The following is a 144,179-nucleotide window of genomic DNA, read 5'->3' as shown; positions in this document are numbered from 1 at the left end:
CATCACTTAATTCCTTAGCTCGTTTACTTGACGAGGTGGGATGTGACAATATTGGACAAATTTATTGATATGGCATGAGAGTTTTGGACAAAATACCTTAATGATAAGAAACCCTTTTGTGATTTTTCAGTAAGTTCAACTAGTACTGAACCTATGAGCATATTTCCACTTAAGTTTCTGCAAAAATCATACAAGAAATGTGAATTAGTCCTTAGCTTTAATATCAAGAAACATGCAATTTCAGTTTAAATATCCCAAGATATCAACTTACAAGGTCTTCAAGAATGGCAGCTGAGACAAAAACTTGGGCACTAATCTGGTCAAACTATTGTTTGATAAGTCCCTAACATAAGAATATATAATTTTTTGGAGTGCATCAAATTTAACTTCATCTTTAAAAATATTGACAGGACCGAAGCATAATGAGACTGAGATTATGCTTACAGGTGTTGTATCATTGTAAGATTGGATATGTAAGGAGGGATCTCACCAGTCAGTCCATTTGAAGATAAATTCCTAAATTGATGTCCATTAATTTGATTAACAAAAGAGTTAAAAAATAAATAAATAAATAAAAAGTCACATAGAATATGTTCTTGAATACATGAACTTACAGAGAAATAATTCTTGGAGGATTACTACCATTGAAGCTGCAATCAAGGCCATCCCACAAGTATTCTTGAGGGGCACAGGGATCTCCTTGCCAATCTTTTATCTTATACAATGACTTGATATTCTTGATAGCATCAGCTGATGTTTCCATATGTAAGTATTCAAAAATGTTTATACAGACAGTGAAATGCATATATTTCTAATTCGGAAGAGCTTACCATCTACTTGGTCGGTTTCTGACTGTGCGAAATCTTTCACTAGATAAAATTCGACAGCGTTGAGAATTGGAGGGAGGGTTGAATCTTCAGTTTTAGTGATTAAAATATCACAGTGTCCTCCGATAAAGACTGAAGGAAAGTGAAAAGTGGTCGCGCACGTGTAACATGGAGAAATCGGTTCAGACGAGAAATTTCCATTCAAACCTCCATTCAAAGAAATATTGAATCTTCTTGACTGATTTTCTGAGAGATATTCAATTTCCGCAAAGTGCATGTACACATAAAGCTGGGAAGTCGAATCCGGGGTGCTTAAAGAGAATTGTAAGGGGTCACTTGCAATTTTTGGTGTACCAGCACTCTCTAACACAATTTGTGGAGGCTTATAATCAGTATTACTATCAACATCATAGATATAAACAACAGATAATTGTTTCCAGTCAGGATTGTTATATGCCATCCATACCCGATCGAAAACATCATCAGGATACCTGCAGGAATATTTTCTTTCTATTTAAGCATAGAGTGAATAGATCTCAAAATTGTTAACCAAAATATTGTGACGTAAATGGCTCATCACCTGATTGTTCGATTTGTAGTTGGTTGAACGTTCATCCTTTTATACAACATAAGCGATCCGGATTGAGTTACGTAAGTGGTACTTCTCAGGGGCCTGAATTCTAAAGATGAAATAAATGGTGTCCCGGAACCTGTATTTACCAGACAGACGTCAATATAATTCGATGGCGAAACATGTATGATCTCCTTAAATATGGAGGTAGAAACATCGCCAAGAACCACAGAATCCCACAGATTAACTCCCAGGTACAAATCAAATGACTTCGGTGGTGTAACTTTTTCATCATAATTTCCATAAAAGAAGTACGCTCTCATCAAATATCTACCGTGTTCCGTAACTTTTACATGGTAACAGTTTTTGGAACCTTCAGGAAAGCTTCTGAGAGTCCATAACGGTTTTTCAAGACTATCTGATTGATACGATAGTGCTACACTGCTGCTTATCCCAGTTTCTACGAAGCTTGCATCGGAAACGTAATAAAGGCCAGTTTGTGAATCAGTGTAGTTTGAGTTTGCTCCACAATCTATGCTGATGAATCCTGGAAAGAAGAGAAAAATTATTATCTAGTTCTCACTTACATTTTCTGAGACAATCAAATATTACAAAAGATTCGGAAATGCAATACCTGGTTCCTGAGCATGGACCTGCAGAAGTATAAGAGCAAAAGCAGCTAGAAATGCTCTAAATAGTAACATCTCCATTTCCAATTTCAGTTTCTTCTCCTGTGTCTCATACAGTTCAAAATGCTGTGAATACTATATTATAGGATGCTCAATTAATTTTTCTATTAAGTACTCAAAGCATGCTGTTAGTTTTATTAGTGGAATTTTCAGGAGGGGGCACTTGAGGAATTTTCAAATCCAACTGTACTCGTTAATTTGTAATTGAAATGGTTGGTGTGTTTAGTTTCTGGTAACTGCGCTAAGACAAGAACATCAACCAATACGAAGAGGAAGCAATTAATTAATCGCCTAACTCATCCCTGACCCTGAGAAAGTACTCTTGACTTGAGAAAGACTTTTATGGCTAGTGTTGATTCATTGACTTTCTCTTCTTTAACACCTCGATCCATTGCCAATTTGTTTTCATCCTGTGTATTGTGCAATTTATAACACTATGGAACAGACGATATTGATGAATAATATAATATAGGAATATTAGTCAGTTTCGTGTAAGCATATTGCTATACAGGAAATAGTCACATATAGTATTATTCATCGTAACTAAATTTTAGTACCATCTGAAATTAATTTTCATGGGGCATTTGCAGAATATATAAATTCAATTGTATTATCTTGTGATATAAAAATTAAAAATGTGAAAAGGTAGGAAACAACAGACAAGGACATTAGCCTATCTATGAGAGAAGGAAAATTAATGGCCAACCGGCCTGGTCCCTGGGCATTAAGTATCTAGGGAAAGACTTTATGGTAAGGGTTGATTCATTGACTTTGGCTATGACATTAAATATATCGGGAAAGGACTTCTATCGTAAGAGTGATTTACCTTTGACTTGCTCATCCTTTATCAAGATTTTCCAAATATGACCAATTCTCTGATGTTTAAAGGAGGTGATGTAGACAATATACAAATATTTATATCAAGATGGAGTTCCAACTGGGTCATACTAACAGTGAAAGGGACGGCACTGATGGAAATAAATAATTCTTTATTTTAATTAGTTTAATTAAATTCTTGTTGATTTTAATATGAAGACTTATCCATTTACAGGTTTACGTGTCTTTAGGTACAAGTCAAAATAATCTCAAGAATGAAGTAAATAAGAATTCTTTATTTCCTTGATGATTTTTTTTTTTTTTTCGGATTAAAGTGTTATTTAATCAACATAGAGTACTTTATCAAGAATAATATAACACTTAAAAAAGAGGAAATATTAGTCGGAATTTGAGAATTTCTTTGATCTAAAAATTACTATCACGTTAATAAATTTTATTGGTGAATAATTGAAATATAATTTTGAAATTGTCTCAGTACGTACTATCAATTCGTTATATATATCAAGCCATTTTATTCGTAATATATATCAAGCCATTTTATTCGTAATATATATCAAGCCATTTTATTCATAACCAAGGTCAAAGAAACGACACTGGCCTAGTGATGTGAATCACAAACAAAATATGTAAGCTTAAATTGGACCTGCATATTTGTGTAAAACATATATTTATCATCTGCCTAGTATTCTATTTTCGGATTTTAGTAGATATTTGAAGTCGTCCAATTTTGACATGGTTGATTATTTAAGCTCCCAAAACCAAAGGTTATAACAAATTCCGACTGATTCCATCGGTGATCAACTGAGAGCTTCTAATTTCCAACACTATACCCTCCAATTAATCTAAAATTGATGATGAAATAATGATTTCTTGACATACATATATATGATTCAAGAGTATATTCGCTGTTATCAGACAATTAACTGCAATAGAAGCATAGCTGCTTTCCATTTTAGTTACCAATTGAACTACAAAATACAAAACAATTGATACCATGTGAAATAATTTAATATATAATATTTATTCATTCCAACTAAATTTTAGTACCATTTGGAATTTTCATGGGGCATTTGCATAATATATAAATTTAATTGTATTATCTTGTGATACATAAAAGTGAGCAGGTTGGGGACAACAGACAAAGACATTAGCCTATGTATGAGAAGAAAATTCAATCGCCAACCTGATCCTTGGGCATTAAGTGTCTAGAGAAAGACTTCTATCTTAAGGGTTGATTCATTGACTTTGGCTATGACATTAAGTATATCTTGAAAAAGACTTCTATCATATGGGTGACTGATTCAATGATTTACCTTTGACCTATTCTTCCTTTGCCAGGATTTACAAAATACAAATATTTATATCAAGATGGAGTTCGAACTAGATTAAACTAACAGTGAAAGGGACAACTATGATGAAGTTATGAAAAGAGTAATCACACAACATGATGAATCTGAATTTGAAAAGTGAAAAATAAGTATCAAATTTGAAATTGGCAAAAAATGGGTATAAACAAAAAAAAAAAAAAAAATTATCAAATTTGAAATTGGGGGAAAGTGGTTTAATTAAAAACCCTAGTATTCAATTTTCAGATTTCAGCAGAATATTTAAAGTTGTCTAACTCTGACATGATTGATTATTTAGTCTCCCAAAAGGTTATAACTAATTCTGACTAGTTTCCAATAATTATCAGCTTAGAGTTTCTAATTTCCAACACTACAGACTCCAATTAATCTTACATTAACGATGAAATGATGATTTCCTGACATACTTACATAGGATCCATAGTATATTTGCTGTTATAATACAATTAAGGATTTGTACATTAACTGCAATAGAAGCATAGTTGTTTTCTTCTCAAAGCAAGAAATATAAAACTGAAGTCAAAAGAAGGTCTAATCGGGCCACACTATACATAAATAGTACTAAAGCAAGACATATATTGAGAAAGCAGTGCTACCTTGTTATGAGATATGATTCAACATGGTGATCTGAATTGTTCAATTCAATAGAATCTTTTGATTCAATGTCATTGTCCACCTTTTTACGAGCTATCTCCATTGCCAAACACTCATTCAATTTGATCACTACTTTAGTCATGGTTGGCCTTTTGGTGGCAATTGGAGATATACAAGCCTTTGCTATTTCTATAGCTTTTCGGACAGAGTTAATGTTGAAGTCACCTTATAGTCTTGGATCTACTATGTTTTTAATATCTTCCTTTTTAAGCATGAAACTCACCCATTGACTGATGTGAGTTCTCTCTTGGGATCTCTTAATCACAAGTTTGCATGTCATTAACTCTAAGAGAACCACTCTAAAGCTATACACATCACTTTTTTCAATGAACCTGTCTGATATATAATGCCTGCAGAGCAAGCATACATGAATTCATTTTGTGCTAATTTCCAATAAATTAAGATTTAAGAAACAAAAATTTTTTTCATGCCAATTAACACTTATCCAATAACAATGTACTTACTCAAGGTCAAGGTAACTAGGGGTTCCAGTAACTGTGGTTGAGACATGAGTTCCACCTTCAATTGGAAATATTCTAGAAAGGCCAAAATCAGATAATTTGGTTTGGAAATTTTCATTCAACAAAATATTTGTGGATTTAACATCTCTATGGACTATGGGTGGCTTACAAGCACTATGCAAATACTCCAATCCTACATTTTGAGTTCGGTGCATATTAGTTTATTTAGTTACAAACTTAATTATTGAATTAATTGAGGACGACCACAATTATTCTATTACTTAACTGAGCTCAACATTTATTCTGAAAAACCTTTAGGTTTATTGTTAGTGCAATTAGACCTAGAAGTTTAAACAAGTAATATTACAAACCCAAATGTTATAATATCGTGTTATGCCTAAAAGATTAAGGCTAATGTAAGCCTACATCAGCTAGCTCCAATCAGAGTTCAGGAAAGTTTTGCATCGTCCAGGAGCTGCCATGTCACCCCAAGACAGAGAGAATACGGCTATCACCAACTTGGCAGATTCGAGTTTTGTCTATGAGTGAATGGGAGCTGCATACTTGTCCAAGCCCTAGGCAACTTGAGGATATATCATAAGTTATCAGCCAATGGGAGGCAAGGAATGACTTGCACGACACCTACCCACTTACAGATTTGCAATCATTACCTTGATTTCCTCTATTATAAATAGAGGACTTCGCCCTCTCATTTTTGGGATTCTGATATGCAAAAAACCCTCATTCTGATTGTAATCTATATTCTCAAAGCAAAGATAACCTATGAGAAAGAGATTGACTTGATATTATGTCTGAATAATCAATCATTATACCTCTACTCATTGTTTGTTATACGCGACCTCTTGTAATTTCTCATATATAAGATAACAATGGATGTAGAATTCACTTTAAGCATCCGAATCACTTTAAAAATCGTCTTTCATTTATTATTCAGTCTTTGCATTTGATTATCTACAATCATTCACATGTAACTTCTAAGAGCAACTTAGCATTTTGCAAGTGCGAGTTGTTGGTGTCAAAATCAAGCATCAACAGTTTAGCACTAGAAGGAGGGCCTTGATTTAGCATCCGCTCTTCATCAGGAATCTCTGATCAACTAGTTCTATTCGCAAACAAATGGCTTGTGGTCTTGAAGCCAAGCGAGCTAGCACTAGCAACAAGGAGATCCCCCAAGCGCAAGATGATGCTTCTCTTGAAGTACCTCCAATTCCGCAGAGTACCGTGGTAGATATTCCCTCTAGCTCATAGCTCGACCCAAATGTGAGGAATTATATAGAGAGGTTCAACAATACTCTCTAAACGGTCAGCTGAAGGCTAAATCGTTTGGATCAGGTCATACCGCTCAATTCTAATAAAGCAGTGTTGTCGCCAAAGACACCTGTAGGTTGCGCTAAAGAGTGAAAGCCGGCGTAAGCCCATGCTGCACGCATTACATCGCATAAAGATAAGGGGAAGCAGACAACCGATAATGGGCCAAAGGGCTCTAAAGGACTAGTGAATACCGGTCATGAAGCAAGTAGAATACTTATGGCTTTGCGACTTGGCGATATGTCCCATCATGAGCCATCCCATGCCACATCGCATGGGCACCCCCATAAGAGTGCAAGGCAGGGAGATTCCTATTATCGCCAGTGTGATGGTTCCGACCATCACTGCGAGGGAAATGCCCACTATCTGTGGATCAGTTATAACCACCATGGAGGTCGAGGTAGCTCCCCTAGCCATTCCATGCCTTCACATGGCTCTGACCAGCATGTGTCAAGGTATGCCAGAGGATCTAGCCAAGGTGAGGAAGAGTCCGACCTATAGTCTTTCCTCAACCATAATCGTGAGGGTCGAACCCACATTGCGGAAAGTGATCCCTAGATAGCTCCGCTTCCTCAGATTGAGGAGTTACAGCAAGCTTTGGATCAAATTAGAGCTCAACAGAATAAGCGAGGGTAGGTTATTGAGGCACCTCCCTTTTCTCCAACAGTATTGACTGCTCCTCTCCCGTCAAGATTCAGAATGCTCAATATGCAAGCATTTAATGGGAATTTTGATCTGCATGATCATCTCTATGAGTTTAACGACCTCATAGAGCTTCACCAAGTTTCAACTTGACTAAATGCCGCTGCTTAGCAGTGACTCTGACTACCCACGCCAAGTGCTAGTTTAAATTGCTTCCACCAAGATTTATTAATTCGTGGCAATAGATGAGTTTGTTATTTTTGAGATACTTCCAGGCTAACAAGAAGTTCTCAATGCCGTTGAGCTATCTAAGCAACATACGATAGGAGAGGAATGAGTCCCTCCAATCTTATATCGATAGGTTTCACAGAGAGCTACATAAGGTGGCTAATACATTTGAAGAGTCAACTTAGACTTTTATTATTGCGAGAGTTCGCCAGCAAACTAACCTGTGGAAGAAGCTGTACTCTAGGGATGATATTTCCCTCACCCGTTTCTAATACCTTACTAATAAGTATCTCAAGATTGAAAATTCAGTGGCTACCTTGAATCGCCACGACCCCATTCCTTCGACTAGAGCTCCTAGTCGGAAGGAAGAAAACAGTTGGGAGTTAGTAGAAAGCCTTATCGCAAATGGGCTAATGACAATCAAGGAAAGAGAAAGAAGTAGCGGTTTGAGCCTAGAAGATCTTATGCCCAGGTTCCTTATCACGATCGTGACAAGAATCAGTATACTCCGTTGAATGCATCAATATCAGCTATTCTGGATAAATCAAAAGAAGCTAATTTGCTCGGAGAGCCGGTGCCCATGAATAATCCCCCTTAAGCAAGGAACAATAAGGAATATTGTTGTTATCATTGCGGTAATAGGCACCATACCAATGAATGCTAGGCTCTTAAGCTAGCAATTGAGGACCTCATTAAAAATGGGCACTTCAAAGTGTATGTTGATGGTCCAACTCCCACTCGGGAGAAGGATAAAGGGGACCAGGGGAAGAAGCGCCATGGTCGCAAGGGCCTCCATCTCATCGAAACAATATTTGGAGAGCCGCACCTTACAGGGAATTCTCGAAGTGCTTAAGAGAAGTACGTTCAAGAAGCTCATCATGACCCCGTGAGTGTGATAAGCATGACATCGCGACCTACAAAAGTGCATAGAGAGGAGGAGATTACCCTCTCAGAAAAAGACACGGTATGATTACATCATCCCCATGAGGATGCACTCATTATCGTGCCTAAAATAGGTCGGTGTGAAGTCCATAGAATGTTGGTGGATAATGGTAGTACTGTGAATATCCTATTTCAGCGAGCATTCTAGGAAATACAAGTGGACAAGGCAGATCTAAAGCCTGTCACTATCCTTTTCTATGGTTTTATAGGGGATCATTAGATTTTCAAGGGAACAATTGCACTTCCTGTCACTTTGGGTGAGACCCATGAAGTGACTAAGAAAACCAAGTTTTTGGTAGTAGATTATTAGTCCACTTTCAATGGTGTATTTGGACAAAATTTACTTCGAAACTTCAAAGCTGTCACCTCCATCTATCATCTAAAGATGAAATTTCTAACACCAACAGAATGTGGTGAAGTTAAGGGGGGTCTCAAAGTGAATCTCGCGACTACTATGTAAGAGCGGGGCAGATGACATGCAAAAGGAAAAGGAAGCCAATCGGCATTCCTTAGCAGGCTATGGCAATCAGCAAGATCAAACCACAATTAGGTCTAGTGGAAGATAGTTTAGATATTTGAGTTCAAGAGGAGTATTTCCATAGTGGGCTTGTTGAGACTCTATTTGAGGTATTGGTCGACCATAGTGAGTCGACCCGTGTATTGAGAATCGAAAGTAATCTCAACCCTCAGCTCGCTGCAAATCTGACGAGCTTCCTTATACAAAATATTGACGTTTTTGCATGGACTCATGCTAACATGGTTGGAATCAGCCCAAATATAATATGTCATGCACTCAACATCAACAGTAGGATTAGGCCAGTTCATCAAAAAAAGAGAACCTTATACATAGAGCGTTATGCTGCTCTTAAGGTTAAGGTGGATAAGCTTCTCTCAATCGGGTTCATTCGGGAGTCTCATTATCCAAGTTGGGTCAGCAATCTTGTTTTGGTGAAGAAACCCAATGGAAAATGACAAACTTGTGTACTATTATAAAGTCATGCCCTTTGGTCTGAAAAACACTAGGGTAACTTATCAGCGTTTGGTTAACTGTATGTTTTACGAGCAGATCAGGAAATCAATGGAAGTCTATGTCGATGACATGATGGTCAAGTTGCATATTGCTTCAGATCACATAACCAAATTCGTAGAGATGTTCGGCATACTCTAGAGATATAGAATGGAACTTAATCCTCTTAAGTGTTCATTCGGAGTATCCTTAGGGAAGTTCCTAGGGTATATGGTTAACCATCAAAGAATTGAAGTCAACCCCAAAAAGATCCAAGCTCTCTTGGATATAAAGAGTCCCACCAACCGAAAGCAGGTTCAGAGCTTAAATGAGAGGATAGCGGCTCTCAGTCGCTTCATATCAAGAGCGACAAATCGTTGTTTACCGTTCTTTAATATACTTAGGGTCATGAAGAGGTTTGAATGGACTTCAGAATGTGAGCAAGCCTTCCAGAGTATAAAAGAGCATCTCAAAAAGCCACCTCTTCTATCCAAGCCACTTCCTAAGGAAATTTTATTTCTCTACCTATCTGACTCGCAGAATGCAGTCAATGTAGCTCTCATCCAGGAAGAATGCAGAATTCAGTGGCTAATACATTATACGAGCAAACAACTACTGGATGCCGAGACACGGTATCCAAAGATGGAATGATTAGTTTTTGCCCTGCTGATCACTTCCAAGAAGCTACGACCTTATTTCCATGCTCACACCATCAATGTATTAACTAGCTACCTACTCAGACAAGTTCTTCAAAAGCCGAAGGCTTCGGGTAAGTTGTTAAACTAGGCTATGGAACTAAGTTAATTCGATCTACATTACAGACCAAAAACAACAATCAAAGGGCAAGCTGTTGCTAATTTTATTTTGGAGTTCTCGCATCAGCCAAATCGGGAATCCGAATAGCCAGCCAGCCAGCAAAGTTGTCCAGGAAACTGTTCGAAACTTGTCAATTTACAGTCTCTATGTTAATAGGTCTTCAAACAGAACAAGAGTCAGAGTTGGCCTTCTACTGATTAGTCCCAAAGGGACTCGCATTTATAGAGTCCTCAGGTTTGGGTTCAAAGCTATGAATAATGAAGCTGAGTATGATGCGGTATTTGCTAGTCTACGACTTGCAAGAGAAATGGGGTCAGATATGATCAATATTAATAGTGAATCCCAACTGGTTGTCAATCAAATTTTGGGAGAATATCAAGCCAAAGAGAAGAATATGATCAGTTATTTGAAGAAAGCTAAGATCATACTCAAGACCTTCAAATGTTATACGATCAAGCAAATCCTGAGATATAGTAACTCTATCGCAGATGCTTTGAAAAAGATAGCCTCATCGCTAGATTCTGATGCTCTAGACAGTATTCTAGTTTAATACATCGAGGTTCCCAGCATCAGCTCACCTGATCAGGTCGTAGCTACAACCAAATCTATTTCTTGGATGACACCGATTGTTCAATATCTCCAATATGGGATTTTTCCCAACAGCAAGACTGAGGCAAGACTCCTGCGAACTAAAGTTGTTCGTTACACACTTATCGAGGATCAGTTGTATAAGTGAGGTTTTAGAGCTCCACTCATCCGATGTGTAATCGACGATGAAGCAGACAATATCATGAGAGAGATACATGAAGGGATGTATGGTAATCACACTATCTTTCACCAATAAAATTATCCGTTAGGGATATTATTGGCCCTTGCTTCATGAAGATGCCTTCAACTTTGTGAAAAAGTGTAATAAGTGCCAAAGGTTTGCAAACATCCCATGATCTCCTTCCTACCAGCTAACGATAATGACTAGCCTTTGGCCATTCTCTATGTGGAAAATTGATCTCATCGGGCCCCTGCCAGTTGGTAAATAGGGTGTGAAGTATGCGGTGGTCGCAGTGGATTATTTCACTAAGTGGGTCAAAGTAGAGCCTTTGGCCATGATCACTACAAAGAAGCTCAAAGACTTCGTCTTCAAAAATATAATGTCTGCTATGGGATTCCTCATACACTCATCTTAGATAATGGGAAGCAATTCAACAATGAAGAATTCAAGCAGTTTTACGAAGAGCTAAGGATTCATAAGAAATTCGCCTCAGTGGCAAGACCACAAGCTAATGGTCAAGTTGAAGCTGTCAATAAGACTATTAAGCACACATTGAAAGCCAAGCTTGGCACAGCCAAGGGCAATTGGGTCGAAGATCTCCCAAAAGTTTTATGGGCATATACAACGACTCCGAGAGCCTCTACTTCAGAAACACCCTTCTCGCTAGCATATGGCTACAAAGCAATTGTTCTAGTGGAAGTAGGGACTGGTTCACTTCGGAGAGAGTTTTTTAGTGAAACAGACAATGAGACACTCTCAAGTGCAAGTCTGGACTTAGTTGAAGAATACTACGACAAGGCTCGGTTAAGGATAACTTTCTACCAACAGGGTAAAAAGATTCTTTGACTCTAAAGTCAAGAGAAGAGACTTCTAGGTTGGCAACCTGGTTTTGAAAAAAGTCCTTCTCGGTAAAAAAGTCCTTCCCCTCTTAGATAATAGGAAACAGTTCGACAATGAGGAATTCAAGCAATTTTACAAAGAGCTAGGGATTCATAAGAAATTCGCCTCGGTGGCAAGAACACAAGCCAATGGTCAAGTTGAAGTTGTCAATAAGACTATTAAGCACATATTGAAGGCCAAGCTTGGTGCAACCAAGGGCAATTGGGTCGAAGATCTCTCAAAAGTTCTATGGGTATATAGAACGACTCCGAGAATCTTTACTTTAGAAACACCCTTCTCGCTAGCATATGGCTGTGAGGCAATGGTTCTAGTGGAAGTAGGGGCTAGTTTACTTCGAAGAGAGTTTTTGGTGAAACAGACAATGAGACACTCTTACGTGTGAGTCTGGACTTAGTTAAAGAACACTACGACAAGGCTTGGTTAAGGATAGCTTCCTACCAATAGCAGGCAAAAAGATTCTTTGATTGTAAAGTCAGGAGAAGAGACTTTCAGGTTGGTGACCTGGTTTTGAAAAAAATCCTTCTCGGCACAAGAGAACCAAGTGTGGGGGTATTAGGGTCTAACTAGGAAGATCCATATCGCATCGCTAAGGTAATACGACTTGAAACGTATCCCCTCAAATAGTTTAATGGTTCTGAAGTGCTGCGAGCTTGGAATGCTGAGCATCATCGCCCTTATTATCAGTAATTCTGAACTTGCTTATAGCTTGATCATTTTTTACTTATAAAGTTTTATTGTTGTAAATATGTGAATAAGATTGTTCCAATTCTCCTCAAAAGAAATATATGTGTCGTAGTCTCAAGTTTTTAATAATCTTGTTCTTTATAACATTTTACAAGTTCAATGATCAGATATATTATATATGTCTTGTGAAGTGCTTGAGTTATAAAAGTGCTATCACAAATGATCAAAAATTATTTTTTGTATATTCAATAAATGTATACAAAAGCGACAAGGAGCTACATTGGCAAGAGATAAAAAGACTCCATTCCAGTAGAAAAGAGAGCAATCATTGGTCTTCGTTTCCGGGCCCTTTGGGTACGACCTCTTGGTCATTTGGTTGATCGACAACTTTCGAATTGATTGCATGATCTGTTTTTGGTTGATCATCCTCTCAGGGAGGTTCTTGTTCTTCTCGCTGTTCGGCCACTTCAGCCTTGAGCATAAAGACAAGAATCGCTTGGTAATCATCACGGAGGTTGGAGATATCCATTTCCAGATTTCTCTACCGCAAGCTATATATAGCTTGTATTGCCCAGTGAGCAGCCTTCCTCTCGAGCTCAAACTAGCTCGAGATTCATCTGCAACACTTTATTTTACTTTTCTCAGTCTTCCTGTAACTCAAATCGAGTATTTTCTGCTGCTTTTCATGCTCTACGCTCGCTTGTAGCTCATTTTCTCTCTGGATCAACTCCTTAGTGAGCCTTGCTATTGTTCATTGGAACTCTTTGTTTTCATCATTCTTCTTCTTGAGTTCAACCTTGTTGAAGTCTGATGCTCGCAAAGCAGAGTTCCTCTCAGTTATATATAGATTCGCCTAAACTTAGGCAGCTTTTGCCTCTATATCTAAAGCCGCGAGATCTTGCTTTAGTTTGGAATTTTCTTCCTTCAGCTTGGAAAGTTTGTCGGCAGAGTCCATATCCATCTTCTGTTGATTCATGTTTAAGGTGAGCAAAGACTGCATGAGAAATAAATGGGAAGTTAGTTGTTTTTTTTTTTTTTTTTTTTTTTTGTAAGTTCTTAAAAAACTAAAGCTACAACTGGTAGGGAAGAGTCACTTTACCTAACTTTGCATTTGGAGTGCAGTGGCCACTAGGTCGATGGGTCGAGAAGCCACGAACCCATCAGAGGCTGTGGCAAGTTGGCATTCTAGGAGGGTGTAAACCATCGGTTGTAAATGTTTCGATAGTTGCCTTAATTAATCCAGCACGGACGGGTCTCGCCTCGTGGAGGCAAGCGCTCCTTCGACCTGTTGCTCGCCTACTCCCCCTTGGGCAACTGTGGTCGCTCCATCTCCCCTTCTCAAGCTCTTGGGAGCAGCCAAAGTCCCAGGAGCCTCTCTTAAGGGCGCCCCCGTAGAAAAGATCTGATATGGTAGATGCCTACTTGGCAATACCTCGAAACCCTTTGATTCAAATTCAGTGTCTTCTTCAGCATGTAATTACTTTCTTTTCTTGGACTTCTAGCCCACAGTCTTCTTCTTCGAAGCTCGAGCAGCCACGGGCTAGGAAGCTTCTTCGCGTTGCTCCGTGGCCTTTCGACACCAATTTGTATCCCCCCTAGGGATACCATTGGAAGTTGTTGTAGCTAGTTTGGTCGAGTTAATCCTGGGGAATGTGAACCTCCCAGTTTTCTTCAATGTCTTTGGGAGCCTTGGTGGCATGGTCGTTGCATGGCTTGAAAATGAATCAGCAAGAAAAGTCTTCTCTTGTTAGTAAAAGACTTAAAAATTCTTTTATGAAAGAAGATACTTACGTGCTGGAGCTTCCAAAGATGCCTCGGGGCTGAAAAAATCATACTTTCGCAGATTGGCGGTAGTCACGATTAGTAGTCACGAGCAGCTTCACGTTACAACTCTATTCAAGCAAGTGACCAAATGCCTCAATGCGGCTAAAATCAGCTAGCACGGACAATCTGGTCGTTTTGTTTTCTGTAAGAAAGCAAAAAAAAAAAAAAAAAAATTAATTAGCCTTAATTATCAAAGGAGAGTTAAAGATAGAGGATGGGCAGTCTAAGAACTAAAAGGAAAACCTACTCGGTTCCCTAAATTTACAGACTCTGTTATACTCGAAGAAATACTTGGTTTCATAAGTCCCGACATTATTGGGGTAACCAAATATCCTTCCTTTGATCGTTGATCACTTAGAGAGGTAGTATGAATCTTTGTCTTTACTCCTCTACAGACAATAGGCACAATTGAGTTCCATTGCCGTCGGCATGCCTAGGTTGTTTTTGCCAAATTCAATATACATAGCGACTACTATCATATATGCATTGGGCGTCAATTAGAACAGTACGAACTGGAAGTGATCAAGAATCGACCTGACGTAGGGGTGGAAGGGTATCCTCACTCCACATTTAAAAATCGCTTCCAAGATTGTGGCCATTCCCTCGAGAGGGTCCTAAGCAGTGTGTGACCTGTGTTGGTAGACGTTTACATTGATCGCAAATTGGTTTGTCGCCTTTTGTATCTCCTCCTCTGTAACTATTGTTTGTACTGCTAACCTGGGACCTGTTGAGGTGCCCGGTGGCTGCGAGCTTCCCTCTCCTACTGTTCTTACCTCAGGAGTGTCTATTGCTCTTAAAGTTTGAAAATGTGCGACATGTAGAGGTGACTCAGTCTCCGTACACATTGCCTTGTACGACGACTTAAAAGAGTAAAAGAAACCCTTATTTCTCTTCCTTAAACCTTAAAAATTCTTAAGGATGGTTTTTTTTTAGGATCTGTGCCCTAAGTTTCCATCTTAAAGGTGTTTCTTTTCAAACACTACCCAGGAATATTAGTCTTCCAAACCCATCAGATGACTATGTCCACCATTACACTAAAAACTGAGTTTTTTAAATGAAAAAGAGAAAGAGAAGAAATTTTCTTTACCTCTAGATTGCCGAGAATGGACTTTTTATCATAACGATGAGTGCACATCAACCGAGAAGAGAATGAACTGATTTCTTGAGTGTAAAAATGTTGTTTTTCTCTCTCAAAGTGTAAGGTCAAAACTTGGAATGGGCTTAGGGTTTTATAGGGAAAAAGATGACGTTTGGTTTCTTTTATATGTGACAATTGGGCGAGATGCGTTTCTAGCCATTGATTGCGACTATGTGTTGTTAACCTTTGCGAAAAGTAAGTGTCACGCTTTGTGGAAATCAACCGGCGTTTCCCTTCATTGAAATTGCCAAGCGATGACATGATTATCTCCTCCACATTAAATGTGCCCTCATCCGTATTTAATGCTTTAAAAGAGAATGTCGTTTCATTATGGCTTGCATTTAATGCTCATGGCTGACACTTTTTGCACAGAGACACGTCTATCAGATAAAGCTTATTTTATACACTGAGACAGTTGTCAAACGCAATGGATAACATCTGAAGAGGTTGTTCGAATAAAACACTCTTCTTCATGTGTCAAGCTCGAAGAGAAGTGATTCTCAGTTTTCGATAGCAAAATATCCTAAGTGTTTTCATGTCGTGAATGACAGATAAAGTTCGAAACACATTGGTATAACACTGAGTAGGATCTGACATAGGTCATTAAACCTTTTTGGAACGATCACCTCAGGTCGCTTGTGTAACACTCGAAGATCCATGTGATAAGAGCTTGAAAGTATATATTTTGTTAGTGATTTAATTGGATTATTTATGGAAAAATGTGTTTAAATTGTGGAATTTGAATTAATTATTTCATAAATACCTTTTACGGGATCACGGCTGTATTTTGAGTATTTTCAGGTTCAAACCAATATTTGAAGGAGAAAGAATGATGTCGATGGAATTTATGACGTGTAGGAACAAGTGGTGCAAGAATCGGAGTTGAAACGAGAAAGTTGTGACGCATCGAAGATACAACGTACAATCTGGAAATTCTTCAAGATGAGCATGTTTCGCTGTTTTTATCATAACTTGAGCTGTAGAAATTGGAATTTGACAATTCTTGTGGCATTGGAAAGCTTATTCAGGAGCTACAAAGTTCGTGTTGATGACTTTTCCAAATTCTGAAGATCATGAACTCATTGGATAGAAAGAACGATCGCCACAGTGATAGGTCACGGGCCTGTTTAAGTTATTGCATTCTCCTAGTCCGAATCTGAATGGGTGAAGGCATTTAATTCTTTCCTAAGTAACCTCCAAACCCTAGTATCATAAATAAGGGTCTTTAAGTAGTTTTTAAGAGAGATTAGAGAAGGAGAAAGAATGGCTACTATTTTGGAGATCGGAATTCTTGCAGTTCTCGTTCGCCAATTAGAGAAGTTTTCTAGTTTTCTTTCTTGAACTCATGTTATTGAATAAAATAGTTGTTTTTATTACTGCAATTATGAACTAAATCTCTTTTCTAGGGCTAAAGATCTATTTGTTTTTTTTTTTCCTTTTTTCTTCTTTAAATATTGCAGTAGAAAATTATTTTCATATGATAACGAAACAGTTTTAATAATCACCATGAATTTGCCAAAATATAAAAAGATAGAGACTTTTTAACATCTCAGGTTTATAGCCTGTAAAAGCAGAGGTTTACATAGTTCTCAATAGATTATACACATTCTGATTACCCATTTTACAATTAAAGAGTAGAAAATTGTTAAACCAATTTTCTTTTTACTTCTATAGTGGTCTCAATAACCACTTAAACTAGTAGTATGTTTATCTAGCTTCCATTTCCGAGATTGTTACAGTATTTATGGAACAATCTTCTACCCTTTTTCCAGGATTTTATGACTCTTCATTTATATAAAACACTGGTTGTTTTGGAGCAGGTAGAAGAAATGTTTCATTTGTGAGCATGGAAAAAACTTCTAGTATTGCGGGTCTATCAATTGCCTAGTCTTGTACGCACAACAGGCCCACGTGAAGGCATCTCAGCACTTCATCAAGAGAGCAAGATTCATCCATTGTTGGATCCATCAGCTCCAAGCCTTTACCTTCATTCCACGGCTGCCATGCCTGAAACACAAGAGATATTCGAGGTTAGCTTTTATACCTTTATGAAAATTACACAATTTGATTAGAGAACTTTCATATCCTACAAGATTAAGTGGATGCTCCATGTCATCATTTCGATATTCTCTCAGTATTCCTATCAAACAGGGATGGGCGAGGGCCGGGGTGAGGTCGAGGACCCCTCTCTTCGGCCCTGGCCCATAGCCCGAATGGGAAATTCGGAGAATCCTTGAATTAGGCCCGATCCCCAAACGGGGAATTCGGCCGTTTGGGGTTTTGCATTATAATTTTTTAAACTTTTAATGATTAAAAAATTATAATTATGATAAATTATACATATATGTAAATATATTATATATTAATGGTATAATATTATGTATTATTGTATTAAGTAACAAGTATTAACATATAAATATATGATATTATGATTACAGATAATAATATATTATGTATAATGTATAATTTTTGTTTTATAGCATATTATATATAATGTATAATATATAATATATTATAATAAATTCTAAATAAATTATACCATATACATTACAATGTCTCATTAATATTCTAAATAATACATAATATTATACATCATGCATTACATATGATACATTATACATATATATTATGACAAATTCTAAATAAATAACTATCAGAATATAAAAAGGGCAATTATGTAATGGAATTGAAATGATGATTCAATGAGGGACAAAAAAAAAAAAAAAAAAAAATTATAATGATTTATTGATTTATTATAATCAATCAAAATATCAAATGATACATTATACATAAATAACATATGCATTATGTATGTCAGATGAATATACATATATAATATATTTATTATGTATTACAAATATTTATAATGATTTATTATATTTAATTTAGTTTTATTTATTACCTATTTGTATATGGTTTCATAAAATACTCACACAATTATAATTTGTTCTTATATAATTTATGGTTTTATTGATTGATTTTCAACCATTAAAATTAATATAGGATTAAATGGTTATATATATATATATATATATATAGAGAGAGAGAGAGAGAGAGAGGAGAGAGAGAGAGAGTACGTGGCGGGGCGGGGTGGGGCAAGATCAATCCCATCCTCGAATTTGGGGACCGATTTTCAGCCCGAGCCCGACCCAAATCCAAAATATTTTGGGGAAACTCCGGGATAGTATGAGACGGGTCCCTGCAGGGAAGCATATTATGCCCATCCCTACTATCAATATCTCTAAATAGATTAAGTTAATTAATTTTTCCACGAATTTGATGAATTTGTCTCAGCGAAAATACTTGCTGGCAAGGTGACCCGTGTTAACACAAAAAAGGAATTTGACTCTCAGGTCAATAACAAAAAGCTTAAAACTTTTCGATTTTCGAATAATTTTTCGATACACTAGACCTAAGTAATACCCTTAGCATATAACGCTTCTCATATGTGTCTCCATTTTCATTCAATTATCTCTTCTTCATACTTCACACTAAATACAATATTTGTCGCATGAAATGCATAGTCAAGGAATTTCACACTACGTGTGATGAAAGATTGATAAGAGAAAAATACCCATAAGAAAATACATTGATTGGTTGTATAATGATGTGGCATCTAGTGGTATTTTTGATAGAAAATTAGACCGGTGTCTTGTCTAACTATTATTTGGTAAGTCCATGAGATTGTGATGATGTTAAATCAAATTGCTTGTAAAATGAGTTCATCGATATAAACTTTTAGTAACTTGATAAGATAATTAGTGATTTGGATACTTCTAGATATTTGTGTAAATGTGAGACTGAACTGGCGCTTAGCCCAGTCACTCCACTTGAAGATAGGTTTCTGATTACATGCAAATAATACTATGAACGAATAGTTGAAATTATGTAAAATGAGATTAATTAGTGTCATGAAATATTATTAGTGAAGATAAGTTTCCATAGCTGTTTGGAGGTCTATTTTAAGTGGCAATAAACCTTAAGCCCAATACCCATAACATTATTCCAGACTGTCAACTTAGCTCAATTAGAAAATGCACTCATTGGCCCAGCGAAAAACTGGCCGAAAGTTTGTTCAGAGGCCCATAGATAGAGAACACTAATTGGAGATGGAAGAGAAAAGAGAAAGCAATTAATCCGATATATGCAGGAGATTATCCATTACACATTGACATGTTACTATTGGTGATAATTCATAGCTGCATTCCATTTTATTTCTCATATTAAAAGTAGCCAACATACATATATTATGAGTATACTACCTTCCTGTGGAAGAAAATCGATGACGATCTAAACTGATCATTTTAATAGACTTTTTTTATTCAATCTCATTACTTACTTTCTTACGAGCCATCTCAATTGCTAAACAGAGATGTGATACTGGCCAGAATTTTCTGACCACAATCTATGCTAATACTACTAAAGCTCGTTGGGAGATATAAGAATAAACAAAGAGAAAATCAGAGGCTCCGTTTGGTTCAAGTTTGGGAATACTACTTTTAGTATTTCCAATAAAGTTAAACAGTAAAATTACAAAAACTCACAATATTATTCAACTGTTTTTAAACCCCCTAAATTTGTTAATTTAATTAAATACCCCTAAATTTTTTTTTTTTAAAATTACAAAAACACTCCAGCAATCCACATTTACCAGATTCCGGCCACCACTGCCGGAAGATGGCCGGAATCTAGTAGGATGGCGCACTACCGGCTGGATCTGGTCGGTAGTGCCGTTGACGACTAGATCTTTGGCCGTAACTAGTCGGTAACAACGGCCAACAAACGGTCGTCGTTGACCATCAACGACGACCGTTTGTTGGCCGTTGTTGATGAGCAAATACGGCCAGATCTGGTCGTCAATGGCCAGATCTAACTATAGATCTAGCCTTTGCTGGCCAGATCCACCGTGGATCTGGCTGGAAAATGTCATATCGACGCACGACCGGCAAGATCCAGCTGGTCATGCGCCGATACGGCGACTCTGGCCACCCTCCGGCAATGGTGGCTGGCTGTCTGTATTTGAAGGTGGGTTGGGAGTAATGTTTTATTATAGGGGTGTTTTGTAAATAAACAAACATATGAGGTATTTTATTAATTTGTAAATCCTACATCGTAATACCTGTCCAATTCAACTTCTTTTTTAACTTTTTTCAAAAAACTTTTCCCAAAAATGTAAAAATGTGAACCAAACGGAGCCTGGGTAATAAGTGAATGACAATATAATTAAAATTGATTGATTCTAGGCGTGAACCAGGACTTTATAGCAGCTGTAAATATAAATGCAAAGCACAGATGATCGACTTCTTTAGCATCTCCATTGCCAAATCAGTCTCTTTCTGTGTATAATACAAATTATAAAGGTGAATAATATATTATAGGAATATTAGTTATTTTTTCCAGTTAGTAGTCTAAGAAAGTGGCTACTGGAAGTCATAATCATATTATTCCGCTTAATTAAATTTTAGTTCTATGTGGAATTTTCAGGAGGTACTTGCAGAATTTATAAAAGGATATTCAATAAAAAGGGAATGTAATTGCCAATTCTATGGTAAGGGTTGATTCATTGACTTCGGCTTTCAGCTGATCTTATTGTGTGAAATTTTTTATCCACAAAGAATACTATTCGTCTCAAATAAAATTGTTTCGTCCTAAAAAAAAAAAAAAAAAAAAAAGCATAATTGGGGACAAAAAATTTCATATTTGATTGGGTTGATAACTAGGGACAAATATATCTTTTCTGTGTGGTGAATTGGGTCGATTATTAAGTAACCACCGTAACCTAATACACAAAATTTGACAAAAACACAAAAATCTTTTTGTCTTATCTGATTATAATAAAATATACAAACATTTTAAATATAATAAATATAAAGAATCCAAAAATATGTTTTTTTATCTAATAAATTAAATAATAAGTGTATAAATCAGAGATATTTTTTTTAAAATATTATAAAAGTTAAAAATATAATATAAAGATTTAAATTTAAATCAAGAAAATAAAATAAAAATGTTAAACAGAATATAGGTGTTTTCTAAGATAAACTATTTGTTTACTTTGTCTTTTTGTTCAATAACACTAGGACACCGAAAAAGTTACACCGAATTTCTGTACCGGCCTACGTGTAATGCGCATCTCATTTTTTTATAATTTTTTTCTAGTGAATGGCCGTTCATCACATTTGGACGGCCGTTCACTCACATGGACGCCCGTCCATATTAATGACGGCGTCCATGTAAAAGGGACGGCGTCCCCATTTAAAGGACGCCCGTCCCTTATTATAATACAATTAAAAAATTTGTAAAACTTAGGGACGGCCGTCCATTCATTATGGACGACCGTCCATTAATTTTGGACGGGCGTCCACAAATAATGGACGCCCGTCCTTCACCCAAATATAAAAAAAAAAAAAATTTCTTTGGGGACTTCGTCATAAATTTTGGACGGCCGTCCCTTACGTTTGGACGGCGTCCATTCCTAATGGACGCCCGTCCATACTTTAAAAAAAAAAATTTCTAATAAAAATAGTCTTCTTCTCGTCATCCCCATCTCCTCTCTTTTTCTTCTCTTCATTCCCCATCTCCTCTCTTCTTCTTCGTCTTTGTTTTATAATAGGAGTGCTGTTTATAAGCTTTCATCGGCATGGTCTGTTTAAGAAACTGTTGCTAATTTGAATCAGGAGGTGAAACTTGCAGGTATTTACTCTGAGAGATCTGGGAACTTGGCTGAGAATGCTACAGCATATGTGAGCTTGGAACCGTGTATCCTATGAAGAACTCCACCATGTACTGAAACTAGATTAAAGCTAAGTGAAAAAGAGTGGTGGTTGGAATGGTGGATCCAACCCAATTGTAATTCAAAGGGTTGATAGGCGGAGGAAGCTGGAATCGACGTACTGTGGGCTGTAAGAAGAATCATGCAAGCAGCTTATGAATAAACGCCTGTTAACATTGATGAATAAACGCCTTATTAAGTATCAGTAAAAGGAGGGGCGAATAAATATTTAGCTGTTATCAGTTCGGGTTTGGTGGCTTGCCCCAATGTTTTTAAGTAATTAACAATGGCCTGTACACATCTTTAAGACTATCTCTTTCTCTATCATTTCGTTTTTTTTTTTGGTTTAGGAGATTTCACCAACCAGCCAACATTAGTTGCATCTTCTTTGACTTTAATATATCTTTATACAAATTACTCAAGCGGCGGCCATGCAAATTTCTTCGTTCTTTTCACTTATATATCTCCCATCCCACCTATCTCTACCACTCTCTTGTATCTATTCAAAACTAACAAAAAAAAAGCAAAGTGCGTGTAGCAATAATGGCACCTTTTGTTCATCGTCCAAACCTCTCGATTTTGCATTTGTGATCTTAGTTAGCGTTTTGATGTAATGGTACAGGGATGCGACGGGTCAGTTTTGCTTGACGCACACTCGACCTGCAAGAGAGAAAACAGCTTCTATCAATAAAAATGCCTTAAAGGTTTTATACTGATTGATGATCAAGAACAAGCTTGAATCTGAATGCCCTGGAATTGTGTCGTGTGCAGATATTCTCAGCCAAGTCCCCAGCATCTCTCAGAGCAAATACCTGCAAGTTTCACCTCCTGATTCAAATTCTTCGCACAGTTTCTTAAAGAGACCATCCGATTGAAAGCTTATAACAGCACGCCTATCTTAATAAACAAAGACGAAGAAGAAGAGAGGAGATGGGGAATGAGACGAAGAAAAGAGAGGAGATGGGGAATGACAGAAGAAGAAGAGTGAAGAAGAAGACTATTTCTGTTTAGAATTTTTTTTTTTTTTAAGTATGGAGGGGGCGTCCATTAAGAATGGACGGCCGTCCATAGCCGTCCATTCTTAATGGACGCCCGTCAAACAGAAGGGACGGCCGTCCAAAATTTATGAACGACCGTCCCCAAGAAATTTTTTTTTTTTTTATATTGGGTGAAGGACGGGCGTCCATTATTTGTGGACGCCCTCCAAAATTAATGGACGGTCGTCCTAATGAATGGACGCCGTCCCTAAGATTTTACAAATTTTTTATTGTATTAATAAGGGACGGGCGTCCTTTAAATGGGGACGCCCGTCCCTTTTACATGGACGCCCGTCCATATAATATGGACGGCGTCCAGTGAGTGAACGCGTCCAATGTGATGAACGGCCGTTCACTAGAAAAAAATTGTAAAAAAATTGAGATACGCATTACCCGTAGGCCGGTAACGAAATTCGGTGTAACTTTTTCGGTGTCCGTAGTGTTATTGCTTTTTGTTACTCATGGTCAATTGTACTATCATATATACAAAAAAGGTAAATTCTTTTGTTTTAACAACGGTTAGTTATTACTTATTATAACAGTTGGGCTTGTGATATCACTTATTTAAACCTTTGAACCTAACGCCCTACATTAAACTTAAAAGGTGTGAATGTTTTAAAGCCCACAAACTTTATACAAACCAAAGTTCCACAGGTCACTTATTCAGAACTGTAACATCATATGTTTGATAGTAAACGCATGCTCCCGCCCAACTTTAACGAATGGCAAGGCCCACTGGTTTCATAAATTTCATTTATCACTCTTAATTAACATAAAAACAATGGTAAAAGGTAGAGTAGTTCATTTACACAGCGTTAAATCTGAAATGACAATGAAAATGATCTCAAAGGGTGTAGTGGTGTGGTGGCTTTGAGTGGGAATTTGTCAAACAGGTGGTGGGCACTTGGCTGTGGCAGGTTGGAAATGATGTAGAGTCGCCGACGGCCAGGTAATTACACACATACACTTCAAAAAGCAAACCACAGATCAACACCGAAAAACTCGACGATTTGCAGAGGATAGGGGTCGCAAAACGCGACTTACTTGCGGCATCAGAAGGTCACATGCGGTGAACAATGAGTGGAGGGAGCCAGAGGACTTGGGTTTTAGAAGAGCGAGGATGGAGGTTCGAATGGTGGCGATAGGGGGAATTCGCGCGAAAGTGCAGTGGCCATAGAAATATAAATTATTAGTAGGAATTTTAGAAAAACCATTCAAAGAAAATTTAATTGTAGAGTGCTGGATATCAATTTTCTTTGAATCGGTTATCAGAAAAAACCGATTCAAAGGATAGTATCTATGATGTGAATATTTTCATTTCCACGAGTTCAATGAATTTGTCTTCGGAAAAATAATATACTTTGCAACAATTGGAACCACTGGCTGACTGATGTCAAAGTGAAACACACGCAAAAACAGACTTTTGACGCTCAAGTTAATTGATTCTACCACGCAATTGTTAGGTATGTTCATATGTAATATTACTTTAAACTTTGTAAGAAAAATGAAGGGTAATAAACAATTATTAAAAAATAATAAAATGGACTAATATTTAAGGAAAATACAACATTATTTTATAGTCTTAAAAAATCCGCATTTTATATTTCGTTGTCTCACGGTCAAAGTCCTCTTATTAAGTCTCACGGTCTCACCACTGTTTCTGGCGCGAAGTAGGTAGGTTGTCAGTCTCTAATCAGGCATGTTCTTAAGCCAGAGTTTCCTGCGCTTGGATCACCATCTCTGAGTTATTAAAGTCTTGTATCTTGTTTCATCTTCACTAATCCATTTAATTAATTAACACAGGAGAATTCTTGAACATGCCATGGCTTTTACAAATCTCCTTCGTCTCTTACTTTACCGTCTATGGCATCACTCTTACCAATGGCCAGAGATGTTACGATACGGGAAACTTCACAACTAACAGTGTTTATGGCAAGAACCGCGACCTTATCCTTTCAAATCTTGCATCTAATGTATCAACAAATGGGGGTTTTTATACTGCTACTATTGGCCAAGACACCAACGAACTTTATGCTCTTGCACTTTGCAGGGTGATTCTTCTTCAGAAACTTGTTTCAGCTGTGTCAATACCACAACCCATGATCTTATACCAAATGTCCCAACCAAAAAGAAGCAATTTCATGGGCACAGGTCCTCGATGCACTGTACGCTATGCAGACCGGTCTTTTATTGGAACTGGAGACGGATCCTAGCGATGCTGGCTATAATGTGATAATATCATACGAATTTGACACAGTTTGATCGACCTGGGAAAGTTTTTGGATCGTGTGGTTACAAAAGCCTCTATGGTTCTTTTAAGCTCAAATTTGCCACTGAAGAAGCTAATTTGACTTTCTTTCAGAAGATATACGCCTTAATGCAGTGTACTCCAGACTTATCCCGAGTAATTGCGACTCTTGCCTTCGTCAATCTATCTTACTTCGAGAGCAGCTTTCATGGAAGCAAGGGGTTACGTTCGAGCCTAGCTGTATTTTTCGCTGGGATTTGTATCCCTTTTATGAATCAACTGAAGCTCCATCTCCGTCTCCTCCACTATCACCCAGAATTTCTCCTCCACAGATAACTAATACCCCACCTAGTAAGTTCGAACTTGATAAACTCAATTTTAACTTAATTATGATTTTGTATTTTTCGCTGGGATTTGTATCCCTTTTATAAATATTCAGAGGCCATTTTGATTTTTGCAGACAAAGGAGGCATTGCACCTGTAGCTGTTGGAATTATTATTGTCTCTATAATTATCATCATCACTACTAGTTGCTTTAACTTATGTCTTTTTAAAGAGGAGGAGAAAGGCAAAGGGCGAGATAAGAAGAAACAAGAACTAAAAGGTTAGTCGTTTATGCATTGTTTTTAATGTTAAGGGTTATCAAATTTAGGTGAATTTTCAAACTAGAATTTTGTTTTAATCTGGCTGCTTCTTAACTCTGATATAATAGCTGCATAACAGAAAAAGGAATTATACTGACCAGAGAAATCACTCTCTAGCATCTGCCTTCGTAAATATGTTTTTCAGAATAAAGGTCCATCATAATTTTTACATCTATTAGTAGCTGTTTATTTATATGCTAACTTGACACTATTTTAAAGATGTCGGTGATGAAATTGAGACTGTGGAATCCTGCAATTCGACTTCAGCACTATCAAAGTTGCAACAGAACTTTTCCATTTGTAATAAGCTTGGAGAAGGTGGATTTGGTTCTGTTTACAGGTAACTGGATGTGACAAGAGCACCATTTGGTGATCAAAATGCATCCGTTTGTAAAGTTTGAGTTCCCGGAATGCAATTAAATTGTTTTGGATTTACCTCATTTTTTATCTTAGTATCATTTCAGGGAAGACTTCTTGACGGACAGGATATAGCTGTGAAGAGGCTGTCTAGAGATACAGGACAAGGAGATCTGGAATTTCAAAATGGGTCCTCTTGGTGGCCAAGCTTCATCATAAAATCTAGTTAGGCTTCGAGGTTTCTGCTTGGAAGATAAGAAAGGCTTCTTATATATGATTGTTTTGTCAAATTCAAGCCTAGATAACTCATATTTGGTATGCTTTCACTGCCTTTTGGGTTCTTTCTCCAAAATGAATGCATTACCATGTTTGCATTCACTGTGATCGTAGCAATTTATTAGCTAGATGTATGCCATATATGTTGCATATAAAAGCAAATGTGCCTGATTAGATTTATGCAATCTGTTGAAGTGCTTTGGTTTTGTTGAATTCTTAGATCCAATCAAGCGATTGTTATTAGATTGGGAAAACGATACAAGATCATAGGAGGCATAGCTCGAGGAATTCTTTACCTTCATGAGATTCAAGTTAAAAATCATTCATCGCGACTTAAAAGCTAGCAACATTCTTTTAGATGCAAATATGATTCCAAAATTTCAGATTTTGGAATGGCAAAGTTATTGAAGGGGATCAAACTCGAGGCGATACAAGTAGATTGTTGGAACCTTGTAAGTATATACAAGAACATACTTAGAGCTTGCTAATTAAAACTTTTTTTATTCATATCCCAGGAAATATCAAGATCTCTTATGTTTACCACTTCCTATATGTGGCAAACCAGAAATAAGTTGCATATGATCATGGATGTTTGGTTTTCAGTAAAACTAACTAATTCTAACTTATGACCCTTTTCAGTGATATGTCTCCTGAATATGTAAAGTATGGACACTTCTCAGTCAAGTCTGATGTTTTCACTTTGGTGTTTAGTCTTGGAAATCATTAGTGGCCAAAAGAACAGTAGTTTTTGTAATGGAGAAAGGGAGGACCGGCTAACTTATGTAAGCAAAATCTTGAACTATTTTATCTTCTCTCCTTCAGATACTGTAGAAGTTTGACAATGAAATTTCAAAAATCAAGAAAAGCACTAACATTGTATTGCATTGTTCATTTTTGTAGGCATGGAGAAATTGGAAGAAGGACAGCTTTAAATATGATAGATCACACTTTGAGGGGTCATTCCATAGTGAAATTACGAGATGTATTCATGTTGGATTGCTATGTGTTCAAGAAATGAAGCTGATAGACCAACCATGACTTCAGTTGTTCTAATGCTAACTAGCAACTCTGTCTCTGTGTCAGTGCCGTCAAAACCTGCATTCTTTATGCACACGTTGTGGAACAGGATAAATCTGAAGTCACTGTGCCGGGTCAATCAAAAAGCAATGCGTCCAATATTCAGTGAATGAAGCTTCATCACTGAGCTGGATCCCCGTTAACATACAAGTAGCTAGATCTTTAAGCATGTTTGTTCTCTAAACTTCTACTTGAGTTTAAATAAATTTTGTAAAGTAGCAGTCACACATTAGCAGAATACTCTGTAGTTCTTCTGATTTTCTGGAATAATTATCAAGTCGTTGAACTAAAGAGTAAAAGGTATTGTTGTTAATTATTTTTTCTTCATCTGAAAAATCTACTTCTCGTCATCAGAGCTTCATCACTGAGGAGAATCCTTATTGTATAGCCCTTTGTTCTTCAGATGTGTAAGCAATGAATGTAAGCTGTCCAAATTCTTCTACATTTCCTGTGTGAAGTCTTATTTAGTTAGAAGAAAAATTCAACGACTAAGCTTATCCGTGATTAAACCCAATATTGAATGGATAGCTCTAATGGTTGTCCCTATTATCAACAAATAAGAGACTTAAATTTAAGACCTCTTGAATATATACTTAAGATTTCTATCAAACCACTCAATCACCAAGAGGTAGTTTATATAATTAAAAAAACTAGAGTATCTGGGACATATTAAATACCTTATAAGCCTAATGTTTGAAGATAAGTCTCAACTATAACAGGTGACCAAAGGTGGTTTGAACACAAAAAAACAAACATTTTTATCATTAGGCTAATCCCTTGGCGTATTCAACATCTTTTTGTCATTAATAAAGGGTGATTTTTTAGTAGGGATTTTAGAACTTGAATTCTACAAATTAATTTAATTAATAATTTAGTCAACAGATGATGTATATCATATGTATCATATAATGGTGGCCGACACACGTCAGTACTATCAATATCACCAAATTTATGAAGTTATTAATTTTCTACAACCACTTGTTCGGAGAAATTGTCAGCGGAAAGAACCGTAGGAATTCCTCGTAATGCAGATGAAAGGGACGACATGGGCCAGAGTAATGTGGTACAACACAAAACGCCAAATTTTCTGCTTCCGAGAGATGTGATACTTGCCAGAATTTTCTGACCACAGTCTATGCTAATACTACTAAAGCCTGGAGTCATAATGATATTATTCTACTTAATTAATTTAGTATTATTGGACTTTCAGGAGGCACTTACATATATATATAATGTTAATAAGTCTTTTTGGTAAACATTGAAATATGATGGGAATTCGGTTTCTTCCAGTCTATTGCAGTAATTTATGATGTTATACGAAAGACCATAACGATGAACAATATATAATAGCAATATCAGTCAATTTTTCTAGTAACTAGTCAACTCATTTTATAATTCTACTTAAATTAAATTTTAGTACCGTGTGGAATTTCCGGAGGCACTTGCATAATTTAACAATTCAATTGTATTAATATCTATAAAAGGACAATTAGGACAAGCACATTAGCCAATAAGAAGAGAAAGTAAACGCCAACCTGATCCCTGAGAAAGTACTCTTGAAAAAGGCCTCTATGGTAGAATATAAATTAAATATATCAAGTTAATTAATTTTCCACAAGTTAAATGAATTTGTCTCCGGAAAAATAACTGGTCCTAAAGCTGAAAGGCATGACAATGGCCGACTGATGTGAAATGCATGCAAAAACAGAATTTTGACGCTCAAGTCAATAGAAAAAGCTAAAAACTTCTGTCTTCCGAATAATGTGATGGGTTTTGTTTTTTCTCTTGTTAATTGATTCTACACGCAACTATTATATTCATACGTGGTATTACTCAGGCTCGCCATCACAAATTTCTCAAAGAATAGATATTTTCTACTGTGAAGGTCTTTGATGTTCAAAAGTCTGTTTTAGATTCTCCACAAGTATCAATCATCTAAATTCCATCTATATATAACAGTGCAAACCAAAATTTGTAAGTTAGCCCCAGCACTTAAATCAGTGGATGAAAGTCAAACAAGAGTAATTTATGAGATGATTATACAAGCGTTTTAGATTTCACTTTTCTCAAAAACGTTTTACTAAATTAAAATAACCCAAAACTTATAACTAAATATGTGATAGGTGTAACAATTAATTCTGGACCCTTCAGGGAAGCTTAAGGTTGTAGAATTGTTGTTCCAGGGTATCATTTTTGTATTCCAGTAACACATTAACAGAGGAATTCGTTCAATATAGTTAAGAGGATACACACTAGAATTCTTCCATATGTTACAAGAATTTACTAGTTATATGTAATTTCAATGAATTCTTCCATGAGCGAGAATGACATATCAAATTTGACGATTAAAGCACCACTGAAGAGAACTTATTCTCTTGACTAGAATTATCAGGTATCTCATAATCTATGCTAATAAAACCTGGAAAATATAAGTGTAAACGGAGAGAAACCCTAATTAAAGAGTAAAGTGAATAAACAATAGAATTGATACTTGAATATGGAAATATGGAGTTATTAAATTGATACCCATGGCAGGAGGGCGGCGAAATATAAATTTTAGTAGGAATTTTAGAAAAACCGATTCAAAGAAAATTTATTGTAGAGTGCTGGATATCAATTTTCTTTGAACGGTTTATCAGAAAACCGATTCAAAGGATAGTATCTATGATGTGATATTGTCATTTCCACGAGTTCAATGAATTTGTCTTCGGAAAATAATTATATTGAACCAATTGGAACCACTGGCTGACTGATGTCAAAGTGAAACACACGCAAAAACAGACTTTGAGCGCTCAAGTTAATTGATTCTACACGCAATTGTTAGGTAGTTCATATGTAATATTACTTTAAACTTTGTAAGAAAAATGAAGGTAAATAAACAATTATTAAAAAATAATAAAATGGACTAATATTTAAGGAAAATACACATTATTTATAGTCTTAAAAATCCGCATTTTATATTTCGTTGTCTCACGGTCAAAGTCCTCTTATTACTACGGTCTCACCACTGTTTCTGGCGCAGAGTAGGTAGGTTGTCAAGTCTCTTAATCAAGGCATGTTCTTAAGCCAGGTTTCCTGCGCTGGATCACCATCTCTGAGTTATTAAAGTTTGTACTTGTTTCATCTTCAATAATCCATTTAGATTAAATTAGACACAGGGGAATTCTTGAACTGCCATGGCTTTTACATCTCCTTGTTTCTTACTTTACCGTTATAGGCATCACTCTTACAATGGCCAGAGATGTACGATACGGGAAACTTCAACTACAGTGTTTATGGCAAGAACCGAGCCTTATCCTTTCAAATCTTGCATCTAATGTTCAACAAATGGGGGTTTTTATAATGCTACTATTGGCCAAGACACCAACGAACTTTATGCTCTTGCACTTTGCAGGGGTGATTCTTCTTCAGAAACTGTTTCAGCTGGTCAATACCAAACCATGATCTTATAACCAAATGTCCCAACAAAAAGAAGCAATTTCATGGGCAGCAGGTCCTCGATGCACTGTACGCTATGCAGACCGGTCTTTTATGGATTACTGGAGACGGATCCTAGCGATGCTGGTATAATGTGAAAATATCAATACGAATTTGACACAGTTTGATCAGACCTGGGAAAGTTTATGGTCGTGTGGTTACAAAAGCCTCTTGGGTTCTTTTAAGCTCAAATTTGCCACTGAAGAAGCTAATTTGACTTTCTTTCAGAAGATATACGCCTTAAGCAGTGTACTCCAGACTTATCCCGGAGTAATTGCGACTCTTGCCTTCGTCAATCTGTCTTTACTTCGAGAGCAGCTTTCATGGGAAGCAAGGAGGTTACGTTCTGAGGTAGCTGTATTTTTCGCTGGGATTTGTATCCCTTTTATGAATCCACTGAAGCTCCATCTCCGTCTCCTCCACTATCACCCAGAATTCTCCTCCACAGATAACTAATACCACTAGTAAGTTCGAACTTGATAAACTCAAATTTTAACTTATATTGAATTTGTATTTTCGCTTGGATTGTATCCCTTTTATAAAATTCAGAGGCCATTTTGATTTTTGCAGACAAAGGAGGCATTGCACTGTAGCTGTTGGATATTATTGTCTCTATAATTATCATCACATCACTACTAGTTGCTTTAACTTATGTCTTTTTAAAGAGGAGGAGAAAGGCAAAGGGCGAGATAAGAAGAAAGCAAGAACTAAAAGGTTAGTCGTTTAGTCATTGTTTTAATGTTAAGGGTTATCAAATTAAGGGTGAAATTTAAACTAGAATTTTGTTTTAATCTGGCTGCTCTTCTATTAACTCTGTTATAGCTGCAATTAACAGAAGAAAGGAATTAATACTGAACAGAGAAATCACTCTCTAGCATCTGCCTTCGTAAATATGTTTTTCAGGAATAAGGTCCATCATAATTTTACATCTATTAGTAGCTGTTATTTATATGCTAACTTGACACATTTTTAAGATGTCGGTGATGAAATTGAGACTGTGGAATCCTTGCAATTCGACTTCAGCACTATCAAAGTTGCAACAGATAACTTCCATTTGTATAAGGTTGGAGAAGGTGGATTTGGTTCTGTTTACAAAGGTAATGAGATGTGACAAAGGCACCATTGGGTATCAAAATGCATCAGTTGTAAAGTTTGAGTTCCCGGAATGCAATAAATTGTTTTGGATTACCATTTTTTATCTTAGATCATTTCAGGGAAGACTTCTTGACGGACAGGATATAGCTGTGAAGAGGCTGTCTAGAGATACAGGCAAGGAGATCTGGAATTTCAAAATGAGGTCCTCTTGGTGGCCAAGCTTCATCATAGAAATCTAGTTAGGCTTCGAGGTTTCTGCTTGGAAGATAAAGAAAGCTTCATATATGAGTGTGTCAAATTCAAGCCTAGATAACTTCATATTTGGTTGCTTTCACTGCCTTTTGGGTTCTTCCCAAAATGAATGCATTACCAGTGTGCATCACTGTGATCGTAGCAATATTAGCTAGATTTATGGCATATATGTTGCATATAGAAAGCAAATGTGCCTGATTAGATTTATGCAATCTGTGAAGTGCTTTGGTTTTGTTGAATTCTTAGATCCAATCAGCGATTGTTAAGATTGGGAAAAACGATACAAGATCATAGGAGGATAGCTCGAGGAATTCTTTACCTTCATGAAGTTCAAGATTAAAAATCATTCATCGCGACTTAAAAGCTAGCAACATTCTTTAGATGCAAATAGATTCCAAAAATTTAGATTTTGGAATGGCAAAGTTATTTGAAGTGGATCAAACTCGAGGCGATACAAGTAGAATTGTTGGAACCTTGTAATATATACAAGGACATACTTAGAGCTTGCTAATTAAAACTAAATTTTTTATTCATATCACGGAAAATATCAAGATCTCTTATGTTTACACTCCTATATGTGGCAAACCAGAAATAAGTTGCATATGATAGGATAGTTTTGGTTTTCAGTAAAACTAAATAATTCTAACTTATGACCCTTTTCATGGATATATGTCTCCTGAATATGTAAGTATGGACATTCTCAGTCAAGTCTGATGTTTTAGCTTTGGTGGTTAGTCTTGGAAATCATTAGTGGCCAAAGAAAGAACAGTAGTTTTGTAATGGAGAAGAGGGGGAGGACCTGGAACTTATGTAAGCAAAATCTTGAACTATTTTTTTCTTCTCTCCTTAGATAGGATAAGTGATGACAATGAATTCAAAAATCAAAGAAAGGCACTAACATTGTATGTGCATTGTTCATTTTTGTAGCATGGAGAAATTGGAAAGAGGGACAGCTTTAAATATGATAGATCACACTTTGAGGGGTCATTCCAGTAGTGAAATTACGAGATGTATTCATGTTGGATTGCTATGTGTTCAAGAAATGAAGCTGATAGACCAACCATGACTTCAGTTGTTCTAATGCTAACTGCAACTCTGTCTCTGGTCAGTGCCGTCAAAACCTGCATTCTTTATGCACAGCGTTGTGGAACAGGATAAATCGAAGTCACTGTGCCGGGTCAATCAAAAAGCAATGCTGTCCAATATTCAGTGAATGAAGCTTCAATCACTGAGCTGGATCCCCGTTAACATACAAGTATGCTAGATCTTTAAGCATGTTGTTCTCTAAACTTCTACTTTGAGTTTAAATAAATTTTGTAAAGTAGCAGTCAACAATTAGCAGAATACTCTGTAGTTCTTCTGATTTTCTGGAATAATATTCAAGTCGTTGAACTAAAGAGTAAAAGGTATTGTTGTTAATTATTTTTCTTCATCTGAAAAATACTTCTCGTCATCAGAGCTTCATCACTGAGGAGAATCCTTATTGTATTAGCCCTTTGTTCTTCAGATGGGTAAGCAATGAATGTAAGCTGTCCAGAATTCTTACATCTGTGATGAAGTCTTATTAGTTAGAAGAAAAATTCAACGACTAGCTTATCCGTGATTAAACCCATATTGAAGGATAGCTCTAATGGTTGTCCCTATTATCAACAAATAAGAGACTTAAATTTAAGACCTCTGAATAATACTTAAGAGTTTTTATCAAACCACTCAATCAACAAGAGGTAGTTTATATATATAAAAAAACTAGAGTATGGGACAATATTAAATACTATAAACGCTAATGTTGAAGATAAGTCTCAACTATAACAGGTGAACAAAGGTGGTTTGAACACAAAAAAACAAACATTTTTATCATTAGGCTAATCCCTTGGCGTTATTCAACATCTTTTTGTCATTAATAAAGGGTGATTTTTTAGTAGGGATTTTAGAACTTGAATTTCTACAAATTAATTTAATTAATAATTTTAGTCAACAGATGATGTATATGCATATGTATCATAAATGGTGGCCGACCACCAAGTCAGTACTATCAATTACCCAATTTATGAAGTTAATTAATTTTCTACAACCACTGTTCTGGAAGAAATTCAGCGGAAAGAACCGTAGGAATTGCCCGTAATGCAGATGAAAGGGACGACATGGGCCAGAGTAATGTGGTACACACAAAAACGCCAAATTTTCTGCTTTCCGCGAGAGATTGATACTTGCCAGAATTTTTGACCACAGTCTATGCTCTATACTAAAGCCTGGAAGTCATAATGATATATTCACTTAATTAAATTTTAGTAGTATGTGGAATTTCAGGAGGCAGACATGAAAAAAAAAAGCAAAGTGCGTGCAGCAATAATGGCACCTTTTGTTCATCGTCCAAACCTCTCGATTTTGCATTTGTTGATCTTAGTTAGCGTTTTGATGTAATGGTACAGGGATGCGACGGGTCAGTTTTGCTTGACGACACAATCGACCTGCAAGGAGAGAAAACAGCTTCTATCAATAAAAATGCCTTAAAGGTTTTATACTGATTGATAGGATCAAGAACAAGCTTGAATCTGAATGCCCTGGAATTGTGTCGTGTGCAGATATTCTCAGCCAAGTCCCCAGCATCTCTCAGAGCAAATACCTGCAAGTTTCACCTCCTGATTCAAATTCTTCAGCAACAGTTTCTTAAATAGACCATGCCGATTGAAAGCTTATAAACAGCACGCCTATCTTATAAAACAAAGACGAAGAAGAAGAGAGGAGATGGGGAATGAAGACGAAGAAAAAGAGAGGAGATGGGGAATGACGAGAAGAAGAAGAGTGAAGAAGAAGACTATTTCTGTTTAGAATTTTTTTTTTTTTTAAGTATGGACGGGCGTCCATTAAGAATGGACGGCCGTCCATAGCCGTCCATTCTTAATGGACGCCCGTCCAAACAGAAAGGACGGCCGTCCAAAATTTATGAACGACCGTCCCCAAAGAAATTTTTTTTTTTTTTTATATTTGGGTGAAGGACGGGCGTCCATTATTTGTGGACGCCCGTCCAAAATTAATGGACGGTCGTCCATAATGAATGGACGGCCGTCCCTAAGATTTTACAAATTTTTTAATTGTATTATAATAAGGGACGGGCGTCCTTTAAATGGGGACGCCCGTCCCTTTTACATGGACGCCCGTCCATATAATATGGACGGGCGTCCATGTGAGTGAACGGCCGTCCAAATGTGATGAACGGCCGTTCACTAGAAAAAAATTGTAAAAAAATTGAGATACGCATTACACGTAGGCCGGTACAGAAATTCGGTGTAACTTTTTCGGTGTCCGTAGTGTTATTGCTTTTTGTTACTCATGGTCAATTGTACTATCATATATACAAAAAAGGTAAATTCTTTTGTTTTAACAACGGTTAGTTATTACTTATTATAACAGTTGGGCTTGTGATATCACTTATTTAAACCTTTGAACCTAACGCCCTACATTAAACCTTAAAAGGTGTGAATGTTTTAAAGCCCACAAACTTTATACAAACCAAAGGTCCACAGGTCACTTATTCAGAACTGTAACATCATATGTTTGATAGTAAACGACATGCTCCCGCCCAACTTTAACGAAATGGCAAAGGCCCACTGGTTTCATAAATTTCATATTATCACTCTTAAATTAACATAAAAACAATGGTAAAAGGTAGAGTAGTCATTTACACAGCGTTAAATCTGAAATGACAATGAAAATGATCTCAAAGGGTGTAGTGGCTGGTGGTGGCTTTGAGTGAGGAATTTTGTCAAACAGGTGGTGGGCAGCTTGGCTGTGGCAAGGTTGGAAATGATGTAGAGTCGCCGACGGCCAGGTAATTACACACAATACACTTCAAAAAGCAAACCACAGATCAACACCGAAAAAATCCGACGATTTGCAGAGGATAGGGGTCGCAAAACGCGACTTACTTGCGGCATCAGAAGGTCACATGCGGTGAACAATGAGTGGAGGGAGCCAGAGGAGCTTGGGTTTTAGAAGAGCGGAGGATGGAGGTTCGAATGGTGGCGATAGGGGGAATTCGCGCGAAAGTGCAGTGGCCATAGAAAATAATACCAATTATAGTAGGAGATTTTAGAAAAACCGATTCAAGAAATTTAATTGTAGAGTGCTGGATACAATTTTCTTTGAATCGGTTTATCAGAAAAACCGATCAAAGGATAGTATCTATGATGGAATATTGTCATTTCCACGAGTTCAATGAATTTGTCTTCGGAAAAATAATATACTTTGAACAAATTGGAACCACTGGCTGAGATGCAAAGTGAAACACACGCAAAAACAGACTTTTGACGCTCAAGTTAATTGATTCTACAGCAATTGTTAGGTATGTTCATATGTATATTACTTTAAACTTTGTAAGAAAAATGAAGGGTAATAAACATATTAAAAAATATAAAATGGCTAATATAAGGAAAAATACAACATTATTTATGTCTTAAAAAATCGCATTTTATATTCGTGTCCACGGTCAAAGTCCTCTTATTAAGTCTACGGTCCACCACTGTTTCTGGCGCGAAGTAGGTTGGTTGTCAAGTCTCTTAATCAAGGCATGTTCTTAAGCCAGAGTTTCCTGCGCTTGGATCACCATCTCTGAGTTATTAAAGTCTTGTACTTGTTTATCTTCACTAATCCATTTAGATTAAATTAGACACAGGAGAATTCTTGAACATGCCATGGCTTTTACAAATCTCTTCGTCTTCTTACTTTACCTGTTATAGGCATCACTCTTACCAATGGCCAGAGATGTTACGAACGGGAAACCACAACTAACAGTTTATGGCAAGAACCGCGACCTTATCCTTTCAAATCTTGCATCTAATGTATCAACAAATGGGGTTTTTATACTGCTACTATTGGCCAAGACACCAACGACTTTATGCTCTTGCACTTTGCAGGGGTGATTCTTCTTCAGAAACTGTTTCAGCTGTGTCAATACAAACCCATGATCTTATAACCAAATGTCCCAACCAAAAGAAGCCTTTCATGGGCAGCAGGTCCTCGATGCACGTACGCTATGAGACCGGTCTTTTATTGGATTACTGGAGACGGATCCTAGCGATGCTGGCTATAATGTGAATATATCAATACGAATTTGACACAGTTTGATCAGACCTGGGAAAGTTTAATGGATCGTGTGGTTACAAAAGCCTCTATGGGTTCTTTTAAGCTCAAATTGCCACTGAAGAAGCTAATTTGACTTTCTTTCAGAAGATATACGCCTTAATGCAGTGTACTCCAGAATTATCCCGGAGTAATTGCGACTCTTTGCCTTGTCAATCTGTATCTTACTTCGAGAGCAGCTTTCATGGGAAGCAAGGGGTTACGTTCTGAGGCCTAGCTGTATTTTGCTGGGATTTGTATCCTTTATGAATCACTGAAGCTCCATCTCCGTCTCCTCCACTATCACCCAGAATTCTCCTCCACAGATAACTAATACCCCACCTAGTAAGTTCGAACTTGATAAACTAAATTAACTTAATTATTGAATTTTGTATTTCGCTTGGATTTGTATCCCTTTTATAAATATTCAGAGGCCATTTTGATTTTTGCAGACAAAGGAGGCATTGCAGTAGCTGTTGGAATTATTATTGTCTCTATAATTATCATACATCACTCTAGTTGCTTAACTTATGTCTTTTTAAAGAGGAGGAGGAAAGGCAAAGGGCGAGATAAGAAGAAAGCAAGAACTAAAAGGTTAGTGTTTATGCATTGTTTTTAATGTTAAGGGTTATAAATTTAAGGGTGAAATTTCAAACTAGAATTTTGTTTTAATCTGGCTGCTTCTATAACTCTGAATAATAGTGCATTAACAGAAGAAAGGAATTAATACTGAACAGAGAAATCACTCTCTAGCATTGCCTTCGTAATATGTTTTTCAGGAATAAAGGGTCCATCATAATTTTACATCTATTAGTAGTGTTTATTTATATGCTAACTTGACACTATTTTTAAGATGTGGTGATGAAATTGAGACTGTGGAATCCTTGCAATTCGACTTCAGCACTATCAAAGTTGCAACAGATAACTTTTCCATTTGGAATAAGCTTGGGAAAGGTGGATTTGGTTCTGTTTACAGGTAACGAGGATGTACAAAGAGCACCATTTGGTGATCAAAATGCATCCAGTTGTAAAGTTTGAGTTCCCGGAATGCAATTAAATTGTTTTGGATTTACCATTTTTTATCTTAGTATCATTTCAGGGAAGACTTCTGACGGACAGGATATAGCTGTGAAGAGGCTGTCTAGAGATACAGGACAAGGAGATCTGGATTTCAAAATGAGGTCCTCTTGGTGGCCAAGCTTCATCATAGAAATCTAGTTAGGCTTCGAGGTTTCTGCTTGGAGATAAAGAAAGGCTTCTTTATATATGAGTTGTGTCAAATTCAAGCCTAGATAAATTCATATTGGTATGCTTTCACTGCTTTTGGGTTCTTTCTCCAAAATGAATGCATTACTGTTTGCATTCACTGTGATCGTAGCAATTTATTGCTAGATGTATGCGCCTATATGTTGATATAAGAAAGCAAATGTGCCTGATTAGATTTAGCAATCTGTTGAAGTGCTTTGGTTGTTGAATTCTTAGATCCAATCAAGCGATGTTATTAGATTGGGAAAAACGATACAAGATCATAGGAGGCATAGCTCGGGAATTCTTTACCTTCATGAAGATTCAAGATTAAAAATCATTCATCGCGACTTAAAAGCTAGCAACATTCTTTTAGATGCAAATATGATTCCAAAATTTCAGATTTTGGATGGCAAAGTTATTGAAGTGGATCAAACTCGAGGCGATACAAGTAGAATTGTGGAACTGTAAGTATTACAAGAACATACTTAGAGCTTGCTAATTAAAACTAAATTTTTATTCATATCCGAAAATATCAAGATCTCTTATGTTTACCACTTCCTATTGTGGCAAAACCAGAAATAAGTTGCATATGATCATGGATAGTTTTTGGTTCAGTAAAACTAACTAATCTAACTTATGACCCTTTTCAGTGGATATATGTCCCTGAATATGTAAAGTATGGACACTTCTCAGTCAAGTCTGATGTTTTAGCTTTGGTGTGTTAGTCTTGGAAATCATTAGTGCCAAAAGAACAGTGTTTTTGTAATGGAGAAGAGGGGAGGACCTGCTAACTATGTAAGCAAAATCTTGAACTATTTTATCTTCTTCTCCTTCAGATCGGTAGTGATGACAATGAAATTTCAAAAATCAAAGAAAGGCACAACATTGTATGTGCATTGTTCATTTTTGTAGGCATGGAGAAATGGAAAGAAGGGAGCGCTAAATATGATAGATCACACTTTGAGGGGTCATTCCAGTAGTGAAATTCGAGATGTATTCATGTTGGTATGCTATGTGTTCAAGAAAATGAAGCGAAGACCAACCATGACTTCAGGTGTTCTAATGCTAACTAGCAATCTGTCTCTGTGTCAGTGCCGTCAAAACCTGCATTCTTTATGCACAGCGTTGTGGGACAGAACATCGAATCTACTGTGCGGGTCAATCAAAAAGCAATGCTGTCCAATATTCAGTGAAGAAGCTTCAATCACTGAGCTGGATCCCCGTTAACATACAAGTATGCTAGATCTTTAAGCATGTTTGTTTCTAAACTTCTACTTGAGTTTAAATAAATTTTGTAAAGTAGCAGTCACACATTAGCAGAATACTCTGTAGTTCTTCTGATTTCTGGAATATTCAAGTCGTTGAACTAAAGAGTAAAAGGTATTGTTGTTAATATTTTTCTTCATCTGAAAAATCTACTTCGTCACATCAGAGCTTCATCACTGAGGAGATCCTTATTGTATTAGCCCTTGTTCTTTCAGATGTGTAAGCAAATGAATGTAAGCTGTCCAGAATTCTTCTAAATTTCCTGTGATGAAGTTTATTAGTTAGAAGAAAATTCAACGACTAAGCTTATCGTGATTAAACCCAATATTGAAGGATAGCTCTATGGTGTCCCTATTATCAACAAATAAGAGACTTAAATTTAAGACCTCTTGAATAATATACTAAGAGTTTCTATCAAACCACTCATCACCAAGAGGTAGTTTATTATATTAAAAAACTAGAGGATTGGGACAATATTAAATACCTTATAGCCCAATGTTTGAAGATAAGTCTCAACTATAACAGGTGACCAAAGGTGGTTTGAACACAAAAAAACAAACATTTTTATCATAGGCTAATCCCTTGGGTTATTCAACATCTTTTGTCATTATAAAGGGTGATTTTTAGTAGGGATTTTAGAACTTGAATTTCTACAATTAATTTAATTATAATTTTAGTCAACAGATGATGATATGATATGTATCATATAATGGTGGCCGACACCAAGTCAGTACTATCAATATCACCAAATTGAAGTTAATTAATTTTCTACAACCACTTGTTCTTGGAAGAAATTGTCAGCGGAAAGAACCGTAGGAATTGCCTCGTAATGCAGTGAAAGGGACGACATGGGCCAGAGTAATGTGGTACACACAAAAACGCCAAATTTCTGCTTTCCGAGAGATGTGATACTTGCCAGAATTTTCTGACCACAGTCTATGCTAATACTACTAAAGCTGGAAGTCATAATGATATTATTCTACTTAATTAAATTTAGTAGTAGATGGAATTTCAGGAGGCACTTACATATATATATAATTTAATAAGTTTTTGGTAAACATTGAAATATGATGGGAATTCGGTTCTTCCAGTCTATGCAGTATTATGATGTTATACGAAAGACCATAACGTGAACAATATATAATAGCAATATCAGTCAATTTTTCTAGTAACTAGTCAACTCATTTTATAATTCTACTTAAATTAAATTTTAGTACCGTGTGGAATTTCCGGAGGCACTTGCATAATTAACATTCAATTGTTAATATCTATAAAAGGACAATTAGGACAAGCACATTAGCCAATAGAGAGAAAGTAAACGCCAACCTGATCCCTGAGAAAGTCTCTTGAAAAGGCCTCTATGGTAGAATATAAATTAAATATATCAAGTAATTAATTTTCCAAGTTAAATGAATTTGTCTCGGAAAAAATAACTGGTCCTAAAGCTGAAGGCATGACAATGGCCGCTGATGTGTGAAATGCATGCAAAAACAGAATTTTGACGCTCAAGTCAATAGAAAAAGCTAAAAACTTTGTCTTCCGAATAATGTGATGGGGTTTGTTTTTCTCTTGTTAATTGATTCTAACGCAACTATTATATTCATACGTGGTATACTCAGGCTCGCCATCACAAATTTCTCAAAGAATGATATTTTCTACTGTGAAGGTCTTGATTTCAAAAGTCTGTTTTAGATTCTCACAAGTATCAATCATTAAATTCCATCATATATAAACAGTGCAAACCAAAATTTGTAAGTTAGCCCCAGCACTTAAATCAGTGGAGAAAGTCAAACAAGAGTAATTTATGAGATGATACAAGCGTTTTAGATTTCACTTTTCTCAAAAACGTTTTACTAAATAAATAACCCAAAACTTATAACTAAATGTGGTAGGTGTAACAATTATCTGGACCCTTCAGGGAAGCTTAAGGTTGTAGAATTGTTGTTCCAGGGTTCATTTGTATTCTAACACATTAAAGAGGCATTCGTTCAATATAGTTAAGAGGATCACATAGAATTCTTCCATATGTACAAGATACAGTTAATGTAATTTCAATGAATTCTTTCATGAGCGAGATAGACATATCAAATTTGACGATTAAAGCACCACGAAGGGAAAATTCTCTTGACTAGAATTGTCAGGTATCTCATAATCTATGCTAATAAAACCTGGAAAATATAAGTGTAAACGGGAGAAACCCTAATTAAAGAGTAAAGTGAATAACAATAGAATTGATACTTGAATATGGAAATATGGAGTTATTAAATTGATACCCATGGCAGGAGGGCGGTTGGGGCAATAGAAAGTAATTTTTAGCCCTATCAAATTGGTCCGTATATCCTATCTTTAAATGATTTTTATTTTTGACAAATTTAACCTTAATGACATAATGGTTTCTATACTAGTCTTTAGGTTATATTGTTTTTAGTTTTTAACCTTTGATCTTACATAAACCCTAAATCTAAATTTTCTAAATCATTGAAACATTTTTTTATTCAATAATTATTTTTTTATGAAATATATTAGTAAAGTATGAAGAGAGTAATCAATACATGATGATCCGAATTGGAAAGAAAAAATACTTTCAAATTTGAAATTGGAAAAATGGGGATTACAAAAAAAAAAAAAAAAAAAAAAAAAAAAAGACCTTATCAAATTTGAAATTGGGGGAAAAGTGTTTAATAAAACCCTAATTAAGTTTGAAATTGGGGGAAATAAGTGCAAATAAAACCTAATAAAGGAGGGCTATACAGAGTTTTTTTTTTTTTTTTTTTAAATAAAATAAAGATGTATATATCAATAGAGGATAAAGATCAATTTGATGGGATGACAAATTGATAATCCTTCATAACCGTTGACCCAATACCCGAACCTTAGTCCAGGTTGCACAACTTAGTGCAACTATAAACCATAAATAGAGAAAACTTTCAGATGTGAATGGAGCTGAAAATTGTGTGAACAATTTTGCATCTATCCAGTATTCAATTTTCAGACTTAGCAGAATATTTGAAGTTGTCTAACTCTGAGGTGGTTGGTTATTTAGTCTCTCAAAAGGGTATAACTAATTCTGACTAGTTTCCAATAATTATCAGCTTAGAGTTTCTAATTTCCACCACTACAAATCCAATTAATCTACATTGATGATGAAATGATGTTCTTGACATACTTACACAGGATCCATAGTATATTTGCTATGATAATACAATTAAGGATTTGTACATTAACTGCAATAGAACCATGTTGCTTTCTCCTCAAAGCACGAGATATAAAACTGAAGCCAAAAGAAGGTCTAATCGGGCCACACCATACATAAATAGTACTAAAGAAGGACATATATTGAGAAAGCAGTAATACCTGTTGTGAGATTGATTCAGCATGGTGATCTGATTGTACGATTCAATAGAATCTTTTGGTTCAATTTCATTGTCCACCTTCTTACGAGCTATCTCCACCGCCAAACACTCATTCAATTCTATCATTACTAGGCCTGCAATCGACCGAACATGAACGAACAGGCCTGTTCAAAAATCGTTCGATGAGCAGTTTATTGTTCGTGTTCGTGTTCGAACGACAGAACATGTGTTCGTGTTCGTCGATTAACAAAAAGCTCGTTCGTGTCATTGTAACTCGTTCGTATTCGTTCGATTAACAAAAAGCTCGTGTTCGTTCGACTAACCTGTTCGCTAACCGTTGACTAACTCGTAATACTTTCGACTAACTCGTTCGATAATTGTAAATACCTGTTCGAATAACTCGTTGTAAACTTGTAAATACATGTTCGAATAACTCGTTCGAATACCTGTTCGAAAAAAAATATACACCAACTTTCCAAATCATGCTCTAAAAACAAAATGCAACATTTATAATTCATACCCATTTAATTCAACATTTGAAAACTCAGTAAATTAAAATAAATAACCATCATAAATAATAAAACTTCAAATAAATTAAAGAACAATAAATCGTTCAAAACAAATTTAGTTCCATATTAAACATACACAATAAAAGGAATTTGCATTTTGCATAGACATTACAGCACAACCAAAGGATTCCAAGGAGTGAACATGCCACTATATAGTATGTACAAAATTATTACATACATATATAATCATAAATTAATATGTTAATATGTTAGAAATTATCAACAATTATAGGTTATCATAATTATTATCATTACATAAATTATCGTAAATGTTTTAAATGTTTACACATATATTTGTATTAACACCCATAATTCATAGTGCAATGAGGGTCTATTATAATATATGATCAATACATATGTTTGATTAATTGTATATATAATGTGTAATTGTGTATATCAAAATATTATCATACATATATTAATCAATGTTAAATATATAATATGTTAGAAATTACCAAAATTATAGATTCATATATTTTTATTCATTACATAAATTATCATAATATTTTAAATATTTACATATATATTTTGTATCAACACCTATAATTTATAGTGGAATGAAAGTTATTGTAATAGATGATCAATACATATGTGTAATTAATTTGTTATAAATATATATTATCATTACTGTCTACATGTATATTTGTATCAACACTATAAATTCATAATGGTATGAGGGTTTTTTGTAATAAATGATCAATCAAAGTGTGGATTAATTTAGGTTTAATTAAGCTATTTATTATTAAATTTGTATACATCATCATTGATTACAATATGTTATGTTTATCAATTACCATACATATATTTTATTTATAATTGAAATGATATCTTAATATTTAATTATTGATACATTAGAAAAATATGAAGCTATTATGTTATTAGATTACTTTATTATAATCATATAATTATAAATCTATGTGATTAAATTGTCATGCTATGTATCATGATTATTATTCTTTTTAATTAAAATGTTATATATTATATATTTAATTATTGATGACATTTGGAAAAAAAAATCCAAACATATTATATATAAGAAAAACAAAAGTACATAATATTTATTATTGATTACCATTAAAAATATTCATCCAAAAATAAATCAACATAATAAAAAATGAAAAAAAAAATAAAAAATTATAATAAGCATAACATATTTTTCGAACATAAACGAACGAACAACGAACGATTATCGCAAACGGATGGATCAGTCGAACGTATAGTGTTCGCGAACATAATCGAAGAACAATCCCTGTTCGAACCGATCGAACATATTATCGAACGAATATCGAACTGTTCGTAACATTATCGAACAGTAATCGAACGAACAACAAAACGTTCGCGAACTGTTCAGTTCGTTTACAGCCCTAATCACTACCTTAGTCATGGTTGGTCTTTTGGTGGCAGTTGGAGATATACAAGCCATGCTATTTTACAGCTTTTCGAACAGAGTTAATGTCAAAGTCACCTGTAGTCTGGATCAACTATGTGTTTTAAATCCGCCTTTGCAAGCATGAAACTCACCCATTGCTGATGTGAGTCTTCTTGGGATTTCTCAATCACAGGTTTGTATGTCATTAACTCTAGAGAACCACTCCAAAGTTATACACATCACTTTTCAGTCAACTTATCCAAATATAATAACATGCAGCGGCAGCATGCTGGATTCATTTTGTGCTAATTTCCAATATATTAGAACAAAAATTTCTTTCAAGCAATTAATGCTTATCCAATAACAATGTACTTACTCAAGGTGAAGGTAATAGAGGTTCCAACAACTATGGTTGAGACATGAGTTCCACCTCAATTGGAAATATTCTGGAAAGGCCAAAAGAAGATAATTTGGCTTGAAATTTTCATTCAACAAAATGTTGTGGATTAAATCTTGTGGACATGGGTGGCTACAACATATGCAGATACTCCAATCCTACATTTCGGTTCAATACATATTAGTCTTTGTTACTAACTAGGAATAAAGAGATTTTTAACAAAAATGGTTCCCCACCACACATCACACATAAAGGAGGAAAAACTTGAAAAATAAATTTATATAAAATAAATAAAAAGCCATAAGGTGGTGGTGTTGAGAGGGGTCCATCACGAAACCCCAGTGAAAATGGTGGGATCCACCATCACAATGTGGTCCACAACTATTGCGTTTGCACGGATGGAAAGGCTGGCCCACTCTTTTTTTTTTTTTTTTTTTTCAAGAATCTAAATTTTACGTGGTAGGGTCCACCTGGAAGTGAGATTTAGTGGGAGTTCTGTTAATTGAATCGATATTAAGACCGTCCAAGACTTTTAAAATAAATCTAAGCTCTCTATCACAGTTATAGCTATTTCATCACATCTGATCAAGGAACTTACAGGACTGCAAGTGCTGTAGTCTGATAGAAAATCCGGCACTCTTCTGTCAAAATATTGTTTGATAAACCCCTGAAATGGTGATTGAAATATTAAGCTCATTTGGTTCCATATCTATGGATGAAAAAATCAGTTCATATTAGGCTGTGATGCTTACAGAATTTGTATTGATGTGAGATCTGATACTAAACGATATGTTTCCGGTATTCCACTTGATGATAAGTTCCTGCTCGGTTATTCAATAATTTCATCAAAAGAATTTTTTTTTTAAAATTTATATATTTAATATTGCAATCGGTTAGTAAAACCGGTTTCGGTTAACTGGTTTACAGTTTCTCCCAAATCGATAACTGAACTAAAAATGCGGTTTTTCAATTTCTATGAACGTAAACCGAACCAATTTTTTGGTTAACCAAAAATTTATTGGTTCGGTTTTTGTATTTTCTGAACACCCTATAGACAACATACAAATATTATATCAAGATAGAGTTCGAACTACGTCATACTAACGAGAAAGGGATGACACTAGTGGAGTGATGTGAATTATAAACTTATAACTGAATGATGTGGGTTTTGTTCTTTCTCTTGTCAATTGACTTTCATGGATTAGTTTTTGAGCTTCATACAAGCATTATTTGAAGTGATAATAACCTTAAGCCCAATACCTATGGTGGGAGGCGGGGTTGAGAAATATATAGTGGGGTCATTTGAAGTTGTAATAGGGAAGTAATCTTTAGCCTCCATCAAATTGATCGGTATATTCCATTTTTAAATTTATTTTTATTTTGACAATTTAACCTTAATGACATAATGATTTTACACTTGTTCTATTTATATATTTGTTTAGTTTTTATTTATATCACTATCTTACAAACTCTAAATCTAAATTTTCTAAATCATTGAAACATTGTTTTTATTCAAACAATTTTGTTTGACGAAAATATATTAGTAAGTTATAAAAAGAGTTTCAAATTGAAATTGGAAAAAAAAGGGTATAAAACAAAAAAAAAAAAATTATCAAATTTGAAATTGGGAAAAGTGGTTAATTAAAAAACCTAGTTAAGTTTGAAATTGGGGGAAAAAAGTGCAAATAAAACCCTAATAAACCAAATTAAGGAGGGCTATTTTCGGTATCACCAGGATTTATAGAGAGCTTTTTTTTTTTTTTTTTAAATATGAAAAAGAGGATTAACAATAGGGGTAAATATCAGTTTGATGGGATAAAAAACTCTGGTGGCAAATGGCAATAACCCTTGTGCCCAATATCCATAACCATAGTCTAGATTATAACTTAGCCCAATTATAACACCATTGGCCCAGCAAAAACCGACGAATTTTCGTTCAAGGGCCCATAATGGAGAACGCTGATTGAATGAGAGTTACTGTGTGGTGATAGTTTCTGGTTATAAAAATTTTTGATAACTTTAGCAGAATATTTGAAGTGTCTACTCTGAGATAATTGATTATTAGTCTCCAAAAGGTATAACGAATTTGACTAGTTTCCGATAATATCAGCTAGACGCATACATGATGATGAAATGATGATCCATAGTATATTTGCTCCTATCCGATATAAAATTCTTGCAGGGCAAGCATACATGGATTCATTTTGTGCTAATTTCCAATATATTAAGATTTAAGAACAAAAATTTCTTCTATGCCAATTAACGCTAATCCAATAACAATGTACTTACTCAAGGTCAAGGTAACTAGGGGTTCCAACAACTGTGGTTGAGACATAAGTTCCACCTTCAATTGGAAATATTCGAGAAAGGCCAAAATCAAATAATTTGGCTTGAAAATTTTCATTCAATAAAATATTTGTGGATTTAACATCTCTGGACTATGGGTAGCTTACAACCACTATGTGAATACTCCAATCATACATTTTGAGTTCGATGCATATTAGTTCATTTAGTTACAAGCTTAATTATTGAATTAACTGAGTACCACTCCAATTATTCTATTAATTAACTTAGCTAGGCATTTATTCAATTAATTAACTGAGAACCACCATAATTATTGAATTTTTTATTTAAATTAATAAATGAATTCAAAGTCTCTCGTCCACTACAGCCAAACAGACTGAAGCTATTGGGTTGATTCTGAAGTAGAGCGGCCCAAGCAGGTCTTCAGGCCCATTTATTTGTTTATTTTTTTCCCTTTTTCCCTTCTCCTTTAAGTTTTGGAGTAGAAAATTATTTTCATATGATAACGAAACAGTTTTAATAATCACCATGAATTTGTCAAAGTATAAAAAGATAGAGAGTTTTTAACATCTCAAGTTTATAGCCTGTAAAAGCAGAGGTTTACATAGTTCTTAGTAGATTATATACATTCCCATTACCCATTTTACAATTAAAGAGTAGAAAATTGTTAAAGCAATTTTCTTTTCACCTCTATAGTGGTCTCAATAACCAATTAAATTTGTAGTATGTTTATCTAGCTTCCATTTCCGAGATTGTTACAGTATTTATGGAACAATCTTCTACTTTTTTTCCATGATTTTCTGACTCTTCAATAGTATCATTTATATAAAACGCTGGTTGTTTTGGCGCAGGTAGAAGAAATGTTTCATTTGTGAGCATGGAAAAAACTTCTGGCATTGTGGGTCTGTCAATTGCCTAGTCTTGTACGCAAAGAGGCCCACGTGAAGGCATCTCAGTACTTGTTCAGGAGAGCAAGATTCATCCATTGTTGGATCCATCAGCTCCAAGCCTTTACCTTCATTCCACAGCTGCCATGCCTGAAACACAAGAAATATTCGAGGTTAGCTTTTATACCTTTATGAAAATTACACAATTTGATTAGAGAACTTACATATCCTACAAGATTGAGTGGACGCTCNATCGGCCCGTCGCCGCGGCGAAGAAACTTATGTCGCCGCGGCGAAACCGTCCAGAGAGTTTCACCCTTGGTTCAACCCATCTTCGCCGCGGCGAAGATCTTCTTCGCCCCGGCGAAGCTTGGTTCATTAAGATTCTTCTATTTTCAACCAAAATTCAGGGCAACATTCAACATAACATTCAATCCAACAATAATAACAAAAACCAACTCGATTAAGGGCGAAAGAGGAAACGATAACAACGTACCTCAAGCGGGGCGTTACATTTTAAGTCTCCAGAAAATAGCCAATCCAGCTAATAGTGTGAACAAGGAAGCAAATGATGCTACAACTGGAACAACTACTTTTTTCTTCTTCCTTTTCTTGCCGCATGAAACTGATGCGCAAAGATTTGGATTGCCTTCCACACTTCAATTAAACACCAATGAGAACAAATGTGAGAGTTGGGAATTTAGATCAGGTATTACATAAAGGCAATACTACACTTACAACCTAATCTTACAACCCCCAGGTGATAGCTCCCAGTTTTTTGCTAATGAATTTCCCAAAATTCAAAACTCATTAGCAAAAAACTAGGAGCTGCCATGTAGAGATTGTGAGAGAGAGTTTGTGAGATTAGATTGTAATACTTAAGCAGGCACTCGTAGAAAATGGAGGCTCACTCTATGACTTCTATAAAAAAAAATATAACTCTATTTCTAGGATTATTATTGGAAACAAAAGATTCTAAGGGAATTTGTCAAATTTTGGATCCAACCAATTAGATATATAGTTCATTTTGGGTTCATATACTGGCAAATATTAAATTATTATATTTAGGTTTCATGGAAATGTCTTTCACCTAAAATACATCACTTAATTCCTTAACTCGTTAACTTGACGAGGTGGGATGTGACAGTATTGAACAAATTTATTGATATGGCATAAGAGTTTTGGACAAAATGCCTTACTGATATGGAAGCCTTTTGTGATCTTTCAATAAGTTCAACTGGTACTGAACCTGTGAGCATATTTCCACTTAAGTTTCTGCAAAAGTCATACTGAAATGTGAATTAGTCCTTAGCTTTAATATCAAGAAACATGCCATTTCAGTTTAATTATCCCAAGATATCAACTTACAAGGCCTTCAAGAATGGCAGGTGAGACAGAAACTCGGGCACTGATCCAGTCAAACTATGTTTGATAAGTCCTTGACATAAGACTAGATCACTTTTTGGAGTGCATCAAATTTAACTTCATCTTTAAATATGTTGATAGCACCGAAGCATAATGAGACTAAGATTATACTTATAGGTGTTGTATCATTGTAAGATTGGATATGTAAGGAGGTATTTCACCAATTAGTCCATTTGAAGATAAACTCCTAAATTGATGTCCATTAATTTGATTAACAAAAGAGTTAAAAAATAAATAATATAAACTAAAAAGTCATTTAGAATATGTTCTTGCCAATCTTTTATCTTATACACTAACTTGATATTCTTGATAGCATCAGCTGATGTTTCCATATGTAAGTATTCAAAAATTGTTGACAAAGCAAAAAGAAACAGAGGTGAACTGAATTTTTGGGAAAATTTTGACTAACTTTTTATTGAATAGCTATTCTCTTATATACAAGCTACAGGTAGCTAGCAACTCTAGTTACATTGAGCTAAAGTCAGCTAATCAAAACTAAGAACTAACCAACTAATTAACTAAATAACTTACAACCTGTTTTGACTAATATACCCTTATATTTTGCAATACTCCCCCTCAAGTTGGAGGGTGGTAAAGATCCAGCCCCCACAACTTATACAATAGATGATAATGAAGATGCTTGCCTGGCTATTCAGATGAGGAGATGTGAGCAGTGTTGATGAGTCATTTCTTAAGCTGAGTCAATGTCAATGTGTTTGGTCCTTTCATAGAACATGGGGTTGGAAGCAATGTGGTTGGCTGCTTGATTGTCACAATGTAGAGTAATAGGAAGCAAACTAGAAAGACAAAGTTCTTTGAGTAGTTGAACTATCCAAATGATTTCACATACCATAGATGCCATAGCCTTGTATTCAGCCTCTGAAGAAGACTTGGAAATGGTGGCCTGACGTTTAGATTTCTAGGAAATCAATGAAGAACCAAGGAACACAAAAAATTCAATAATGGATTTTCTAGTCATCAAACAAGACCTCCAATTAGAGTCACTATAAGCTGATAGATTCAAAGTGTTGGTAGCAGGGAAAAATAAGCCTAAATCTGGAGCTAATTTCACATATTTTACCACCTTGAGAGTTGCTGTCATATGAGATTGCTTGGGTTAGTGCATGAATTGACTTAATATGCTTACTGAATAGCTAAGATCAGGCCTGGTCATGCACAAATATAAAAGCTCTCCTACCAATCTTTGATAGACAAAAGGGTTAGCAAGTAAAGGATAACTACCAGAAGGACTGTCATATGCTGTCGAAGTAAGTTTCAAGTTGGACTCCATTGGGAGTGCAGATGACTTTGAGCCAGACAAACCAGATTCAAAGATTAATTCAAGTGCATATTTTCTCTGACATAGGCTGATTCCTTTAGAAGATCGAGCCACTTCAAGGCCCAAGAAATATCTCAATACTCCCAGGTCTTTCATTTAAATTTGGACTTGAGCAACTCCTTAGTTTGATCAATCATGGCTTGATTATCTCCAGTTATCACAATGTCATCTACATAGACTAATAATATGACAATATGAGATTGATCCCTTCTAAGAAACAATGAATACTCTGACTTGGACTGCTGGAACCCTTCATCCAAAAGGGTTGTGGTCAGTTTGTGATTCCAGGCTTTACAAGACTGTTTTAAGTCATATAGGGACTTATGAAGCCAGCATACAGAGTTCTGCCCCTCTGCTTTGTCTAGCCCTGGGGCAATGTCTTATAAATCTCTTCTTACAAATCACCTTGCAAGAATGCATTATCAACATCTAGTTGGAAAAGGGGCCAATTATTCATGGAAGCCAAGGCCAAAATACTCCTAACTGTGACCATTTTCACAATTAGAGAAAAAGTCTCTGCATAATCAATACCTGCATGTTGTGTATAACCCTTAGCAATCAAACGTGCCGTGTACCTTTCCAATGTACCATCAACCTTGTATTTGAGTTTATAAATCCATTTATAATCAATAGGGACCTTACTAGGAGGCAAGGGCACTAAAGACAAGGTTCGGTTATGCTCTAAGGCCTAGATTTCCTTATCCATGGCTGTTATCCGATTCAGGTCCTTAGAAGTTTGGGAAAAGCTAGTGGATTCAACCAAGGATAGTTTGGATAAAAAGGCCTTATAGGAGGGTGACACAATATCATAAGAAACAAAATCAGCAATGGGATATCTGGAAAGATAAGTTGAAGAATTTTGAGGGAGTGTAGGACAAATAAAATCATGAGTCCAAATGGGAGGATGAGACTATCAGTTAGACCTTCTAAGAATAGAAGAAACAGGAGGATTAACAAGAGAAGACGGACCTGAAGGTGTAGGAACAAACTCTAGAAAAAGAGGTGAAGGAGATATAATGGGAACAACATGAGTTGGAGGATCTGATGTCTGGACAATAGGGGAAAATTTGTATGAAGAAGGGGACTTATCTGTCTCCAGAACTAGGAAATCAGATACAGGAGGAAAAAGGAGCTTGGGAAGATTTAGGTAAAGCAAAAGGAAAGATGTTTTCATAGAACACAGCATCTCAGATCACCAGGATGATATGAGAGAATAAATTGTAGAGAATATAGCCCTTTTGTGTAAGAGAATATCCTAAGAAACCAGTAGGAATAGCTCTAGGGGATAATTTGTCCTTAGAAGGAAGGATTGATGCATACGCCAAATATCCAAAAACCCTTAAATGATCTAGTGAAGGAGGTTTTGAGAAAAATGCTTCAAAAGGAGACAAACCTTTGAGAACAAGTGTTGGGAGTCTATTAATAATGTAGACTATAGTTTGAACATAATAACCCCAAAAATGAGTGGGAATGTGAGACTGAACTTTCAATGCCCTAGCAACCTCTAGGATGCGTCTATGTTTTCTCTCAATAATGCCATTTTGTTAAGGAGAATATGGACAAGAACTCTGATGTATAATTCCCTTACTAACCAAAAGGTCATGACAATCCTTATTAAATAATTCTAAACCATTATCACTTCTAATACATTTAGGAACCAAGTGGCATTGTGTTTGGACCATTTGAAGAAAGTGTTTGAGGGTGGTAAAGGTATCAGACTTGAATTGCATGAGAAACAACCAAGTGACCCCAGAATGATCATCAACTGTTGTGAGAAAGTATCGGGCATTCCCATGAGTAAGTGTTTAATATGGCCCCTACACATCCATTTGTAACAAACCAAAATTATGCTTAGAATGTGAGGTGCTATGAGGAAAGGGTAACCTGGTTGGTTTAGGTAGAGGACACATAGGACAATGGAAAGAAAGTAAGTCAGTGTGTGCAATGGACTTAGACAATCTAGGATGAACAAGAGACAAAGTTGAATAAGACACATGTCCTAACCTTTGATGCCATAATGCAAATTTGTGAGATAAAGATGTAGTCATAAGTGAAACAAGAAAAATAGGCCTTTTATTCAATTGCAAATAAGGAGATACAACTTGTGATGAATGTAAAACATTACAAGCAGTTTTATTCAATTTTCCTAGAGCTAATATAAGGGATGAAATTGACAATTTTGGATCATCAAAGTAAAGACCTTGACTATGCTTACCAATCCACTTCAACTTGTCATTGCAAAGATCCTGAATGAGGCAAAAATCAAGATAGAAAGTAATGAAACAATTGTTAGATACAGTAAGTTTTGAAATAGAAAGTAAATTGTGATAAAAGTCCGAGACATGCAAGACATTTGATAAATGAAGGTTATTGTCCAGAACAACAACCAATCCTACATTTTCAACATAAGTTTTTGTTCCATTCGGTAAACCTACAAGGTATTTGGAAGAGGGTTCTATGCCAGTGGGACATTTTAGGATAGACTGTTTAAAGTCATGTGATCAGTTGCTCCAATATCAATTATCCAATTATTGTTATCAAAATAGGACAATAAGGCCATAGTATTACCTGCAAGATTTGCAGCTGGAGGGAAAGCATTCTCTTTTCCCAGCAATTGAAGGATTTGGTTATATTGTTCAGCAGTCAGAATTAGACCAATTGTTGTATTAGTGTTTCTAATACCCGGTTTCCCAGCATCTAACGACTCAGAGCTCTATACTTGATAAGCTGAGGCTTTTGACTTAGAATTCATCTTTCCCTTTGTGAATTGATAGTCAGGTGGATATCTATTCAACTTATAGCAGGTTTCATGTTTATGTCCAGGGATGTGACAAAACTCACACTCGATATATGGGTTTTTTCCTTATACTTTTGTCCCTGACTTTGCCCTTTACCGTTTCCATTATTGTGAGCATAAAGTGCAGTAGTCACTTCTGAATTCAAATTCATTCTAGCCAGACTCTCATCCTGATTGACAACAGAATAAGCTTGTTTCACTGTCGATAAAGGGTTCATAAGTAGGATTTGACTTTGAACCACGGATTAGGAATCATTCAACCCCATCAAAAACTGTAATAATTTTTGTTGATTCAAATGCTCTAAATAGGCCTTTGATGAAGAGCTATCAGGTGTAGGTAAGCTTACCAAGGAATCAAGCTCATCCCAAAGTGATTTGAGCTTGTTATAGTAAATGGCTACGGCGGTGGTTCCTTGTGTTAGATTCACAATTTCCCGATGAAGAGCAAACACCCTAGTTTCGTTCACTCTGTGGTATTGTTCTGTCAAATCTTGCCAGACTTGAGCAGCACTTGTTGAATAGACTATTCCATTAAAAATTTCCTTTGAAATCGAATTAAAAGATCTATGCAAGGACCAATGAATTACACTTCTTCCATTGTGGAATCAACTGAGAGTATACTGATGACTTAGTGCATGTGCCTTTAACAAACCCTAGCTTGTTCTTGGCGCAGAGAGAGAGACCGTCATTGCTCTGTTTGAAATGCCGTAATTCTTAGAACCAATGAGCTGTTTCGAAACCAATACAAAGCTTGGTGTGTCCGATGGATGTACATAAAGAGGTGAGTTGGAGTCCATTGAGGGAACATTTACTTCTTCTGTCAAATTCGCCAAAACAGCTATTAGATTTTATGAACTCGAGCCGAATCAATTAGAAGCTGTGAAATCCAAGAATGAAAAGAGAAATTGATAAACTCGAAGCTTCTTCGACCTCGTCTGAGATGCAAAATGGGTTCTAATTGATCCGAATCTTGATCAAGAAGTGGAAGTTTTGGTGCTCTGATACCACGTTGAAAGAGCAAAAAGAAACAGAGGTGAACTGAATTTTGGGGAAAATTTCGACTAACTTTTTATTGAATAGCCGTTCTCTTATATATAAGCTACAGGTAGTAACTCTAGTTACATTGAGCTGAAGTCAACTAATCAAAACTGACAACTAACCAACTAATTAACCAAATAACTTACAACCTGTTTTGACTAATATACCCCTATATTTGCAATAAAAATGTTTAATACAGACAGTGAAATGCATATATTTCTAATTCGGAAGAGCTTACCATCTACTTGGTCGGTTTCTAACTGTGCAAAATCTTTCACTAAATAAAATTCGACACCGTTGAGAATTGGAGGGAGGGTTGAATCTTCAGTTCTAGTGATTAAAATCTCACATTGTCCTCCGATAAAGTCTGAAGGATTGTAAAAAGAGGTCCTGTACAAGTAAGATGGAGAAACAGGGTCAGACGAGAAATTTCCATTCAAATCTCCATTCAAAGCAATATTGAATCTTCTTGACTGATTGGCTGGGAGAACTTCAAGTTCCGCAAAGTGCGTGTACCCATAAATCGTGGAAGTCGAATCCTCAGGTGTAAAAGAGTTTTAATAGGTCACTTGCATTTCTTGGTGTCCCGGCACTCTTCATCACAATTTGTGGAGGCTGAAAATCATTATCAGCATCAACTGTTGAATTGTTAGTTAATTGTTCCCAGTTGGGATCGTTATACGGTACCCTTCTTCGATAAAAAACACCATCCGGATACCTGCAGGATTATTAAATTTTTCTTTCTAGATAAGCATAGAGTGAATGAATTGATCTTAACATTGTAGACAATTGTTTTCACTTAGCTCACCTGAGTATGCAACGATTAAAAGCGACCCAGATTGAGTTACATAAGTGTTATTTTTCAGGGGCCTGAATTCTAAAGATGAAATCAATGGTGTCCTAGAACCTGTATTCACCAGACAGACATCAAAATAATTCGATCCCTAGGCATTAAGTATCTAGAGAAAGACTTCTATTGTAAGGGTTGATTCGTTGACTTTGGCTATAACATTAAGTATACCTTGAAAAGACTTCTATCGTAAGGGTGACTGATTTAATTATTTACATTTGACCTGATCTTCCTCATTCAGGATTTACAAAATATGACTAATTCCCTGAGGAATGTCTTAAAGGAGGTGATGTAGACAACATAAACATATTTATAACAGTATATTTGCCGTTGAGCCCAATAACCATAACCTTAGTCCAGGTTGCAAAATTAGCCCAACTATAACACCCATTGGCCCATCTAAAAACTGGACGAATTTTCATTCAGGTTCCCATAAATAGAGAACGCTGATTGGAAATGGAAAAAAGAGAACAGCGAAAACTTTCAGATGTGTACTGGACCTGAAAATTGTGTGCAACATATATTTGCCATCCGCCCAGTATTCAATTTTCAGATTTTAGCAGAATATTTGAAGTTGTCTGATTTTGACATGGTTGATTATTAATTTCCCAAAAGGTTATAACGAATTCTGACTAGTTTCCAATAATTATAAGCTGAGAGCTTCTAATTTCTAATAATACAGACTCCAATTAATCTGACATTGATGATGAAATACTTATAACAGTATATTTGCTGTTATAATACAATTTAGGATTCGTACATTAACTGCAATATAAGCAATGCTGCTTTCTCCTCAAAGCACGAAATATAAAATTGAAGCCAAAAGAAGGTCTAATCGGGCCACACTATACATAAATAGTACTAAAGCAGGACATATATTGAGAAAGCAGTACTACTTTGTTGTGAGATATGATTCAGCATGGTCATCTGAATTGTACAATTCAATAGAATCTTTTGATTCAATGTCATTGTCCACCTTCTTACGAGCTATCTCCATTGCCAAACACTCATTCAATTCGATCACTACTTTAGTCATGGTTGGCCTTTTGGTGGCAGTTGGAGATATACAAGCCATTGCTATTTCTACAGCTTTCCGAACAGAGTTAATGTCGAAGTCACCCTGTAATCTTGGATCTACTATGTTTTTAATATCCGCCTTTGCAAGCATGAAACTCACCCATTGACTGATGTGAGTTCTCTCTTGGGATTTCTCAATCACAGGTTTGCATGTCATTAACTCTAAGAGAACCACTCCAAAGCTATATACATCACTTTTTTCAGTCAACCTATCCGATATATAATACCTGCAGGGGCAGCATGCATGGATTCATTTTGTGCTAATTTCCAATATATTAAGAACAAAAATTTCTTTCATGCCAATTAATGCTTATCCAATAACAATGTACTTACTCAGGGTCAAGGTAACCAGGTGTTCCAGCAACTGTGGTTGAGACATGAGTTCCACCTTCAATTGGAAATATTCTGGAAAGGCCAAAATCAGATAATTTGGCTTGGAAATTTTCATTCAACAAAATGTTTGTGGATTTAACATCTTTATGGACTATGGGTGGCTTACAACCACTATGCAGATACTCCAATCCTACATTTCGAGTTCAATACATATTAGTTCATTTAGTTACTAACTTAGGAAATACAGAGATTTTTAACAAAAATTGGTGGAAATAAAAAAATTACATATCTGATAATTCCAACCTTGTGCCGCCTCTACTGCTATCCGAAGTCTCCCTTCCCAACTAAAGATATTTGCATCATCTTGTGCTGCAGGACAAAGATAAAGCACCTTAAACTCGTAAATTAATTTGAAATATCAAAGGAGAATGATCTATGCTATTGTGAAGGAACAACAGACCTAAGAGATGTGTTTCCAAGTTTCCATTAGCCATGAACTCATAAATAAGCCCCATGTTTATGCCCTCATCGCAATACCCAACAAGAGTTGTCAAATTTTTATGATGAACTCTCATTAGAAGTTTGACCTGTGAAGAACCAACGCAAATTAGTACCATGCAAATACGAAGAAGTAGAAAATCTTTCTGTACAAGTTACTTTTTATTTATACCTCAGCTTGAAACTGCTTATACCCTTGAACTGATGATGGAGAGAGCATCTTTACAGCTACTTGAGTATCATCTAAGTATCCGTGGTAACTGTTCCAAATCCTCCTTTCCCAACTGCCCTGTCAAAGTTGTTGGTAATCGTCACCAGATCAGAATATGAAAACCTTAGATTTCTTAACTCCAACGACCCATTCCTCTTCCCAACTGCAAAGAAATAATTATTAATTATAATGACTTCAATAAGCAATGAAATTGGGATTACGTGACAATTGATTGGACTACATGTAGCGGTATTTGTACCTTGATGTCTTGTTTTAAGGTTCCATAAAATAGCCATTGCAGTTAATAGCAGTGAGAATGACAGAGCTGCTGCTAGTACTGGAACAATATAATTGTTTTTCTCTGTGCAAGAAGCTTCAGGACAAAGTTTTGGATTCCTGTCCACGCTGAATCAAAACCAAAAGGTGATGTTAACAACAATTAGGGCTCCAAATTGAACGAATAGAGACAACAACAGAAACAAAATATAATAGTAAAACAAAACAAACAGTAAACAAAGAAAATAATAAGTGCATTTACCCTGGTTCACCAATGTGGCTACGTCCAGCTGAGTCAATATTATTGCAATATGTCTCACCTCTCTCGTTACAATGAATGAATTGCTCTCACACCCATAACAAAAAAAATTATGTTTATATCTAGGTTTAGAGATTAAACCTATTTTACAAGGATTCTTATTCCTAAGCCCAACCTAAAAGGAATTAATAACTTAAAAGAAATCCTACACGGTTATACATGGAAAAGCCCAAAATCGCCTACGGGCCTGGGCGCTGCACTTAGATTCTTAAGATGTAACGCTCTAGCCTTGTTCAGTGATGAATTCATTCTTAAGGCAAACCATATTTCAGTGGAACTTTTACACTTTGATACATATCCAAACATGCTTTCGGAAATTGATCCCAAGAGCCAGCTTTAGAAACTTATCGGTCGTTTTCCACATTATAGGTAGGATCAATTGTTCATTTACTTGATTAAGCTACCACTATTCGACCTAAATCTTGAGCAATTTCAAAGTCAGTGATGATTAGAGGTGGGGACGTGCAATCTACCAATAGATGATCCTCAAGTTCGTGTGAACCAACGGTGGATAGTACTTGAACTCCAAAAAGGTTTGCTTTGAGTGAGTTCAGGATTGATGACTTGTAAACTAGTGGCAGAGCTGATGCAGTTCGATTTGTTGACTGGTTCAATAATTTGTTTGAATTGTTGAGTCACACAGTAAGCTTTGAAGGATTCGCCATTGACGCAAGTTAGTGGCTTTGATACCATGTACACAAGATGACTACTGAAGTAGAGCAAAGAAAGAACAAGAAAATGGGCAGTATTCAATTTCTTGGTTTCTTGAAACACTAATAAAGAGTATACAAGTTACTGTTATTTAGTGCAGTTCAATAGCTACTTCAGTGCTTAGCTGATTCTTTTCTACAAACACAACGTACTACCTTAACTATATTTTTACATAACGACACACTTTGATTCATTTAGAAGGGTATTAATCTATTTTGGTCAATAGCATAAACAAGTGGGAATTAAACCATAGGGACTAATTCTAACCCTTCGAAATGAAAATCGTCTACAACCATAACATCTTGTTCATTTGTCAGCAATTATGGAATTCTTTCATCTGAAATATCTCAAGGGTATTGAGAATTGGGAAGTGTTGACTTCTCAGATTTGATTGAGAACTCATGTTTTCTTCACTTTGGATGGAGTGGTGTATGCAGTGTATGTAGTCAATAAATAGGAATAACCATCACCACTTCCTTCCATTGATATAGAGGCCAGTATACCAGTCTGGTTGGCTTGGTTTCTTCTACCTCAGCAAATACACTAAAAATGATATTGTAGCTTGGTGTATACAGTGTACTGTATGTAGTCAAGTAAATAGGAATATATTGTAGCTTGTAATGCATAATCAACGAATTTCCCACCACGTGCGATAAAAATTGATAGAGAAAAATTCTCATAAAAAATACGTTGATTGGTTGTATAATGACGGTGGTACCTAGTGGTATTATTGAAAATTATGGTTGTAGTTTTAATTAAAAGAATAATATCTGAATGATGATGAACCATTCTTTGATCAGAGTTCATTTGGAATTGACCCTGTTAGGTTGTTTTCTAGGGACGACAATTGCCTTGCGGGGACAGTTCCACCTTGTCCCTGCCTCATTTAAGGAGGGGATTTAAAGTAAAATTTCAGGGATGAGCGAGATGGAGATGAAAACCCACTTCTAACTGATTTCCGAGAGGGATAGGATGTCAATCCCCATCCACCCTGGTCTAGGGATGTATACGAGCCGAGTATCTCGGTACTCGAGCTCAATTCGTGATGAATAATAACAGCTCGACTTGAGCCAAGCTTGGTCGAGCTTCAATATTGGTTTTCGAGCTCGAGCTCACGAGTATTAAGGTGTCCTCCAGCTTGAGACAGAGTCCTACATAATTTAAAATCCTTCACAATAACAACTCGTTTATGCTCGTGAGCCTGACAAGCTGAGCTTAGCCTAGATCAAACCGGCTCGATACTATCACAAGCTACTCGAGCTCGAGCTCGGCTTGACTGGCTTCGAGTTGAATTCGAGCTTTCGACGAGCTGAGCTCGTAGCTCGCGAGCTACTCGGCTCGTGTCTCATCCCTACCCTGGCCTATCGTCGATCCCCGAATAAATTAATTATTAAATAAATTTGATCAATTTAATTATAAAAAATTTAAGAATGTCCTAAAAAATAAAATAAAGTAACTTACACAAGGAAAACTCAATTTTGTAAACTATTAGTGAGATTGAGTCTTTATTATTAATGAGTATTCATATTTCATTTAATTATATTAAATTTTTTTTTTCTCTATATATTTGTTTCATTTTACTTATTATATTTTGTTAATCTGTGTAGCTTTTAAGTGTTGAATTTCATTTTTTCACTTTTATAAACAAAATATAACAAAAATTAATATTGAAATTGGTGATCATGGAATATCGTTAAAAATTAAAAATTCTTTTTTTTCAGAATTAGGTCCCCACGGGATTCCTACCCCCTTCAAGAATCCCCATCCCGTCCCCATATTGTTCGAATCGAGGATCGGGATGGGATGATGTCCTACCTTGACCCATCCTCGATTGTCATCCCTATTGTTTCCTTCTAAGTTTTTGTAGAGTCATAAAAATTATATATAAACTGCATTGGTTTTGTTTCAATTAACTTATTGGACCCTCAAGGATGACAATTGAGTCGTTAGAAAATCAGGCACTGGTCTTGTCAAACTATTATTTGTAAGTCCCTGAGATTGTGATGAAAATTTAATATTAAATCAAATTGCTTGTAAAAAGTTCATCAATCAATTTTTTAGACTCATAAGATAATTAGTGATTGATCCTTCCAATATTTGTGTAGTTGAGACTGAACTGGTGCTCGGTCCAATCACTTCACTTGAAGATAATTTTTCTGATTACATGCAAATATACTAGGAAGGAAGAGTTGAAATTATGTAACGAGATTAATTAGTGTCATGAAATTTTTAATGAAATAAGTTTCCATAGTGTTGGAGGATGCATTTGAAGTGGAAAAAAACCTTAAGCCCAATACCCATAACCTTATCCCAGACTGTCAACTTAGCTCAATTAAAACATGCACCCATTGCCCAGCAAAAAGCTGGCCGAAGTTTTGTTCAGAGGCCCATAGATGGAGAACACTTATTGCAAATGGAAGGGAAAAGAGAGAGCAATTAATCCGATATATGCAGGAATTACTCATTACATATAACATGTTTGTAATGATTCATAGCTACATTCCATTTTATTCTCATATTAAAGAGTTCAACTACATATATTATATAGATAACCTTCCATGGAAATAATTGTGAAGATCAACTGATCATTCAATAGACTCTTTTGATTCAGTCTCATTGCTTACCTTCTTACGAGCCATCTACTTGCTAAAGTAGTTCAATTGATCACAATTTGATTCATGGTTGGCCTGTTTGCGAGTGGAGAATACAAGCCATTGCTATTTCTATAGCTTCTGCACAGAGTTAAGTTGAAGTCCCCTGAATCTTGGATCTATATTTTTTATATCCGCCTTGGCAAGCATAAAACTCACCCATGACTATTGAGTCTTGTCACTATTTTTTTCAATCACGGTTTGCTTGATTACTCAAGAGACAACCCAAAGCTAACACATCTTTTTTTCAGTCAACCTGTTTGATATATATACCTGCAGACCATAATACATGACTTGGGCGCTTTGTAGGAATGAAATTGATGGTACTTTTGTATTCTAGAGATTATAGTTCTAATAAGAATAAGGTTATACTTACTCAGGGTCAAGGTATCCAGGGGTGCCAACGATAGTCGTGGACACATGAGTTCCACCTTCGGCTGAAAAATTCGAGAAAGGCCAAAATCAGCTAATTTGGCCTGAAAATTTCATTCAGCAGGATTTGTTGATTTCACATCTCTGTGGAATATGGGTGGTTTACAGCCATTGTGGGATACTCAATCCTACATTTCAAATCAAACTCTTTACATTAAACAAATTACAAGCATAAAGAAAAGAATGTAAAACATGATGAAAAGAAAAAAAATTGTAAACTATATACTTCCTAACCTTGTGCTGCCTCTACTGCTATTTTATGTCTCCCTTCCCAACTCAGATATCCTCATTATCTCTCATCAATAGTATAAGCATCTTTGTTTATTTACTAATTAAGACCTTGGATTAATCTCTTCATCCTAAAAAGTCTCTCAAGGTAATAGCGTCTAAACTGCTATGTACGTTTTATTAAACAACCTAAGAGATGTTTTTCTAATTTCCCATTAGCCATGAATCATAGATCGCCCCATGTTTATGCCCTCATCGCAATAACCAACATTTTGTCAGGTTTTTGTGATGTACTCTCATAAGAAGTTCGATCTGTAAAGATAAAGCCAACTAATTATTCTCAAAATAACAAAGTTAAAAAATAATGAGCAAGTACATTCAAATACCTCAGCTTGAAACTGCTTATACCTTGACTGAAGATGGAAGAAGCATCTTCACGCTACTATTGTCATCAAGTATCCTGGTAAACTGTTCCAATCCTCCTTTCCCATACCGTCTCAAAGTTTGTTGGTAATCTTCACACATCAGAGTAAGAGAACCTTCGATTTTTCAGCTCCAGTGACCTGTTATTATGAAATCTGAAGAAAACTTCGGATTTAATAAGCACAAATTCAAAGTTTGAAAGTGTGTTCTAAAACTAAATAATTATTAGTGGCTTTTTTACCTTGTTTTCTCCTTTTGAAGCCCCATAAAGTAGCAATTACAGTTAAAGAGGACGCAAATGAAACAGCTGCTGCTATAACGGAATAATAAACTTGTTCTTTGCACAAGAGCTTCAGGACAAAGATCTGGATTTTCCTGCACACTGAATCATCATGACAATATGAAGAAATTCAAAAATAAAAGTCCATTACAATTTTGATATTCAACTTTTGACAGAAAATAAACCTTAGGGATAGCAAATTTTCTTCTGTCTTTCCAAGAGTCCAGCTGGAATTGAACCTTCGAGTTTGTTTCTAGTCAAGTTTCTGAAAAAAAAAAAAAAAAAAAAAAAAAAGTATTAAAAATTATTCCCTGTTTTCCCTAAACCAAGAAAATTTTGTTATTAGGCCATAATCCTGATGAAGCAACTTACAGCTCTTTCAAGTACGGTAACTGTAATAGAAAATCAGGTACTGGGCCGGTCAAATTATTGTTTGATAAGTCCCTGAAATTGTAATTGAAATGTTAAGCTGAATTATTGGTCCACTTGATTACAGGTTTATGTGAGATTTGAGATTCTTACAGAATTTGTATTGACGTGAGCTTGGATATGTCAGGGGATATCTCGCCCTCTATTCCACTCGACGAGAAATTCCTGCTTGTCAATAACCATTCTTACATGCATAATCTTCTTAACATTATGTCCAGTCAAGTGTTTTTTAAAAGCGCAGACTTACAGTGATATGATCCTGGGGGGATTATAATTATCGTAGCTGCACTTAAGACCTTGCCACAAGTACTCCGGTGGGGCGCACGGATCTCCTTGCCAATTTGGTCTTTTCACTCCATATGTCAACTTGATATTCGTGATGGCATCAACTAATATTTTTTTTACAAGCATAAAGTTATTAAAGTGGGCTTGGATAGAACTCAAGCCCGAAAGCTAGCTAAGAAATGAGAGAATCCAATAATTTATATACACCGTAACAGCCCACTATTTGGGCGATGTGAGACAAATTCAACTTTAATACCCTTCCTCACGCTCGGCGTGCAAGGCTGAGTTTAGCCCACTATTTGGGCGATGTAAGACAAATTCAACTTCAATACTCTCCCTCACGCTTGGCATGCAAGGCAAGGTCCAAACTCATCATCACCCCAACCAAAAAGGGGAGAGAAACAAACGTGGCTCTGATACATGGTAAAATGTGCTTGAATAGAACTCACTCCCAAAAGCTAGTGCAAGGGAGGAGAGAGTTCAATTACTTAAATACACCATAACAACTCATATTGGGGCGATGCAGGACAAATTCAACTTCAATAACCTCCCTCACGCTCAGCGTGCAAGGCCGAGTCCAAATCCATCATCATCCCAACTAAAGAGAGGAGTGAAACAAACGTGACTCTAATGCCATGATAATGCCGAGTGTGAGAGAGGGTATTGAAGTTGAATTTGTTCCTCATTGCCCCAGTAGTGAACTGCTATGGTATATATAAATGGTTGAACTTTCTTCTCTCTTGAGTTAGCTTTTGGGAGTGAGTTCTATCCAAGTCCACTTTATCTAAATTAAGGACTATAATAACTATGAGTAAGTCTGAACAAAAATGTCTGTCTAGTAGAATTTACATACCATCTTGCTGGTCAGTTAGCAATTGCAGGAATTCTTTTTCACGATATATTTCCAAGGCGTTGAGGATGGGCGGTAGTGTTGAATTATCAGTTTTGTTGATAGATATCACATTTTTTTCTTCACTTATCAAGGGTAATAGTGTATATATAGCCATTGAGTATAAGTATTGAGGGAAATCTTCTTCGCCAAGCAACCTTCCATTTGCATAGAATTTCGTTTCTCTAACCTGGTTTTCCTGGTTGTCTTGAATTTCTGCTACATAGAAGTAGACATAATATCGGGAATCTGGCTCCTTAGTCTCCCAACTGAACTGCAAGGAATCGCTACCAGTTTCTGGTATAATGGCAGTCTGCATGACCGCAGATGGTGGTTGGAAAATGTCGCGAGTGTCGATAGTGTGTGAGTTATGTATTGGTGTCCAGTTGTCGCTGTTGTAGGGCGACCATATGCGGTCATAAATGTCATCTCGGTACCTGCATCATGAAAATGAGTATAAATTTATTAAAGAGAATAAACTAAATAAAGAAAAGCAGCACTTAATCAGGGGGTGTTGAGTCGTAACGCTTCATAAGGAACGACTGAAACATAAAAGGTAACAAGTTAAAAGACAAGTTAAAAGCTTCAAATTATTAAATCCTTGTGGCTGATATAAAACGTTTCACCTGATCGTTTGATTGGTAATTGAACCCACATCCCACCTCCTATAGAGCAGTAGTGGTCCTGATTGAGTTTGATAAGTTGAATTACTCAAAGGCCTTAATTCCAACACTGATATGAAAGGTGTTCCAGAGCCTGTGTTTTCAAGACAAACATACACATTCTTTCTCTGGGGAATATACACGATCTCCTTGGTAACAATGGTAGATGCATCTGCCAATTCCACCGAATCCCACTCATCAGCTCCAAGAATGAGATTAAAATTAGGTACTTTATCTTTGCCATCATAATTTCCATACATGAATCTTGCTCTAATCAAAAACTTAATTTCGCCAAGAGCAGTTTTCAAGGTGTAACAATTTTTTTTGCCCTCTGGGAAGCTTCTCACATTCAAGAACTGTTGTTCAAGGGTAATACTCTTGTATTCAGATGAGATATTATTAGCAACACCAGTCTCTATGAAGGTTGCATCTGAAGTGTAATTTAAGCCTGTCACCTTGTCGGTATAGCCAAAATTTTCTGGTAACCCACAATCGATGCTAATAAAGCCTGGAATATATGCGGATATATACACAAAGAGAAAACAAATCTAATTACATGGTTGGCAAAATAACAATATAACTAAACTTCATACTTAAAAAAGGGGTGGAGTTACTAAACCTGATTGACTCTGGGCGTGAACCAGGACGACTCTGAGAGCAGCTATATATATGCATGCACAGACGATCAACTTCTTTAACATCTCCATTGTCAATTCGGTTTCTTCCTGTCTATTGCAGTAATTTGTGATGCTATACGAAAGACCATAACGATGAACAATATATAATAGCAATATCAGTCAATTTTTCTACTAACTAGTCAACTCATTATATAATTCTACTTAAATTAAATTTTAGTACCGTGTGGAATTTCCAGGGGCACTTGCAGTATTTAAAAATTCAATTGTAATAGTTTGTAATTTATATAAAAGGACAATTAGGACAAGGACATTAGCCAATAAGAAGGGAAAGTAATCGCCAACCTGATCCCTGAGAAAGTACTCTTGAAAACGGCCTCTATGGTAGCGGTTGATTCATTGACTCTGGCTTTCAGCTGGTCTTCCTTGGTTACAATTTAGAAAATATGAAGGATTCTCTAAGGATATGTCTTAAATATGGCTAATAATAGGAGTTGGACAATACTAATTAAATATCATAAATTAAATATATCAAGTTAATTAATTTTCCACAAGTTAAATGAATTTGTCTCCGGAAAAATAACTGGTCCTAAAGCTGAAAGGCATGACAATGGCCGACTGATGTGAAATACATGCAAAAACAGAATTTTGACGCTCAAGTCAATGAGAAAAAGCTAAAAATTCTGCTTTCCGAATAATGTGGTGGGTTTTGTTTTTTCTCTTGTTAATTGATTCTACACGCAACTATTATAACATATTTGATATTACTTAATTATACTCAGGCTCTCCATCACAAATTTCTCAACGAATAGATATTTTCTAGTGTGAAGCTCTTTGACATTCAAAAGTTTGTTTTAGGTTCTCCTCAAGTATCAATCATCTAAATTCCATCTATGTATAACAGTGCAAACTAAAATCTGTAAGTTAGCCCTAGCACTTAAATCAATAAATGAAACTCAAACAAGAGTAATTTATGAGATGATTATACAAGCATTTTTTGTTCCTCGGATTCGGTTTTAGATTTCACTTTTCTTAAAAACGTCTTATTAATTTAAAATAACCCAAAACTCATAAGTAAAGATGTGATAAGTGTAACAATTTCTGGACCCTTCAAGGAAGCTTAAGGTTGTAGAATTGTTGTTCCATGGTATCATTTTTGTATTCCGGTAACACACTATATGTTACACCAGTCTCAATGAAGGTTGCACTGGAAACATAATTGCTGCCTGTTTCAAATCTGTATAGGGTGAATATTCCGGGATTCCACAATCAATGCTGATAAAACCTGAGAGGCATAAAGACACAAAAATTAACACAGAAGTATAGTTAGAGGATACACACAATAAGAGAAATTGTACAAATGAATGAACAGATGATCAAATTCTTTAAAATCCCCACTGCCAATTCGGTTCGGCGAATCTACAGTTTTCACCCGTGGTTACATAAATTGTAACTTCCCACCCAATTTTGAACTTTGATAGATTAAATTTTCCTTTGATCAGGTTTGACTAGTCAAATACTTTTTTAGCACTTATTTTAATAATGAGTAAATTAATAAATTACTTTTTAACCCTCAAATTAATAGAACTAGTAAAATAAATCAACTTCTTTTCAAATTTATTTCAATAATATCTTCTTCTTCTTCACAGTGGCCAGATCTCGACAGCCAAATTTGGTCGTCGGGATCTTCTTCTTCTTCTTCTTCTTCTTCTTCTTCTTCTCTCTCTCTCTCTCTCTCCCCACCTTTTTCTCTTGCTTTCTCCTTCCCTCTTCTTCGTAGCGACTAGATCTCAGCAGCTAGATTTGGCCATTGCCACCTCTTTGTCCGCCTCTTTCTCTCCTCTTTTTTCTCGCCTTCTTTCTCCTTATCTCTTCTTACCTCTTTCTCTCTTCTCTTTTCTCTTTCTCTTTCTCCTTTCCTCTTCTCTATGGCTGCCAGATCTGAACTTGCTGGTGGTGGTGGTGGTGATGGTGATGGGGTTGGAGCCAAGAAGAAGGGTTGGGTTGTGAGAAAATTTTGAGATGTGGAGGGTTATTTTGAAATTTTACTGATTTGGGGGATTGAGAGAAATTAGCGTTAACTATTTTAGGATAGAAAGACCTAAATACCATTTTAAATGCTAAAGTTAATGTTTGAAATTTAAAATTAGGTGGGAATTTGCAATTTATGAAACCACGGGTGGGAACTGTGGATTCGCCAAACTTTGGGTGGGTAAATGTCATTGCACTTGCGGAATTCTCGAACCAACTGTATTTTTTTGTAATTAAAACAGATGATTGAGCAGTGTTGAAAAAGGCTATAAGAAGACTACTCTTGAGAAAGGCTTATATGGCCAGTGTTGATTCATAGACTTTCTCTTCCTTGGTTGAAAATATGAATCATTGTAGTAATTCTAGAAAAAAATAAATAAATAAAAAATTTCTCGCACAAACTAACTTAACATTAACACTTCTTCGTAATTTTAACATCATCTTTTTTCATGTTCTAATATATTTTTAATTATGATTTTTACTTATCTAATCATACTTTACCATATCTTTTCTATAATACTGTTTTTAGTCTTAATCAATTTCTAATTTTAAAAACTTTATCCTATTATTTATGTTTTAGATACTACTGAATATATTCTAATTAAGTATGAAGATTAATAAGAAAATTTATTTATTCAATAGCTTTTTGTCAATCAACTAATATCATGAAGAGTGATTTTTTAGTACGGATTTTAGAACTTCAATTTCTACAAATTAATTTAATTAATCATTTTAGTCAACAAAGGATGTGTATGCATGTGTATCATATAATAGTTGCCGACACCAAGTCAGTACTATCAATATCACCAAATTTATGAAGTTAATTAATTTTCTACAACCGCTTGTTCTTGGAAGAAATTGTCTCCCCAGGAATTGCCTCGTAATGAAGATGAAAGGGACGAGATGGGCCAGAGTCATGTGATACACATAAAAGCGCCTAAATTTTCTGCTTTTCGAGAGATGTGACGCTAGCCAGAATTTTCTGGCCACAATCTATGCTAATACTACTAAATCCCGCTGGTAGATATTAGGATAAACAAAGAGAAAATCTGATTACTAATAAGTGAATGACAATTTGATTAAAATTTACTTGATTCTGGGCGTGAACCAGGACTTTATAGGAGTTGTAAAAATATATGCAAAGCACAGATGGTCGACTTCTTTAGCATCTCCACTGCCAATTCGGTTTCTTTTTGTGTATAGTACAATTTACAAAGGGGAATAATATGTTATAGGAATATTAGTCAATTTTTCCAGTTAGTAGTCTGAGCAAGTGGCTACTGGAAATCAGAATTGTTGAAACCATAGCCAAGACACACAATAATAAAAGTAGAAAAATAACAGAGGACAACCGGTTTACCCTGGTTCGTTCCAATAAATGAATTTTGTCAAGCATTCAAATATAGTATTTTATTGAGTTTCAGAAATTTGTAGAATACAATAATAAAAAGTATGACTTTTCCCTTTTTTTTTTTTTTAAGGTAAACCTGGTAATTACCTCTCCCGCAACTGTTAAAGAGCTTGTCATCTGGCCACAAAAAGAAAGGTGGTTTTTCAATAATACAAATAATCTCATTTGGGCTTACCTGATCTAATCCAAACGAGGCCCAAATATTTGTAAATTAATTCTAAACCCAATTATTGAATGGGTTTACCATCAATGCCTTCATATGAACCATATCCGACAATAATAATATTATTCCATTTTATTAAATTTTAGTTCGTACGTGGAATTTTCAGGTGGCACTTGCAGAATTTATAAATTCGATTGTATTATACTGATATAAAAATGTAAGCGTACTGGAGACAAGGACATTAGCCTATTAGACGAAAAGTCAATCGCTAAACTGATCCCCGGGAATTATCTTGAAGAACACTTCTATGATAACCTTAATAATTTGATACTCCAGTTACACAGAAGCCCAAAAATGTGATAAATTGCAATGGCATATATGATATACATGAGTATGAGTTAAGGAAGCATTCATTCTTTGGATTAGATCAGATGAATGCTTAGGTGTGTGTCTGCCTTTACTTTGCACTGATACTAGATAAGTAAATTACCACTAAGTTTATCTAGCATCCATCACGGAGATTGTTACATTATTAATGTAACAATCTTCAACGCTTTTTCCAGGATTTTCTGGCTCTTCAATAGTATCATTGGTATAAAACGTTGGTTGTTTTGGTGCAGGTAGAAGCATAGTTTCATTTGTGAGCATGGATATGACTTCTGGCATTTTGGGTCTGTCAATTGCTTGGTCTTGTATGCACAAGAGACCCACATGAAGGCATCTCAGTACTTCATCAGAAGAGCAAGACTCATCCATTGTTCGATCTCTCAGCTCGTAGCCTTTACCTTCATTCCACAGTTGCCATGCTTGAAACACAAGTGATCGAGGTTAGATCTTATACCTTTATGAAAATTACATAATTTTTGGAGAACTTACATATCCTACAAGATTGAGTGCATGCTCTGTGTGATAGCAACCACTGTTCTTCTTGCCACTCACAATCTCTAATACTAAAACTCCAAAGCTATATACATCTGTTTTTATTGAGACAATACCATTTATGGCATACTCCAGGGACATATAGCCACTGTAAAAAGTAAACATCAGTATTAGTTACAGAAAAAAGGAACACACTCGATGTTTTTTTGTTGTAAATTTACCATATACTTACTATGTCCCAACAATTCTATTTGTATTTGCTATAGATTCATTCACCCCAAAGATTCTAGCCATACCAAAATCAGATATTTTTGGATTCATTTGATCATCTAGTAAAATGTTGCTGGCTTTCAAGTCTCTGTGAATCACTCTTAATCTTGAGTATTTATGTAGATAAATAAGTCCTTGAGCAATTCCTTCAATTATGTCGAACCGTTTCTTCCAGTTTAATAGTGTCTTTTTGTGAGAATCTATCACAAAACAACAAATAAAAAATGAGTAGATTAGTGTTTAGTGAGAAACTCAAGTTGAAAAATCTTGATTTCTGGAGAAAGCTACCGAAAATGAAGAAGTCCAAGCTTTTGTTAGGCATGTACTCATAGACTAAAATCCTTTCTTCTTCCTGAAGAGAACATCCTAAAAGTCTAACAAGATTAGTATGCTGGAGTTTTGCAATGAGCTTAGCCTCATTCTGAAACTCTTCTATTCCTTGGTTAAAATTTCTTGAGAGCCTCTTTACTGCTATTTCTTGCCCACCAGGTAATATTCCCTGAAATGAAAACTCTATGAAAATTGCTTCTTACGCAACTTCTATCAATAAAGATCATAAGCACAGTTTTACCTTATAAACTACACCAAAACCACCCTTTCCCAGCACATTTGTAGTTGAGAAATTGTTTGTAGCAGCAGCAATGGTTTGAAAATTAAATATATTTAGTTCATCCTTCATGTTCTGATTATTTTCTTGTGTTGTTACATTGCTACATGTTGTGAGAGGTTGAATGTCGTCTCCAAGCTCATGTAATAGCTTCTTTTGGTTGTTGTTAGGGCCAAAAATTGTCTTGGGCTTGACGAGGTCCAATAACGAAATAAACATGTCACGGCCCAAGGCCTCAACCCAATCTCGATTGGGCCTATGCTTAAAATCACCTTGCGACCTACCTATTCTATGAGTTGGGCTATCTTATAAGTTAAGCTAAACTGGGTTTCAGCCCATTAGCCTGCAACAGTCTATAAATAGGAATCAGAATCCCATTCTATTTCCTCTTCTACTAAGATTTCAAATCTTACTCAAACTATTAAACTTGATCTGATAAGGTCAAGAAATCACATCTCTTTCATGATAGGGATTATCTCCCAAAATAGGACTTAGTGTCCTACCAAGATTCCAACTCTTATTTAAACTATTAAACTTAATCTAATAAGGTCAAGAAATCATATTTCTTTCTTGATAGGGATTATCTCCCAAAAAAGAGGACTCAATGTCCTACTAGGATTCTAACCCCTTGGGTTCACTATAAAAATGAGGGCAATCTCCCACAGTTGGGGGACACTACTCAAAACCATCTATTTGCTCCTAAGTTCTTGCTCCCAAGAACCCGACGCCTCCGCCGTAGTCCTAGCCTCCGACAAGACTCCTGGTCTAGCGGATTGTCAATGGCCTCAATCTCACGGGATCAAACCTTATTTTCATGACGGTAGATTTTTTGCATCTACAGTTGCTTATGCTCTCCACTAAATCAGATACATAGAAAGACATTCTAATTACCATAATTGATGATTGATAATCATATTTATTTGTTCAAGCTAGCTGGTTTCACCTTTTGCCTTGCATGTTCTCCATATCGAATAGCATAAGTAGCAGAACAGGGGAACCAATAGAGCTGCTCCTACTATAATTAATGATAACCACCACTTGTCCTCTGCATTGAAAATTTTTCATTACTTCATTTGATTTACCATAGCAAAGAGTACATTTAAGGATTCAGATTTGATTAGAAAAAATAAAGAAAAGAAAATCAAGATACAGATGCGAAAAGTATCGACGAAATGATATTTTCTAAGTTTCATCTTTAATAAAAAAAATAAAAAAAATAAAGGTGTTTGTACCTCTGTTTCTTCTTTTAAAGCTCCACAAAATAGCCATTACAATTGAGAAGGCAGAAGTTGAAACAATTAAAATCTCTTTTCTCTGTGCAAGAAGCTTCAGAACAAAGATTTGGATTTCCGTCTACACTGAATTAAAATCAAAAGGTGATTTTAACAACAATCTAGGGCTCCAGATCATGCGAATCCGATGCTCTTACACATAATTGCAATTTTTTTTTTTTGGCATTTAATTAATAGATCATCTCGGCTGGTTTCAGAACAATAAAATGGAGGCTTACTCTGTTTTTTGGGCCATCTGCAGGCCCATGCCCAAAGTGAACATCCCAAGGATTGACCAGGTTTTTATTTACTTTTTTTATATTTTTAAAACTTTTAGATTTATTATAATACAATAATACAAATTAATGATTGTATCTTATAAAATTAAGTAAATTCTTAGCTTAGAAATTAAGAAAAAAATTCAAAAAATAACATAGCAGATAAATAAATAAAGTTAAGAACATTACGTATGTGTAACATTACTCGATAATGACAATTAAATCACTCTATGACTTTTATTAAAATAAAAACAAAAATTCCAAGGGTATTTGTCAAATTTTGGATCCAACCAATTAGATATAGTCCATTTTTCAGTTTATATACCGACATAGATACAAGTTTATATTTGGGTTTCACGCAAATGTCTTTCACCCAAAATACATCACTTAATTCCATAGTTCGTTAACTCGACGAGGTGGGATGTGACAGTATTGGACAAATTTATTGATATGGCATGAGAGTTTTGGACAAAATACCTTAATGATATGGAACCCTTTTGTGATCTTTCAGTAAGTTCAACTGGTACTGAACCTGTGAGCATATTTCCACTTAAGTTTCTGCAAAAATCATACCAGAAATGTGAATTAGTTCTTAGCTTTAATATCAAGAAACATGCCATTTCAGTTTAAATATCCCAAGATATCAACTTACAAGGTCTTCAAGAATGGCAGCTGAGACAGAAACTCGGGCACTGATCCAGTCAAACTATTGTTTGATAAGTCCCTACATAAGAATAGATAATTTTTTGGAGTGCATCAAATTTAACTTCATCTTTAAAAATGTTGACAGCACCGAAGCATAATGAGACTGAGATTATGCTTACAGGTGTTGTATCATTGTAAGATTGGATATGTGAGGAGGTATCTCACCAGTCAGTCCATTTGAAGATAAATTCCTAAATTGATGTCCATTAATTTGATTAACAAAAGAGTCAAAAAATAAATAAATAAATAAAAAGTCACATAGAATATGTTCTTGAATACATGAACTTACAGAGAAATAATTCTTGGAGGATTACTACCATTGAAGCTGCAATCAAGGCCATCCCACAAGTATTCTTGAGGGGCACAGGGATCTCCTTGCCAATCTTTTATCTTATACAATGACTTGATATTCTTGATAGCATCAGCTGATGTTTCCATATGTAAGTATTCAAAAATGTTTATACAGACAGTGAAATGCATATATTTCTAATTCGGAAGAGCTTACCATCTACTTGGTCGGTTTCTGACTGTGCGAAATCTTTCACTAGATAAAATTCGACAGCGTTGAGAATTGGAGGGAGGGTTGAATCTTCAGTTTTAGTGATTAAAATATCACAGTGTCCTCCGATAAAGACTGAAGGAAAGTGAAAAGTGGTCGCGCACGTGTAACATGGAGAAATCGGTTCAGACGAGAAATTTCCATTCAAACCTCCATTCAAAGAAATATTGAATCTTCTTGACTGATTTTCTGAGAGATATTCAATTTCCGCAAAGTGCATGTACACATAAAGCTGGGAAGTCGAATCCGGGGTGCTTAAAGAGAATTGTAAGGGGTCACTTGCAATTTTTGGTGTACCAGCACTCTCTAACACAATTTGTGGAGGCTTATAATCAGTATTACTATCAACATCATAGATATAAACAACAGATAATTGTTTCCAGTCAGGATTGTTATATGCCATCCATACCCGATCGAAAACATCATCAGGATACCTGCAGGAATATTTTCTTTCTATTTAAGCATAGAGTGAATAGATCTCAAAATTGTTAACCAAAATATTGTGACGTAAATGGCTCATCACCTGATTGTTCGATTTGTAGTTGGTTGAACGTTCATCCTTTTATACAACATAAGCGATCCGGATTGAGTTACGTAAGTGGTACTTCTCAGGGGCCTGAATTCTAAAGATGAAATAAATGGTGTCCCGGAACCTGTATTTACCAGACAGACGTCAATATAATTCGATGGCGAAACATGTATGATCTCCTTAAATATGGAGGTAGAAACATCGCCAAGAACCACAGAATCCCACAGATTAACTCCCAGGTACAAATCAAATGACTTCGGTGGTGTAACTTTTTCATCATAATTTCCATAAAAGAAGTACGCTCTCATCAAATATCTACCGTGTTCCGTAACTTTTACATGGTAACAGTTTTTGGAACCTTCAGGAAAGCTTCTGAGAGTCCATAACGGTTTTTCAAGACTATCTGATTGATACGATAGTGCTACACTGCTGCTTATCCCAGTTTCTACGAAGCTTGCATCGGAAACGTAATAAAGGCCAGTTTGTGAATCAGTGTAGTTTGAGTTTGCTCCGCAATCTATGCTGATGAATCCTGGAAAGAAGAGAAAAATTATTATCTATTTCTCACTTACATTTTCTGTGATAATCAAATATTACAAAAGATTCGGAAATGCAATACCTGGTTCCTGAGCATGGACCAGCAGAAGTATAAGAGCACAAGCAGCTAGAAATGCTCTGAATAGTAACATCTCCATTTCCAATTTCAGTTTCTTCTTCTGTGTCTCATACAGTTCAAAATGCTCTGAATACTATATTATAGGATGCTCAATTAATTTTTCTATTAAGTACTCTAAGCATGCTGTTAGTTTTATGAGTGGAATTTTCAGGAGGGGGCACTTGAGGAATTTTCAAATCCAACTGTAAGACAAGAACATCAACCAATACGAAGAGGAAGCAATTAATTAATCGCAACTCATCCCTGACCCTGAGAAAGTACTCTTGACTTGAGAAAGACTTTTTTGGCAAGAATTGATTCATTGACTTTGTCTTCTTTTAACACCTTGATCCATTGCCAATTTGTTTTCATCCTGTGTATTGAACAATTTATAACACTATGGAACAGACGATATTGATGAATAATATAATATAGGAATATTAGTCAGTTTTTCGTGTAAGCATATTGCTATACTGGAAATAGTCATATATAGTATTATTCATTGTAACTAAATTTTAGTACCATCTGAAATTAATTTTCATGGGGCATTTGCAGAATATATAAATTCAATTGTATTATCTTGTGATATAAAAATTAAAAATGTGAAAAGGTAGGAGACAACAGACAAGGACATTAGCCTATCAATGAGAAGGAAAATTAATGGCCAACCGGGCACCGGCATGGTCCCTGGGCATTAAGTATCTAGGGAAAGACTTCTATGGTAAGGGTTGATTCATTGACTTTAGCTATGACATTAAATATATCGGGAAAAGACTTCTATCGTAAGGGTGATTTACTTAGACTTGCTCATCCTTTGTCAGGATTTTCTAAATATGACCAATTCTCTGATGTTAAAGGAGGTGATGTATGATAAGAGCTTGAAAGTATACATTTTATTAGTGATTTAATTGAATTATTTATGAAAAAAAGTGTTTAATTGTTGGAATTTGAATTTATTATTTCATAAATACTTTTTACAGGATCACGGGTGTATTTTGAGTATTTTCAGGTTCAAACCGATCTTTGAAGGAAAAAGAATGATGTCGATGGAATTCATGATGAGTAGGAACAAATGGTTCAAGAATCGGAGTTGAAATGAGGAAGTTGTGGCACGTTGAAGATGAACCAAACGGAGCCTAAGATTTCTTTATTTTAATTAGTTTAATCAAATTCTTGTTGATTTTAATATGAAGACTTATCCATTTACAGATTTACGTGTCTTTAGGTACAAGTCAAAATAATCTCAAGAATGAAGTAAATAAGAATTCTTTATTTTCTAGATGATTTTTTTTTTTTTCGGATTAAAGTGTTATTTAATCAACATAGAGTACTTTGTCGAGAATAATATAACACTTAAAAAAGAGAAAATATTAGTCGGAATTTGAGAATTTCTTTGTTCTAAAAATTACTATCAGGATAGCTTATTCATATCATCCTGATCAAGGCATCACAGGATGTCAAGTGTTGTAGCTCGATAGAAAATCCGGCACTCTTCCTGTCAAACTATTGTTTGATAAGTCCCTGAAATGGTGATTGAAAATATTAAGCTCACTTGGTCTCGTCATCTATGGGATGAAAATTACATTGTTCATGTTACGTTGTGTGATGCTTACAGGATTGTATTGATGTGAGACTTGATATGTAATACGATATATCTCGGCTATTCCACCGATGAAAGTTCTGCTTAGTTATCAATAATTTCATTAAAAGATTGTTGCGCTAGTCAAGGTGAAGAAGGTAGAACTTACAGGGATATGATACTTGGGGCATCATATCATCGTTCGCTGCAATTAAGACCTTGCCACAAGTGAAGTGTGTGCACATGGATCTCCTTGCCAATTTCTTTTCACTCCATATTTTGACTTATATTCATGATGGCATCAACTAATTATTTTTAACATGATAAGAAAGAATATTATATTCATGGTGTGATTGGCTCTACTATCCTCCATTAAGAACAAGAAATAATTCGAAAAGAAAAAACAATCGTAAGGTGAGAAAAACACCATCGTTTGGTTTGTTAGCAGTTGCTGAAACTCTGGCACTCATAAATCTCGGAGGCATTGAGGATGGGCGGTAGCGTCGAATTCCCAATTTTGTTGATTGAAAACTCAATTTTATCTTCGCCTTTGGCTAATACGCCGTAGTAGCCGTCTCCCTCTAAGTATCTAGGAAATTCGGCTCATCCGACCATTTCCTTCCATTAAAAAATATGTCAATTTCTCTAGTTGGTTGGATGGGAGACTTTAACCTCAGCAAGTAGAAGCGACATAATATTGGAAGCTTGCCTCGTAGGCTTGATATTGAACTGCAAGTGGTATCTGCCGGTACGCCGCGTTGCATGACGGTAGACGGTATATCATAATCGGTCTCATAGAAGACTTTGAGCGAGTATTTATGATTTGCAGTTGTAGCAGTTGTAGGGGACCATATGCGATCATAAACGTCATCTTTGTACCTTACATACAGAACAATTTTATTACTTAGTAACTAGTAAGCCAAGATTCATCAGCTTTCCAAAATTGAGGTAGTATAATTGAATGGCTCACCGATTGGTTATTGTGTTGTTGAACCAAAATCCAACCGCTGAAAGAGTAGTAATGATCCGGTGTCAGTGTCATAAGTTGAATTTTTCAGACGCTTAATTCTAATGCTGATATGAAAGGTGTCCAGAGCTGTGTTTTCAAGACCGACAATATATATAGTTCTTCTGGGGAATATGGAGGATCTCCTTGGTGACAATAGTGGATGCATTTGTAAGTTCCCTGAATCCCAGGATCAGCTTCAAGAGGAGATTAAACCTTGTACTTTACCTTGGCCATCATAATTTCCTACATGAATCTTGTCTAATTAAAAACTAGTATCGCTACGAGCAAGTTTCAAGGTGTAACAATTTCTTTTTCCGGGGAAGCTTCTCACGCTCATGAATTGTTGTTCAAGGCTGTTTCTGATGTATTCAAATGATATATTATTGCTTAAACGGTCTCTATGAAATTTGCATCTGAAGTGCAATTTAGTCTGTCATTGTCCGTATAGCTAGAATTTTCAGTATCCCACAATCTATGCTATAAAAACCTGGAGATATAAGGATAACAAAGAGAAATCTTAGAATAAACAATAAATTGACTTGATACTTAAATATGGATGGAGGTAGTAAAACCTGATTGACTCTGGGCGTGCATCAGGACTACGAGAGAGCTGTACTTATGAATGCACAGAAGATAACTTCTTAAGATTTCCATAGCCAATTTGATTTCCTCTTGTGTGTCTCATACAATTTATAATGCTATGCAAACGATAATTCTTAGTACTAAGCACGTTGCTATATTATATATATATAAGTCTTTTTGGTCAACAAAATGAAATGATGGGAATTCGTGTTATTCCAGTGTAGCGTGGAATTTCCAGGGGCAATTAGATTTAAATTCAATTGTAATAGTTTGTAATGTATATAAAAGGACAATTAGGACCGTATGGTCAACACTTCTCGTAATATATTTTTAATTATGATTTTATTTATCTAACCATACATCCATATTTCTATATACTGTTTTTAGTCTAATCAATTTTATTTTAAAAACTTTATCCTATTATTTATGTTTTAGACACTACTGAATATAAAATAAATTAATAAGAAAATTTATTTTTAATAGCTTTTGTCAATCAATAATATCATGAAGAGTGATTTTTTAGAGAGATTAAGTACGTTGCTTGTACTATATATATATATATATAGATGTTTTTCAGATAATCCAAATGTATTAAAAAAAGGTAGCATTTTTTAGAGACCTCCAACTTGATCCAGCTGGAACTGGGAGAGTACGATCTTGGAAACGACATTGTGGCACGTGTTGATTAACTATATTTGTGTATCCCTAACAAGAAATATAGTTAGAGATACACACAATAAGAGAAACTGTACATATGAATGAACAGTGATCAACTTCTTTAAAATCCCCACTGCCATTGGTTTCTGCTATGTTCTCATACAATTCAAAAGTGTAATAGTTTCGTATTATTATCAATAATAATATATTTTCATGAGTGGCAATAGTGGAATTTTCAAATCAAATATTTCAGTTGAAACTAATAAAGTTGAGCATGTTGAGAGAGGTATTTTAAACATGGGGTGTATTGGTTCGGGTTTGTGGTACCACAAAATTGGAATGCCATTTTCAGTCAAATTCTTCTTTTATCTTACCCATAGATGTAGGTTAAGAGATCTCCAATGGTGCTCTTTATTTTAAGAACATCTTTCATATAAATAAAGAGTATCTTCATTAATTTTTAAATATAAGAACACAAATTTATCAAATCCAATAGACTCTTTAAATTAATGAGATGCTCTTTATTTTAAGAAAAAGATTACGAGAGAGAGAATAATAAATAAATGATAGGACTGTAGTTATTAATTAAAATTAGGATAAAGAGTGAAATTTGACTTTTAAATGTGGAGAGCCAACTCAATCTCTATTTATATTTAAAGATAAAGAGTATTAGATTTTTTTTTATGGATAACTCTTTATAATAAAGAGTTTGGGTATATAAAAGATCATTTGGGATGATCTAAAGCCGTTTCTATTAGCCAATCATTTTTTTATCTTTGAGACTGGACCTATCACAAAATGGATTGGCAAACAGTTGGGATTCAATAATTTGCAGCAGAAATTGGTTGATGTAGTTTGATTTGTGGAGTTTCAGTTTTTGATTATATGAGTTTAAGATTACTCAGATTTTGAAAAATAATGTGAAGCCAAAACGGGGTCGTTTCATTTAAGTTCAGTGGTGATATTCTAGCCGTTGATCAAGACAATCCAAGGGGGATATTTACGATACAGGGCATATATAAAGAAAGCAACAGTGATGTGAATGGTAACGCGTTTTTGTCAAACGAAATAGGGTTCGTGAGAGAAAAAGAGAGAGCAACTAGGGTTGAGTATTTGCTGGTCTTTCTGGTATAATCTGGGTAGATTTAAGAGGGTTGCGTCCTTCTTGAGGTGGTTCTTGTCCTTGTTTTTGCAATTATTGAGAGATTCTTGAGCGAATAGGCCTAGGTTGAGAGTTGATCTGTTTGGCGATTGTATGGTTGTTTCTTGTAATGTTGATATTTCTTAGTGTTGGAGTACCGTATTTCAGAGCTCAACGTGATGTAGTCTATCAAGATTGGATAGACGAACCAAGTAAATTGTGCCTGTGTTTGGTGTGTGTGGTTCTTTGATCTTGATCTTATTTGTGTTTTTTGTGTTGCAATTAGTTTATAGGCTTGGGTTATAACAATTTTAATCTCAGCTTGTGGTGTTAGTTACGGTGGAGAAAAATAATAATGAGGCGAAATGGTGACTATGCATAAGCCCTTTCTTTGTGCAAGAATATTGGCCCCGTAGACATTTGTGTTTTATTATTAGAAAGTAGAAAAAGAGCTGCTGGATGATCCAGACTAAACCATAGTACCTCGTTAGTGCTTCACCAAAGACTTGATGGAGTAGACCTCAGTGCACGACCAAGACTTGGTGGTTGACAGCTCTCTTTACAATAGTGAATCCCACTTTGAATTTTGTTCCCAGTTTATAACAATCATGATATACGAATCATCTAATTCAAAGGACATCCGCTATTAGAAGAGGAACTTAATCGCCAATACACGATCCCTAGGAGAAAGTGCTCTTGCAATTGAAAAAGACTTCAATGGCAACTGCTGATTCATTGACTTTAGATCTGGGTTCTCTGGTTGAAAATGAGTCATTCAAGTAATCTTCTTATGTGTCTCATACAATTCAAATTGCTATACGGACAAGATGACAGGTGTATTGTTTAATTAAAACAGATGATTGAGCAGGTTGAAAAGGCTATAAGAAGACTACTCTTGAGAAAGGCTTATATGGCAGTGTACACTAAGAATAATAATTAAGTATGAAGATTAATAAAAAATTATTTATTCAATAGTTTTTAATCAACTAATATCATGAAGAGTGATTTTTTAGTAGGGATTTTAGAACTTCAATTTCTACAAATTAATTTAATTAATCATTTTAGTCAACAAAGGTGGTATGCAAAGCACAGATGATCGACTTCTTAACATCTCCACTGCCAATTCGGTTTCTTTTGTGTATAGACATTTATAAAGGGGATAATATGTTATAGGAATATTAGTCAATTTGTCCAGTTAGTAGTCAGCAAGTGGCTAGTGGAAATCTAATTGTTGAACCATAGCCAAAACACACATAATAAAGTAGAAAAATAACAAAGGACAATCGGTTTACTTGGTTTGTTCCAAAAAGGAATTTCGTCAGCATTCAAATAGAGTATTTTATTGAGTTTCAGAAATTGTAGAATACAATAATCAAAGTATGGGTTTTCCATTTTTTTTTTTTTTTTTATGGTAAACCTGTAATTGCCTCTCCGCAACTGTTAAAGGGCTTGTCATCGGCCACAAAAGAGAGGTGGTTTTTCATAATACAAATAATCTCATGGGCTTACCATCTAATCCAAACCAACCCAAATATTTGCAAATTAATTCTAAACCCAATTATTGAATGGTTTACCATCAAGCCTTATATGAACCATATCCGAATAATAATTATTCACTTAAAAATTTGTTCGTATGTGGAATTTTCAGGAGGCACTTGCAGAATTTATAAATTGATTGTATTATAGATATAAAAATGTGAGCATATTGGAGATAAGGACATAGCCTATTAGACGAAAGTCAGTTGCTAACCTGAACCTGGGAATATCTTGAAAAACATTCTGTGATAACTAATAATTTGATACTCCAGTACAAAGAGCCCAAAAATGTGATAAATTGCATGGCATTATGATATACATGAGTATGAGTTAAGGAAACATTCATTCTTTTTATTAGATCAGATGAATGTTAGGCTGTGTGTGCCTGTAATTTGCACTGATACTAGATAAGATTACCACTAAGTTTATCTAGCATCCATCAAGAGATTGTTACATTATTTATGGAACAATCTTAACTATTCCAGGATTTTCTGACTCTTCAGTAGTATCATTGATATAAAACCTGGTTGTTTTGGTGCAGGGAAGCATAGTTTCATTTGTGAGCATGGATATGACTTCTGCATTTTGGGCTTGTCAATTGCCTGGTCTTGTATGCACAAGAGACCCACATGAAGGCATCTCAGTACTTCCAGAAGAGCAAGATTCATCCATTGTTCGATCTTCAGTCAGCCTTTACCTTATCCATAGTTGCCATGCCTGAAACACAAGTGACGAGGTTGATTATACCTTATGAAAATTACATAATTTTTGGAGAACTTCATATCCTACAAGATTGAGTGGATGCTCTGTGTGATAGCAACCATGTTCTTCTTGCCACTCACAATCTCTAATACTAAAACTCCAAAGCTATATACATCTGTTTTTATTGAGACAATACCATTTATGGCATACTCGGAGCATTAGCCACTGTAAAAAGTAAACTTAGTATTAGTTACAAAAAAAGGAACACACTCGATGTTTTTTGTTGTAAATTTACCATATACTTACTATGTCCCAACAATTCTATGTATTTGCTTAGATTATTCACACCAAAGATTCTAGCCATACCAAAATCAGATATTTTGGATCATTTGATCATCTAGTAAATGTTGCTGGCTTTCAAGTCTCTGTGAATCACTCTTAATCTTGAGTATTTATGTAGATAAATAGTCCTTGAGCAATTCCTTCAATTATGTCGAACCGTTTCTCAGTTTAATAGTGTTTTGTGAGAATCTACACAAAACAACAAATAAAAATGAGGAGATTAGTGTTTAGTGAGAAACTCAAGTTGAAAAATCTTGTTTGGAAAAAGTACCGAAAATGAAGAAGTCCAAGCTTTTGTTAGGCATTTACTCATAGACTAAAATCCTTTCTTCTTCCTGAAGAGAACATCCTAAAAGTCTCACAGATTAGTATGCTGGAGTTTTGCAATGAGCTTAGCCTCATCTGAAACTCTTCTATTCCTTGGTTAGAATTTCTTGAGAGCCTTTACTGCTATTTCTTTCCCACCAGGTAAATCCCTGAAATAAAACTCATGAAATTGCTTCTTACGCAACTTCTATCAATAAAGATCATAAGCACGGTTTTACCTTATAAACTGCACCAAACCACCCTTTCCCAGCACATTTGTAGTGAGAAATGTTTGTAGCAGCAGCAATGGTTTGAAAGTTAAATAATTAGTTCATCCTTCATGTTCTGATTATTTTCTTGTGTGTTAAGTTGCTACATGTTGTGAGAGTGGAACGTCGTCCCAAGCTCATGTAATAGCTTCTTTGGTTGCTTATGCTCTCCACTAAATCAGATACATAGAAAGACATTCTAATTACCATAATTGATGATTAATAATCATATTTATTGTTCAAGCTAGCTGGTTTCACCTTTTGCCTTGCATGTTCTCCATATCGAATAGCATAAGTAGCAGAACAGGGGAACCAATAGAGCTGCTCCTACTATAATAAATGATAACCACCACTTGTCTTCTGCATTGAAAATTTTTCATTACTTCATTTGATTTACCATAGCAAAGAGTACATTTAAGGATTCAGATTTGATTAGAAAAACTAAAGAAAAGAAAACCAAGATACAGTACGAAAAGTACACGAAATGATATTCCCTTAGTTATCTTTGAAAAGAAAAAAAAAAAAAAAAAGGTGTTGTACCTCTGTTTCTCTTTTGAAGCTCCACAAAATAGCCATTATAGTTGAGAGGGCAGAAGTTGAAACAATTGCTGCTAGCACTGGAAAATAAAATCTCTTTCTCTGTGCAAGAAGCTTCAGAACAAAGATTTGGATTCCGTCTACACTGAATTAAAATCAAAAGGTATTTTAACAACAATCTAGGGCCCCAGATACATGAATCGATGCTCTTATACATAATTGCAATTTTTATGGCATTTAATAATAGATCATCTCCGCTGGTTTCAGAACAATAAAATGGAGGCTTACTCTGTTTTTTTGGCCATTGCAGGCCCATGCCCAAAGTGAACATCCCAAGGATTGACCAGGTTTTATTTTACTTTTTATATTTTAAAACTTTTAGATTTTTATAATACAATAATACAAATTAATGATTGTATATATAAATTAAGTAAATTCTTAGCTTAGAAATAAGAAAAAAAATTCAAAAATAACATAGCAGATAAATAAATAAAGTAAGAACATTACTATGTGTAACATTACTCGATAATGACAATTAAATCACTCTATGACTTTTATTAAAAAAAACAAAAAATTCCAAGGGTATTTGTCAAATTTTGGATCCAACCAATTAGATATAGTCCATTTTTCAGTTTAATACCGACATAGATACAAGTTTATATTTGGGTTTCACGCAAATGTCTTTCACCCAAAAACATCATTAATCTATAGTTCGTTAACTCGACGAGGTGGGATGTGACAGTATGGACAAATTTATTGATATGGCATGAGAGTTTTGGACAAAATACCTTAATGATATGGAACCCTTTTGTGATCTTTCAGTAAGTTCAACTGGTACTGAACCTGAGCATATTTCCACTTAAGTTTCTGCAAAAATCATACCAGAATGAATTAGTTCTTGCTTTAAATCAAGAAACATGCCATTTCAGTTTAAATATCCCAAGATATCAACTTACAAGGTCTTCAAGAAGGCAGCTGAGACAGAAACTCGGGCATGATCCAGTCAAACTATTGTTGATAAGTCCCTACATAAGAATAGATAATTTTTTGGAGTGCATCAAATTAACTTCATCTTTAAAATGTTGACAGCACCGAAGCATAAGGAGACTAGATTATGCTTACAGGTGTTGTATCATTGTAAGTTGGATATGTGAGGAGTATTCACCAGTCAGTCCATTTGAAGATAAATTCCTAAATTGATGTCCATTAATTTGATTAACAAAAGAGTCAAAAAAAAATAAATAAAAAAAGTCACATAGAATATGTTCTTGAATACATGAACTTACAGAGAAATAATTCTTGGAGGATACTACCATTGAAGCTGCAATCAAGGCCATCCCACAAGTATTCTGAGGGGCACAGGGATCTCCTTGCCAATCTTTTATTTATACAATGACTTGATATTCTTGATAGCATCAGCTGATGTTTCCATATGTAAGTATTCAAAAATGTTTATACAGACAGTGAAATGCATATATTTCTAATTCGGAAGAGCTTACCATCTACTTGGTCGGTTCTGACTGTGCGAAATCTTTCACTAGATAAAATTCGACAGCGTTGAGAATTGGAGGGAGGGTTGAATCTTCATTTAGTGATTAAAATATCACAGTGTCCTCCGATAAAGACTGAGGAAAGTGAAAAGTGGTCGCCGCACGCTGTTTTTTTGGCCATCTGCAGGGCCATGCCCAAAGTGAACATCCCAAGGATTGACGAGGTTTTTATTTACTTTTTTTATATTTTTAAAACTTTTAGATTTATTATAATACAATAATACAAATTAATGATTGTATCTTATAAAATTAAGTAAATTTTCTTAGAAAATTAAGAAAAAAAATTAAAAAAAATAACATAGTAGATAAATAAATAAAGTTAAGAACATTACATATGTGTAACATTAGTCGATAATGACAATTAAATCACTCTATGACTTTTATTAAAAAAAAACATATATATAAAACTTTGTTTCTAGGATTATTAGTGAAAGCAGAAAAATTCCAAGGGTATTTGTGAAATTTTGGATCCAACCAATTAGATATAGTCCACATAGACACAAGTTTATATTTGGGTTTCACGCAAATGCCTTGCACCCAAAATAGATCACTTAATTGTTTATATCAAGATGGGGTTCGAACTAGGTAAAACTAACAGTACAAGGGACAGCACAGATGGAGTGATGTAAATCATAAACTTATAAACTGAATGATTTTCATCTATTAGCTTTTGAGCTTCACACAAGCATTATTTGAAGTGATAATAACCCTTAAGCCTAATACCCATGGCAGGAGGGCAGTTGTGGCAATAGAAAGTAATTTTTAGCCCCTATTAAATTGGTCCATATATCCTGCTTTTAAAATGTATTTATTTTTGACAAATTTAACTTTAATGACATAATGATTTCTATATCCAGTCTTTATTTTATATATTTGTTTTAGTTTTTAACCTTTGATCCTTACATAAATCCTAAATCTAAATTTTCTAAATCATTGAAACATTTTTTTATCATTTACGTAAGGATACAAATATCAAATTTGAAATTGGAAAAAAAAATGGGTATAAACAAAAAAAAAAAAAAAAATTATCAAATTTGAAATTGGGGAAAAGTGGTTTAATTAAAAACCCTAGTTAAATTTGAAATTGGGGGAAAATAACTGCAAATAAAACCCTAATTAAACCTTATTAAGGAGGGCTATTTTCATTATTAACTAGGATTCATAGAAATTTTTTTTTAATATAAAAAAAGTGTATTTAACAATAGGGGATAAAGATCACTTTGATGGGATTAAAAGTCATTTCTCGTGGCAATGACCGTTGAGCCCAATATCCATAACCTTAGTCCAGATTATAAACTTAGCCCAATTATAACATCCATTGGCCCAGCGACAAACTGGATGAATTTTCACTCCGGGGCCCATAGTAGAGTGCTGATTGGAAATTGAGATGTTACTGTTGGTGATAGCAGGAGAGCTCAGGCTCCGTTTGGTTCACATATCTAGTTTTCCCAAAAAAGTTGACTTTATTTCACCTATTTCAAAATAGTTTTCTAAATTATTCAATTTCCTTTAATCTCTCTAAATTTGTTAATTTAACTAAACAACCCCTAATTTTTTTTTAAAAAATTGACAAAAACACCCCAACAACGCAAATTTACCAGATTCCGGCCATCACTGTCGAAAGCTAGCCGGAATCTGGTATAATGGCACACTACCGACTGAATCTGGCTGGTAGTACGTCAGAAAAGGCCAAATCTACGGCCAAAGATTTGGCCGTCAATGGCCAGATCTTTGGCCGTAGACAATCGTCAATAACGGCCAAGATACAGCCGTAATGCGGCCAGATCTGGCCGTCAATGGCCAGATCTAGCTGCAGATTTGGCCATTTTCAGCCAGAAAATGTTATATCGGCGCACAACCAGTAAGATCGAGCCGGTCATACACCGATAAGGCAACTCCGGCCACCCTTCGATGGTGGTGGCCGACTGTCCGTATTTATGAGTGGATTGGGGGTGTTTTTGTTAACTTTGAATATTTTATTATAGGAGTGTTTAGTAAATAAATAAACATAGGGGTATTTATGTTAATTGTCAAAATTCTACATTGTAATACTCACCTAATTTAACTTTTTTCAAAAGATTATTCTAAAAACTACCCAATAATGAACCAAACAGAACCTAAAACTTTGAGAAGTGAAGTGGACCTGAACATTGTGTGAAATACATATTTGCCATCTGCTTAGTATTCAATTTTCAGATTTCAGCAGAATATTTGAAGTTGTTTAACTCTGAGATGATTGATTATTTAGTCTCCCAAAAGGTTATAACTAATTCTGACTAGTTTCCAATAATTATCAGCTTAAAGTTTCTAATTTCCAACACTACAGACTCCAATTAATCTTACATTGATGATGAAATGATGATTTCTTGACATACTTGCATAGGATCCATAGTATATTTGCTGTTATAATACAATTAAGGATTTGTACATTAACTGCAATAGAAGGTCTAATCGGGCCACACTATACATAAACAGTACTAAAGCAAGACATATATTGAGAAAGCAGTGCTACCTTGTTATGAGATATGATTCAACATGGTGATCTGAATTGTTCAATTCAATAGAATCTTTTGATTCAATGTCATTGTCCAACTTTTTATGAGCTATCTCCATTGCCAAACACTCATTCAATTTGATTATTACTTTATTCTTGGTTGGCCTTTTGGTGGCAATTGGAGATATACAAGCCTTTGCTATTTCTATAGCTTTGCGGACAGAGTTAATGTTGAAGTCACCTTATAGTCTTGGATCAACTATGTTTTTAATATCTTCCTTTGCAAGCACGAAACTCACCTATTAACTGATGTGAGTTCTCTCTTGGGATCTCTTAATCACAAGTTTGCATGTCATTAACTCTAAGAGAACCACTCTAAAGCTATACACATCACTTTTTTCAATCAACCTGTCTGATATATAATGCCTGCAGAGCAAGCATACATGAATTCATTTTGTGCTAATTAATAAATTAAGATTTAAGAACAAAAATTTCTTTCATGCCAATTAACACTTATCCAATAACAATGTACTTACTCAAGGTCAAGGTAGCTAGGGGTTCCAGCAACTATGGTTGAGACATTAGTTCCACCTTCAATTGGAAATATTCTGGAAAGGCCAAAATCAGATAATTTGGCTTGGAAATTTTCATTCAACAAAATATTTGTGGATTTAACATCTCTATGGACTATGGGTGGCTTACAAGCACAATGCAAATACTCCAATCCTAGATTTTGAGTTCGGTGCATATTAGTTTATTTAGTTACAAACTTAATTATTGAATTAACTGAGGACCACCACAATTATTCTATTACTTAACTGAGCTCAACATTTATTCTGAAAAACCTTTAGGTTTATTGTTAGTGCAATTAGACTTAGAAGTTTAAACAAGTAATATTACAAACCCAAATGTTATAATATCGTGTTATGCCTAAAAAATTAGGGCTAATGTAAGCCTACATCAGCTAGCTCCAATCAGAGTTCAGGAAAGTTTTGCATCATCCAGGAGCTACCACGTCACCCTAAGACAGAGAGAATACGACTATCACCAACTTGGCAGATTTGAGTTTTGTCTATGAGTGAATGGGAGCCGCATACTTGTCCAAGCCCCAGGCAACTTGAGGATATATCCTAAGTTATCAGCCAATGGGAGGCAAGGAATGACTTGCACGACACCTACTCATTTACAGATTTGCAATCATTACCTTGATTTCCTCTACTATAAATAGAGGACTTCGCCCTCTCATTTTTGGGATTCTGATACACAAAAAACCCTCAATCTAATTGTAATCTATATTGTCAGAGCAAAGATAACCTATGAGAAAGAGAATGACTTGATATTCTATCTGAATAATAATCATTATACCTCTACTCATTGTTTGCTACATGTGACCTCTTGTAATTTCTCATATATAAGATAATAGTGGATGTAGAATTCACTTTAAGCATCCGAATCACTTTAAAAATCGTCTTTCATTTATTATTCAGTCTTTGCATTTGATTATCTACAATCATTCACGTGTAACTTCTAAGAGCAACTTAGCATTTTGCACGTGCGAGTCGTTGGTGTCAAAATCAAGCATCAACAATTTAGCACTAAAAGGAAGGCCTTGATTTAGTATCCGCTCTTCATCAGGAATCTCTGATCAACTAGTTCCATTCGCAAACAAATGGCTCGTGGTCTTGAAGCCGAGTGAGCTAGCACTAACAACGAGGAGATCACCCAAGCACAAGATGATGCTTCTCCTAAAGTACCTCCAATTCTGCAGAGTACCGTGGCCGATATTTCCTCGAGCTCATAGCTCGACCCAACTGTGAGGAATTACATGGAGATGTTCAACAATACTCTCTAAACGATCAGCTGAAGGCTAGATGGTTTGGATCAGGTCGTACCACCTAATTCTAATAAAGCGGTGCAGCTGTCGAAGATGCTTGTAGGTCATGCTAAAGCGCAAAAGCGGGCTTAAGCCTATGTCGCATGCATTCATCGCATAAAGATAAGGGGAAATAGACAACCGATAATAGGCCAAAGGGCTCTAAAAGACCAGTGAATACTGGTCGTGAAGCAAGTAGAATACCTGTGGCTTTGCGAATTGGCGGTATGTCCCATCATGAGTCGTCCTATGCCACATCGCATGGGCACCCCCATAAGAGTGCAAGGTAGGGAGATTCCTATTATCGCCGGCGTGATGGTTCCGACCATCACTGCGAGGGAAATGCCTACCATCTGTGGGTCGGTTATGACCACCATGGAGGTCGAGATAGCTCCCCTGGCCATTCCATGCTTTCACATGGCTCCGGCCAGCATGTGTCAAGGTATGCCAGAGGATCCAGCCAAGGTGAGGAAGAGTCCGACCTGCGGTCTTTCCTCATCCATAATTGTGAGGGTCGAACCCACATTGCGGAAAGTGATCCTTAGGTAGCTCTGCTTCCTCGGATTGAGGAGTTACAACAAGCTTTGGATCAAATTAGAGCTCAACAGAATAAGCGAGGGCAGGTCATTGAAGTGTCTCCCTTTTCTCCAACAGTATTGATTGCTCCTCTCCCGTCAAGATTCAAGATGCTCGACATGCGAGCATTTAATGGGAATTTTGATCCTCATGATTATCTCTATGAGTTTAGCGACCTCATGGAGCTTCACCAAACTTTAACTTGACTAAATGTCGCTACTTAGCAGTGACTCTGACTATCCACGCCAAGCGCTGGTTTAAATTGCTTCCACTAGGATTTATTAATTTGTGGCAGTAGAAGAGTTCGTTATTTTTTAGACACTTCCAGGCTAACAGGAAGTTCTCAATGCCGTTGAGCTATCTGAGCAACATACAACAGGAGAGGAATGAGTCCCTCCAATCTTATATTGACAAGTTTCACAGAGAGCTACATAAAGTGGCTAATACATTTGAAGAGTCAATTCAGACTCTTATTATTACGGGAGTTCGCCCGCAAACCAACTTGTGGAACAAGCTGCAATCTGAGGATGATATTTCCCTCACCCGTTTGTACAACCTTACTAAGAAGTATCTCAAGATTGAAAATTTAGTGGCTACCTTGAATCGCCATGACCTCAGTCCTTCAACTAGCGCTCCTAGTCGGAGGGAAGAAAACCGTTGGGAGGTAGTAGAAAGCCTGATCGCAAATGGGCTAATGACGATCAGAGAAAAAGAAAGAAATAGCGGTTTGAGCCTAGAAAATCTTATGCCCAGGTTCCTCGTCGCGATTGCGACAAGAATCAGTATACTCTGTTGAATGCATCGATATCAACTATTATGGATAAATCAAAATAAGCTAATCTGCTCGGAGAGCCGATGCCCATGAATAATCCCCCTTTAAGCAAGGAACAGTAAGAAATATTTCCGTTATCATTGGGATAATAGGCACCATACTAATGAACGCTAGGCTCTTAAGTTAGCGATTGAGGGGCTCATTAAAAAAGGGCACTTGAAAGAGTATGTTGATGGTCCAACTCCCACTCGGGAGAAGGATCAAGGGGACCAGGGAAAGAAGCGCCATGGTCGCAAGGGCCTCCATCTAATCGAAACAATATTTGGAGGGCTGCACCTTGCGGGGAATTCTCGAAGTGCTCCAAATAAGTATGTTCAAGAAGCTCGTCATGACCCCATGAGTGTGATGAGCACGGCATCGCGACCTACAAAAGTGCGTAAAGAGAAGGAGATTACCTTTTCAGAAAAAGACACAGTACGATTGCATCACCCCCATGAGGATGCACTCATTATCATGCCTAAAATAGGTCGGTGTGAAGTCCACAAGATGTTGGTGGATAATGGTAGTATTGTGAATATCCTATTTCAGCAAGCATTCTAGGAAATACAATTGGACGAGGCAGATCTAAAGCCTGCCACTATCTTCCTCTATGGTTTTATAGGGGATCATCAGATTCTTAAGGGAACAATTCCACTTCTTGTCACTTTAGGTGAGACCTATGAAATGACTAAGACGACCGAGTTTTTGGTAATAGGTTATCAATCCACTTTCAATGGCTTATTGGGACAAAATTTACTTCAAAACTTCAAAGCTGTCACCTTCATCTATCATCTAAAGATGACATTTTCAACACCAATAGGGTGCGCTGAAGTTAAGGTGGGTCTCAAAGTGAATCTCGCGACTATTATGTAAGAGCAGTGCAGATGGCATACAAAAGAAAAAAGGAAGCCAATCGGCATTCCCTTGTAGGCTATGGCGATTGGCAAGATCAAACCACAATCAGGTCTAGTGGAAGATAGTTTGGATCCTCGAGTTCAAGAGGAGTATTTCCATAGTGGGCCTGTTGTGACTCTACCTAAGGTACCGGTGGACCAGAGTGAGCCGACCCGTGTATTAAGAATCGAAAGTAATCTCAGCCTTTAGCTTGCTGCAGATCTGACGAGCTTCCTTAGACAAAATATTGATGTTTTTGCATGGACTCATGCTGACATGGTCAGAATCAGCCCGAATATAGTTTGTCATGCACTTAACATCAACAGTAAGATTAGGCCAGTTCGTCAGAAAAGGAGAACCCTAGACCTAGAGCCTTATGCTGCTCTTAAGGTTAAGGTGGATAAGCTTCTCTCAATCGGGTTCATTCGAGAGTCTCATTACCCAAGTTGGGTCACCAATCCTGTTTTGGTGAAGAAACCCAACGGCAAATGGCAAACTTATGTACTGTTATAAAGTCATGCCCTTTGGTTTAAAAAACATTAGGGCAACCTATCAGCGTTTAGTTAACTGTATGTTTTTCGAGCAGATCAGGAAGTTAATGGAAGTCTATGTCGATGACATGCTGGTTAAGTCGCATGTCGCTTCAGATCACATAGCCAATCTCATAGAGATGTTCGGCATACTCTAGAGATATAGAATGAAACTTAATCCTCTTAAGTGTTCATTCGGGGTATCCTCAAGGAAGTTCCTAGGGTATATGGTTAACCATCAGAGAATTGAAGTCAACCCTAAAAAGATCCAAACTCTCTTAAATATAAAGAGTCCCGCCAACCGAAAGCATGTTCAGAGCTTAAATGAGAGGGTAGCAGCTCTCAGTCGCTTCATATCAAGAGCGACAAATCGTTGTTTGTCGTTCTTTAATATACTTAGGGTCAACAAAAGGTTTAAGGACTTCAGAATGTGAGCAAGCCTTCCAGAGTATAAAAGAGCATCTTAGAAAGCCACCTCTTCTATTCAAGCCACTTCCTAAGGAAATTTTATTTTTCTACTTGTCTGACTCGCAGAATGCAATCAGTGCAACTCTTATCCAGGAATAAGGTAGAATTCAGTGGACAGTATATTATACGAGCAAGCGACTACTGGACACCGAGACACGATATCCAAAGATGGAATGATTAGTTTTTGCCCTACTGATCGCTTCCAAGAAGCTATGTTCTTATTTCCATGCTCACACCATTCATGTATTAACTAGTTACCCACTGAGACAAGTTCTTCAAAAGTCGGAGGCTTCGGGTAAGTTGTTTAAGTAGGCTATGGAACTAAGTTAATTCGATCTATATTACAGACAAAAAATAGCAATCAAAGGGCAGTCTATTGCTAATTTTATTTTGGAGTTCTCACATCAGCCAAATGAGGAATCCAAACAGCCAGCCAGCGAAGTTGTCCAGGAAACTGTTCAAAACTTGTCAACTTGCAGTCTCTATGTTGATAGGTCTTTGAACAGAAGAAGAGTCAGAGCTGGCCTTCTAATCATTAGTCCCAAAGGGACTCGTATTTATAGAGTCCTCAGGTTTAGGTTCAAAGCTACGAATAATGAAGCTAAGTATGAGGCGGTATTTACTGGTCTACGACTAGCAAGAGAAATAAGGTCAGATATGATCAATATTAATAGCGACTCCCAACTAGTTATTAATCAAATTTTGGGAAAAATATCAAGCCAAAGAAAAGAATATGATCAGTTATTTGAAGAAAGCTAATATCATGCTTAAGACCTTCAAATGCTATACGATCAAGCAAATCCCGAGAGATAGTAACTCTATCGCATATGTTTTGACAAAGATAGCATCATCGCTAGATTATGATGCTCTAGACAGTATTATAGTTCGATAAACGAGGTTCCCAGCATCAGCTTGCCTGATCAGGTCATAGCTACAACCAAATCTATTTCTTGGATGACATTGATTGTTCAATATCTCCAAGATCGGATTTTGCCCAACAACAAGACTGAGGCAAGACTCCTGTGAACTAAAGCTGCTCATTGGACACTTATCAAGGATCAACTGTATAAGCGAGAGTTTAGGGCTCCACTCCTCCGATGTGTAATCGATGATGAAGCAAACTATATCATGTGAGAGATACATGAAAGGATGTATAGTAATCACACTGCCGCACAATCTTTCACCAATAAAATTATCCGTCAGGGATATTATTAGACCTTGCTTCACGAAGATGCCTTCAACTTTGTGAAAAAGTGTAATAAGTGCCAAAGGTTCGCAAGCATCCCACGATCTCCTTCCCACTAGCTAATGACAATGACCAGCCTTTGGCCATTCTGTATATGGGAAATTAATCATATCGAGCCCCTCCAGCTGGTAAATAAGGTGTGAAGTATGAGGTGGTTGCAGTGGATTATTTCACTAAGTGGGTCGAAGCAGAGCCTTTGGTCATGATCATTACAAAGAAGCTCAAAGACTTTGTCTTCAAGAATATAACGTCCGCTATGGGATTCCTCATACACTCATCTTAGATAATGGGAAGCAGTTCAACAATGAAAAATTCAAGCAGTTTTGCGAAGAGCTAGGGATTCATAAGCAATTCGCCTCAGTGGCAAGACCACAAGCCAATGGTCAAGTTGAAGCTGTCAATAAGACTAATAAGCACACATTGAAGGCCAAGCTTGGCACAGCCAAGTGTAATTGGGTCGAAGATCTCCCAAAAGTTCTATGGGCATATAGAACGACTTCGAGAACCTCTACTTCAGAAACACCCTTCTCGCTAGCATATGACTGCGAAGCAATGGTTCTAGTGGAAGTAGGGACTGGTTCACTTTGGAGAGAGTTTTTTAGTGAAACAGACAATGAGACACTTTTACGTGCAAGTCTAGACTTAGTTAAAGAATATTGTGACAAGGCTCGGTTAAGGATAGCTTTCTACCAATAGAGGATAGCTTTCTACCAATAGTAGGCAAAAAGATTCTTTGACTCTAAAGTCAAGAGAAGAGACTTCCAGGTTGGCAACCTGGTTTTGAAAAAAAGTCATTCTCGGCAAAAAAGTCATTCCCATCTTAGATAATAGGAAGCAGTTCGACAATGAGGAATTCAAGCAATTTTGCAAAGAGTTAGGGATTCATAAGAAATTCGCCTCAGTGGCAAAACTGCAAGCCAATGGTCAAGTTGAAGTTGTCAATAAGACTATTAAGCACATATTGAAGGCCAAGCTTGGTGCAGCCAAAGGAAATTGGGTCGAAGATCTCCCAAAAGTTCTATGGGCATATAGAACGAATCCGAGAATCTCTACTTTAGAAACACCCTTCTCGCTAGCATATGGCTGCGAGGTAATAGTTCTAGTGGAAGTAGGGACTAATTTACTTCGGAGAGAGTTTTTAATGAAACAGACAATGAGACACTCTTACGTGTGAGTCTGGACTTAGTTAAAGAACACTACGACAAGGCTCGGTTAAGGATAGCTTCCTACCAACAACAGGCAAAAAGATTTTTTGACTCTAAAGTCAAGAGAAGAGACTTCCGGGTTGGCGACCTGGTTTTGAAAAAAGTCCTTCTTGGCACAAGAGAACCAAGTGCGGGGGTATTAGGGCCTAACTAGGAAGATCCATATCATGTCACTAAGGTAATACGACCTAGAACGTATCACCTCAAAAGGCTTAATCGTTCTGAAGTGCCGCGAGCTTGGAATGCTGAGCATCGTCGCCCTTATTATCAGTAATTCCGAACTCGCTTATAGCTTGATCATTTTTTACTTATAAAGTTTATTGTTGTAAATATCATGAATAAGATTGTTCCAATTCTCCTCAAAAGAAATACTTATGTCGTAGTCTCAAGTTTTTAATGATCTTGTTCTTTATAACATTTCACAAGTTCAATGATCAGATATGTTATATTTGTCTTGTGAATTGCTTGAGTTATAAAAGTGCTATCACAAATGATTAAAAATTCCTTTTTGTATATTCAATAAATGTATACAAAAGTGACAAGGAGCTACATTGGCAAGAGATAAAAAGACTCCATTCTAGTAGAAAAGAGAGCGATCATTGGTCTTCATTTCCGGGCCTCTTGGGTGCGACCTCTTGGTCGTTTGGTTGATCGACAACCTCCGAATCGATTGCATGATCTGTTTCTGGCTGATCATCCTCTGAGGGAGGTTCTTGTTCTTCTCGCTATTCAGCCTCTTCAGCCTCGAGCATAGAGACAAGAATCGCTTAGTAATCATCACGGAGGTCGGAGATATCCATTTCCAGATTTCTCGACCGCAAGCTATATATAGCTTGTATTGCCCAGTGAGCAGCCTTCCTCTCGAGCTCAAGCTAGCTCAAGATTCATCTGCAATGTTTTATTTTACTTTTCTCAGTTTCCTGTTACTCAACTCAAGTCTTTTCTGCTGCTTTTTCATGCTCTAAGCTTGTTTACAACTCGTTTTCTCTCTGGATCAACTCCTTAGTGAGCCTTGCTATTATTCATTGGAACTCTTTATTTTCATCATTCTTCTTCTCAAGTTCAACCTTGTTGAAGTTTGATGCTCGCAAAGCAAAGTTCCTCTCAATCATATATAGATTCGCCTGAACTTGGGTAGCTTTTGCCTTTGTATCTAAAGTCGCGAGATCTTGCTTTAGTTTGGAATTTTCTTCCTTCAGCTTGGAAAGTTTGCCGGTAGAGTCCATATCCATCTTCTATTGAGCCACCATTTTTAAGGCGAGCAAAGACTACATGAGAAAGGAATGGGAAGTTTCTTTTTTTTTTTTTTTTTGGTAAGTTCTTAAAAAACTAAAGCTTCAATTGGTAGGTAAGAGTTCTAGAAGAGAACAGGTCGATTTACCTGACTTTGCATTTGGAGTGCAGTGGCCACTAGGTCAACAGGTCTAGAAGTCACGAACCCGTCAAATGTTGTGGCAATTTGGCATTCCAGGAGGGTGTAAACCACCGTTTGTAAATGTTTCGATAATTGCCCTAATTAATCCAGCACGGACAAGTCTCGCCTCGTGGAGGTAAGCGCTCCTTCAACCTGTTGCTCGCCTACTCCCCATTGGACAACTGTGGTCGCTCCATCTCCCCTTCTCAAGCTCTTGGGAACAGCTAAAGTCCTAGGAGCCTCTCTTGAGGGCACCCCTGTAGAAAAGATCTGATATGGCAGATGCCCGCTTGGCAATACCTCAAAACCCTCTGATTCAGATTCAGTGTCTTCTTTAGCGTGTAATTACTTTCTTTTCTTGGACTTCTAGCTCACAGTCTTCTTCTTCTAAGCCCGAGCAGCCATGGGCTGGGAAGCTTCTTCACATCGCTCCACGGCCTTTCGGCACCAATTCGTATCCCCTCCGTAGGGATACCATTGGAAGTCGCTACAGCTGGTTTGGTCGGGTTAATCTTGGGGAATGTGAACCTCCCAGTTTTCTTCGATGTCTTTGGGAACCTTGGTGGCATGGTCGCTGCATGGCATGAAAATGAATCAGCAAGAAAAGTCTTCTCTTGTTAGTAAAAGACTTAAAAATTCTTTTATGAAAGAAGTTACTTACGTGCTGGAGCTTCCAAAGATGCCTCGAGGTTGAAAAAAATTGTACTTTCACAGATTGGCGGTAGTCACGAGCAGCTTCACATTACAACTCTGTTTGGGCAAGTGACCAAATGCCTCAATGCGGCTAAAATCAGCTAGCACGGACAACCTGGTCGTTTTGTTTTCTGTAAGAAAGAAAAAAAAAATTATTAGCCTTAATTATCAAAGGAGAGTTAAAGATAGAGGATGGGCAGTCTAAGAACTAAAAGGAAAACCTACTCGGTTCTCTAAATTTATAGACTTTGTCATACTCGAATAAATACTTAGTTTTTTAAGTCCCAACATTATTGGGGTAACCAAATATCCCTCCTTTGATCGTTGATCGCTTAGAGAGGTAGTATGAATCCTTGTCTTTACTCCTCTATAGATAATATGCACAACCGAGTTCCACTGTTGTCAGCACGCCTAGGTTGTTTTTGCCAAATTCAATATACATAGCGACTACTATCATATATGCATTGGGCGTCAATTGGAACAGTGCGACCTAGAAGTGGTCAAGAATCGACCTGATGTAGGGGTGGAAGGGTATCCTCACTCCACATTTAAAAATCGTTTCCAAGATTGTAGCCATTCCCTCGGGAGGGTCCTGAGCAGTGTGCAACCTGTGTTGGTAGACGTTTACATTGATCGCAAATTGGTTTTCACCTTTTGTATCTCCTCCCCTGTAACTATTGTTTGTACCACCAACCTGGGACCTGTTGAGGTGCCCGGTGGCCGCGAGCTTCCCTCTCCTGCTGTTCTTACCTCAGGAGTGTCTATTGCTCTTAAAGTCTGAAAATGTACGACTTGTAGAGGTGACTCAGTCTCCGTACACATTGCCTCATACGATGACTTAAAAGAGTAAAAGAAACCCTTATTTCTCTTCCTTAAACCCTAAAAATTCTTAATGATGGTTTTTTTTAGGATCCGTGCCCTAAGTTTCCATTCTTAAAGGTGTTTCTTTTCAAACACTACCCAAGAATGTTCATCGTCCAAACCCATCAGATGACTATACCACCATTACTTGAAAAACTAAGTTTTTTAAATGAAAAGGAGAAAGAGAAGAAATTTTCTTTACCTCTGGATTGCCGGGAATGGATGTTTTGTCATAACGATGAGTGCGCATCAACTGAGAAGAGAATGAACTGATTTCTTGAGTGTAAAAATGTTGTTTTTCTCTCTGAAAGTGTAGGTTCTATGAAAAAACTTGGAATAGGCTTAGGGTTTTATAGGGAAGAAGGTGGTGTTTGGTTTCTTTTATATGTGACAATTGGGCGAGACGCATTTCTAGCCATTGATTGCGATTACGTGTTGCCAACCTTTGCGAAAAGTAAGTGTCACGCTTCGTGGAAATCAACCAGCGTTTCCCTTCATTGAAATTGCCAAGCGATGACATGATTATCTCCTCTACATTAAATGCACCCTCATCCGTATTTAATGTTTTAAAAGAGAATGTTGTTTCAGCATAGCTTGGATTGAATGCTCATGGCTAGCACTTTTTGTACAGAGACACGTCTATCAGATAAAGCTTATTTTATTGACTGAGACAGTTGTCAAACGCAATGGACAACATCTGAAGAGGTTGTTAGAATAAAACACTCTTCTTCATGTGTCAAGCTGGAAGCGAAGTGATTCTCAGTTTTCGATAGCAAAATATCCTAAGTGTTTTCATGTCGTGAATGATAGATAAAGTTCGAAACACATTGGTATAGCACTGAGTGGGATCTGACATAGGTCGTTAAACCTTTTTGGAACGATCACCTCAGGTCGCTTGTGTAACACTCGAAGATCCATGTCATGACCTTTACTCAATTCACTGGTCGAGTTAAGCCAACCTCTTTATGTTGTTTTGGCTATTCTCAACTGTTAGTGCGAGTAGGTACTCCTTGGGATAATTCAAATCGCGGCATAATCATGAAGTTTTCAAGATTCAATTCTTGAACCTTAAGAATTGGGGAGCTTCTGTTATGCCTAAAAAATCAAGGCTGATGTAAGTCTACATTAGCTAGCTCCAATTAGAGTTCAGGAAGGCTTTGCATCATCCAAAAGTTGCCACATCACCCCAAGATAGAGAGAATACGGTTGTCACCAACATGGCAGATTCAGGTTTTGTCTATGAGTGAATGGGAGCCACACACTTTTCCAAGCCCCAGGTAACTTGAGGATATATCCTAAGTTATCAGCCAATGCGAGGCAATGAATGACTTGCACGACACTTACCCACTTACAGATTTGCAATTATTACCTTGATTTCCTCTACTGTAAATAGAGGATTCCCCTCTCATTTTCAGAATTCTAATACACAAAAAACCCTCATTCTGATTGTAATATATATTCTTAGAGCAAAGATAACCTATAAGAAAGAGACTGCCTTGATATTCTATTTGAATAATCAGTCACTGTAACTCTGCTCGTTGTTCGCTATACGCAACCTCTTGTAATTTCTCATATATAAGATAACAGTGGATGTAGGATTCATTTTAAGCATCCAAACCATTTTAAAAATCGTCTTTCATTTATTATTCAGTCTTTGCATTTGATCATCTACAATCATTCACATGTAACTTTTAAGAGTAACTTAGCATTTTGCATGTGCGAGTTGTTAGTGTCAAAATCAAACATCAACATATCATGACATTTTTATCCAAAAAGTAAGCATCGTCAGCCTAACATGTTACCTAATATACAAGATCTAACAAAAAGACGCAGACAACCTTTTGTCTTATCAACTTGTAAATTAAATAAACAAAACATAAATTAAATTAAATATAATAAATATAAAAAATCGAAAAAAAAATTTCATAAAAAAATATTTTTTTATCTAATAATATTAAAATAATAAGTGTATAAATCAGAGAAAAATATTTTTTATTATATAATTGTTAAATATTATAAAAAATTAAAATAATAATATAAAAGATGCAAATTATAAAATTAAGAAAACAAAATAGATAGGTGTATTTTATAAGATAAACTATTTGTCTACTTTGTCTTTTTGTTACTCATGGTCAATTGTACTATCATATGATACAAAAGAGATAAAACTCTTTTGTTTTTTCAGATTTGATTTATTTGTAGCGCATTTCCACCGTTACACCTCCATCTAACGGATTAAATTATACGCGGTTAGTATGTGGACGAAAGTGTCATTATATTATTGTAACACCCTAGCCTATAACCGATTCAACACTGTCAAGATATTGTCCGCTTTGACAACCTAGGTAGTCTGACACTGAAGCTTAATTCCTCGCGGTTTTGTTTTTCAAGCCCAAAAACCTTTGCTTAAACCCAAAACGCTTATTAATATTTAAAGCATTTCCCTAGTGTTTAACCAGCTTAGGCCCCTCCTTCCCAAATGATGTGATATATCTTAATTATAACGTTTGAGCTTATAATATCACTTATTTTAAACCTTTGAGTCTAACAGCACTTACATTAAACCTAAAAGGTGTGAATTTTTTAAAGCCCACAAACATTATATGAACCACATGTCAGCTATTAAGAATTGTATCATGGTATATTTTATTTAATTAAATTTAATATTTTTTTTACTTTTACTTTCTTCAACAATTCATACCAAAATTGTATGTGTTAGCGAATTTTATAATCTTAGTAATACATTAGCATGTTTAGATTAATTAAATGTTGTTCAACTAAACGTAAAGAGTGCTTTGTAGAGAAGAATTTTACATCAAAAAACCGATTTTCTTGATATCAATTTTCTTTGAATCGGTTTTTCTTGATGTCAATTTTCTTTGAATCGGTCAAAAAAGTCGATTCAAAGGATGGTGTTTATGACATGAATATTATCATTTCGACATTATATCAGTACTATTCATCATCAACATATTGTTCAACATCCAAGACACAAGATATAAAGGAAAGCACAAAAATGATTTTTATATGGTTCAGCCAATTGCCTACATCCATGGGACCAAGTCCAAACAAAGCAAATTCACTATAGCAAACATTCATAGTTTGATTACAAAGCCAAAGTTGAGCTAACAAATATAAAACACTCCTTGTTTTCATATCACACTAACTTCACCCTCCGGTGGATTTTCGTTCTGCCATAGCTTGCTTGAATCCAAGACCCCTTTTGGATAGCTCGAGCTCCACTCAAGCTTCAACGCTGAAGACACCCTTCAACTTCACAACTTGAAATCCCATCAAGCTTTCTTCAAAGGAACTACATTCCAATAACACTCAAACAACAAAGGTTAACTTGGTATTTTTAAGCTTACCAAAGCATAAGGAACTTGACCAAATATGAAATAAACCTCAAAGGATTTTCATAAAACAAAATAAGGAATATTCAGGCTTGAACGTAATTGCAAGAATGAAGAAGATTAAATAGAATTCTTGCACAAAAAACCCTTAGACTGCCAGCCGAAAACCTCTACACATTTTTAGCTAAAAGAGGAAAGCTTCTACCAATTTTGTTAGGACCACATCTGAAAAGTAAAACGAATTTCCAAGACCACAACTAAGATATTTGACATTTATATATGGACCACTTACACATATCTCAGGCCTGAAACAATGTCCATACAGCTAATGAAAATAAGACATCTGTCTGAAGAGGTTGACTAGACGATTGTTGGCACATCAAACTCTAATATGGCCACACATTATGCGATGAAAACAATCTAAGGGAAAGTGCACACATCAATTTTAAATGTCATGACATGTGAACTAAGAATATGATTATGCTTAAATAGAAAGGGGTACAGACAACATAAATAGATATACTCACACAAATTTCATAAGTTGACAAAAATACTTACAAACACCAAAACTATATAGATCACTTTTTTATGTCAACTTTTGTGATATATAGTACCTATAGGACCATATAATAGATTGTGAAACTAAGATATTTTACTCGCATGTAAGATCAAAATTTGATAGTAGTTTTTGGATTCTTAAGATTATAGTTATGACAAGCATGGGGCAACTTACTCAGGATCAAGCTATCCAGGGGTGCCAGCAATAGTTGTTTAAATATGAGTTCCACTTTCAGTGGGAAAAGTTCTAGAAAGCCTAAAATCAAATAATTTGGCTTGGAAATTTTCATTTAGTCAGATGTTCATGGATTTCACATCTTTGTGGACTACGGGCGATTTACAGCCACTATGGAGATATTCCAATCCTACATTTAAAATCCAACTCATCATATTAGTAATGTAAATTAGTGAAAATAAAAATTAACTGAGGACCACCACAATTACTCTATTAATTAATTGAGCTTGGCATTTATTCTATTAATTAACGGAGAACCACCACAATTATTGAATTTTTTATTTAAATTAATAAATGAATTCAAAGTTTAAAGTGTCCTCGTCCACTTCAACCAAACAGGTTGAAGCTATTGGGCTGCTTCTGAAGTCAAGCGGGCCGAGTAGGTCTTTAGGCCGACCCTTTTTTTTTTTTTTTTTTTCCCCTTTTTTCTACTTTAAATTTTGGAGTAGAAAATTATTTTCATATGATAACGAAACAGTTTTAATAATCACCATGAATTTGCCAAAATATAAAAAGATAGAGACTTTTTAACATCTCAGGTTTATAGCCTGTAAAAGCAGAGGTTTACATAGTTCTCAATAGATTATACACATTCTGATTACCCATTTTACAATTAAAGAGTAGAAAATTGTTAAACCAATTTTCCTTTTACTTCTATAGTGGTCTCAATAACCACTTAAACTAGTAGTATGTTTAGCTAGCTTCCATTTCCGAGATTGTTACAGTATTTATGGAACAATCTTCTACCCTTTTTCCAGGATTTTATGACTCTTCATTTATATAAAACGCTAGTTGTTTTGGAGTAGGTAGAAGAAATGTTTCATTTGTGAGCATGAAAAAAACTTCTAGTATTGCTGGTCTATCAATTGCCTGGTCTTGTACACACAAGAGACCCATGTGAAGGCATCTCAGTACTTCATCAGGAGAGCAGGATTCATCCATTGTTGGATCCATCAGCTCCAAGCCTTTACCTTCATTTCACAGCTGCCATGCTTGAAACACAAGAAATATTCGAGGTTAGCTTTTAGACCTTTATGAAAATTTCACAATTTGATTAGAGAACTTTCATATCCCACAAGATTGAGTGGATGCTCCATGTCATCATTTCGATATTCTCTCAGTACTCTATCAAATAGGGATGGGCAAGGGCCGGGGCGAGGTCGGGGACCCCTCTCTTTGGCCCCGGCCCGTAGCCCGAATGGGAAATTCAGGGAATCCTTGAATTAGGCTCGATCCCCAAACGGGGAATTCGGCCGTTTGGGGTTTTGCATTATATTTTTTTAAAATTTTTAATGATTAAAAAATTCTAATGAATCAAAATTCTAATTATGATAAATTATACATATATGTAAATATATTATATATTAATGGTATAATATTATGTATTATTGTATTAAGTAACAAGTATTAACATATGAATATATGATATTATGATTACGGATAATAGTATATTATGTATAATGTATAATTTTTGTTTTATAGCATGTTATATATAATGTATAAAATAAAATATATTATAATAAATTCTAAATAAATTATACCATATACATTACAATGTCTCATTGATATTCTAAATAATACATAATATTATACATAATGTATTACATATGATACATTATACATATATATTATAACAAATTCTAAATAAATAACTATCATAATATAACAAGAGTAATTAGGTAATGGAATTGAAATAATGATTCAATGAGGGACAAAAAAAAGTTTATAATGATTTATTGATTTATTATAATCAATCATAATATCAAATGATACATTATACATAAATAACATATGCATTATGTATGTCAAATGAATATACGTATATAATATATTGATTATGTATTACAAATATTTATAATGATTTATTATATTTAATCTATTTTTATTTATTACCTATTTGTATATGGTTTCATAAAATACTCACACAATTATAATTTGTTCTTATATAATTTATGGTTTCATTGATTGATTTTCAACTATTAAAATTAATATAGGATTAAATGGTTATATATATATAGTACGGGGCGGGGACGGGCTGGGGTGGGGCGAGGCAAGATCAATCCCGTCCTCAAATTTGGAGACCGATTTTCAGCCTGAGCCCGACCCAAATCCAGAATATTTTGGGAAAACTCCGGGGCAGGACGAGACGGGTCCCTGCAGGGAAGCGTATTATGCCCATCCCTACTATCAATATCTCTAAATAGATTAAGTTGATTAATTTTTCCAAGAATTTCATGAATTTGTCTCAGCGAAAATACTTGTTGGCAAGGTGACCCGTGTTAACTCAAAAAAGGAATTTGACTCTCAAGTCAATAACAAAAAGCTCAAAACTTTTCAATTTTCGAATAATTTTTCGATACACTAGACCTAAGTAATACCCTTAGCATATAACGCTTCTCATATGTGTCTCCATTTTCATTCAATTATCTCTTCTTCATACTTCACACTAAATACAATATTTGTTGCATGAAATGCATAGTCAAGGAATTTCACACTACGTGTGATGAAAGATTGATAAGAGAAAAATACTCATAAGAAAATACATTGATTGGTTGTATAATGATGTGGCATCTAGTGGTATTATTGTAAATTAGGTTAATAGTTTTAATTAAAAGAAGAATAAACGACATATTCCCACCCAAGGTTTGACGAAATCCCAAGTTGGTACCCCTGGTTATATTTATTTTAGATTCCCACCCTTAAAGTGACGGAAAAGTATTTGATGTAATTGTAAAGAGATAAATTGGTCATTTTTCATGGGCGGTGAATGTTCGTAGATCACCGCCTCTAATAGTTCTCTGGCGCACGTTAGCAGACAGTGTCCCCAACTTTTTTTGCCATTTTTCTGGTGATTCTTCCACCCAAAATCACCCTTGTCACCACCATTTGAACCCTCATCCTCCCCTTTACAAAACCTTACTCTTCACAGCCCCTCATCACTCGTCGATCGCTGGCCATGGCAGTCGCGACATGTGACTGGTTTTTGTCGATTTCTAGCCATTTTGAATGGCGACAACCCCAACCACCACCACCACCACCATTTGACTCCTAGCATCCTCCCTTACAAAACCCCTAACCTTCCCAACCACGACAACTCACCGTTTGCCGTCCACACTTCACCAAAAAAAGGGCCGATTAACATGAACTCTCGGCCAGAGAACGGTGACTAAACAGTTGTTGGGGACATAGGGATTTTACAGAGTTGGAGACGTTGGTTGCAGTGGTGGTGTCCAATTGGATTTTCACCATCAAAATCGATCAAAATCTGGCGAAGAACAGCAAAACCCTAAGCCTAATGGCGCCGGCGATTGGAGGGGCCAATGAGTTGGGAACCAGAGGGGTTTTGGACGACGGACTACGAGGAAGGTGATAGAGGTGACCAGGGGGTTCGACACCGTCGGAAACAACCCATATTGTGCAACCCATATTGAGATAATTTGAGAATAAAATGGTAAGTTTTATAATTCTACTAATTTAGGGGTTAAAACGTAATTTATTAATTTAGGGTTAAGGGCATTATGGTAATTGCACCCTCTATACCCCAAAAAATTGCTTTTAGAGTTATGTTAAGGGTGAGAATTTGGAATAAATGTAACTAGAGGTACCAACTTGAGATTTCATCAAACCTTGAGTGGGAATATGTCATTTACGCTTACAAGAATATAATACTTTAATGACGATGAACCATTATTTGACCAAAGTTCAACCGGAATTGAACATGTTAGGTTGTTTCTAGGGATGGCAATTGTCCTTGTGGGGATAGGTTCCCGCTTGTCCCCCTCTCGTTTGAGGAGGGAATTTAAACTAAAATTTTGGGGATGGGGCGAGGATGGAGATGAAAACTCATCTTCGAATTGAATTTAGAGAGGGATGGGGATTAGTTCATTTAATTAAAAAATGTTTAAGGAATGTTCTAAAAAAATAAAATAAAGTAATCACACAAAACGAAACTCGATTTTGTAAATTAAATTAGGGAGATCAAGTCTTTATTATAATAATTGGTATTTATATTTCATTTAATTATATTGAAATTATATTTTTTTTCTATATGAATTTGATTTCATTTTTACTTGTTATATATATTTTGTTAGTCTTAGTGTAGATTTTAAAGTGTTGAATTTCATCTTTTTCACTTTCAAAACTAAAATATTACAAAAATTACTATTGAAATTGGTTGTCATAGAATATCATTAAAAAAAATAATTTATTTTTATTTGGGAATCAGGTCCTTGCAAGGATTCATATCCCCATTAGGGATCCCCGTCCCCATATTAGTCAAATCAGGGATGGGGATCAAAACCTCTTTTAAGGATGGGGATGATGATCCCTGCCTCCACCCACCCTGATTGCCATCCCTAGTTGTTTCCTTCTAAGTTTCTATAAAGGCATAAAAATTATAAACTTTACGAGTAATTTGTGCATTTGGTTTTGTTTCAATTAACTTATCGACATTGTTTTAAAAACCAGATCAAACCAGTCGAATATTGGGAACCAAACTCTTATCCAGTCCGGGTACATCCTAAACCTTGTTATAACAGTTGCACTAGATTGACCGAGGGTTAAATTGGCAGAATATTGCTAAATCGCCGGTCAGACCAGTGATGCCAGCATGGCATTATAAAATTTTAATTATTCTTTGGATTTCGATTTTAGATATATTTTATTTATGTTATAGTGTTATTTGGATGGATTTATTTTAGAAATTTATTAATTATTAGAGTTTTAAAATTTTATTACATCATATTGACATCACTGGTCTGACACTCCGATAGAACTGCTCGACCCAGTGATCGACCCCTTGACCAGGTCAAGGTATGTTCCAGGTATAAACACATTGCTTACAAGACCTTTAAGGATGACAATTGAGTCGATAGAAAATCAGACTGGTGTCTTGTCAAACTATTAGTTGGTAAGTCCATGAGATTGTGATGGAAATTTAATGTTAAATCAAATTGCTTGTAAAATGAGTTCATGGATATAAACTTTTAGACTTGATAAGATAATTAGTGATTTGGATACTTCTAGATATTTGTGTAAATGTGAGACTGAACTGGCGCTCGGCCTAGTCACTCCACTTGAAGATAAGTTTATGATTGCATGCAAATAATACTATGAACGAATACTTGAAATTATGTAAAATGAGATTAATTAGTGCCATGAAATATTATTAAAGAAGATAAGTTTCCATAGGTGTTTGGAGGAGGTCTATTTGAAGTGGCAATAAACCTTAAGCCCAATACCCATAACATTATTCCAGACTGTCAACTTAGCTCAATTAGAAACTGCACGCATTGGCCCAGCAAAAAACAGGCCGAAAGTTTGTTCTTAGGCCCATAGATAGAGAACACTGATTGGAGATGGAAGAGAAAAGAGAGAGCAATTAATCCGATATATGCGGGAGATTATCCATTACATATTGACATGTTACTGTTGGTGATAATTCATAGCTGCATTCCATTTTATTTCTCATATTAAAAGTAGCCAACATACATATATTATGAGTATACTACCTTCCTGTGGAAGATAATCAATGAAGATCTAAAATGATCATTTCAATAGACTTTTCTGATTCAATCTATTGCTTACCTTCTTACTAGCCATCTCAATTGCTAAACAGAGATGTGATACTGGCTAGAATTTTCTGACTACAATCTATGCTAATACTACAAGCCTGTTGGAAGACATAAGGATAAACAAAGAGAAAATCTGAGTACGTAATACGTGAATGACAATATAATTAAAATTGATTGATTCTGGGCGTGAAACAGGACTTTATAGCAGCTGTAAATATAAATGCAAAGCACAGATGATCGACTTCTTTAGTATCTCCATTGCCAAATCAGTTTCTTTCTATGTATAATACAAATTATAAAGGTGAATAATATATTCGCGCGAAAGTGCAGTGGCCATAAAAAATAGAAATTATTAGTAGGAATTTTAGAAAAACCGATTCAAAGAAAATTGATATCAAGTTAATTAAGTCGTGTTGGTATCAATTTTCTTTGAATCGGTCAGAAAAACCGATTCAAAGGATAGTATCTATGATGTGAATATTATCATATGTGTTTGGCTTATTATTTTTATCCAGTTTCTGGATCCTATTCTCCAAATAATGTTTGGCACATTATTCCAAGAATATTACCCTATTTTTTTTAATTACTTTTAAACCCCATAAGGTTATTAATTTCATCAAATACACCCTAAAAAAAAAGTTTAAAAATTATCAAAAACACCCCCGCAACCCATATTCGCCAGATTCCGGCAACCACCGTCGGTGGTAGTCGAAATCTATACAACGGCCAACCTGCAGACCATAAATAGCCGGAAGTTCATCGATCTGGCCTTTTCCAGCCAGATCCACCACGGATTTGGCCGGAAAAGGCCAGATCTGGCCGTGAACGACGGCCAAAGAAATGGCCGTCGTTAAGGTCAACGACGGCCAAATCTTGGCCATCGTTGACCGAAAACGACGGCCATATCTTTGGCTGTTGCTGACGGCCAAAGATGGCTGTCGTTTTGGCCTTTTTCGGCCACGACAGGCCGTAGATCTGGTCTTTTACGGCTAGATCTGTGGTGGATCTGGCCGGAAAAGGCCATAACGACTCGTTACGACACATATCCGACCGGTCTGTGTCGTAACGCGATTTTCCAGCCAGATTCTGGCGGTGGTGGCCAGAATCTGGCACTGCAGGTGGTGGGGGTATTTTTGTCAATTTACATGTTGGGGGTATTTATGAAATTAGCAAACTTAGGGGGTTTTTCTATAAATTTTTAAATATTACCTCGTAATACTCCCATATTCAATTATCTAATACTATCTCCAAAATCCTACCCAAAATAATAAACCAAACGCACCAATCATTTCCATGAGTTCAATGAATTTGTCTTCGGAAAAATAATATACTTTGAACAAATTGGAACCACTGGCTGACTGATGTCAAAGTGAAACACACGCAAAAACAGACTTTTGACGCTCAAGTTAATTGATTCTAAACGCAATTGTTAGGTATGTTCATATGTAATATTACTTTAAACTTTGTAAGAAAAATGAAGGGTAAATAAACAATTATTAAAAAATAATAAAATGGACTAATATTTAAGGAAAAATACAACATTATTTTATAGTCTTAAAAAATCGGCATTTTATATTTCGTTGTCTCACGGTCAAAGTCCTCTTATTAAGTCTCACGGTCTCACCACTATTTCTGGCGCGAAGTAGGTAGGTTGTCAAGTCTCTTAATCAAGGCATGTTCTTAAGCCAGGTTTCCTGCACTTGGATCACCATCTCTGAGTTATTAAAGTTTTGTGTCTTGTTTCATCTTCACCAAACCATTTAGATTAAATTAGACAAAGGAGAATTCTTGAACATGCCATGGCTTTTACAAATCTCCTTCATCTTCTTACTTACCTGTCTATAGGCATCACTCTTAGCAATGGCCAGAGATGTAACGATACGGGAAACTTCACAACTAACAGTGTTTATGGCAAGAACCGCGGCCTTATCCTTTCAAATCTTGCTTCTAATGTATCAACAAATGGGGGTTTTTATACTGCTACTATTGGCCAAGACACCAACGAAGTTTATGCTCTTGCACTTTGCAGAGGTGATTCTTCTTCAGAAACTTGTTTCAGCTGTGTCAATTCCACAACCCATGATCTTATAACCAAATGTCCCAACCAAAAAGAAGCACTTTCATGGGGAGGAGATCCTCCATGCATTGTACGCTATGCAGACCGGTCTTTTATTGGATTACTGGAGCTGGATCCTAGCGATGCTGGCTATAATGTGAATAATATCACTACGAATTTGACAGAGTTTGATCAGACCTGGGAAAGTTTAATGGATCGCGTGGTTACAAAAGCCTCTATGGGTTCTTCTAAGCTCAAATTTGCCACTGAAGAAGCTAATTTGACTTTCTTTCAGAAGATATACGCCTTAATGCAGTGTACTCCAGACTTATCCCGGAGTAATTGCGACTTTTGTCTTCGTCAATCTGTATCTTACTTCGAGAGCTGCTGTCATGGGAAGCAAGGAGGTTACGTTCAGAGGCCTAACTGTATTTTTCGCTGGGATTTGTATCCCTTTTATGAATCAACTGAAGCTCCATCTCCGTCTCCTCCACTACCACCCAGAATTTCTCCTCCACAGATAACTAATACCCCACCTGGTAAGTTCGAACTTGATAAACTCAAATTTTAATTTAATTATTGAATTTTGTATTTTTCGCTTGGATTTGTATCCCTTTTATAAATGTTCAGAGGCCATTTTTATTTTTGCAGACAAAGGAGGCATTGCACCTGTAGTTGTTGGAATTATTATTGCCTCTATAATTATCATCACATCACTACTACTTGCTTTAACTTATGTGTTTTTAAGGAGGAGAAAGGCAAAGGGCGAGATAAGAAGAAAGCAAGAGCTAAAAGGTTAGTCATTTATGCGTTGTTTTTAATGTTAAGGATTATCAAATTTAAGGGTGAAATTTCAAACTAGAATTTTGTTTTAATCTGGCTGCTTCTATTAACTCTGATATAATAGCTGCAATTAACAGAAGCAAGGAATTAATACTGAACAAAGAAATCACTCTCTAGCATCTACCTTCGTAAATATGTTTTTCAGGAATAAAGGTCCATTATAATTTTTACATCTATTAGTAGTTGTTTATTTATATGCTAACTTGACACTATTTTTAAGACGTCGGTGATGAAATTGAGACTGTGGAATCCTTGCAATTCGACTTCAGCACTATCAAAGTTGCAACAGATAACTTTTCCATTTGTAATAAGCTTGGAGAAGGTGGATTTGGTTCTGTTTACAAGGTAACTGAGGATGTGACAAAGAGCACCATTTGGTGATCAAAATGCATCCAGTTGTTAAGTTTGAGTTCCCGGAATGCAATTAAATTGTTTTGCATTTACCTCATTTTTTTTCTTAATATCATTTCAGGGAAGACTTCTTGACGGACAGGATATAGCTGTGAAGAGGCTGTCTAGAGATTCAGGACAAGGAGATCTGGAATTTAAAAATGAGGTCCTCTTGGTGGCCAAGCTTCATCATAGAAATCTAGTTAGGCTTCGAGGTTTCTGCTTGGAAGATAAAGAAAGGCTTCTTATATATGAGTTTGTGTCAAATTCAAGCCTAGATAACTTCATATTTGGTATGCTTTCACTGCCTTTTGGTTTCTTTCTCCAAAATGAATGCATTACCATGTCTGCATTCACTGTGATCGTAACAATTTATTATCTAGATGTATGCGCATATATGTTGCATATAAGAAAGCAAATGTGCCTGATTAGATTTATGCAATCTATTGAAGTGCTTTGGTTTTGTTGAATTCTTAGATCCAATCAAGCGATTGTTATTAGATTGGGAAAAACGATACAAGATCATAGGAGGCATAGCTCGAGGAATTCTTTACCTTCATGAAGATTCAAGATTAAGAATCATTCATCGCGACTTAAAGGCTAGCAACATTCTTTTAGATGCAAATATGATTCCAAAAATTTCAGATTTTGGAATGGCAAAGTTATTTGAAGTGGATCAAACTCGAGGCGATACAAGTAGAATTGTTGGAACCTTGTAAGTATATACAAGAACATACTTAGAGCTTGCTAATTAAAACTAAATTTTTTATTCATATCAGAGGAAAATATCAAGATCTCTTATGTTTTACCACTTCCTATATGTAGCAAAACCAGAAATAACTTGCATATGATCATGGATAGTTTTGGTTTTCAATACAACTAACTCATTCTTACTTATGACCCCTTTTCAGTGGATATATGTCTCCTGAATATGTAAAGTATGGACACTTCTCAGTCAAGTCCGATGTTTTCAGCTTTGGCGTCTTAGTCTTGGAAATCATTAGTGGTCAAAAGAACAATAGTTTTTGTAATGGGGAAGAGGGGGAGGACCTGCTAACTTATGTAAGCAAAATCTTTTAACTATTTTATCTTCTTCTCCTTCAGATACTAGATAAGTTATGACAATGAAATTTCAAAAATCAAAGAAAGGCACTAACATTGTATGTGCATTGTTCATTTTTTGTAGGCATGGAGAAATTGGAAAGGAGGGACAGCTTTAAATATGATAGATCACACTTTGAGGAGTCATTCTAGTAGTGAAATTACGAGATGTATTCATGTTGGATTACTATGTGTTCAAGAAAATGAAGCTGATAGACCAACCATGACTTCAGTTGTTCTAATGCTAACTAGCAACTCTGTCTCTCTGTCAGTGCCGTCAAAACCTGCATTCTTTATGCCCAGCGTTGTGGAACAGGATAAATCTGAAGTCACTATGCCGGGTCAATCAAAAAGCAATTCTGTCCAATATTCAGTGAATGAAGCTTCAATCACGGAGCTGGATCCCCGTTAACATACGAGTATGCTAGATCTTTAAGCATGTTTGTTCTCTAAACTTCTACTTTGAGTTTAAATAAATTTTGTAAAGTAGCAGTCATACATTAGCAGAATACTCTAGTTCTTCTGATTTTCTGGAATAATATTCAAGTCGTTGAACTAAAGAGTAAAAGTTATTGTTGTTAATTATTTTTTCTTCATCTGGAAAATCTACTTCTCGTCATCAGAGCTTCGTCACTGAGGAGAATCCTTTATTGTATTAGCCCTTTGTTCTTCAGATGTGTAAGCAAATGAGTGTAAGCTGTCCAGAATTCTTCTACATTTCCTGTGATGAAGTCTTATTTAGTTAGAAGAAAAGTTCAACGACTAGGCTTATCCGTGATTAAACCCAATTATTGAATGGGCAGCTCTAATGGCTGTCCCTATTAGCAACAAATGAGGGACTCAAATTAATTTAATTAATCATTTTAGTCAACAGATGATGTATATGGATACGTATCATATAATGGTGGCCGACACCAAGTCAGTACTATCAATATCACCAAATTTATGAAGTTAATTAATTTTCTACAACCACTTGTTCTTGGAAGAAATTGTCAGCGTGAAAGAACCGTAGGAATTGCCTCGTAATGCAGGTGAAAGGGACGACATGGGCCAGAGTAATGTGGTACACACAAAAACGCCAAATTTTCTGCTTTCCGAGAGATGTGATACTTGCCAGAATTTTCTGACCACAATCTATGCTAATACTACTAAAGCCCTGGAAGTCATAATGATATTATTCTACTTAATTAAATTTTAGTAGTATGTGGAATTTTCAGGAGGCACTTATATATATAAAGTTAATAAGTCTTTTTGGTAAACATTGAAATATGATGGGAATTCGGTTTCTTCCAGTCTATTGCAGTAATTTATGATGTTATACGAAAGACCATAAAGATGAACAATATATAATAGCAATATCAGTCAATTTTTCTAGTAACTAGTCAACTCATTTTATAATTCTACTTAAATTAAATTTTAGTACCGTGTGGAATTTCCGGAGGCACTTGCATAATTTAACAATTCAATTGTATTAATATCTATAAAAGGACAATTAGGACAAGCACATTAGCCAATAAGAAGAGAAAGTAATCGCCAACCTGATCCCTGAGAAAGTACTCTTGAAAAAGGCCTCTATGGTAGCGGTTGATTCATTGACTCTAGCTTTCAGCTGGTCTTCCTTGGTTACAATTTAGAAAATACGAAAGGATTCTCTAAGGATATGTCTTAAATATGGCTAATAATAGGAATTGGACAATACTAATTAAATATCATAAATTAAATATATCAAGTTAATTAATTTTCCACAAGTTAAATGAATTTGTCTTCGGAAAAATAACTGGTCCTAAAGCTGAAAGGCATAACAATGGCCGACTGATGTGAAATGCATGCAAAAACAGAATTTTGACGCTCAAGTCAATAGAAAAAGCTAAAAACTCCTGTTTTCCGAATAATGTGATGGGTTTTGTTTTTTCCCTTGTTAATTGATTCTACACGCAACTATTATATTCATACGTGGTATTACTCAGGCTCTCCATCACAAATTTCTCAAAGAATAGATATTTTCTAGTGTGAAGGTCTTTGACGTTCAAAAGTTTGTTTTAGGTTCTCCACAAGTATCAATCATCTAAGTTCCATCTATATATAACAGTGCAAACCAAAATCTGTAAGTTAGCCCCAACACTTAAATCAGTGGATGAAACTCAAACAAGAGTAATTTATGAGATGATTATACAAGCATTTTTTGTTCCTTGGATTCGGTTTTAGATTTCCCTTTTCTCAAAAACATTTTATTAATTTAAAATAACCCAAAACTTATAACTAAAGATGTGATAGGTGTAACAACTAATTCTGGACCCTTCAGGGAAGCTTAAGGCTGTAGAATTGTTGTTCCAAGGTATCATTTTGTATTCCGGTAACACATTAACAGAGGAATTCGTTCAATATAGTTAGAGGATACACACTAGAATTCTTCCATATGTTACAAGAATTTACTAGTGATATGTAATTTCAGTGAATTCTTCCATGAGTGAGAATGACATAAAATTTGACGATTAAAGCACCACTGAAGGGAACTTATTCTCTTGATTAGAATTTTCAGGTATCTCATAATCTATGCTAATAAAACCTGGAAAATATAAGTGTAAACGGAGAGAAACCCTAAGTAAAGAGTAAAGTGAATAAACAATAGAATTGATACTTGAATATGGAAATATGGAGTTATTAAATTGATCCCATGGCAGGAGGGCGGCTGTGGCAATAGAAAGTAATTTTTAGCCCCTATCAAATTGGTCCGTGTATCCTACTTTTAAATGTATTTTTATTTTTGACAAATTTAACCTTAATGACATAATGATTTCTACAGTCTTTATTTTATATATTTGTTTTAGTTTTTAACCTTTGATCTTACATAAACCCTAAATCTAAATTTTCTAAATCATTGAAACATTTTTTTATTCAAATAATTATTTTTTTATGAAAATATATTAGTAAAGTTATGAAGAGAGTAATCACATAACATGATGAATCCGAATTTGGAAAAGAAAAAATAACTTTCAAATTTGAAATTGGAAAAAAAAGGGTATTAACAAAAAAAAAAACAAAAAAGCCTTATCGAATTTGAAATTGGGGAAAAGTGTTTTAATTAAAAACCCTAATTAAGTTTGAAATTGGGGGAAAATAAGTGCAAATAAAACCCTAATAAAGGAGGGCTATACAGAGTTTTTTTTTTTTTTTTTAAATAAAATAAAGATGTATATATCAATAGAGGATAAAGATCAATTTGATGGGATTATAATCCCTTCATAACCGTTGAACCCAATACCCAGAACCTTAGTCCAGGTTGTAAACTCAGTGCAACTATAAACCATAAATAGAGAAAACTTTCAGATGTGAACTGGACCTGAAAATTGTGTGCAACATATATTTGCCATCTGTCCAGTATTCAATTTTCAGACTTTAGCAGAATATTTGAAGTTGTCTAACTCTGAGTTGGTTGGTTATTTAGTCTCTCAAAAAGGTTATAACTAATTCTGACTAGTTTCCAATAATTATCAGCTTAGAGTTTCTAATTTCCACCACTACAAACTCCAATTAATCTTACATTGATGATGAAATGATGATTTCTTGACATACTTACACAGGATCCATAGTATATTTGCTATGATAATACAATTAAGGATTTGTACATTAACTGCAATAGAAGCATAGTTGCTTTCTCCTCAAGCACGAGATATAAAACTGAAGCCAAAAGAAGGTCTAATCGGGCCACACTATACATAAATAGTACTAAAGAAGGACATATATTGAGAAAGCAGTACTACCTTGTTGTGAGATATGATTCAGCATGGTGATCTGAATTGTACAATTCAATAGAATCTTTTGGTTCAATGTCATTGTCCACCTTCTTACGAGCTATCTCCACCGCCAAACACTCATTCAATTCTATCACTACTAGGCCTGCAATCGAACCGAACATGAACGAACAGGCCCGTTCGAAAATCGTTCGATGAGCATGTTCGATTATTCGTGTTCGTGTTCGTGTTCATGTTCGAACGAACACAGAATATGTGTTCGTGTTCGTTCGATTAACAAAAAGCTCATTCGTGTTCGTTCGTAACTCGTTCGTGTTCGTTCGACTAACTTGTTCGACTAACTCGTAAATACCTGTTCGACTAACTCGTTCGATAATTTGTAAATACTTGTTCGAATAACTCGTTTGATAACTTGTAAATACCTGTTCGAATAACTCGTTCGAATAAAAAATATACACCAACTTTCCAATTCATGCTCTAAAAAACAAATATGCAACAATTTATAATTCATACCCATTTAATTCAACATTTGAAAATAAACCAACTCTCTATCTATATTTATATTTTAAATAAATCAATAAAAACTCAGTAAATTAAAATAACTAACCATCATAAATAATAAAACTTCAAAATAAATTAAATAGAACAATAAATCGTTCAAAACAAATTTAGTTCCATATTATACATGACACAAACAAAAGGAATTTGCATTTTGCATAGACATTATAGCACAACCAAAAGGATTCCAAGGAGTGAACATGCCACTATATAGTATGTACAAAATTATTATCATACATATATTAATCATAAATTAAATATGTTTAATATGTTATGAAATTACCAAAATTATATGTTATCATATATTTATTATCATTACATAAATTATCATAAATATTTTAAATGTTTACATATATATTTTGTATCAACACCTATAAATTCATAGTGAAATGATGGCCTATTATAATATATGATCAATACATATGTGTGATTAATTTGTTATATATAATGTGTAATTGTGTATATACAAAATTATTATCATACATATATTAATCATAGGTTAAATATGTTATGAAATTACCAAAATTATAGATTATCATATATTTATTATCATTACATAAATTATCATAAATATTTTAAATGTTTACATATATATTTCATCATCCCCATGAGGATGCACTCATTATCGTGCCTAAAATAGGTCGTGTGTAGTCCCTAAATGTTGGTGGATAATGGTATCGGTGAATATCCTATTTCAGCGAGCATTCTATGAAATACAGTGGACAAGGCAGATCTAAAGCCTGTCACTATCCTTTTCTATGGTTTTATAGGGATCATTAGATTTTCAAGGGAACATTGCACCTTCCTGTCACTTGGGTGAGACCCATGAAGTGACTAAGAAAACCAAGTTTTTGTAGTAGATTATTAGTCCACTTTCAATGGTGTATTTGGCAAAATTTACTCTCGCAAACTTCAAGCTGTCACCTCCATCTACATCTAAGATGGAATTTCTAACACCACAGAATGTGGTGAAGTTAAGGGGGTCTCAAAGTGAATCTCGCGACTCACTAATGTAGACGCGGGCAGATGACATGCAAAAGAAAAGGAAGCCATCGCATTCCTTAGCAGCTACTATGTGCAATCAGCAGATCAAACCACAATTAGGTCTATGGAAGATAGTTTAGATTTTTGGGTTCCAGAGGAGGTATTTCCATAGGGGCTTGTTGAGACTCTTATTTGAGGTATTGGTCGACGCCATAGGAGTCGACCCTGTATTGAAATCGAAAGTAATCTCAACCCTCGCTTCGCGCAAATCTGACGAGCTTCTTATACAAATATTGACGTTTTTGTCATGACTCATGCTAACATGGTTGGAATCAGCCCAAATATATATGTCATGCCACTCAACATCAACAGTAGGATTAGGCCAGTTCATCAAAAAAAGAACCTTTACATAGAGCGTTATGCTCTCAAGGTTAAGGTTGGATAAGCTTTCTCTCAATCGGGTTCATTCGGAGTCTCATTATCCAAGTTGGGTCGCAATTTGTTTTGGTGAAGAAACCCAATGGAAAATGACAAACTTGTGTACTATTATAAGTCATGCCCTTTGGTCTAAAAACACTAGGGAACTTATCAGCGTTTGGTTAACTGTATGTTTTCCGAGAGATCAGGAAATCATGGAAGTCTAGTCGATGACATGATGGTCAAGTTGCATATTGCTTCAGATCACATAACCAAATTCGTAGAGATGTTCGGCATACTCTATAGATATAGAATGGAACTTAATCCTCTTAAGTGTTCATTCGGAGTATCCTTAGGAAGTTCCTAGGGTATATGGTTAACCATCAAAGATTGAGTCAACCCCAAAAAGATCCAAGCTCTCTTGGATATAAAGATCCCACCACCGAAGCAGGTTCAAGCTTAATGAGAGGATAGCGCTCTCATCGCTTCATATCAAGAGCGACAAATCGTTGTTTCCCGTTCTTTAATATACTTAGGGTCATGAAAGGTTTGAATGGACTTCAGAATGTGAGCAAGCTTCTCCAGAGTATAAAAGAGATCTCAAAAAGCCACTCTTCTATCCAAGCCACTTCCTAAGGAAATTTTATTTCTCTACCTATCTGACTCGCAGAATGCAGTCAATGTAGCTCTCATCCAGGAAGAAATGCAGAATTCAGTGGCATACATTATACGAGCAAACAACTACTGAGCCGAGACAACGGTATCCAAAGATGGAATGATAGTTTTTGCCCTGCTGATCACTTCCAGAGCTACGACCTTATTTCCATGCTCACACCATCAATGTATGAACTAGCTACCTCTCAGACAAGTTCTTCAAACCGAAGGCTTCGGGTAAGTTGTTAAACTAGGCTATGGAACTAAGTTAATTCGATCTACATTACAGACCAAAACAACAATCAAAGGCAAGCGTTGCTAATTTTATTTTGGAGTTCTCCGCATCAGCCAAATCGGAATCCGAATAGAGCCAGCCAGCCACAAGTTGTCCAGGAAACTGTTCGAAACTTTCAATTTACAGTCTCTATGTTAATAGGTCTTCAAACAGAACAAGAGTCAGTTGGCCTTCTATGATTAGTCCCAAAGGGACTCGCATTTATAGAGTCCTCAGGTTTTGGTTCAAAGCTATGAATAATGAAGCTGAGTATTGCGGTATTTGCTAGTCTACGACGTGCAAGAGAATGGGTCAGATATATCAATATTAATAGTGATCCCAACTGGTTGTCAATCAAATTTTGGAGAATATCAAGCCAAAGAGAAGAATATGATCGTTATTTGAGAAAGCTAAGATCATACTCAAGACCTTCAAATGTTATACGATCAAGCAAATCCTGAGATATATAACTCTATCGCAGATGCTCTTTGAAAAAGATAGCCTCATCGCTAGATTCTGATGCTCTAGACGTATTCTAGTTTAATACATCGAGGTTCCCAGCATCAGCTCACCTGATCAGGTCGTAGCTACAACCAATCTATTTCTTGGATGACACCGATTGTTCAATATCTCCCATATGGGATTTTTCCCAACAGCAAGACGGAGGCAAGACTCCTGCAACTAAAGTTTTCGTTACACACTTATCGAGAATCAGTTGTATAAGTGAGGTTTTAAGCTCCACTCATCCGATGTGTAATCGACGATGAAGCAGACATATCATGAGAGAGATACATGAAGGGAGGTATGGTAATCACACTATCTTTCACCAATAAAATTATCCGTTAGGGATATTATTGGCCCTGCTTCATGAAGATGCTTCAACTTTGTGAAAAAGTGTAATAAGTGCCAAAGGTTTGCAAACATCCCATGATCTCCTTCTACCAGCTACCGATAATACATACCTTTGGCCATTCTCTATGTGGAAAATTGATCTCATCGGGCCCCTGCCATTTGGTAAATAGGGTGTGGAAGTATGCGGTGGTCGCAGTGGATTATTTCACTAAGTGGTTCAAAGTAGAGCCTTTGGCCATGATCACTACAAAGAACCTCAAAGACTTCGTCTTCAAAATATAATGTCTGCTATGGGATTTCCTCATACACTCATCTTAGATAATGGGAAGCAATTCCACAATGAAGAATTCAAGCAGTTTTACGAAGAGCTAAGGATTCATACGAAATTCGCCTCAGTGGCAAGACCACAAGCTAATGGTCAAGTTGAAGCTGTCAATAAGACTATTAAGCACACATTGAAGCCAAGCTTGGCACAGCCAAGGGCAATTGGGTCGAAGATCTCCCAAAGTTTTATGGGCATATACAACGACTCCGAGAGCCTCTACTTCAGAAACACCCTTCTCGCTAGCATATGCTACATCAATTGTTCTAGTGGAAGTAGGGACTGTTCACTTCGGAGAGAGTTTTTTAGTGAAACAACAATGAGACACTCTCAAGTGCAAGTCTGGACTTAGTTGAAGAATACTACGACAAGGCTCGGTTAAGGATAACTTTCTACAACAGGGTAAAAATTCTTTGGACTCTAAAGTCAAGAGAAGAGACTTCTAGGTTGGCAACCGGGTTTTGAAAAAAGTCCTTCTCGGTAAAAAGTCCTTCCCCTCTTAGATAATAGGAAACAGTTCGACACATGAGGAATTCAAGCTTTACAAAGAGCTAGGGATTCATAAGAAATTCGCCTCGGTGGCAAGACACAAGCCAATGGTCAAGTTGAAGTTGTCAATAAGACTATTAAGCCCATATGAAGGCCAAGCTTGGTGCAACCAAGGCAATTGGGGTCGAAGATCCTCAAAAGTTCTATGGGTATATAGAACGACTCCGAGAATCTTTACTTTAGAAACCCCTCCGCTAGCATATGGCTGTGAGGCAATGTTTTCTAGTGGAATAGGGGCTAGTTTACTTCGAAGAGAGTTTTTGGAAACAGACATGAGACACTCTTACGTGTGAGTCTGGACTTAGTTAAGAACACTACGACAGGCTTGTTAAGATAGCTTCCTACCAATAGCAGGCAAAAAGATTCTTTGATTGTAAGTCAGGAGAAGAGACTTTCAGGTTGGTGACCTGGTTTTGAAAAAATCCTTCTCGCACAAGAGAACCAAGTGTGGGGGTATTAGGTCTAACTAGAAGATCCATATCGCATCGCTAAGGTAATACGACTTGAAACGTATCCCCTCAAATAGTTTTAATGGTTCTGAAGTGCTGCGAGCTTGGAATGCTGAGCATCATCGCCCTTATTATCAGTAATTCCTGAACTTGCTTATAGCTTGATCATTTTTACTATAAAGTTTTATTGTTGTAAATATGTGAATAAGATTGTTCCAATTCTCCTCAAAAGAATATATGTGTCGTAGTCCAATTTTTAATATCTTGTTCTTTATAACATTTTACAAGTTTCAATGATCAGATATATTATATATGTCTTGTGAAGTGCTTGAGTTTAAAAGTGCTATCACAAATGATCAAAATTATTTTTTTGTATATTCAATAAATGTATACAAAAGCGACAAGGAGCTACATTGGCAAGAGATAAAAAGACTCCATTCCAGTAGAAAAAGAGCACTCATTGGTCTTCGTTTCCGGCCCTTTGGGTACGCCCTCTTGGTCATTTGGTTGATCGACAACTTCGAATTGATTGCATGATCTGTTTTTGGTTGATCACCTCTCATGAGGTTCTTGTTCTTCTCGGCTGTTCCACTTCAGCCTGAGCATAAAACAAGAATCCTTGGTAATCATCACGGAGGTTGGAGATATCCATTTCCAGATTTCTTTACCGCAAGCTATATATAGCTTGTATTGCCCAGTGAGCACCTTCCCTCTAGCTCAAACGTAGCTCGAGATTCATCTGCAACACTTTATTTGACTTTTCTCATTCTCCTGTAACTCAAATCGAGTATTTCTGCTGCTTTTCATGCTCTACGCTCGCTTGTAAGCTCATTTCCTCTCTGGATCAACTCCTTAGTGAGCTTGCTATTGTTCATTGGAACTCTTTGTTTTCATCATTCTTCTTCTGAGTTCAACCTTGTTGAAGTGATGCTCGCAAAGCAGAGTTCCTCTCAGTTATATATAGATTCGCCTAACCTTAGGCAGTTTTTGCCTCTATATCTAAAGCCGCGAGATCTTGCTTTAGTTTGGATTTTCTTCCTTCAGCTTGGAAAGTTTGTCGGCATAGTCCATATCCATCTTCTGTTGATTCATGTTTAGGTGAGCAAAGACTGCATGAGAAATAAATGGAAGTTGTTTTTTTTTTTTTTTTTTTTTTTTTTTTTTTTTTTTGTAAGTTCTTAAAAACTAAAGCTACAACTGGTGGGAAGAGTCACTTTACCTAACTTTGCATTTGGAGTGCAGTGGCCACTAGTCGATGGGTCAGAAGCCACGAACCCATCAAGGCTGTGGCAAGTTGGCATTCTAGGAGGGTGTAACCATGCGTTGTAAATGTTTCGATAGTTGCCTTAATTAATCCAGCACGGACGGGTCTCGCCTCGTGAGGCAAGCGCTCCTTCGACCTGTTGCTCGCCTACTCCCCTTGGGCAACTGTGGTCGCTCCATCTCCCCTTCTCATCTCTGGGAGCACCAAAGTCCCAGGAGCCTCTCTTAGGGCGCCCCCGTAGAAAAGATCTGATATGGTAGATGCCTACTTGCAATACCTCGAAACCCTTTGATTCAATTCAGTGTCTTCTTCGCATGTAATTACTTTCTTTTCTTGGACTTCTAGCCCACAGTCTTCTCTTCGAAGCTCGAGCACCCAGGGGCTAGGAAGCTTCTTCGCGTTGCTCCGTGCCTTTCGACACCAATTTGTATCCCCCTGGATACCATTGGAAGTTGTTTTAGGCTAGTTTGGTCGAGTTAATCCTGGGGAATGTGACCTCCCAGTTTTCTCTCAATGTCTTGGGAGCCTTGGTGCATGGTCGTGCATGGCTTGAAAATGAATCACAAGAAAGTCTTCTCTTGTTAGTAAAACTTAAAAATTCTTTTATGAGAAGATACTTCCGTGCTGAGCTTCCAAAGATGCCTCGGGGCGAAAAAATCATACTTCTCGCAGATTGGCGGTAGTCACGTTAGTAGTCACGAGCAGCTTCACGTTACAACTCTATTCAAGCAAGTGACCAAATGCCTCAATGCGGCTAAAATCACTAGCACGGACAATCTGGTCGTTTTGTTTTCTGTAGAAGCAAAAAAAAAAAAAAAAAATTAATTAGCCTTAATTATCAAAGGAGAGTAAAGATAGAGGATGGGCATCTAAGAACTAAAGGAAAACCTACTCGGTTCCCTAATTTACAGACTCTGTTATACTCGAAGAAATACTTGGTTTCATAAGTCCCGACATTATTGGGGTAACCAAATTCCTTCCTTTGATCGTTGATCACTTAGAGAGGTAGTATGAATCTTGTCTTTACTCCTCTACGACAATAGGCACAATTGATTTCCATTGCCGTCGGCATGCCTAGTTGTTTTTGCCAAATTCAATATACATAGCGACTACTATCATATATGCATTGGGCGTCAATTAGAACAGTACGAACTGGAAGTGATCAGAATCGACCTGACTAGGTGGAAGGGTATCCTCACTCCCATTTAAAAATCGCTTCCAAGATTGTGGCCCATTCCCTCGAGAGGTTCCTAAGCATGTGTGACCTGTTTTGGTAGACGTTTTACATTGATCGCAAATTGGTTTGTCGCCTTTTGTATCTCCTCCCTGTAACATGTTTGTACTGCTAACCTGGGACCTGTTAGTGCCCGTGGCTGCGAGCTTCCCTCCCTACTGTTCTTACCTCAGGAGTGTCTATTGCTCTTAAGTTTGAAAATGTGCGACATGTAGAGGTGACCCAGTCTCCGTACACATTGCCTTGTACGACGACTTAAAAATTAAAAGAAACCCTTATTTCTCTTCCTTAAACCTAAAATTCTTAAGGATGGTTTTTTTTAGGATCTTTGCCCTAAGTTTCCATCTTAAAGGTGTTTCTTTTCAAACACTACCCAGGAATATTAGTCTTCCAACCCTCATGACTATGTCCCCCATTACACTAAAAACTGAGTTTTTAAATGAAAAAGAGAAAGAGAAGAAATTTTCTTTACCTCTAGATTGCCGAGAATGGACTTTTATCATACGATGAGTGCACATCAACCGAGAAAGAATGAACTGATTTCTTGAGTGTAAAAATTTGTTTTTTCCTCTCAAAGTGTAGGTCAAAACTTGGAATGGGCTTAGGGTTTTATAGGGAAAAGATGAGTTTGGTTTCTTTTATATTTGACAATTGGCGAGATGCGTTTCTAGCCATTGATTGCGACTATGTGTTGTTAACCTTTGCGAAAAGTAAGTGTCACGCTTTGTGAAATCAACCGGCGTTTCCCTTCATTGAAATTGCCAGCGATGACATGATTATCTCCTCCACATTAATGTGCCCTCATCCGTATTTAATCTTTAAAAAGAGAATTCGTTTCATTATGGCTTGCTTTAATGCTCATGGCTGACACTTTTGCACGAGACACGTCTATCAATAAAGCTTATTTTATACACTGAGACAGTTGTCAACGCAATGGATAACATCTGAAAGGTTGTTCGATAAAACACTCTTCTTCATGTGTCAAGCGCAAGAGAAGTGATTCTCAGTTTTCGTAGCAAAATATCCTAAGGTTTTCATGTCGTGAATGACAGATAAAGTTCGAAACACATTGGTATCACTGTAGGATCTGACATAGGTCATTAAACCTTTTTGGAACGATCACCTCAGGTCGCTTGTGTAACACTCGAAGATCCATGTGATAAGACTTGAAAGTATATATTTGTTTAGTGATTTAATTGGATTATTTATGAAAAATGTGTTTAAATTGTGGAATTGAATTATTTATTTCATAAATACCTTTTACGGGATCACGGCTGTATTTTAGTATTTTCAGTTCAAACCAATATTGAAGGAGAAAGAAGATGTCGATGATATTATACGTGTAGGAACAAGTGGTGCACGACTGGTTGAAACGAGAAAGTTGTGACGCATCGAAGATACAACGTACAACTGGAAATTCTTCAAGATGAGCAGTTTCGCTGTTTTTATACATAACTTGAGCTGTAGAAATTGGAATTTGACAATTCTGTGGCATTGGAAAGCTTATTCAGCTACAAAGTTCGTGTTGATGACTTTTCCAAATTCTGAAGATCATGAACTCATTGGTAAGAAAGAACATCGCCACAGTGATAGGTCACGGCCTGTTTAAGTTATTGCATTCTCCTAGTCCGAAGAATGGTGAAGGCATTAATTCTTTCCTAAGTAACCTCCAAACCCTAGTATCAAATAAGGTCTTTAAGTATTTTTAAGAGAGATTAGAGAGGAGAAAGAATGGCTACTATTTTGGATCGGAATTCTTGCAGTTCTCGTTCGCCATTAGAGAAGTTTTCTAGTTTTCTTCTTGAACTCATTTTATTGAATAAAATAGTTGTTTTTATACTGCAATTATGAACTAATCTCTTTCTAGGGCTAAGATCTATTTGTTTTTTTTTTCCTTTTTTCTTCTTTAAATATTGCAGTAGAAATTATTTTCATATGATAACGAAACAGTTTTAATAATCACCATGAATTTGCCAAATATAAAAAGATAGAGACTTTTAACATCTCGTTTATAGCCTGTAAAAGCAGAGGTTTACAAGTTCTCAATAGATTAAAGGAGAAAATTGTTAACCAATTTTCTTTTTACTTCATAGTGGTCTCAATAACCACTTAAACTATAGTATGTTTATCTCTTCCATTTCCGAGATTGTTACAGTATTATGGAACAATCTTCTACCCTTTTTCCAGGATTATGACTCTTCATTTATATAAACATGTTTGTTTTGGAGCAGTGAAGAAATGTTTCTTTTGTGAGCATGGAAAAAACTTCGAGTATGCGGGTCTATCAATTGCCTAGTCTTGTACGCACAACAGGCCCACGTGAAGGCATCTCAGCACTTCATCAAGAGAAAATTCATCCATGGTTGGATCCATCAGCTCCAAGCCTTACCTTCATTCCACGCTGCCATGCCTGAAACACAAGAGATATTCGAGGTTAGCTTTTATACCTTTATGAAAATTACACAATTTGATGAGAAACTTTCATATCCTACAAGATTAAGTGATGCTCCATGTCATCATTTCGATATCTCTCAGTATTCCTATCACAGGATGGGCGAGGGCCGGGGTGAGGTCGAGGACCCCTCTTTCGGCCCTGGCCCTAGCCCGATGGGAAATTCGAGAATCCTTGAATTAGGCCCGATCCCCAAACGGGGAATTCGGCCGTTGGTGTTTTGCATTATAATTTTTAAACTTTTATGATTAAAAAATTATAATTATGATATTTATACATATATGTAAATATATTATATATTAATGGTATATATTATGTTATTATTGTATAAACAAGTATTACCATATAAATATATGATATTATGATTACGGATAATGTATATTATGTATATGTATAATTTTTGTTTTATAGCATTATATATAATGTATAATATATAATATTATATAAATTCTAAATAATTATACATATACTACAATGTCTCATAATATTCTAAATAATACTATATTATACATCATGCATTACATATGATACATTATCAATAATTATGACAAATTCTAAATAAATAACTATCAGAATAAAAGGGCATTTGTATGGAATTGAAATGATGATCAATGAGGACAAAAAAAAAAAAAAAAAAAAAATTAATGATTATTGATTTATTATAATCAATCAAAATATCAAATGATACATTATACATAAATAACATATGCATTATGTATGTCAGATGAATATACATATAATTATTTATTATTATTACAAATATTTATAATGATTTATTATTTTAATTTAGTTTATTATTTATTACCTATTGTATATGGTCATAAATACTCACACATTATAATTTGTTCTTATTAATTTATGGTTTTATTGATTGATTTTCAACCATTAATTAATATAGGATAAATGGTTATATATATATATATATATGATAGAGAAAGAGAGAGAGAGAGGAGAGAGAGAGAGATACGTGGCGGGGCGGGGTGGGCAAGATCAATCCATCCTCGATTTGGGGCCGATTTTCAGCCCGAGCCCGACCCAAATCCAAAATATTTTGGGGAAACTCCGGGATAGTATGGACGTCCCTGCAGGAAGCATATTATGCCCTCCCTATATCAATTCTCTAATAGATTAAGTTAATTAATTTTTCCACGAATTTATAAATTTGTCTCAGCGAAAAACTTGCTGGCAAGGTGACCCGTGTTACACAAAAAAGGAATTTGACTCTCAGGTCAATAACAAAAACTTAAAACTTTTCGATTTTCGAATAATTTTTCGATACACTAGACCTAAGTAATACCCTAGCATATAACGCTTCTCTATGTGTCTCCATTTTCATTCAATTATCTCTTCTTCATACTTCACACTAAATACAATATTTGTCGCATGAAATGCATAGTCAAGGAATTTCACACTACGTGTGAGAAAGATTGATAGAGAAAATACCCATAAGAAATACATTGATTGGTTGTATAATGATGTGGCATCTAGTGGTATTTTTGATAGAAAATTAGACCGTGTCTTGTCTAACTATTATTTGGTAAGTCCATGAGATGTGATGATGTTAATCAAATGCTGTAAAATGAGTTCATCGATATAAACTTTTAGTAACTTGATAAGATAATTAGTGATTTGGATCTTCTAGATATTGTGGAAATGTGAGACTGACTGGCGCTTAGCCCTCCCTCCACTTGAAGATAGGTTTCTGATTACATGCAAATAATACTATGAACGATAGTTTAATTATGTAAAATGAGATTATTATTGTCATAAAATATTATTAGTGAAGATAAGTTTCCATAGCTGTTTGGAGGTCTATTTAAAGCGGCAATAAACCTTAAGCCCAATACCCATAACATATTCCAGACTGTCAACTTAGCTCAATTAGAAAATGCACTCATTGGCCCAGCGAAAAACTGGCCGAAAGTTTGTTCGAAGCCCATAGATAAGAACATAATGGAGATGGAAGAGAAAGAGAAAGCAATTAATCCGATATATGCAAGATTATCCATTACACATTGACATGTTACTATTGGTGATAATTCATAGCTGCATTCCATTTATTTTCTCATATTAAAAGTAGCCAACATACATATATATGATATACTACCTTCCTGTGGAAGAAATCGATGACGATCTAAACTGATCATTTTAATAGACTTTTTTATTCATCCATTACTTACTTTCTTACGAGCCTCTCAATTGCTAAACAGAGATGTAGTACTGGCCAAATTTTCTGACCACAATCTATGCTAATACTACTAAAGCTCGTTGGGAGATATAAGATAAACAAAGAGAAAATCAGGCTCCGTTTGGTTCAAGTTTGGGAATACTACTTTTATTTTCCAATAAATTACAGTAAATTACAAAAACTCACAATTTATTCAACTGTTTTTAAACCCCCTAATTTGTTAATTTAATTAAATACCCCTAATTTTTTTTTTTTAAATTAACAAACACTCCAGCAATCCACATTTACCAGTTCGGCCACCCACTGCCGGAAGATGGCCGGAATCTAGTAGATGGCGACTACCGGCTGGATGGTCGGTAGTGCCGTTGACGACTAGATCGGCGTAACTAGTCGGTAACAACGGCCACAAACGGTTCGTCGTTGACCATCAACGACGACCGTTTGTTGGCCGTTGTTGTTGAGCAAATACGGCCAGATCTGGTCGTCAATGGCCAGATCTAACTATAGATCTAGCCTTTGCTGGCCAGATCCACCGTGGATCTGGCTGGAAAATGTCATATCGCCGCACGACCGGCAAGATCCAGCTGGTCATGCGCCGATACGGCGACCTCTGGCCACCCTCCGCAATGTGGCTGGCTGTCTGTTTTTGAAGGTGGGTTGGGAGTATGTTTTATTAATGGGGTGTTTTTGTAAATAAACAAACAATAGGTATTTTATTAATTTGTAAATCCTACATCGTAATACCTGTCCAATTCAACTTCTTTTTTAACTTTTTTCAAAAAACTTTTCCCAAAAATGTAAAAATGTGAACCAAACGGAGCCTGGGTAATATAGAAGACAATATAATTAAAATTGATTGATTCTAGGCGTGAACCAGGACTTTATAGCAGCTGTAAATATAAATGCAAAGCACAGATGATCGACTTCTTTAGCATCTCCATTGCCAAATCAGTCTCTTTCTGTGTATAATACAAATTATAAAGGTGAATAATATATTATAGGAATATTAGTTATTTTTCCAGTTAGTAGTCTAAGAAAGTGGCTACTGGAAGTCATAATCATATTATTCCGCTTAATTAATTTTAGTTCATGTGGTTTTCAGAGTACTTGCAATTTTAAAAGGATATCAATAAAAAGGGAATGTAATTGCCAATTCTATGGTAGGGTTGATTCATTGCTTCGGCTTTCAGCTGATCTTATTTTGTGATGAAATTTTTTATCCACAAAAGAATAACTATTCGTCTCAATAAAATTGTTTCTTCCTAAAAAAAAAAAAAAAAAAAGCATAATTGGGGACAAAAAATTTCATATTTGATTGGGTTGATAACTAGGGACAAATATTTCTTTTCTGTGTGGTTGAATTGGGTCGATTATTAAGTACCACCGAACCTAATACACAAAATTTGACAAAAAGACACAAAAATCTTTTTGTCTTATCTGATTATAAAAAATATACAAACATTAATTAAATATAATAATATAAAGAATCCAAAATATGTTTTTTTATCTAATATTAAAATAATAGTTATAAATCAGAGATATTTTTTAAAATATTATAAAAGTTAAAATAATAATATAAAAGATTTAAATTTAAATCAAGAAAAAAATAAAAATGTTAAACAGAATAGTAGTTGTATTTTCTAGATACCTATTTGTTTACTTTGTCTTTTTGTTCAATAACACTACGGACACCGAAAAAGTTACACCGAATTTCTGTACCGCCTACGTGTAATGCGCATCTCAATTTTTTTATAATTTTTTTCTAGTGAATGGCCGTTCATCACATTTGGACGGCCGTTCACTCCACATGGACGCCCGTCCATATTATATGGACGGCGTCCATGTAAAAGGGACGGGCGTCCCCATTTAAAGGACGCCCTCCCTATTATAATACAATTAAAAAATTTGTAAAATCTTAGGGACGGCCGTCCATTCATTATGGACGACCGTCCATTAATTTTGACGGGGCGTCCACAAATAATGGACGCCGCCTTCACCCAAATAAAAAAAAAAAAAAAATTTCTTGGGGACGGTCTTTCATAAATTTTGGACGCCGTCCCTTACGTTTGGACGGGCGTCCATTCCTAATGGACCCCCGTCCATACTTTAAAAAAAAAAATTTCTAATAAAAAATAGTCTTCTTCTCGCATTCCCCATCTCCTCTCTTTTTCTCTCTTCATTCCCCATCTCCTCTCTTCTTCTCGTCTTTGTTTATATATAGGATGCTGTTTATAAGCTTTCAATCGGCATGTCTTTTTAAGAAACTGTTGCTGAAGAATTTGATCAGGAGGTGAAACTTGCAGGTTTTACTCTGGAGTGCTGGGAACTTGGCTGAGAATGCTACAGCATATGTGAGCTTGGAACCGTGTAATCACTATGAAGAACTCCACCATGTACTGAAACTATGATTAAAGCTAAAGTGAAAAAGAGTGGTGGTTGGAATGGTGGATCCAAACCCAATTGTAGATTCAAAAGGGTTAGATAGGCTGAGAGAGCTGGAATCGACGTGACTGTGGGCGTAAAAGAAGAATCTTGCAAGCAGCTTAATGAATAAACGCCTGTTAACATTGATGATAAACCCTTATAATATCAGTAAAAGGAGGGGCGAATAAATATTTAGCTGTTATCAGTTACAGTTTGGTGGCTTGCCCAATGTTTTTAAGTATTAACAATGGCCTGTAACACATCTTTAAGACTATCTCTTTCTCTATCATTTCGTTTTTTTTTTTGGGTTTAGAGATTTCACCAACCAGGCCAACATTAGTTGCATCTTCTATTGACTTAAATATATCTTTATACAAATACTCAAGCAGCGGCCATGCAAATTTCTTCGTTCTTTTCACTTATATATCTCCCAGTCCCACCTATCTCTACCACTCTCTTGTATCAATATTCAAAACTAAACAAAAAAAAAGCAAAGTGCGTGTAGCATAATGGCACCTTTTGTTCATCGTCCAAACCTCTCGATTTTGCATTTGTTGATCTTAGTTAGCGTTTTGATGTAAGGGTACAGGGTGCACGGGTCAGTTTTGCTTGACGACACATCGACCTGCAAGGAGAGAAAACAGCTTCTATCAATAAAAATGCCTTAAAGGTTTTATACTGATTGATAGTCAAGAACAAGCTTGAATCTGAATGCCCTGGAATTGTGGTCGTGTGCAGATTTCTCAGCCATCCCCAGCATCTCTCAGAGCAAATACCTGCAAGTTTCACCTCCTGATTCAAATTCTTCGCAACAGTTTCTTAAAGAGACCATGCCGATTGAAACTTATAAACAGCACCGCCTATCTTATAAAACAAGACGAAGAAGAAGAGAGGATGGGGAATGAAGACGAAGAAAAAGAGAGGAGATGGGAATGACGAGAAGAAAAGAGTGAAGAAAAGACTATTTCTGTTTAGAATTTTTTTTTTTTTTAAGTATGGACGGGCTTCCATTAAGAATGGACGGCCGTCCATAGCCGTCCATTCTTAATGGACGCCCGTCCAAACAGAAAGGACGGCCGTCCAAAATTTATGAACGACCGTCCCCAAAGAATTTTTTTTTTTTTTTATATTGGGTGAAGGACGGGCGTCCTATTTGTGGACGCCCCTCCAAAATTAATGGACGGTCGTCCATAATGAATGGACGGCCGTCCCTAAATTTTACAATTTTTTAATTGTATTAATAAGGGACGGGCGTCCTTTAATGAGGGACGCCCGTCCCTTTCCATGGACCCCGTCATATAATATGGACGGGCGTCCATGTGAGTGAACGCGCCAAATGTGATGACCGGCCGTTCACTAGAAAAAAATTGTAAAAAAATTGAGATACGCATTACACGTAGGCCGGTACAGAAATTCGGTGTAACTTTTTTCGGTGTCCGTAGTGTTATTGCTTTTTGTTACTCATGGTCAATTGTACTATCTATATACAAAAAAGGTAAATTCTTTGTTTTAACAACGGTTAGTTATTACTTTTATACAGTTGGGCTTGTGATATCACTTATTTAAACCTTTGAACCTAACCCTACATTAAACCTTAAAGGTGTGAATGTTTTAAAGCCCACAAACTTTATACAAACCAAAGGTCCACAGTCACTTATTCAGAACTGTAACTCATATGTTGATAGTAAACGCATGCTCCCGCCCAACTTTAACGAAATGGCAAAGGCCCACTGGTTTCATAAATTTCATATTATCACTCTTAAATTAACATAAAAACAATGGTAAAAGGGAAGTAGTCATTTACACAGCGTAAATCTGAAATGACAATGAAAATGATCTCAAAGGGTGTATTGGCTGGTGGTGCTTTGAGTGAGGAATTTTGTCAAACAGGTGGTGGCATCTGGCTGTGCAAGGTTGGAATGATGTAGAGTCGCCGACGGCCAGGTAATTACACACAATACACTTCAAAAAGCAAACCCACGATCAACACCGAAAAAATCCGACGATTTGCAGAGGATAGGGTCGCAAAAACGCGACTTACTTGCGGCATCAAGGTCACATGCGGTGAACAATGATGGAGGGAGCCAGAGGAGCTTGGGTTTTAGAAGAGCGGAGGATGGAGGTTCGAATGTGGCGATAGGGGAATTCGCGCGAAAGTGCAGTGGCCATAGAAAAATAAATTATTAGTAGAATTTTAGAAAACCGATTCAAAGAAAATTTAATTGTGAGTGCTGGATATCAATTTTCTTGAATCGGTTTATCAAGAAAAACCGATTCAAAGGATAGTATCTATGATGTAATATTGTCATTTCCACGAGTTCAATGAATTTGTCTTCGGAAAAATAATATACTTTGAACAAATTGAACCACTGGCTGACTGATGTCAAAGTGAAACACACGCAAAAACAGACTTTTGACGCTCAAGTTAATTGATTCTACACGCAATTGTTAGGTATGTTCATATGTAATATTACTTTAAACTTTGTAAAAAATGAAGGTTAATAACAATTATTAAAAATAATAAAAGGGACTAATATTAAGGAAAATACAACATTATTTTTAGTCTTAAAAATCCGCATTTTTATATTTCGTTGTCTCACGGTCAAAGTCCTCTTATTAAGTCTCCCGGTCTCACCACTGTTTCTGGCGCGAAGTAGGTAGGTTGTCAAGTCTCTTAATCAAGCATGTTCTTAAGCCAGAGTTTCCTGCGCTTGGATCACCATCTCGAGTTATTAAGTCTTGTATCTTGTTTCATCTTCACTAATCCATATATTAAATTGACAGGAGAATTCTGAACATGCCATGGCTTTTACAAATCTCCTTCGCTTCTTACTTTACCTGTCTATAGCATCACTCTTACCAATGGCCAGAGATGTTACGAACGGGAAACTTCACAACTACACGTGTTTATGGCAAGAACCGCGACCTTATCCTTTCAAATCTTGCATCTAATGTATCACAAATGGGGGTTTTTATACTGCTACTATTGGCCAAGACACCAACGAACTTTATGCTCTTGCACTTTGCAGGGGTGATTCTTCTTCAGAAACTTGTTTCCAGCTGTGTCAATACCACAACCATGATCTTATAACCAAATGTCCCAACCAAAAGAAGCAATTTCATGGGCAGCAGGTCCTCGATGCACTGTACGCTATGCAGACCGGTCTTTTATTGGATTACTGGAGACGGATCCTAGCGATGCTGGCTATAATGTGAATATACAATACGAATTTGACAGTTTGATCAGACCTGAAAGTTTAATGGATCGTGTGGTTACAAAAGCCTCTATGGTTCTTTTAAGCTCAATTTGCCACTGAAGAAGCTAATTTGACTTTCTTTCAGAAGATATACGCCTAATGCAGTGTACTCCGACTTATCCCGGAGTAATTGCGACTCTTGCCTTCGTCAATCTGTATCTTACTTCGAGAGCAGCTTTCATGGGAAGCAAGGAGTTACGTTCTGAGGCCTAGCTGTATTTTTCGCTGGGATTTGTATCCCTTTTATGAATCAACTGAGCTCCATCTCCGTCTCCTCCACTATCACCCAGAATTTCTCCTCCACAGATAACTAATACCCCACCTAGTAAGTTCGAACTTGATAAACTCAAATTTAACTTAATTATTGAATTTTGTATTTTTCGCTTGGATTTGTATCCCTTTTATAATATTCAGAGGCCATTTTGATTTTTGCAGACAAAGGAGGCATTGCACCTGTAGCTGTTGGAATTATTATTGTCTCTATAATTACATCACATCACTACTAGTTGCTTTAACTTATTGCTTTTTAAAGAGGAGGAGAAGGCAAAGGGCGAGATAAGAAGAAAGCAAGAACTAAAAGGTTAGTCGTTTATGCATTGTTTAATGTTAAGGTTATCAAATTTAAGGGTGAAATTTCAAACGAATTTTGTTTTAATCTGGCTGCTTCTATTAACTCTGATATAATAGCTGCATTAACAGAAGAGGAATTAATACTGAACAAGAAATCACTCTCTAGCATCTGCCTTCGTAAATATGTTTTTCAGGATAAAGGTCCATCATAATTTTTACATCTATTAGTAGCTGTTTTATTTATATGCTAACTTGACACTATTTTTAAGATGTCGGTGATGAAATTGAGACTGTGGATCCTTGCATTCGACTTCAGCACTATCAAAGTTGCAACAGATAACTTTTCCATTTGTAATAAGCTTGGAGAAGGTGGATTTGTTTCTGTTTACAGGTAACTGAGGATGTGACAAGACACCATTTGGTGATCAAAATGCATCCATTTGTAAAGTTTGAGTTCCCGGAATGCAATTAATTGTTTTGGATTTACCTCTATTTTTATCTTAGTTCATTTCAGGGAAGACTTCTTGACGGACAGGATATGCTGTGAAGAGGCTGTCTAGAGATACGGACAAGGAGATCTGGAATTTCAAAATGAGGTCCTCTGTGGGCCAAGCTTCATCATAGAAATCTAGTTAGGCTTCGAGGTTTCTGCTTGGAAGATAAGAAAGGCTTCTTATATATGAGTTTGTGTCAAATTCAAGCCTAGATAACTCATATTTGGTATGCTTTCACTGCCTTTTGGTTCTTTCTCCAAAATGAATGCATTACCATGTTTGCATTCACTGTGATCGTAGCAATTTTTATGCTAGATGTATGCGCATATATGTTGCATATAAGAAGCAAATGTGCCTGATTAGATTTATGCAATCTGTTGAAGTGCTTTGGTTTTGTTGAATTCTTAGATCCAATCAAGCGATTGTTATTAGATTGGGAAAAACGATAAGATCATAGGAGCATAGCTCGAGGAATTCTTTACCTTCATGAAGATTCAAGATTAAAAATCATTCATCGCGACTTAAAGCTAGCAACATTCTTTAGATGCAAATGATTCCAAAAATTTCAGATTTTGGAATGGCAAAGTTATTTGAAGTGGATCAAACTCGAGGCGATACAAGTAGAATTGTTGGAACCTTTAAGTATATACAGAACTACTTAGAGCTTGCTAATTAAAACTAAATTTTTTTATTCATACCCAGGAAAATATCAAGATCTCTTATGTTTTACCACTTCCTATATGTGGCAAAACCAGAAATAAGTTGCATTGATCATGGATAGTTTTGGTTTTCGTAAAACTAACTAATTCTAACTTATGACCCTTTTCAGTGGATATATGTCTCCTGAATATGTAAAGTATGGACACTTCTCAGTCAATTCTGATGTTTTCAGCTTTGGTGTGTTAGTCTTGGAAATCATTATGGCCAAAAGACCAGTATTTTTTGTAATGGAGAAGAGGGGAGGACCTGCTAACTTATGTAAGCAAAATCTTGAACTATTTTATCTTCTTCTCCTTCATACGGGATAAGTGATGACAATGAAATTTCAAAAATCAAAGAAGGCACTAACATTGTGTGCATTGTTCATTTTTTGTAGCAGGGAGAAATTGGAAAGAAGGGACAGCTTTAAATATGAATGATCACACTTTGAGGGTCATTCCATTAGTGAAATTACGAGATGTATTCATGTTGGATTGCTATGTGTTCAAGAAAATGAAGCTGATAGACCAACCATGACTTGTTGTTCTAATGCTACCTAGCAACTCGTCTCTCTGTGTCAGTGCCGTCAAAACCTGCATTCTTTATGCACAGCGTTGTGGAACAGGATAAATCTAAGTCACTGTGCCGGGTCAATCAAAAAGCAATGCTGTCCAATATTCAGTGAATGAAGCTTCAATCACTGAGCTGATCCCCGTTACATACAAGTATGCTAATCTTTAAGCATGTTTTCTCTAAACTTCTACTTTGAGTTTAAATAATTTTGTAAAGTAGCAGTCCACATTAGCAGAATACTCTGTAGTTCTTCTGATTTTCTGGAATAATATTCAAGTCGTTGAACTAAAGAGTAAAAGGTATTGTTGTTAATTATTTTTTTCTCATCTGAAAAATCTACTTCTCGTCATCAGAGCTTCATCACTAGGAGAATCCTTTATTGTATTAGCCCTTTGTTCTTCAGATGTGTAAGCAAATGAATGTAACTTGTCCAGAATTCTTCTACATTTCCTGTGATAAGTCTTATTTAGTTAGAAAAAAATTCAACGACTAGCTTATCCGTGATAAACCCAATTATTGAATGGATAGCTCTAATGGTTGTCCCTATTATCAACAATAAGAGACTAAATTTAAGACCTCTTGAAATATACTTAAGAGTTTCTATCAACCACTCAATCACCAAGAGGTTTTATATATATTAAAAAACTAGAGTATCTGGGACAATATTAAATACCTTTAACCTAATGTTTGAAGATAAGTCTCAACTATACAGGTGACCAAAGGTGGTTTGAACACAAAAAAACAAACATTTTTTTCATTAGGCTAATCCCTTGGCGTTATTCAACATCTTTTGTCATTAATAAAGGTGATTTTTTAGTAGGGATTTTAGAACTTAATCTACAATTAATTTAATTAATAATTTAGTCAACAGATGATGTATATGCATATGTATCTATAATGGTGGCCGACACCAAGTCATACTATCAATACACCAAATTTATGAAGTTAATTAATTTCTACAACCACTTGTTCTTGGAAAAATTGTCAGCGGAAAGAACCGTAGAATTGCCTCGTAATGCAGATGAAAGGACGACAGGGGCCAGTAATGTGGTACACACAAAAACGCCAAATTTTCTGCTTTCCGAGAGATGTGATACTTGCAAATTTTCTGACCACAGTCTATGCTAAACACTAAAGCCTGGAAGTCATAATGATATTATTCTACTTAATTAAATTTTAGTAGTATGTGAATTTTCAGGAGCACTACATATATATAATTTTATAAGTCTTTTTGGTAAACATTGAAATATGATGGGAATTCGGTTTCTTCCAGTCTATTGCATAATTTATGATGTTATACGAAAGACCATAACGTGAACAATATATAATAGCAATACAGTCAATTTTTCTAGTAACTAGTCAACTCATTTTATAATTCTACTTAATTAATTTTAGTACCGTGTGGAATTTCCGGGCACTTGCATAATTTAACATTCAATTGTATTAAATCTTATAAAAGGACAATTAGGACAAGCACATTAGCCAATAAGAGAGAAAGTAAACGCCAACCTGATCCCTGAGAAAGTACTCTTGAAAAAGGCCTCAGGGGTAGAATATAAATTAATATATCAAGTTAATTAATTTTCCACAAGTTAAATGAATTTGCTTCGGAAAAATAACTGGTCCTAAAGCTGAAAGGCATGACAATGGCCGACTGATTGTAATGCATGCAAAACAGAATTTTGACGCTCAAGTCAATAGAAAAAGCTAAAAACTTCTGTCTTCCGAATAATGTGATGGGTTTTGTTTTTTCTCTTGTTAATGATTCTACACGCAACTATTATATTCATACGTGGTATTACTCAGGCTCGCCATCACAAATTTCTCAAAGAATAGATATTTCTACTGTGAAGGTCTTTGATGTTCAAAAGTCTGTTTTAGATTCCTCACAAGTATCAATCATCTAAATTCCATCTATATATAACAGTGCAAACCAATTTGTAAGTTAGCCCGCACTTAAATCAGTGGATGAAAGTCAAACAAGAGTAATTTATGAGATGATTAACAAGCGTTTTAGATTTCACTTTTCTCAAAAACGTTTTACTAAATTAAAATAACCCAAAACTTATAACTAAATATGTGGTAGGTGTACAATTAATTCTGGACCCTTCAGGGAAGCTTAAGGTTGTAGAATTGTTGTTCCAGGGTATCATTTTGTATTCTAGTAACACATTAACAGAGGCATTCGTTCAATATAGTTAAGAGATACACACTAGAATTCTTCCATATGTTACAAGAATTACTAGTTTATGTAATTTCAATGATTCTTCCATGTGCTTTCCTCTACTATAAATAGAGGACTCCGCCCTCTCATTTTCGGGATTCTGATACACAAAAAACCCTCATTCTGATTGTATTCTATATTCTTAGAGCAAAGATAACCTATGAGAAAGAGACTGACTTGATATTCTGTCTGAATTATCAATCATTATACCTCTACTCATTGTTCGCTCTGCGCGATCTCTTGTAATTTCTCATATATAAGATAACAATGGATGTAGAATTCACTTTAAGCATCCGAATCACTTTAAAAATCGTCTTTCATTTATTATTCAGTCTTTGCATTTGATTATCTACAATCATTCACGTGTAACTTCTAAGAGCAATTAGCATTTTGCACGTGCAAGTCGTTGGTGTCAAAATCAAGCATCAACAGTTTAGCATTAGAAGGAGGGCCTTGATTTAGTATCTGCTCTTCATCAGGAATCTCTTATCAACTAGTTCTATTCACAAACAAATGGCTTGTGGTCTTGAACCCAAGCGAGCTAGCACCAGCAACGAGGAGATCCCCCAAACGCAAGATGATGTTTCTCCTAAAGTACCTCCAATTCTGCAGAGTACTGTGACATATATTCCCTCGAGCTCATAGCTCGACCCAACTGTGAGGAATTACATGGAGAGGTTCAATAATACTCTCTAAACAGTAAGTTGAAGGCTAGATCGTTTGGATTAGGTCGTACCGCCCAATTCTAATACAGCGGTGCCGCCGCCGAAGACGCCTGTAGCTCGCGCTAAAGCACGAAAGCCGGCGTAAGCCCATGCCGCGTGCATTACATCACATAAAGATAAGGGGAAACAGACAACCGATAATGGGCCAAAAGGGCTCTAAAGGACCAGTGAATACCGGTTGTGAAGCAAGTAGAATACTTGTGGCTTTGCGACTTGGCAGTATGTCCCATCATGAACCGTCCCATGCCACATCACATGGGCACCCCCATAAGAGTGCAAGGCAGGGAGATTCCTATTATCGTCGGCGTGATGGTTCCGACCATCACTGCAAGGGAAATGCCCACCATCTGTGGGTCGATTATGACCACCATGGAGGTCGAGATAGGTCCCCTGGCCATTCCATGCCTTCACATGGCTCCGGCCAGCATGTGTCAAGGTATGCCGGAGGATCCAGCCAAGGTGAGGAAGAGTCCGACTTGCGGTCTTTCCTCAACCATAATCGTAAGGGTCGAACCCACATTGTGGAAAGTGATCCCTAGGTAGCTCCGCTTCCTCAGATTGAGGAGTTATAGTAAGCTTTGGATCAAATTAGAGCTCAATAGAATAAGCGAGGGCAGGTCATTGAGGCGTCTCCCTTTTCTCCAACAATATTGATTACTCCTCTCCCATCAAGATTCAGAATGCTCGACATGCAAGCATTTAATGGGAATTTTGATCTACATGATCATCTCTATGAGTTTAACGACCTCATGGAGCTTCACTAAGTTTCAACTTGACTAAATGTTGCTACTTAGCAATGACTCTGACTACCCACGCCAAGCGCTGGTTTAAATTGCTTCCACAAGGATTTATTAATTCATGGCAATAAATGAGTTTGTTATTTTTGAGATACTTCCAGGCTAACAGGAAGTTTTCAATGTCGTTAAGCTATTTGAGCAACATACGGTAGGAGAGGAATGAGTCCCTCTAATCTTATATCAACAGGTTTCACAAAGAGTTACATAAGGTGGCTAATATGTTTGAAGAGTCAATTCAGACTCTTATTATTACGGGAGTTCGCCCGTAAACTAACATGTGGATGAAGCTATAATCTAGGGATGATATTTCCCTCACCCGTTTCTACAACCTTACTAAGAAGTATCTCAAGATTGAAAATTTAGTGGCTGCCTTAAATCGCCACGACCCCAGTCCTTCGACTAGCGCTCTTAGTCTGAGGGAAGAAAACCGTTGGTAGGTAGTAGAAAGTCTGACCGCAAATGGGCTAATGACGATCAAAGAAAGAGAAAGAAGTAGCGGTTTGAGCCTAGAAAATTTTATGCCCAGGTTCTTCGTCGCAATCGCGACAAGAATCAGTATACTCCGTTGAATGCATCGATATCAGCTATTCTAGATAAATCAAAAGAAGCTAATCTGCTCGGAGAGCTGGTGCCCATGAATAATCCACCTTAAGCAGGGAACAGTAAGAAATATTGCCGTTATCATTGGGATAATAGGCAGCATACCAATGAACGCTAGGCTCTTAAGCTAGTGATTAAAGATCTCATTAAAAAAGGGCACTTCAAAGAATATGTTGATGGTCCAACTGCCACTCGGTAGAAGGATAAAGGGGACCAGGGAAAGAAGCGTCGTGGTCGCAAAGGCCTCCATCTCATTGAAACAATATTGGAGGGCCGCATCTTGCGGGGAATTCTCGAAGTGCTCAAGAGAAGTACATTCAAGAAGCTTATCATGACCCCATGAGTGTGATGAGCATAGCATCGTGACCTACAAAAATGTGTAGAGAGAAGGAGATTACCCTCTCAGAAAAAGACATTGTATGATTATATCACCCCCATGAGGATGCACTCATTACCGCGCCTGAAATAGGTCGGTGCAAAGTCCACAAGATGTTGGTGGATAATGGTAGTACTGTGAATATCCTATTTCAGCGAGCATTCTAGGAAATACAATTGGACGAGGCAGATCTAAAGCCTGCCACTATCCTCCTCTATGGTTTTATAGGGGATCATCAGATTTTCAAGGGAACAATTGTACTTCCATTCACTTTGGGTGAGACCCATGAAGTGACTAAGACAACCGAGTTTTTGGTAGTAGATTGTCAGTCCACTTTCAATGGCGTATTGGGACAAAATTTACTTCGAAACTTCAAAGCTGTCACCTTCATCTATCATCTAAAGATGAAATTTTCAACACCAATAGAGTGCGGTGAAGTTAAGGGGGGTCTCAAAGTGAATCTCGTGACTATTATGTAAGAGCGGGGCAGATGACATGCAAAAGGAAAAGGAAGCCAATCGGCATTCCTTATCAGGCTATGGCGATTAGAAAAATCAAACCACAATGAGGTCTAGTGGAAGATAGTTTAGATCCTCGAGTTCAAGAGGAATATTTCCATAGTGGGCTTGTTGAGACTCTATCTGAGGTACCGGTCGACCAGAGTGAGCCGACCTATGTATTGAGAATCGAAAGTAATATCAACTTTCAGCTCGCTGCAAATCTGACAAGCTTCCTTAGACAGAATATTGATGTTTTTGCATGGACTCATGCTGACATGGTCGGAATCAGCCCGAATATAATATGTCATGCACTCAACATCAACAGTAAGATTAGGCCAATTTGTCAAAAAAGGAGAACCCTGGACCTAGAGTGTTATGCTGCTCTTAAGGTTAAGGTGGATAAGCTTCTCTCAATCGGGTTCATTCGGGAGTCTCATTACCCAAGTTAGGTCACCAATCCTGTTTTGGTGAAGAAACCCAACGGTAAATGGCAAACGTGTGTACTGTTATAGAGTCATGCCCTTTGGTCTGAAAAACACTAGGGCAACCTATCAGCTTTTGGTTAACTGTATGTTTTCCAAGTAGATCAGGAAGTCAATGGAAGTCTATGTCGATGACATGCTGGTCAAGTCGCATGTTGCTTCAGATCACATAGCCAATCTCGTAGAGATGTTCGACATACTCTAGAGATATAGAATGAAACTTAATCCTCTTAAGTGTTCATTCGGAGTATCCTTAGGGAAGTTCCTGGGGTATATGGTTAACCATCGGAGAATTGAAGTCAACCCCAAAAAGATCCAAGCTCTCTTGGATATAAAGAGTCCCGCCAATCAAAAGCAGATTTAGCGCTTAAATGAGAGGATAGCGGCTCTCAGTCGCTTCATATCAAGAACGAAAAATCGTTGTTTGCCGTTATTTAATATACTTAGGGTCAACAAGAGGTTTGAATGGACTTCAAAATGTGAGCAAGCCTTCTAGAGTATAAAAGAGCATCTCGGAAAGCCACCTCTTCTATCCAAGCCACTTCCTAAGGA

At 36.0% G+C, this 144,179-nt stretch overlaps 6 protein-coding genes, 1 long non-coding RNA gene and 1 pseudogene across 7 annotated transcripts in view; 3 read left to right on the top strand and 5 right to left on the bottom strand.

The window, feature by feature from the left end:
- Nucleotides 1–440: 440 nt before the first annotated feature.
- Nucleotides 441–2,308, bottom strand: LOC116127220 (putative leucine-rich repeat receptor-like protein kinase At2g19210). Its single transcript, XM_031412873.1, has 5 exons — nt 2,033–2,308; nt 1,408–1,945; nt 831–1,318; nt 615–750; nt 441–516 (listed from the first exon to the last, which is right to left on the bottom strand). The coding sequence occupies exons 1-5, from the start codon at nt 2,106–2,108 to the stop codon at nt 441–443; spliced, it is 1,314 nt and encodes a 437-aa protein (XP_031268733.1). The 5' UTR covers nt 2,109–2,308.
- Nucleotides 2,309–37,764: 35,456 nt separating this feature from the next.
- On the top strand, nt 37,765–40,509 carry LOC116127340 (cysteine-rich receptor-like protein kinase 26). The gene is made up of 9 exons (XM_031412988.1): nt 37,765–37,928; nt 38,315–38,379; nt 38,487–38,628; nt 38,888–39,010; nt 39,123–39,215; nt 39,682–39,746; nt 39,898–39,998; nt 40,195–40,287; nt 40,375–40,509. The coding sequence occupies exons 1-9, from the start codon at nt 37,765–37,767 to the stop codon at nt 40,507–40,509; spliced, it is 981 nt and encodes a 326-aa protein (XP_031268848.1).
- A 9,427-nt stretch (nt 40,510–49,936) lies between these two features.
- On the bottom strand, nt 49,937–76,675 carry LOC116127339 (probable LRR receptor-like serine/threonine-protein kinase At1g05700). The gene is made up of 8 exons (XM_031412987.1): nt 76,538–76,675; nt 75,913–76,450; nt 75,336–75,823; nt 75,120–75,255; nt 74,950–75,021; nt 74,778–74,849; nt 74,603–74,683; nt 49,937–50,084 (listed from the first exon to the last, which is right to left on the bottom strand). The coding sequence occupies exons 1-8, from the start codon at nt 76,611–76,613 to the stop codon at nt 49,937–49,939; spliced, it is 1,611 nt and encodes a 536-aa protein (XP_031268847.1). The 5' UTR covers nt 76,614–76,675.
- LOC116127225 lies at nt 57,587–67,362 on the bottom strand (annotated as a pseudogene).
- On the bottom strand, nt 71,093–72,737 carry LOC116127223 (cysteine-rich receptor-like protein kinase 10). Its single transcript, XM_031412875.1, has 3 exons — nt 71,932–72,737; nt 71,697–71,847; nt 71,093–71,627 (listed from the first exon to the last, which is right to left on the bottom strand). Exons 1-3 carry the CDS (start codon nt 72,018–72,020, stop codon nt 71,319–71,321), a joined length of 549 nt encoding a protein of 182 aa, XP_031268735.1. The 5' UTR covers nt 72,021–72,737; the 3' UTR covers nt 71,093–71,318.
- Nucleotides 76,676–84,814: 8,139 nt separating the features above from the next.
- LOC116127228 lies at nt 84,815–85,374 on the bottom strand. Its single transcript, XR_004127595.1, has 3 exons — nt 85,237–85,374; nt 84,955–85,056; nt 84,815–84,869 (listed from the first exon to the last, which is right to left on the bottom strand). It is a non-coding gene; the product is annotated as an uncharacterized LOC116127228 (long non-coding RNA).
- Nucleotides 85,375–111,228: 25,854 nt separating this feature from the next.
- Nucleotides 111,229–114,657, top strand: LOC116127226 (putative receptor-like protein kinase At4g00960). Its single transcript, XM_031412878.1, has 7 exons — nt 111,229–112,162; nt 112,275–112,418; nt 112,687–112,811; nt 112,939–113,149; nt 113,334–113,571; nt 113,768–113,918; nt 114,043–114,657. Exons 1-7 carry the CDS (start codon nt 111,367–111,369, stop codon nt 114,367–114,369), a joined length of 1,992 nt encoding a protein of 663 aa, XP_031268738.1. The 5' UTR covers nt 111,229–111,366; the 3' UTR covers nt 114,370–114,657.
- Nucleotides 114,658–137,262: 22,605 nt separating this feature from the next.
- LOC116127338 (putative cysteine-rich receptor-like protein kinase 35) overlaps nt 137,263–144,179 on the top strand; it is a gene marked incomplete at its 3' end in the record, with an annotated part of 55,048 nt that continues 48,131 nt past the window's right edge. Inside the window, exons 1-2 of the mRNA XM_031412986.1 lie at nt 137,263–137,290; nt 137,481–137,502. Of these exons, the coding sequence (XP_031268846.1) occupies nt 137,488–137,502 (15 nt within the window). The remainder of the gene's footprint in view (nt 137,291–137,480; nt 137,503–144,179) is intronic.

Source organism: Pistacia vera, unplaced genomic scaffold (assembly GCF_008641045.1).
Source record: "Pistacia vera cultivar Batoury unplaced genomic scaffold, PisVer_v2 Contig190, whole genome shotgun sequence".
Classification (NCBI taxonomy): domain Eukaryota; kingdom Viridiplantae; phylum Streptophyta; class Magnoliopsida; order Sapindales; family Anacardiaceae; genus Pistacia; species Pistacia vera.
This window is presented reverse-complemented; position numbering and strand designations above follow the sequence as displayed.

What these genes read in the sequence shown, in the direction of transcription:
- LOC116127220 (XM_031412873.1), bottom strand. Translation starts at nt 2,108, where the DNA reads ATGGAGATGTTACTATTTAGAGCATTTCTAGCTGCTTTTGCTCTTATA. An exon ending in GGTCCATGCTCAGGAACCAG is followed by an intron (nt 1,946 to 2,032) that starts GTATTGCATTTC and finishes TCTTCTTTCCAG; the next exon opens with GATTCATCAGCATAGATTGT. An exon ending in ACTACAAATCGAACAATCAG is followed by an intron (nt 1,319 to 1,407) that starts GTGATGAGCCAT and finishes ATATTCCTGCAG; the next exon opens with GTATCCTGATGATGTTTTCG.
- LOC116127340 (XM_031412988.1), top strand. Translation starts at nt 37,765, where the DNA reads ATGGGGTTTTTATACTGCTACTATTGGCCAAGACACCAACGACTTTAT. An exon ending in GATCTGGATTTCAAAATGAG is followed by an intron (nt 39,216 to 39,681) that starts GTCCTCTTGGTG and finishes CCAAAATTTCAG; the next exon opens with ATTTTGGATGGCAAAGTTAT. An exon ending in AGTCTGATGTTTTAGCTTTG is followed by an intron (nt 39,999 to 40,194) that starts GTGTGTTAGTCT and finishes TCATTTTTGTAG; the next exon opens with GCATGGAGAAATGGAAAGAA.
- LOC116127223 (XM_031412875.1), bottom strand. Translation starts at nt 72,020, where the DNA reads ATGAATCCAAAAATATCTGATTTTGGTATGGCTAGAATCTTTGGGGTG. An exon ending in AATAGAATTGTTGGGACATA is followed by an intron (nt 71,848 to 71,931) that starts GTAAGTATATGG and finishes TACTTTTTACAG; the next exon opens with TGGCTATATGTCCCTGGAGT. An exon ending in CACTCAATCTTGTAGGATAT is followed by an intron (nt 71,628 to 71,696) that starts GTAAGTTCTCCA and finishes CTTGTGTTTCAA; the next exon opens with GCATGGCAACTGTGGAATGA.
- LOC116127339 (XM_031412987.1), bottom strand. Translation starts at nt 76,613, where the DNA reads ATGGAGATGTTACTATTCAGAGCATTTCTAGCTGCTTGTGCTCTTATA. An exon ending in AGAAACCGACCAAGTAGATG is followed by an intron (nt 75,256 to 75,335) that starts GTAAGCTCTTCC and finishes TGGAAACATCAG; the next exon opens with CTGATGCTATCAAGAATATC. An exon ending in AAGGGTTCCATATCATTAAG is followed by an intron (nt 50,085 to 74,602) that starts GTATTTTGTCCA and finishes GTTTAATTGAAG; the next exon opens with TGTGGAAGGCAATCCAAATC.
- LOC116127226 (XM_031412878.1), top strand. Translation starts at nt 111,367, where the DNA reads ATGGCTTTTACAAATCTCCTTCATCTTCTTACTTACCTGTCTATAGGC. An exon ending in GATAACTAATACCCCACCTG is followed by an intron (nt 112,163 to 112,274) that starts GTAAGTTCGAAC and finishes TTATTTTTGCAG; the next exon opens with ACAAAGGAGGCATTGCACCT. An exon ending in AGTAGAATTGTTGGAACCTT is followed by an intron (nt 113,572 to 113,767) that starts GTAAGTATATAC and finishes ACCCCTTTTCAG; the next exon opens with TGGATATATGTCTCCTGAAT.